We start from the raw sequence: 121,896 nt of genomic DNA, 5'->3' as shown, positions 1-121,896 counted from the left end.
TGGCAGCTGCTGCCATAGAATGTCGGCACATGAAGTGGAAGAATTGCATGAGTCATGGTACACATTACAGTGGCAGAAATAATGTGCAGAAATCATCACACAGAGCCCATTTAACATGCCCCGTGAAGTAAAAGTACTGCACAAACAGGACCTCTGTCACATACACACGTCACTGTTACAGTTAGGAATGTATCAAACTGTGAAAGTGACTACATATCTAAAGCTTATTTCTGGATAGTTTTTAAAATCTTCCTCTGCTGGCTCCCTAACAGAGCTGGCCAAAACAGGAGTATTTTGTGCCAACAAATAAATACACACCCCAACTGTATAAAATCATTCTAGTGTGTGTGTTTAATAAACATCTTATGTAAAATCTGTTTCAAGAATAAATTTCCATTATACATATAAAACCAGTTTCACTGATAGTTGCATATAAAAATGCCACACACACACAGTGTGAGATTCAAACTCACCTCTGCTTGTACACACGGAAAAATGACAAAAACTCCTTTTAACAGCAGCTCTTTATATCATATGTATTTGTCAATTTGCAGGAACCATTGGAAAGGGGTTTGCAGGGAGCATGGAGGCTGCTTCTTCAAGGGGGAGGTATTAAAAAGCTCCCATACGGAAGTAGAGCAGCCACTTGTTTCAAGTGGATCCCAGCTATAATATCATTTTTTAGGGCCTGTTTAGTTACATTTTTTTCCTGGCTGAAAAATTCCATTGCCACTATGAGCTGAAAGCAAACAGCTTGTAACAAGATACAATTCTACCCCTTCAGAAAACGACATTAGGATAAGCTTGCACATAACATAGCAACAGATATCTCCTTCAGAACATCTTATTTTGTAATTAACATTACCATTCAAAGGTAACTTTTTGAAACTACATACAAACTGTAGTTTTAATGAAGCATATTTGTTCTGGCAACTAAGTGGAGGCAGACAATTTCAATGGCTACTAACAAATAAAACTGTTCGTATTCCCCCTCATGTACAACACTTAGAAATGTGGAGTTGCAGATGGAAAACAAGCTCTCCTAAAGTCTGTTTTGCGTGCCATTCTCCATCACTTCCATCCTTGTTTTATGAAAACGCTTGTCTGAGTGTCAGAGAAGTTTAAGAAATATGACAAAGTTCTGAATTCTTCACACATTGCTTTCTTAAAACAGTAATAAAAGATACAAAATCTTTCTGTAAGACAATACAATACATATGCTCTTATTCTTGGAGTCTCGAACTTGGGATTTTTTTCCTTAAATTGCCTGCAAGGACCTGATCAGCTTCTTTCAGCACTTCAAGAAAATTCTCCACCTGTGTAAAATAAAAGTGTCAACAAGATGAGTCAGGTGAGATGACAGGAATTACCAGAATATTTGGTACAGCATCTTTGATTAAGGTTAACATCCCACCCAAATTGATTATTTAAATCAGGTGTGGCTAACCCTTTTTGGCCTGTGGGCTGCATTCACCCTCTGAGGGCCATATGCCAGCAATGGGTGGGTAGGACTACTCAACACTCTTGTATTCACAGTCTCCCACGCATCATCATCCTCTCACTGCTCATCAAATGATCCATTAGATGATCAGGGAGGGGTAATTTTTGCATCCCCATCAAGGGACGGGGCAGAGAGGTTTTAACCTCTCTGGCACCCCAGCGCTGTGCCAAATTTAAATTATTTTTCTTTTTGCTACCAAAATCAGTGGGGTCTTGGAGGAGTAAAAAAGATGATTGGGGGCTGCTTCAAGACCACCATCCCTGATTTAATCTTCTCCAGAATTCTAGCTGAACTGACTCTCTCATTACCTATTAAATGTCTAATTACTTTCAAAATCTTCTCTGTTTCCACCTTCACTGGTATCAGTGAACGCAATTTGTGTACAATTGTCATGTACACTGAAGACAACAACCCACGTTTCTTAAAATGTTCACTGTTATTGCTTTGGCTATAGTAGATGCCCTACCCCAGGGGTGGGGACCATTCTGAGAGGCAGGTGGGGCGTCTTACCTGTCAATCAACAGACATTACATGTGGGCCTTGATTTCACATGTAGATATTAATTTACATGTGAAACAATTCTTTGACTGAAGGGCTCTAGTATTTCAGTTGTTGCTGTATAGTACATTTATTATTGTTGTTACTATTATTAAATTTATATCCTGCTCCTTACTCCAAAAAGGAGCCCAGGGTGGCAAGCATATCAATATTAAAACAATCCAATTAAAAATTCTAAGAACAGTCTTCTAAAAACAGCCTACACTACAGCAATTGTTCTCAGCCTGTCTTACAGTCAAGTCAAACACACTTGCTGCTTATTTTAGAGATCATACATACCGAAGAGAGATACAATGGGAGAAGGTTTTGAAATGCACAAGAACATTTCTGTTCATTTAGATGGCCTTGCTTGAGCCCCTCCAGTATGTTTTCCTAGAAACACCAAACCATTATTTGTTCATATAACATATATATTTGTGTGCGTGTCTGTTGATATCCAATTGAAGTTACATGGTTATGTGGTACTTTACCACTAATAAAATGTCGGCAACAAAGTTCAAGTGCTAAATGACAACTTCATACCATCATGCTCCAGTACAAAGCTCCATGAAAGTCCAATCCACATATGGAAGCCAGGTGATCAAGGAGCTATCAATATATATCAATATTAGCAACAGCTTTGTATGTGGAGATCTATACCCAATATTCAAATGACTGGAGATGTATGTTTTTGCACGAGCTACATGTGTGCCTCAGCACCATGATGTACATGACAGAATCTCTGAATCAACCCAATTACAGTAGTAGTAGTATTTTGTGAGTGCTCGTCCAACTGTGAAACCAGCATTTAACATACAGGAGGACAGGTATATAACCTTTTACTCAAAACCTAAAGGAAAGCCACTCATCCCCCAAAGGTATTAACTTGTTAAAAGCACTTTATTCTTTATGTATAGTAATTTAATTTTCTAATCAGATTTTTATATGAATCAGTAACTTCTCAATCCATATAATTGCTTTTAAATGCAAACCAGCCACACGCAAGGAGTCATCTCCCAGCAGTTTTTAGGTGGCGAAGCTGTCTTGTGAATGTGTCTCCCCATGATGAAATCCATTTACCATACCATGGAAAATATTTAAAAACTAACTTCATAGCCCATATAAAAATAACCACAGGTGTTCCTACACTAGTGAGAAAATCAGGACTGAAACCAAAAGCATGCTTTTTTTACCTTCGAAAGTTCCTGAAGCATATTGGAGAGTAGCTCACAACATATGTCTTTCAAGATTTTAAAATGGAAATCTTCCTCAGCTATTCCCAACTTCTCAGCCTCCTCTGACTTGGGTTTGTTGGAGATGTCTACAGATTTCTTCTCACATTCATCCATGTTTTGCAAGACTCTAGTCAGGCTATCAATCAGAGGCATATCTGATATGTAGAAGAAATAAAAACAAAAACTTTGTGGACAAATACATCTGGTGCCCTGCCCCAAGCAACAAAGTAAAGGTTTTGACCTGTGAGGGTTTGGATGGAAAATTAAAATACGTCGTTGCATGCTTTATCATAAATGATAATAATGAATGCTGAAGGACTGAAAGAATTATCCCCGACAAAAAACATGAGGAGGAGGGAGTCTAGCCACCAAGGCAAGTTTAAACGTACAGGGAAGTCACTCAACTAAGGTCTCCACAGAAACTAAATGATCATAATCCCATAATTTTTCTCATTCCCCATGACCAGTACTTTAAACTCCAAATTGCCATGATTATCTCTAAAACCTTAGATTACATTCCCTAAAATGTTAGCTCTTGTGATAAGGAAGAAAGGGGGGAAGACACTTGCTTTTCCCCATCTTGATATATTCCTGTTCAGTCTGTGAAGCAAAGATGGCGGATAACACAGACAAAATAGATGCCAAGACTGTCTTCTGTTCTTGAACAATAATTGGTGGATCATCTGGCTGGCAGAGTTCATGGCAAAAAAGGTCATACAGCAAACTCCAAGTTTCTTTTCCATTATCAGGAGCCTGTACTTGAGAACGGAAAAAAGAAATCACTCATGCAACATATGGAAAAAGTCTTTACCAAAGAACTCTTTACAGATAAGTTGTCACAATAAAGTGCAGTTCAAACTTCTTACCAATAGCATGAATGCCTTCATCCACAGTGGTGAGCAGCTGGAGGATATGCATATAAACATCAAGTCCTTCAGAACTATTATCTGAGCTACAGTAAATAATTACAAATGATGTTTAGAACTATTACCACCAAGAAATCTTTATGCATTATGTAAAATGTATGTATTTCTTATATTCTTTCTAGCCCTCCCCTTCAGTATTATATAACTTGAACAAGCAACTATTTTTGTTCAGGCACGGTCACTTGTTTTCCCTTCACTTGAACAAGCTTTCCCTCCTCCATTAAAGCAAAAGCCTAAGGGCAAACAGACAGAGGGATGGTTCTATTTTAAATACAAATGCCTATGGTAAAAAGTCTTCCTATTGCCTTGGCAAGTAGGTCAAGCATCGACTTTATAACACAGGGGCATCTACATCATATTGTGTCATACATCAGATGACAGTTCAAGCAACCTCTATACCTGGGAAATGGAACACTGTAGCCTGACTGCTCTTGCGTGGCATATTAGTAGCCTTGCAGCGAGCGCAAAAAAAAAAAAAAGGAAGCAAGAAAGGATCAGCACATGTTTACTTTCAAACACAAGGCTCAACTGAGATGAGTACTGAAGTTGCCTAAAGCAGAAAAGAGCTGTAGAGTTAATAATGAGGTAATGAAGTTCACAGGAGCTTTCTTCTGCAGCAGCCTTATTGGTTCAGCTATTTCCAAAGCCCAACTCCCCTATAAAGCTTTTTCAAGAGCATTTTGGTCACTCGTAACTTTGTACAAATATACCCAAAAGCCACTATGCATAACACAGGTACATTTTTTATTTCCTGGGAATTCTTAGGAAATCCTTTATAGAGGTAGCTTCAGAGTCAGCTTCTCAAAAGGTGAAAGCCAATGTGGTGTTGTCAGCAGTGTGGAAGACTAAAACCAGGAAGATTCAGGTTCAACCCCCCACAGCATTGAGCCTCATTCGTTGAACTGGAGCCAGTCAGCCTAGCTGACTTCATAAAATGGGAAAAAAGGAAAATATGTATGATGCCATGAGCTTCTTGGAAGAAGGAGGGGATAAAAATGTAATCAATAGATGACACAAAAAATGGGATATGAATGTAGTCAGTCCAATTATTTTAAGATTTTTGCTTGATTTTATTCAAAATGAGTGCAGTATGATAGTTACAATATCACATGCTGTCATATAAAGACATATACATACCAGATTTGTTTTACAGCTTCAAGCAGACAAGGCACAATCTTGAAATCTGGAACCTCATCTCGAGAATCATCTGCAGGCTGCACCACTGACTGACAAGAACCTTTCTTAATCCAGTTTAACATTAATTCTTCATCCAAGTCAAACAACTTATCGACCACCTCACCTATTTTCACTAGCAACTCCACTGTAACAAACATCAAATATCATTTATACACTCATGAATTAGTAAAGCAAAATGTACTCTTGCTCAATTCTTAGAAAGCAACACACAGAAAACAGTTTCAATATATATTTTCAGTCTGGGTTCCTTCAGTTACATTTATTATTGGGACTTAATTTTAATGTAAGCCCTTTGAGAACTTATTAAAACATTTCTATACCATCTCCAACATCTGTCTCAAGACAGTTTTAAAATACATACCTATAACCATTTAAAAATACATATCAAACACTAAAATCATAAGAGATAAAAGCATCCGGTTACTCAGCGCAAAGTTACTGAAATAAGTTAAAGTTAAACAGCATTGTCACCTACTAGAGCCAAGCGCTAGCAAAGGTCTGGGAACACAAATGTGTTTTTAGAAGACACCAAAATGTCATTAACGCTGGTGCTCACTTAAGCTCAGATGGTTCCACAACAAGAGTGCCACCATTCTTGTTGCCAATGTTGTCGCAAAGTGGTTGTAGCTAAATGCACTTCCACAGGCTGCAGCGCAACCAAGACAACCTTGTCAACTGACTGCAATGATCATGTGGGTCAATAAGGAAGATGGGACCAGGAAACCTGAAGGAACAAGTTGTTTAGGGTTTTATAGGTCAAAACAAAGAGTTAAACCTGGCCCAGTAGCTTATTGGTTTATTGGGGGGGGGGAGAGAGAGAGAGAGAGAAAGAAATGTAAATAAGTATCTAACACAATGGCCAAAGTAGTAGCCATCTAAAAACAATATTCATTGCTTCCTTCCTTCTCCTTTACTTGTCACTCATGCACCTTATAATTCTTTATTTGGTTCCTTCCTGAGCTTCAGGAGTTTTTTAGTTTCCAGAGTTAACAACACAACACTTAGAAATGGACTCCGAAATCTTTCATCACAATCCCCAGTACCAGTTATGCAGCAGCAAACCCACTGCGTTCTATGGAGTTTCAACCCATGCCCTAACACCATGATCCTAAAAACAATACTGAAAAATCTAGGCACACAAAAGACAGATGGTTTTCACTGAAACTCATCAGAAGGCTGAGACCTACAGTGTAAGCCTTACCTAAAACTGTTAAGGTGTGGATCTGCAAATGTTTTCATTTTTTAGTATTTTAGGTGTTTTAATTATTGTAAAGATTGTTTTTTTATGATACTGTATATAACTGACCTGGGGTCCTATGGGAGGAAGAGTGGAATAGAAACACAATATCCATGACCATGATAATATCAATAATGATACTATGAAAAATTATTGATCTTGAAATTTCACGAGTTTTAAAAAAACTGGGGAGAGGGAACCTAAATCTTGTCAAACTTCAAAGAATGAACAGGTTTGCATTTTTTTCTTTTACAACTTTCTATAGCACACGTGTACCCTTGAAGAATAAATCCACAAATCCAGACACATGAAGTTTAGTTAGGATATGATTCTTCCCTCCTTGCACACAGCACAGAGGGATCTCCATAGGCTCAACAGAATCCTCCCTTTATCCTCCCCCAACTTCAGTGAACAAAAATGGGCGTCAAGTGAAGTGAATGAAGTAAGAGGGCTCTGTGGAGTTTCATGGAGACCCCTTTGCATGCAGGTTCTATATCAGTGTTGGGAAGGTCTGAACACAGAACAGAAGATTAATTACAATCACGGGAGGGAAAGACACAGGCAGCTACACCGGTTGGTATGATCTGAATGCATTCTGAATAATTTTTTATGAAGCGATAAATATTTTTTATATTCCTTAATTAAAACACTTGGAACAAGTTTCTTTAAGGGAATATAACAGCATTCCTTAAATAAAGAGTTCTCAAACACGCTAGACTTTTTATAAAAAAACAAAAACTGACAAGATAATATTCAGATTATAGCCTACCATTTGTTGAACTAGACATGATAAAACAGATACAGTCATACACTGAGGGACTTTCTCGAATTGTTTCCACCCAAATACTGGCCACGTCAGTTTGGCAGAGGCAAGTCAGCAACAACCTAGAGAGAAATATACAAGTTTAATTAGTATGAAATTTTTTAAAAGAAAACCAAGATTCAGGCTGCAATCCTATACCCGCTTACCTGGAAGGCAGCCCCATTGCAGTCAATGACTTACTTTTGAGAAGACATGAATAAGATTTGTGGTTAATTTTAATTCCAGAAGTGTTAATAAGTAATGTCTATTAGAGATACAATAAAAATAAGAATCTGACATATTAATATCAATTCTAATGTGATTTTAGGTAGAAGAGAAATAACAAGGAAGCCAGAAAGTAAGCCCTGCTGGATTCACTAGCACTTGCTTCCAAATAAGTATACACAGGACTGAAGCCCTCATTTAGGAAATAAAGAGCCACCTACTAATACGTTATTTACATGCATTACTACTCAATACATAGGGGTAGTTAATGCTGAAGTATTTTAGTTATTAACAAAATAGCTTACCTGCTTGTTTCAAGCAGAGTAGGAGAATCGGAATCACATAAACGTTGCAACACCATCTGTCTGGAAAAATGACAACAGACTGCAAATGTCAGTTAAACATCTTGAAAAAGAGGCAGTGAGAATTTCCCATCAGCTTTTCTGAACTTTACAGCCATCTCCTAAGCACATATCTCTAATGTTTATACCTACAAAAATAAAAAATAAAAAGGGGGGGGGGCCTAGCCGCTAACGGTAATGACAGCATAATCCTTTCTTTCTGATCACCATGAGACTCTTTAAGGCCTAGAAGGCAATTGAAATAGACTTTCTGTCTATTGATACAGCACTTAATAGGCAATGGACAGTAGCGCTTAAACCACTGGAATCTAAGCTAGAGGTGGTCACTGCCAACACAGCTAAGATAACAAAAACAACGAACGAGGCCAAATCACTAAGCTTAGTTACTCAATCAGATATAGAACTCTTAAAACTGGCAGTCTATGACATTGAGCTAAAACAGCAAGAGCACTCGGATCAAGACTGCCATAGGAAATTTTTGGATACGGGGGATTCCTGAAAAGGAAGGAGGAGATACGGTATCCTTCTTGATCAGGTGGTTTCAGGGTCTGTATTTGGGCACATGCTTTTTTACTTTTTCAAATAAAATCATTGGAACCTTTTTATCTGCATTTTCTTCCTACGGCATCCTGGTTTCCCCCCCCCCACCTCCTTTCTCCGTTCCCTATTTTATTTTGAAACACTGAAACTCAAAATCAATTATTGTAAGGTGACATTGGTTTTATATTGGGAAATGTTTGTAAGAAACAAAAAACTGAAACATGTTGCTTGCATAAGTATTCAACCCCCACACATTAATATTTGGTAGAGCCACCTTTCGCTACCATAACAGCTTTAAGTCTTTTGGGGTAGGTAGGTACTAGCTTTGCACACAGTGTCGGCGGGATTTTGGCCCATTCTTCTTGGCAGATTTGCTCCAGGTCGTTCAGGTTGGTTGGACGTCACTTGTGGACCTCAATTTTCAAAGAGCGCCACAGATTCTCAATGGGATGGAGATCAGGACTTTGACTGGTCCACTGTAGGACATTCACCTTTTTGTTCTTGAGCCACTCCAATGTTGCTTTGTGCTTGGGATCATTGCCCTGCTGAAAACTGGATTTCCTCCCAAGCTTCAGTTTTTTAGTGGACTGAAGCAGCTTCTCGTGCGGTATTTCCTTGTCTTTTGCTCCATCCATTCTTCCTTCAATTTTAACAAGATGTCCAGTCCCTGCTGATGAGAAGCATCCCCACAGCGTGATACTGTCACCATCATACTTTACTGTAGGGATGGTGTGTCTTGAGGAATGGGCAGTGTTAAGTTTGCGCCACACATAGCACTTTGGGGTTTGGCCAGAAAGCTCTATCTTGGTCTCATCTGACCACAAAACCTTTTCCCACATTGCAGCTGGCACATTCTCATGTTTTCTGGCAAACTCCAGTCGTGCTTTCAGATGGTACTTTTTGAGAAATGGCTTCTTTCTTGCTACCCTCCATGCAAGCCAGTGTTATGCAGAGCTCTTGATATGGTTGACTGGTGCACCATTACTCCACTCCCAGCCACTGAACTCTGTAGCTCCTTCAAAGGGATTGTTGGCCTCTCTGTGGCTTCTCTCACAAGTCTCCTTGTTCAAGGGCTGAGTTTTGAGGGACAGCCTTTTCTTGGCAGGGCCTGAGTAGTGTGATGCAGCTTCCACTTCCTGATTATTGATCCAACTATGCTCACTGGGATAGCCAAACACTTGGATATTAGTGTGTACCCTTTTCCTAATCTATGCATTGGTATTACATCATCTCTCACTTCTGTAGAATGCTCTTTGGTCTTCATTTTCCTTCAAATCCGCAGCCTTACCAGTGATCCTTCAACAGTGGGGTTTTTATGCTGACAATGTGACAGCAACTTTAATGGTTCACAGGTGGAGGCCAATGGTAAGGTAACTGTGTCCTCGATAGAGCAATTTTTTTCATCTGTGTAAACTGGGAGCTTCCACAGCACAGGGTTGAATAGTTATACAAGCAACATGTTTGCTTTTTTATGTTTCTTACAAACATTTCCCAACATAAAACCAATGTCACCTTACAATAATTGATTTTGAGTTTCAATGTTTCAAAATATCATACAGAACAAAATTACAATGTACCATTTGTAATTCAGTTATATGAGAGCATTGGTCAGGGGTCTGATTACTTTTGCAAGGCACTGTATATGTTTATAGGGCTTTTATATAGGCTTACCATCAGAAAATAAGTTCCATGTGACTAAAAACAAAGGTCTCTACACTTGGAAAGCTTGTACGTCTCAAAAACAGGATCAATTGCAGGTTTAAAAGTAATCAAAAACAGAAGAAAAACAGCTGGATGGATTTGTGTTCCCAATGCATATCTCTATTGTGGGAATGTTTATACTTCCTACAGGAGTTTGCTGCAAAAAACCTGTAAGCTACAGTTTATCTGCTGCTGGGGGGGACCAATGCCTAACAGCATTCAAGGGAAGGAAATATGTCTGCCAAGTACAGCAGGAAGAAACTGGTCTTGCCCCACCAGAGAGAAAAACACATGTTGGATCCTGTTTTTTGGTCCATCTAAAAATAATAACAAAAAGGAAGCATTTCAGTAACATATCACTGAAAAGCCTTGAGTTTGGACTAATCATATCTACCATGCATTTTACTCATACAGTGCCCCAAACAATCTTGCCATGTCTTTTCCACCAGAGACCTTACCCAGCCCATGATCCTTTTTTCTTTGTCCAAGTTCGTGCTCACCTTTTCAAAGGCTAAATGGACACCAGCAATCCGGACTCTTCCTCCTAATCCTACCTAACCTTGTCCAATACTACTTCTTGAACATCGCCTCCTTCCACCTTAATTAAAATATTCTTCTTCTTGTCCATCATCCTGGGGATTCAGGATGAAAGTACTTACTCATTTCCTCCCTGCTCTTTCCCACACTCTCACTTTCCTCCCCCCTTCACACTAGTATCTTTCAGACATTCTATTCTCCTCCAGAAATCCTTTCAATACCTCCAAGCTCTCGCTCTCTCCATCCTTCTGCCTTCCCAACACAAAAGGCATAGAAAAATAGGTCTCAATCTATCAGTTCCTTTTCTCAATTACTCCTGATCCTTACATTGTGACTTTGACCTCTGCCATGCCAATGATCCCTCTCACTATAGCTTCTTCTGCAGCAAAGCTGAAAACTGACTAAACCATCTTACTCCCAAACTCACCCTTGTTAACACTCACCCTCTTGTCTAGCTTTACAAATGTTAACACGGGGAATTTGTTTTTCTTTCACTTTGTAAAGGGCTGTCTGCATTCCTAGTGCTTTCACAGCAATTAAGAATTGAAATATTTACTATTTCATAAAGTTTGAAAAGCCAAGAACAAGCATACTACTTACCCAAGGTTCTCATCTTTACTAATGGACATGCATACGTCTTGGCAACAGGCCATATTACCCAGTATTCCCACACAGATTTCCTGAAATGCCAAATATAGTGGAGTAATCATGTAAAGCAGAGCTTATCTACAGTTAGCATAAAGCTACATAAGGAAAAAACATTGGTGAAAAAAATGGTAGAGGGAGAATAGAGTCAAGAAACAGAACAGATATCCTTTTTACTGTCAGTCTCTAGCCAAATACCCACACCCCTCACTTGGCTTTCAGTAGCCATACAAGTCAGAGCAGAGCAACATTTAGCCATGCCTTCTTCTTTGACAGTGGCCAGATGTTCTAAGTTTTAGAAGAACATGGACTAATAAAATATTGAGCTTTCCATTGTAAGAATAAAAATCTTTGCACGGTGACACCTCTCTCAGCATATATACATGTAACATATCACCAGTGGTCAGGGGCCAGAACACTGCAGATCAATGGAGATCTGGTTTGTGGGCCAGCATTTTTTCCATCAGCCAACCCCCAAGTACATCTGCAGCTCCTCCTGCTTCCCTTGCTCTGGAGGGAAGAACTTGAACTGTATCATCAACTACCAAGAGTCTGAAGAGACTATCCCCAACAAACCGGCATTTCCTCAATTATATTGTACCACTGTGTAGATTCTAACTCTAAGTCTATCATAGCTAAGAAGTCGTGCTTTTTTAAAAAAAAAGTGTGCCAGAAATTCTTTCACCCCTAGAGAATTGTATTTCATTTTGGCCAACACAATGGAAAAATTATATTGTCAAATCTGAAAGTGCTTAGAAAATGGTTACAGAAAAAAGGGAACAATAATAAAAAATATTTCCAATAAATGACAAAACATATGATACAAGTGTTTTAAAAAATGTGGAACAGAAGGTAATAAATAAAATTTCTTCCCAAGTATTAATGTATTAACTGACATTATGAACATTGTATACGGCTTTTCAACTTGCATTTCCAAACGAGTGTACAACAAACAAGTTCCTAAACAATATGCTAAACTCAGTATTTTGCCAGGTACTGGTAGAACACGAGACACAAATCCAGCAACACAGTAGAAAAAAAGATTAACAAAACAAGTGAACAAAATGCAATGGCACAGTATAATAAAATAAAATCTCTTTGCAGAATGACACCACAGAGGGGGAAAAAGCCAGAGATCCAGGGCTACAACTAATGATTCCTCACATCTTGTGAAAGCTGGACTAGCATCTCTGGCTAATGTTAAAACTTATGGGAAGTTTATATAGAATGAGATTGTCCCTAAAATAATCAGCCACCAGACTATTTATACTTTGAAGGTCAAAATATTTACCTTGACTCGGACATGGAAATAAATGGGAAGCCAATCTAGTTGTCTCATTGCATGCATTATACAGCTATGTCAATTAATGCCTGTCAATAGTTGGGCAGCAGTTTTCTGCATCACATGAGGCTTCTGAATCATCTTCCTTGGTAGCCCCACACAGTGTATTACAAGAGTCTAATCCAGAAGACACTAACAGTGCAATCCTATGTGTGTCTACTGAGAAGTAACTCCAGTTGAGTGAAATTGTTTTACTCTCAGGTAAGTGTGATGCCACCTGAGAGATGATTGTGCCCTGACACACGAATAACAGCCGGGCCTTCTATCTTCCAGCAAGAGGGTGCAGGTGAATTACTAGTGAAATAAGCTGCCAAGGTAGGCTGTTGAAACCTTTCTCGGAAGTTTTTAAGAACAGTTTGGGAGGCATGGATATGTGAATCAAAGAGCCTATAAAGGAGGAAAAGTGGACTACATGATCCATTGTGGCCCTTACAAGCCCACAATCCTATACCATCTAATTGTTCTGGTTTTTCAAGCACTGGGTTACCCTAATTTAAAAAGAAGCCAAGCACCAATGTAATCCTCCTCCCCAAGGATTTGGTAGCACTGACCTAAGACGTTGTACTTTTAATTTTATTAAGAGCCACATTAGAGTGATTGCCATGTTACCAAGTAAGGAGGAATCAAGTCTTACAATTATATTGTGAAGAACTCTGGCTAAGAACAGAAGCTGTTGGAAATTTAGAAATATTAGACCTTATTATACCCTTGGGGATGGCACCAGAGGGGGTGGCTAGCACAGTTTTTTAGTTGAAACTGCCCTTGGTTTCTGTCTGCTGGTAGAGCAAAATATCAAATCTATACCGTTTTGCTTTTTAACCTACACTTACCCACATATGGCATATGAACTACATCAAAAGGACAATGCATTATTAATAAAACAGGGTACAAAATCATGACAGGACTTACAGTAAGCCGTGGACACTTAGACTTGGCAAACACACCCATAAATATATCAGGGGCATTAAACTCTTGTAGAAATAAAGCAACATCCTAAAAACAAGAAAGAATATGTGTTAATGGAGGGTTACATGAGAAATGTAAAATCAATTCACTTTCAAAAGACCATCTCTCACTCAGATTTAAATGACCACCATTCATACTCAACTGAAAATGAAATGGACTGCCTTCAAGTCGATTCCGACTTATGGCAACCCTTTGAATAGGGTTTTCATGGTAAGAGGTATTCAGAGGTAGTTTTACCATTGCCTTCCTCTGAGGCTGAGAGGCAGTGACTGGCCCAAGGTCGCCCAGTGAGCTTCATGGCTGTGTGGGGATTCGAACCCTGGTCTCCCAGGTCGTAGTCCAACACTCTAACCACTATGCCACACTGGCTCTCAACTATAAGTAGCTATTTTCTCAGTTCTTATTTACCTACTACAGTTGAACTCTTGTCATTTTGAATTTGTTTGCGACATCCTTATTACTCAAGTTAATGATTAGGCCATGTCTCCACAAAAAGAAAAACATATATTCCTTCTTAGGGTAAATTGTTATAAGACATTAAGAAACTAGAAAGAAAGCTAATAAGATTCTATTTATTCTCACATAAACCCCACCCTGCTGTGAAACTGGCCCAGATTTGTTGTCCATCACAAAGCACTTATGAATTGTGGAAACAATGTTTCACATACAGTACACCCTCATGATATGCAACTTGAGTTGCTACAGTAATGCACATTTTAGAAGGTACCCATCATTCTTCATCTTATCTTTTAAAAAGTATCAGGTTAGAAAAAATTCCAAGCCAATATACAATGGGTGATAACCTACTTTGAGTGTGACTACAGTTGGGTGACTGATTTCAACGCACCTCTTCTGAGCACAACTAACAGAAATCTTCCAATAAGAGTGAGAACAGATAGCACAAAAAAGCACAATTCCACAACTGAAATATTTTGGCAGTTGGACTCTGTTCCCAGCCAACACTACCTATGCATGATTCTTTGACAAGCATATTAGATACTAAAATATTTAAGAAACAGAAGACAGACTTCTCTTAATTTCCCAAATATCTTTACAGAAGAGATTAATTTTATTTTAACAATTTATTTTATTATTATGTGCCTTATTTTATTATTATGTCCCTTCTAGTGAATCATGTCTTCTCATGATGTGTCCAACATATGATAACCTCAGTTTCATCATTTTAGCTTCTAGTGACAGTTCTGGTTTAATTTGGTCTAACACCCAATTATTGGCCTTTTTCGCAGCGCATGGTATCCACAACGCTCTCCTCCAACACATTTCAAATGAGTTGATTTTTCTCTTATCCACTTTTTTCACTGTCCAACTTTCACATCCATACATAGAGGTCGGGAATACCATGGTCTGAATGATCCTGACTTTAGTGTTCAGTGATACATCTTTGCATTTGAGGACCTTTTCTAGTTCTCTCACCGCTGTCCTCCCCAGTCCTAGCCTTCTTCTGATTTCTTGACTATTGTCTCCATTTTGTTTAATGACTTTGTCAAGGTATTGATAATCCTTGACAAGTTCAATGTCCCCATTATCAACTTTAAAATTACATAAATCTTCTATTGTCATTACTTTAGTCTTCTTGATGTTCAGCTGAAATCCTGCTTTTGTGCTTTCCTCTTTAACTTTCATCAGCATTTGTTTCAAATCATTACTGGTTTCTGCTAGTAGTATGGTATCATATGCATATCTTAAATTATTGATATTTCTCCCTCCAATTTTCACACCTCCTTCATCTTGGTCCAATCCTGCTTTCCGTATGATATGTTCTATGTACAGATTAAACAAATAGGGTGATAAAATACACCTGTCTCACACCCCTTCTGACTGGGAACCAATTGGTTTCTCCATATTCTGTCCTTACAGTAGCCTCTTGTCCCCAGACTATAGGTTGTGCATCAGGACAATCACATGCTGTGGCACCCCCATTTCCTTTAAAGCATTGAAGGGGTGTACAATAAGAGAAACACTACAACATAGCACAATATATTTGCAGATATCCACAGATAGCAACAACTAAAACTATCAAAAATATCAAAATATTAAAAAACAAGCAGATAAAAATAACCCATACCCTATCCATTGACATGTCCCATACTTTGCAAATATCATTCTCCATATCTTCATCCAGCTCCACCTGTTCTTCAACACTGTTCAACTCAGAATCTTCTTTTTTAGGGCTAATAACCTTCCAAAGGAACAAATAACATATTGATATAAGGGACCAAAGTAGCACAATAATAATGTTTTGAAAAGCGACACTAAAGTTGCCATCTTATGGACACTTATTAGGAAGTAAATCCTATTGAACTCAGTGAGACTTACTACCAAGTTTATATCGTAGCAGGCTTATAGCCCAATGCATTACCTCTGAATTTTGTGAATGAAATGCCAGACCCATGCACAATTTCAAAATCAAGTGTCTGTTCCACTTATTGTAGTTCTCTTGCATTGAGATTACAAATGAGGAAAATTCAGATACCATTTTATCACCACTAGGGGAAATGTACTATTGGTATCACCTGAAGGCTGATTTTCTCAGGTAGTCGAACATCATGTCGGAAACACTGCCATCTAGCGTTCGAAGGCAAGAATGGATCGAAGTCAAGACCTGGGGCATTGAGCCCCTCCCACTCCAGTTCATTCGTGATGAGACCGAAGTGAGATATCTGTGAAGACAAAAAAGGCCAATGGGCCTACCAGCAAGGAAAATCTTGTCTCAAATAAGAACCCAGACACTACATGCAGTTTAATAGTTCTAAAATGGGTCTTGACTATCTATCTCCGAAGAGTTAGAACCCAGATAGCCTCCAACAGGGAGGGCCATGATGTCGGACTACCTGAGAAAATCACCCTTCAGGTGATACCAATGGTACATTTTTCTCAGGTAGTCCAACATCATGTGGGATGTACCAAAGTAGCCCCTAATAGGGCGGGACAGCCCGTTGATTACTTGTCATAAAGAACCTGTTGTAACACACGCCTTCCAAAGGAGGCATCAGCAGAAACGTAACGGTCTATCTTATAATGTCTTATGAAGGAATTTGGGGTAGACCATACAGCTGATCTGCAAATCTATGCCAGAGGAGAGTTGGTTGTGAAAGCGGCCGTAGTGGCTGCTGACCTAGTTGAGTGCGCCGTTATATTACAAGGCACTGGCAGCTGAAGGGACTCATAGCCCAATGCAATGCAGGCACGCAACCAACAAGATAATGTAGAACTGGCCACCTTTTTCCCGAGAGTACGAGGGTGAAAGGATACAAACAGTGAATCCGGTGAACGTATGTCCTGGGTTTGAGACAGGTAGGTCTTGAGGGCCCTCTGGACATCCAGCGAGTGCCAGGCCTTCTCCAGTGGATGTATGGGGTTTGGAAAGAATGAGGGAAGAACAATGTCCTGGTTGCAGTGGAACGCTGAATCAACCTTTAGGCAGAAGGAGGGGTCTAGACGCAAAACCACAGAGTCCTTATGGAAAATACAGAGATGGTCGGCCGAGGACAGTGCCCCCAACTCTAACACTCTTCTCGCCGAGGTGACTGCCACTAGGAACAGGACTTTGAAGGACAAAAGCCATAGTGGCACAGATCGAAGAGGCTCAAAGGGAGGACGTTGCAGGGCTTGCAGGACCTTTGATAAACTCCACGAAGGAAAACGGTGACAAACTGCCGGCGATAGTAAGGCAGCTCCCTTCAGAAAACGTTTGATGAGAGGGTGTGAGCCCATAGGAACACTAGGAAATGTAATGGAGAGAATAGACAATATGGTGGCGGCGTGGCAACGCAAGGTGTTAGGTTTAAGTCTCATCTTCAGACCTCTATGCAGAAATTACAGCACCTGTTGAACATTAGCCTGGGATGGTTGGACGTTCTGAGAGTCACACCATTTAGAGTGCTGTGATAGATGCGAGAGGTTGACTGCTTCCGAGAAGCGAGGATTGTATCCACAACCCCGAGAAAGTCCTGAACGAATCAAGTGTCCCCGTTCAAACGCCATGCTGTCAGACTGAGCCATTTGGGATCCAGATGCCATATCGGACCCTGAGAGAGAAGATCTGGTCTGACTGGTAATCTCCAAGAATCCATCACTGACAGGGAGAGCAGGTCTGAGAACCACGGCCGGCGAGGCCAGTATGGGGCTATGAGAACCAGACGGGCCCTTTCACGTCGTAGCTTCCTCAAGGTTCTGCCCAGTAGCGATATCGGGGGAAAGGCATATAGGAGGCCTTCCGGCCACGGTGTCGACAGGGCATCTACAGATTCTGAGTTGGCGTCCAGATATCTGGAGAAGTAGCGAGGTAGCTGGCAATTGTGACTGGAGGCAAACAGGTCCACCAAGAGGATGCCGAACCGCCGTTGGAGAAGGCTGAACACCGTAGGGTGGAGCTTCCATTCTCCTGGAATCACCTGTTGTCTGCTGAGCCAATTGGCCGTAACATTCAAGACACCACTGAGATGCTCTGCCTTTAGCGAAATGAGATGTATTTCAGCCCAATCGAAGAGTTGAGACGCTTCCAACTGGAGGAACTGTGATCTGGTTCCCCCCTGCCTGTTCAGATGAGATTTCACACAGGTATTGTCTGTTCGAATCAGTACATGGCCCAGACAAAAGATAGGTTGAAAGTGTCGAAGGGCCAGATGGGCTGCTCTCAGTTCTGGCCAATTGATGTTCTGATTCGCTTCTGTGCTGGACCACACTCCCTGAACAAATTGAAAATGGCAGTGGGGCCCCCATCCGGATAGACTGGCATCTGTTGTTATTACAGTTCTGTCTGGTTACCGGAACAGGTTCCCTTGCTGAGGTTTTTGTCTATCGCCCACCAATGAAAGGAAGCACGCAGTGACGGATCCAGGTGGATTGTGCGATGGTTGGACATGTCAATGTCCTGTTGGAAGGGTAGTAAGACCCACTGAAGGGGTCGAGTGTGATGCCGAGCCCATGGTATGATGTGGATGGTCGAGACAAACATCCCCAGAGCCCTTGCCAGAATCATTACGTCTGCGCTTGAACGACATGCCAGGTCCAGGGCCATCTCTCTGATAGCCACAATTCGATCTGGTGATAAAAAGGTCATGGCCCGTGTGGTGTCTAAGATCGCTCCCAGATGCTGTTGGGTTGGATGAAGGTGGCTTTTGCCGAGGCTAACAAGCCAACCATGGGTGCACAGAACTGTGAGGGCAGAGTGAACGTGAGAGAGGGCCAGATCCTTGGAAGCAGCCCGAATCAGCAGATCGTCCAAATAAGGGTAAATGTGAATGCCCTGGAGGCGGAGGTAAGCCACACCAGGGTGAGCAGCACTTTGGTGAAGACTCTCGGGGCCGACGAGAGTCCAAAAGGCATTGCCCGATACTGAAAGTGATGGGGGCTGAAGGCAAACCGCAGGAAACGTCTGTGAGCAGGGCAGATAGGCACATGGAGGCATGCTTCTTTCAGGTCTATGGAAGCCAGAAAGTTCCCTTCATGTAGAGCCTCTATAATTGACACCAGGGACTCCATTTTGAATCATCGATACTTCACGAAGTGGTTGACAAATTTGAGGTCTAACACCACCCTCCATGACAGATCTTGCTTGCGAACTGCAAAAAGGAGAGAATAAACCCCTTTCACTCTCTCCGCCGATGGTACTAGTTCTATTGCAGCTATGTCGAGAAGATCAGCAATGGCTTCCCGCATGATCTGGTGCCTGTCTCGGACTCTGGGCAGGAGGGAGGAGATGAATCTGTCTGGACGGGCCAGCCAAAATTCCAGCTCGTAACCGTGGGTGAAGAGATCTCTGACCCAAGCAACCTGTGTCAGATGCAACCAGTGACTTGCAAACAGTAGCAATCTGCCCCCTACAGGGAAAGCGTCAGTATTGTCTGCGCTGACGAGCTCCCCTGCCATATGCTGAAGTTGAGGCCCCTTGACTTCCCCAGTTCTGGACTCTGCCCTGGAAGCGTTGTCTGTTCCAGGTTCCTCTGGAGGAACGGAAATCAGAAGACCGATAATCGTGGCCCCATCCCACAGGCCTCGCTCCTCGAAAGGGCTGAAAGGAGCTGTATGGGGTGAAACCTCTAAACGGCATACAATCCTCCCTCTTGGATGTGGCCAATACTGGTCTTCGGCTGTCCTTAGGGTCTACCAAAACAGCCTTGAGGGTTTCCTCTCTGAAAAGTAATGAGCCAGAGAAAGGCACCCTTGACAAGCTGCCCTTGGACGTAGAATCGGCGTCCCAGTGCCTGAGCCAAAGCGTACGCCGAGCTACCACCTGTGAAGCTAGAGCTCGCACTCCCAGCTGAGTGGCATCTGATGTGGCATCGGCCATGAATGCTGCAGTCTTGTGTAACTTTACCAGGCCCTTTCTGAGCTTTACAGGGTCTGGACTGGGATCATCCAAGAGTTCATCCAGCCACATCATAGACACTCAAAAGATGGAAGTTGCAGCAGATGCCTGAATAGTGAAGGCGGTAGCTTTGTGATTTTTACGCAGAGCACAGTCCATGTGGCGTTCAAAGTGGTCCTTTAGTTGTGAGTCCCCTTGTTTCTGTAGGAGGGACCTCAAAATCAAACTAGAGACCGGCTCGTTGATGGGACATTCAGGCAATTCATGAAGTCCGGGGCCAATGCATAGAGTCTTTTAGCCATAACAGAAAAACAGCGTGCCTGCAGTGGGTGGTCCAATTCTTCCTTGGCCAGTTTGCCGATGGGGTCTGGCACAGGAAGGTAGTGGTCCGTTGATCTGGGAGATTTGAGGACTTTGGCCCCTTTCATCGGATGAGTGGTAGATTCGGGTTGTGGAGTTTGAAGGCCTAATGTGCCCAGAACTCTATGAGCGAGGGGAAGATAGTCGGCCGTATCAAAAAGGAGATAGGACGTGTCCTCCTTGAGTTCTGCATCATCGCTCCACACATCTTCCTCGGCTTGAAGAGAATACGCTGGATCCTCCAAACCGGGAATCTCATCTCCAATCCTGCCTCTGATAATATCAAATGGGTTAGGTGAAGAAGGAGGGACCACATCAGTACAGCCACACGCAGCCGGAGCACAGGAAAGTCGTTGCTTACTGTGCTGAAGTAATGGAGCTGTTTGGACTCTCGACTGCTCTTGTGATAAGAAGCTCAACATATCCTTTAAATGCAAAAGGAATTCAGGCGACAACTGCAATCCCAGTAAAGAAGCAGGAGGTTGCCCTTGTTGAGGCACAGCTGCAGGGGGCTCACTGGACTGGTAAGACGTATGAGTCGCAGGTGATAAAATGGATTGAGAGGAACAGTCCACAGGCTGGTTAGAAAAACCCTCGAAGTCATCCTCAGATGATCCAGCTGGTGAGTGAAAGAGGGCTGTTAATCTTTCTTGACCAGCAGCATCTGAAGGCGGAACAGAAATATAACGTGGTCGCTTGGTGGCACTGTGGCTAGACAGGTGTTTGGCTTTAGCCACGGCCTTGGAGTGAAGTCTGGGTTGTTTTTGCTTAGCAGACTTGTGATGCGAGGTCTTGCAGGGCTGCTTTGTCCCAGACGAATGTGCCTCTTGTTGGTCCGCCATTGTACACGCACAGAGATGCGGTATATATATCACCGACACACACACAGAGGTGGGGGGTGCAGTGTGGCGAGGGACTTCAGTACACGCCCTCAGTAGGGGGAGAATGTAAAGTCCCAAATGCACAATGGAGCAGTTGTTGTGCAGCTGTTGTGCAGTTATGCCTTGTGATGCTCTTTATTATTGCACTTAAAAATAAAAAACGGTCCAAATATCACACAGCAGGGGAGCCAGCAGAGCCTGAACAGAAAAGGCAGGAAGAAAGGACAAAACAAAATGGCGCCCGCTGAAAAGAGTGGGAAAAATGAAAAACAAAATGGCGGCCAGGAAGGAGGCGATGCAATGGTGGTAGTAAAGGATCACCTGCAGACTTAGGGAGGTAATCCGAGAAGAACCGGAGTCAAAAAGGTAAAAAGCGGCCTCCGCGTGCTCCAAACGGCAGCAGTAGCAAGCTGTAGGGAATGAGACGCGGTCCCCTTCACAGCCTCAATAGCGAGCCGGGGGGGGGGGAAGTCTTCCAGCTGCCGCTGCTGGTGCCACAAGGCAGCCAACCAGCTAGCAGGAGTGAGCTCCAAACCGCTGCTTGCTAAAGATAGCCGCAGCCACCCGCCGCAGCCAAATACAAGCCACCGCCGTCAACTAAGCTGGCGGTAAAAGTTTGCTAAAGGAGCCGCAGCTGCGGCTCCCAGAGAGGTAAAAAACAATAAAAACGGCCACCGCCTGGGAGGTAGGGAGGCGGTGACAAGGAAAAGAAAGGGCTGAAGAGAGAGCCGCAGCTGCAGCTCTCAACCAAGGCTCATCTCGCAAGAGACTTGAGCCCAACAGGGGAATGGCAGCCGCCGGAGCCCCCAACAAAGGGACTGAATAGGGGGAAGAACAAAAATGAGTCAAAATAAGTCAAAAATAAGTAAAAAGATCCCCCCAACAAACGTCCCAGGGGTGAAGGAGGGAAGGGAACAGAAGGAAAGAATCAACAGTCCCACACACTCAATCACCAACTTAGCTAACTCTATAGAAGTAAATCCAAACGCCTCCAACGAAGGCAAGAATGAACTGGAGTGGGAGGGGCTCAATGCCCCAGGTCTTGCCTTCGATCCATTCTTGCCTTCGAACGCTAGATGGCAGTGTTTCCCACATGATGTCGGACTACCTGAGGAAAAATCCTAAACTACAGAAACTAAAGGAAAGATTTTTTTTAAAAAAAAGAACAGAAAAACTTGAAAAGATTTGTTTGTATTGAGAAATAACACAATATACTTTCTTCCTACATTATATCTAGTTCCATGCTTGTTTCCAACCCACTCCTCAGAGATTCCTTTTATAATGCAAAATAGATGATGTATATGGCTTCAGATTGAACAGAAAGAGCTTAAGAGGCCATTTAATCTTGTTGTTGCCAGGCACAAGTCTGCTCAAACACACGGACACATTTCTCCTGTATAATCAATGGGACATAATAAGCAACTTCCACCCAAATATCACTGACAACAATACATTACTGTTTCATTGTCTTCTCTGTGGGCAATGTGCATCACTAAACACAAACAATCTATTATACCAAAAATAAAGTATACATCCAAGAAAACTTTAATTTATTTTCACTCTGCATTTGCACCAGCAGAACAAAAATGAAATTATCACCTGTCCACTTGAGTTGCACTTATTATTATTATTAGAATTTATTACCTGCCCTTCACCCAGAGCTCCCAGGGCAGGTTACAACAATTGTAAAGCATGTAATTGAAACTGTTAAAAACAGCCTAACAACATCACAGAAAATAGGGTGGATCCTAAAAGTATATATCTCAGGTGTCGAAGGCCAAGATAAAGAGCTGCGTCTTCAGCATTTGCCTAAAGCTGTACAATAAAGTTGCCAGACACGCCTGGATGGGGAGGAAGTTCCACAGTTTAGGGACTGCCACAAAAAAAATGCCCTCTCCTGGACCATCACCATCCTGAGCTTCCAAGGGTGGTGGAACTATGAAAGGGCCCCCCTCTGCTGATCTCAACACCTGAGAGGGTCTGTAGGGCAGGAGATGGTCTTTCAGATATTTAGGACCCAACACTAACGTGAGCACCTTGACCTGAAATTTAAGGCAACTGATTCAGCTTTTTTAAAACAGGGGTTACATGAGTTCTAAAAGGAACTCGCGCCAGTAATCTGGCTGCTGCATTTTGGACCAGTTGAAGTTTCTGAGCCATCTTCAAGGGCAGCCTCATGTAGAAGGCATTGCAATAATCCAATCTGGAAGTTACCAGAGCATGGAATACCAGAGCATGGAAGAGCCAAGCCTTCTCTGTCCAAAGGGGCCAAAGAGGGTGAACTCCTAGCCATTTAGGCCACCTGAACCTCCAGTGACAGGGTTGGATCAAGGAGTACCTCTAGGCTGCGGACCTGCCCCTTCAAGGAAAGAGTAACCCCATCCATAACAGGCAGCCTGATGTCAACAGGATTTACTCCCAAGTAAATACACATAGGACTGCAGCCTCAGAATATACACTTCACAACTGCAGACCACACAGTTGGAGGGACACAATATATGTTTGAAAACTAGGCTTCAATATCATAATAAAACAGATCTAAGCTCCTTATAAGTTATAGGGAAAGTTTACCTTTTTCATAAAACCATAGATGAACCTCAAAGGTAATCCTATTGCTACAGCATCTCTGATAGGTAGAATCACAGAATAGTAAAGATTGAAAGGGCCCATAAGGCCATCGAGTCCAATCCCCTGCTCAATGCAGGAATCCAAGTTAAAGCATAAAGATAATGAATTGCAAAATTGTTCAAGAAGAGGCATCAATTGGGGGTGGAGACAAAGATTATATTAGAGGTGGGGGGATAAAATTCTCAGTAAGGTTTAAAGTCCTACTATTACAAACTAAACTAAAACTTTTTTTTTAAATAGATACGCTTCATTGTGGTTAGTTTTCCTGTACTTCTAACAAAAGCAATGTTGTCAACAGAGGTCAAATGGATCTCTTTTTTGTCTGTCTTTAGCAAGCACTTAGTACCCACACCCATTTGTTTGTTCCAATAGTTTTCCATAGCATTAAACAGAAATATAGGAATCTCTGTGGAATAATCTGCAGGAGCGGAGTGCCCCTCTGTTCTACAGAACTGAAAACACAATGCATTGGAACAGATAAGAGTATTGGAATTGGATTAAAATAATCTAGCATCTCAATAACTACTACATAATTTGAATCAATATTTTATGGAATATTCCTGCAGTGGAAGATGGTGCTTTAGATTCCTTCCTTCCCTGTTCCCTCCCCCGGCCTCACACTATCCACCAAAGGAATTCTCTTTTCTTTTCTTAACAAAACCAGAATGAGGTAGTATTTGCTTAAAAAAGGCTTCTTCCCGTCTGATTTCTTTTATATGCTATTTTATATATTGCATATGTTTCACATACACAACACAATTATTTTGAAAGCATCAAAAACTGCTAGAAGTTTTACAAAGATTCGAGCAACATATTGTTTGCTGCCCTCTCATCTAGTTTGGCCATCAGCGGTTTCATGCCATAGCCAACCAGTGTATGCAGCATACCTCAATTAGTTTTGTAAGGACGCTGAAAAACCAGTGTTTGCTATAGACTGTATTTCCAATAGAATCCTCAGGAACCACATCCTCCTCCTCTCCATCACTAGAAGGTGGTGATGGATTTCTGTCCATATTTGAGAACAATCCAACGGCCTGATCAAAAGATTTCTAAACGGGAGAAAACACAACAGTAAAAGATTTTAAAATAACAAAGGCTCATTCCAGCTGTGATTTTCCCCCCAACAGTGATCCACTGATAAGGCTGAGATCCTTTATTTCCAGAAGAGGCACATGCATGCACCTCTTTTCCCTCCAAAAGCAAAGTCCTGCAATATTTTCCTCTCAATGAAGGCCTAACCACACATTTTGTTAATGATATGATTAGCAATCACATTGTGGGTTTTTAAAAATTAAGTACCAGGCATGTGGTATGAGATGGTCTTTGGGAACCAATCAAGGCCGGTAATTAAAAGGGGAAAAGGCAAATTCAGATGTTGGCAAACCTGCTGAAAGCCTACATATTGTGGGATGTAGTGCTGGGTCTCAAAAGAATGCACTCTCACATAATGAATGGTAGTTAATGCTAGTCCTACTCAGAGTAGACCCACTGAAGTTAAAAGACACACAACTAACAGGTTCATTCATTTCAATGGGTCTACTCTGAGTAGGACTTAGTTTACTACCACCAAATATGAAAACCAAGCAAAACATGGATACACACATGCTTTTCACCTAACCTCCCCCTTCTTCAGTAACTATTTAGGGGAAAGAGGGTGTATCTAAGCTCAATGTTAAAAAAAAACCTAGAAGCACATAAAGTGGGGGGGGAATGTCCCATTGGATTTGGAGTGAACAACTATTCAGAAGGCTTATCCTGAAGTTCAATACAATTTCCAAACAATCCTCTACTTCCAGGGAAAGGAAAGGGCATCTCAAGAAGTTCAACTGCAGACAAATTTGTTTATTAAATTTATAACCTTGTGGAACGCCTCTCTCGATACGAACCTACCCGTTCACTTCGTTCAGAATCTAAGGCCCTCCTCCGGGTACCAACCCATCGGGAAGCCCGGAGGGTGGTTACTAGATCTAGGGCCTTTTCTGTGGTGGCCCCTGAGTTGTGGAACAGCCTCCCCGAAGAGGTACGCCTGGCGCCTACACTTTTATCTTTTCGGCGCCAGGTAAAGACCTTTTTATGCTCCTAGGCATTTTAATTTTCTTAACCATTTTAATCTTTTAATCCGTATTTTTAATTTTTGTCGTATTGTGTTTTTGTAGTTTTTTTGTTGTTTGTTTGTATATGTTTTTATGATTTTTATTATGATATATTGTATTTTATCTTGTTTGTTCACCGCCCTGAGAGCTATTCTGCTAAGGGCGGTATATAAATTGAAATAATAAATAAATAAATAAAATAACCTCTCAGAAAGAGCCCCAGGCTGCAAACAAAAACACTGAAAGCCCTTTAAAACATCTTAAAAACAAAAGACTTTTAAAAGTATTAAAACGAAATTTCTTTCAAAACATTCGAACAAAACATCTTTAAAAAAAACCTTAAAAATCTTAAGAAGCAATTGCAGCACAGACACAGAAGAACAAGGGACACAACTAAGCTTAAACAGGGGCTTCGAGTGCTTCATTTGTGAAATGAATGCTGCTGGCATTCAAAACTGAGTCAAGCTGCAATTCATGTTTATTCAGAAGAAAGCTCCATTGGGTATAATGGAACTTACTCCCAGGTAAGTGTATATTGCGTTGCATCCTTAGTCGTCATCTCTTTCCCTCTGCCCTTAGAACATCTAAGAGAGAAGGAAATTAACTCAGGCCGCCTGACGAAAATGAACGCTTTCCCCTTTTTTAATTACTTCACGTGCTTCCTTGCCTGAGCCCTGGTACTGCAAACAAGTTCTGGGGAAGAGCTCTGCATCAAGTTAACCCCCGAGAAGGTTCCCGGAAGCCCGAAAAGCAGGGCAGGATCCTCAATCCGTTTGAAATCTACCCCCTTTCTGTACCCACAAGACATCGACAGACACCCAAGGAGGAGCATTTGTATCCCAGCCCGAGTGATACAATCTTGGCTCGCCGTCCCGCACCAACGCCTACAAGTGAAGATGTCACGTGAAAGATATGGGGCAGGGTCTGTTGTTTTTCTAAACAAGCCTCCCATCCGTTCCCGCCTTCTTTCTCCGGAGCCACAAGCTGCCGATGAGCAGCTTCAGGCTAAGGCCTAAATATGAGGAGGGGGGGGTAGAGGAATGCAACAAACCTTCAGCGGGTCACAGGAACGGAAGAGGCTTCCGTAAAAGCCGTGAGGCGCCTCCAGCCTTTTCTCTCTCTCCGCCCAGAATCGAGATTTGGATCTGGCCGCTTCACGAAGCCACCGCGCAAGCTGACAATTCTTTCACAGGCCCAGCACGGCAGCAGCGCCCTCAATCGGCGGCCTCTCAGAATCTCACACACGCGCGATGCACCACCCAGCAGCGTCCCTTTAAAAATAATCAGCCTCCCACAAAGGCTTTTATAAACCGAATGACGATTTTTATCTGTACGCACACTTATGACTTGAAGGCAAAACTAACAATGGCTTTCATACACTATAGTCGGTTAAAAACGGGTGTCTCCGGATCCCGGCCTTTATTTTCTGCCTGCGGATAGACATGCTTTCAAAGCACACACATAAATCCCAATTTGATTAGAACGTTCCCAAAGCTCTACATGACGAGGACCTCTAAAATTAGGAATGTAAGAGCAAAGCATCTTTTGTTAGTGGTTGCAGTGCCAAAAATTGCTGGAAGTACTGTCTGGATGAGAATACACAGCTGGCTTAAGAAAAGCCTGGTGAGCAGCTTGAATTTAAGGAATAGTTGCCCAAGCCATGCCCTCTGCAACTGTAACAGGAAAAAAATCCCTTCTAAAAAGGACTAATTTGATGCTGAGAAAGGGACCTTCTCTACAAATTTTGCAAAGTACATTTTTCACTAACTAGGTTATGTTCACACCTATTAGAATGGTCCACCCCAGACGCCTGATGGATCCAGAAGGATTCATGACTGCGCTTGGGGAATTGGAACCTGCTGAAGGCCACCCGGTCGATGCCCTGGTGATAGAGTGGAACGAGGGAATCACCAGGGCATTGGACCGGGTGGCTCCGAAACGCCCTCTCCCCCTGAATAGAACTCAGTTAGCACCATGGTATACACCACGGTTGCGTAATCTGAGACGGGAGGTGAGACGACTAGAACGCCGGTGGCGGAAATCACGTTCCGAAGATGTCCAGACACAGGTTAGAGTAGCAGTAGCTACCCATCAAGTGCCAGTGAAGGCAGAAAAGAAAAAGTTCTTTGCTGCCTCCATTGCGTCTGCAGAGTGCTGTCCCAGGAGGTTGTTCCAAGTGGTCCGAAGCCTGGTCGGTCCAGTTGCTCAGGAACCCTTGGAACAGTCACAGGCCTCCTGTGACAAATTAGCAAAGCACTTTGCTGATAAAATCAAACACTTACGGAACTTGATCCCGTACACCGTGGATACAGTGGATGAACCAGAGTTGGCCAGTTGCAAGCCGGTTAAATGGGATCTGTTTCAGCCTCTCCCTTCTGAGGATGTGGACAAGGTGCTCTCAACTGTAAAGCCTACCACATGTCTAAATGATCCTTGCCCGTCGTGGCTCCTTGTGAGCTGCAAAGAGAAATTGGGCGAGGGGATTAAGGCGGTGGTTAATGCATCCCTAGAGGAGGGTGTAATGCCATTAGCCCTCAAGGAGGCAGTTGTGAAGCCCATCTTAAAGAAGCCCTCCTTGGATCCCCAAGTTTTGAATAACTTTCGCCCTATTTCAAATTTACAATTTCTAGGCAAGGTCATTGAGCGAGTGGTGGCTAATCAGCTGTCGGCACACTTGGATGAAACGGATTATTGGATCCATACCAATCGGGTTTCAGGACTGGACATGGAACTGAAACAGCCTTGGTCGCTCTGGTGGATGATATGAGGAGGGCATTAGATAGGGGAGAATTCACCTTTCTTGTCCTCCTCGATCTCTCAGCGGCTTTTGATACTGTCGACCACAGTATCCTTTTACATCGCCTGGAGGGACTGGAAATAGGAGGCACTGTACTGCAGTGGTTCCGCTCCTTTCTCTCCGATAGGCATCAACAAGTAGCATTGGGGGAGGAGGTTTCAGACCCTTGGCCTCTCAATTGTGGTGTGCCACAGGGCTCTATCCTCTCTCCCATGGTATTTAATATCTATATGAAGCTGCTGGGGACTATCATTAGGAGATTTGGGCTGCAGTGTCACCAGTATGCAGATGACACTCAGCTCTATCTCTCGTTTAAATCCTCACCAGAGTTGGCTGTGGAGACCATGTCCAAGTGCCTGGAATCCGTGAGTGGATGGATGGATGGGAAGGAACAGGTTGAAGCTGAATCCTGGTAAGACCGAGGTGCTACTCGTGGGGGACAAGGGAAGGTTGGGAGATATTGACTTGATGTTCGATGGGGTGAAACTGCCCCTAAAGGACCAAGTCTGCAGCCTAGGGGTTGTCCTTGATTCCAAGCTGTCCATGGAGGCTCAGATTTCGGCAGTGAGCCGGGCAGCTTGGTATCAATTACACCTCATACGTAGACTGCAACCCTACCTCCCTGTTCATCAGCTCCCATTGGTGGTACATGCCCTGGTCCCTCTCGTTTGGACTACTGTAATGCGCTCTACGTGGGGCTACCCTTGAAAACGGTCTGGAAACTACAACTTATACAAAATGCGGCGGCTCGACTACTTACAAACTGTCGTCGCCGAGAGCACATCACCCCAGTGCTGCTCGATCTGCACTGGCTCCCAGTTGTTTTCCGGGCCCAATTCAAGGTGTTGGTATTAACCTTTAAAGCCCTACACGGTCTCGGCCCAGTTTATCTGATGGAGCGCCTCCAACGCCACCAATTATGCCGCCCGACAAGATCAGCCACACAGGGCCTTCTCTCAGTCCCACCAACTAAAACAGCTAGGCTGGTGGGGACTAGAGAGAGGGCCTTCTCAGTGGCGGCCCCCACTCTCTGGAACTCCCTCCCATATGAATCTTCGGCATGCCCCTTCCCTGAATGTATTCCGCCAGGCCTTGAAGACCTGGCTTTTCAGACAGGCCTTCGGGACTTCCGGGGAGGGTTAATCTTTTTGACTAATTGCCTGCTACTCTGAACTGTCACTGTTTTACTGTTTTATTGTTGTACTGTATTTATTATGATGTATTTTAATTGAGTTGTACGTCGCCTAGAGTGGCCATTGGCCAGATAGGCGACTTATAAATTAAAATTATTATTATTAATTATTATTATTATTATTAAAAAGCACAAATTAATAATTTTGCATACTGTGAAGCTGATAATTGGTTTACAATTGTGGAGAAATATCTTCAATGTTTTAGAAAACATTTCTATTTTCTATTCAGTAATACTGACACCTGCTCCCATGCAAATATTAGTGAAAGGATTACATGTCAGAAAAGCCAAAGATGTATTATTCTACCCTCTTCTAACTCAAAAAAATCCTATTATGCTTAAACTTTTGAGTTCTACACTGGAGCTTCAATAGCTAGACTGGGGAATATTTTACAGAATGTGATATGCATGTTGGTCTTTGTGTAATTTTCTACATGTCACAGAACAAACTTTTCAAACTGGCTCAAGAGTTGATGCTATGTGATCTCCTTAGCTACAGGCACTTCTATAGCAAAACAGCAAGTCTGGCAGTAAACACAGCTCTTTTCTTTGTGTGCATGAATGTTTTTTTGGGATCCAACCCTAAAATGCAGTGATTTAAGTTTCAAAAAACTCCCAAGTTTTAAAAACCTAGCAGAGAGTGAGCTTACTTTTCTCACCACTATAGGATGATCTGTTGTAACAAAAAAGCAAAAACATTTCAATATAATAGTAATGACAATTGTAAAAAGGATGGCCCTATATTTTCCCAAGTGTTAACTAATATTTGGTGGACAATCAACTTTTTGCACCCCTAATGTTACTGAAAAATGAACAAAAAGGGAAGATATATTAACTTTATTAAACTCTTGGTTAGCAAAAAAAGAACAAGGCATAAGCAAGGCTGTTTATTTAGAAGTAACGTTTTAAAGTTGCTGTTAAACATCAACAGTGACTACAAAATAAAGTATGCTTACAATTAAATAATTTATTTGAAGAACAGAAATAGCAAGTCACGGCACAGTACAAAACATTGTTTCATAAACATTTTGTTCCACATCACATTGTTTTCAGAAAAATCTGCACTGCATCCTGTGTAAAAGTACCATTTCATTATTTTGTGCATCTTAAAACTATCCATTTATGCCCAAACCAGTAAGTGATATCCAACTAATTCATACTCAGAATAGACCCATTGAAATCAATGAACTTAGTCTATCCTGAGTATGATTAATTTTGGATATTACCCAATGTGAGGTAGTAAACAATGATTTACATAATAGGACTGCATGGTGAGCTCGACACAGCACAAGGTTTCTGATCCTATCTTTCTGGAAGCAACCTCTGTAGTGCTAATTAAACCTGCCCCCAAATCAAGGGAACAGCACAAGTCTAAGAAGCTGCTGTGGGGAAAGTGGAGACCACCCTGGCATCATGCTGTTGCACATGGCTAACAGGACTCTGAACTGTTGCCTAAAAAAGACAAGGCCCCACCCCAAAAAGAAACCATGTCTAACGGTTTGTTAAGCATGCAAGTTTAGAGAGAACTCACAAGTAGCAGATGAAATGTATATCCTTACAAGGCTGTACAGTAAACCTTAGGATACAAGATGAAGCAATTATACCATTTCACTTTTCAGCTGAAGGACTGCAAAAATATAACACAATTCTGTAACCTTTCCCTTGCCTCAATTACCAAGCTTCAATAAGTCACTAGTGATGAATAAACACTGCATGGCTTGAATCTATAGAATACAAGCACAATGGGTGATATCCAACTAAGTCATACTTAGCATTGGATATCACCCAATATCTAACAGGCACAATTTAGTGTCTTGGATTCAGATCACCCCAGTGTAGTAGCAAAAAAGCAGTATCATGTATGCATGGTGAGGGAGGTTCCCAATTCCACCACCCCCCAATACACAACAACTTACATTCCCCAAAAAGCCAATCTAGGGGGTCCCTCCCAACCTTCAGGGGAGCTTTTTCAGAAGATGCGGGGAATTACTGCCAGAAGGGGGAGCAGAAGAAGCAGAAATAAATGTAAATACTTTGGATCTAAACCTTCTCAAAATTGAAGCAGAAATTAAATAATCTTAACATACAAATAGATACCAAATTATGTGCATATCTTTTGATCAAATACCCAATGACATTAACAGAAGTGTTAAGTGCATTTCATGATATGCAATTTCTAAAAACAGTACAGCAATGCAAAAAGAAAAGAGGAACCCAGCACTGGTTTAAAAGGAACTAAACACCTTATTTGTTCCAGTTTGATGAATACAATCTTATGCATGCATAGTTGGGTACAGAGTAAATTAGGATACTGTCATTATATAAAGATGTAAACAAAAACACAGTGCAAAACATTTTCTTCATAAATGCTTTAGGCTGTGTGTAATTGGGAGAGCAATTCACCATAATATACAAGATTATATACACTTAATGTCAGATTACAACATTATACAGTTTTTAATATATGCAGGTTTTGCCAGTGTCTGTTTTCAGTTAGATTTGGATCTCGATTCTGTTGATTACCATTTCAAATTCAAAATAAAACTAATAAAATTTTACACTGGTATATTCATATATATTTGGAGGTTAGGTATTTTAACATCCTTTCATGCTTACTTGAACAATATACAGAATCAAGAGCTGTTTGACAGGACTCTTCAATTTAACTCATTTTCAATTATTATAAACCTACGCTGTGCAGTTACATACATTCACTGATGTGCAGCTTCTTGTAACCCACAGGACAATCTGCTAAAAATGTGATGGAAGTTAATCATTTGAAATTTACATGCTGAATATGCATCACGTCTTCCTACATAAAGAATCCCATCTTCAGGCCTAAACTTAACAATAGTAGTGGAAAGTGGTTACCACATAGGAGTATTCCTGCTGAGCTAGCAGCAACATTATCTGGCACTTTTAACAATTGGAAACATACTTTCAGATACTGAATGATGGATACCGAGTAGAAAATGGAGCTTCCGTTACCTCTATTTTTCCTGCAAATCTGACTAAATGCACCTTTTCCTAGTCAGGAAAACTTTTCTGGAAAAAGTTTCAGCATGTTTCTTATTACTGTCATTTTCTTCCAGAATTGTGTGCTATGCTTGTTGAGACCACAAAAATCGGTCACATCTTTCCAACATGGACTGAATAAGGGCTCTGTAACAGAAGCGAAGGAGAAGAGATAAAAAATTCTGAAGAAATAAAGGACACACTTTAAACAATAAGTTCTTTCATTACGTTCATTGATCCATAAATGTGACTTTACGGTTGGCTATGTGATGTTCCACACTTTTAGATTGAAATGTATGCGTTTGCATTATATTATTTATGGTGAGTCTTAATAGTAACACGCTCAATATTGTCTGATCTCAGAAGAAAAGCAGGATCAGGTCTGGTTAGTACTCGGATGGGAGACTGCCTGGGAATACCAGGTGCTGCAGGCTCAGAGAAAGGCAATGGTAAAACCACCTATGAATACCTATTATACCACGAAAACCCTATGAATATATCCAAACGATTCATAGGGTCACCATAAGTCATAATTGACTTGAAGGCATATAACAACAAATACTTGCAGCATTACTATTTTAGTTATTAATTGTAGTGGCTCCTGCTCTGTGCAGGGGGTCGGGGTGTGTGGTGTGTGTGGGGTGTAAGTGTGTGTGTGTGTGTGTGTGTGTGGTGCGTGTAAGTGTAGGCTTGTGTCATGTGCCTGGGAGAGAGGATACAGAGCCAAGTGGGAAGATTCGAGGGGGCCCCAATTAGTATAGTGACGGGTAGAAGGAGATATGATGTAGTGCGGAGGACTTGCCAGGTGAGGGGAACTCGGCCCAGGCAGTTAACGGCTGTACCTTGTTCCAGTCCTTCCCACACCCACAGGTTTGCTGGTTGCCCTATCAGCCAGCTCTCGGGTCTCCGGATGCTGCTCTTAAATGCCAGATTGGTATATAATAAGATCTCCCTCATCCATGATTTAATTCTGGAAGAAGCAGCTGATCTGGCATGTATAACTACTGAGACCTGGGTGGGTGAGCAGGGAGGAGTTAGTCTCTCCCAGCTGTGCCCACTGGGTTACTCAGTTCAGCATCAGGGTAGACCTGAGGGTCGGGGAGGGGGGGTTGCTGTAGTCTATAGGAGTTCCATTTTCCTCTCCAAGCACCCTGTCCATGTGACTACTGGTCTGGAGTGTTTACACCTTATGTTGGGTCAAGGAGACAGATTAGGGATTCTGTTGGTGTACTGTCCACCCCGCTGCCCAACAGACTCCCTAACTGAGCTGACGGAGGTGGTCTCGGATATATTGTTGAGATCCCCCAGACTGTTGGTACTGGGGGATGTCAACATCCATGCTGAGACTACCTTGTCTGGGGCGGCTCAGGACTTCATGGCCTCCATGACAACCATGGGGCTGTCCCAATATATCATTGGCCCAACACATATAGCAGGGCATACTCTAGATTTGGTTTTCGCAACTGGACATGGAGATGGTGATCTGAATGTGGGGAGCCTTACATCAGTTCCTTTGTCATGGACAGATCACCGCTTGTTGAAGTTTAGACTTACAGCGACTTCTCCCCTCTGCAAGGGTGGAGGACCTATTAAGATGGTCCGCCCCCAGAGACTAATGAATCCGGATGGTGTTCAAAGCGCTCTGGGGAGTTTTCTGGCTGATAAGGTTGGCGCTCCTGTCGAAACCCTGGCGGAACTGTGGAATACAGAAATGACCCGGGCAGTTGACATGATCGCTCCTATGCGCCCTCTCCTGTGTAGAGCTCATACAGCTCCATGGTATACTATGGAGTTGAGAGCAATGAAGCAACATAGGAGACGGCTTGAGTGCAGATGGAGGCGAACTCCTGATGGATGCAACTATGCACTGGTAAGTGCCTATACTAAGTTGTATTTAGGGGCAGTGAGAGCGGCAAAAAAGCAATACTTCGCTGCCACTATTAAATCATCTATCTGCTGCCCAGCGGAGCTTTTCAAAATTGTCCAAGGACTGTTACATTCTGGCCCTAGGGACATGGTAGAACCATCAGAGGCCCGCTGTAATGCATTTGCTAGACACTTCCAGGATAAAATCCTGTGCATCCGCCGGGACTTAGACTCCAATGTTATAACAGTTGAATCAAATGAGGTATCCGGAACACAGCCTTGTCCTGATTTATTGGATGAATTTCAGTTGGTACAGCTCGAGGACGTTGACAAGGTGCTTGGACAGGTGCATGCAACCACTTCTGTATTGGATCCTTGCCCCTCTTGGCTAATAAAAGCTAGCAAGGATGGAACAGCCGGCTGGGCCAGGGAAGTGATTAATGCCTCATTGCGAGAGGGAGTGGTCCCTGACTGCCTAAAAGAGGCGGTAGTGAGACCGCTCCTGAAGAAATCTTCCCTGGACCCAGAAAACTTTAATAATTATAGGCCGGTAGCAAATGTCCCATTCTTGGGCAAGGTCCTGGAATGAGTGGTTGCGGGCCAGCTCCAGACACTCTTGGATGAGACCAATTATCTGGATCCATTTCAATCAGGTTTCAGGCCTGGTTTTGGCACAGAGACAGCCTTGGTCGCCCTGTATGATGACCTTTGGCGGAAGAAAGACAGGGGGAGTGTAACTCTGTTGATTCTCCTTGATTTATCAGCTGCTTTTGATACCATCGACCATGGTATCTTTCTGGGGAGACTCGCGGATTTGGGAGTTGGAGGTACTGCTTGGCAGTGGTTCCGCTCCTACTTGGCGGGTCAGCTTCAGAAGGTAGTGCATGGGGAGTATTGCTCGGCACCCTGGGATCTCCAGTATGGGGTTCCGCAGGGGTCAGTTCTATCCCCCATGCTTTTTAACATCTACATGAAGCCACTGGGCGCAGTCATCAGGAGCTTTGGAGTGCGCTGTCATCAGTATGCTGATGACACACAGCTCTATTTCTCCTTTTCATCTTTCTCAGGTGAGGCTGTCAATGTGCTGAACCGGTGCCTGATCGCGACAATGGACTGGATGAGAGCTAATAAACTGAGGCTCAATCCAGACAAGACTGAAATGCTGTTAGTGGGTGGTTCTTCTGACCAGATGGTGGATGTTCAACCTGTCCTGGATGGGGATGCACTCCCCCTGAAGGAGCAGGTTCGTAGTTTGGGCGTTCTTTTAGAGCCATCCTTGTCACTTGAGGCTCAGGTAGCCTCGGTGGCACGGAACGCTTTCTACCAACTTCGGTTGGTAGCCCAGCTACGTCCCTATCTGGACAGAGACAATCTCGCTTCAGTTGTTCATGCTCTGGTAACCTCTAAATTAGATTACTGTAATGCGCTCTACGTGGAGCTGCCTTTGAAGACGGTTCAGAAACTGCAGCTCGTGCAAAATGCAGCGGCCAGATTGTTAACAGGGACCAGGCGGTCCGAACATATAACACCGATTCTGGCCCGCTTGCATTGGCTGCCTGTATGTTTCCAGGCCCGATTCAAGGTGCTGGTTCTAACCTATAAAGCCTTACACGGCCTAGGACCGCAATACCTGATGGAACACCTCTCCCGATACGAACCTACCCGTACACTTCGTTCAACATCGAAGGCCCTCCTCTGGGTACCTACACAGAGGGAAGCTCGGAGGACGGTAACAAAGGGCTTTCTCAGTGGTGGCCCCCGAATTATGGAACGATCTCCCTGTTGAGGTATGCCTGGCGCCAACATTATTATCTTTTCGGTGCCAGGTTAAAACATTCCTCTTCTCCCAGGCATTTTAAGCATTTTAATATTTTTAACATTTAACATCCTACATTTTAGTACTCAGTATGCTAGTATATTGGCATTTTAGTGTGTTTAAATTGTTTAATATTTGGTTTTAATTGTTTTTGATGTCTTGCTTGTTGTGAACCGCCCAGAGAGCTTCGGCTATGGGGCGGTATAGAAATTTAATAAATAAATAAATAAAATAAATGATAAGTGGTGAGTGTTTGGGGGGGGAGCAAGATAGAATATTGGTGCAGGCTGGTTTGTGACTGGTTGAGTGAATGGGGGCTGAGAGTTTTGTATCTGAGTGTTTGGCAGTTGAACAGCAGATAGGGCTTGACATGTGAAGAGACGGAAGAGTTTTTGAGAAGGCTAGGGTTGGATGGGTAGTAGTGGGCAATGAGAGAGGATTATTTATAGCAATAAAGGAACTTAAGTAATATGAGCTGAAGAACAACAATCTGTAACATTCTTGAAAAACTGAAGTAAAAATATTGTTTATCTTTTGTCAAATAAAATCTGTTTGGGGTTTAAAACACACCTGTTTTTTAGACAGCTATTACAAAGAGTATAAGTGCTGGCAAAACAATCCAAGGTATCAGTGGTGGCAGCAGAGCACCTGAGAGAATAACTGTAGCAGGTTATAGGAGACCAACCCAGGGCTGAGATCTTTGAGAGATACAGAGATACACAGGGGGACTCGCTGTAAACGTGGACGTTTATACCAGCTGAGGGGATGGGGCAAAGTCCCTAATAGCAGCTCTGCTACAAAGAGTGGTGAAAGAAAAGGAAAAGGCATCTCCCTCTGCTAAAGGCAGAGTGCTGGCAGGTGGGGTCGTGACAATCTACAGTACAAATTACTACAGTTCTGTGTTGTTTATAAAACTTGTACCTGTCTGCTCCTTTAGTGCTGCTAAATTACACACACACCCTGCATTTATACAGAAGCGGACCATCCCATGCCAGTAAAGGCTATTCCATGAATTTTATGAATGTCTTCCCATCCTTGATACTGGTTTTAGCAGACAATGGTTTGTGCCATATTCAGATGCAATGGCAAACTATTGTTTGGAACTAACTGCACTTAGAACCTTCCAATCATGGCACATGAGGGAACATACAAGCCTGAAGGCTTACAATTACTTATGTTTGCCACACTAAATTATGACTCACTATTATGTTTGGATGCAACCAATTTGAGACCATTCTCACAAGACTTACCTTTGCCTTTTTTCAGCAATTCTGAGTATCTCACAGACCTTGGCAAATCTTTCAGATAATTCAACCATCAGGCCACATTCCTGCAATAGCTGCAAAGCCCGATCGGGACCAATTACTCTGGCCAACAGGAGAGCCACATTTTCAATGGTTACGGTATTTGACCAATCTGAAGTACCATTACTAACAGCACTGCCATTTTGCGTAGCTGGATGAAGGACACTACTGTGACAACTCTTTACAAGGCAAAGAAGGAATTTCCATTCTTCCACTGTCTCTGGTATTGCTCCTAAATGCAAAAGGAAATGGTGAAGAGAACCAAACCAGATTGCTTTGTAGGACTGAATGATATGTGTTTTAAAGTGGCAACCTTAAGATCACTGGTTGAGATATTTTTTAGAATTTCTTTTTTTAAGTGTTGTCATTGATCTGTCTGCTGTATTGGCCTCCTTCAGGAGGAAGGGCAGGATATAAATCGAATCAGCTATAAAATGTAGTCAGCCTTCCCCAACCTTGGGTCCCCAGGTGTTCGTGTACAACTCCCATAATCCTGGCTTGGGAATGATCAAAGTTGCAGTCCAACACACCTGAGGACCCATAGTTGGGGAGCTTTTCATGGTCAGAATAGAGTAAACTAATCCTTGTTAATCTCTTATCCTTAGGTTCTGACCTACCTAGAAATTAAAAAAAATTGTGAAGTCCTGCTGCATCTTGGCCTGAGGCAAGCATGCACAACTTGTGAACACCACAGTGAACTCAGCCCAGCAGCCATGTATGGGAGCCAACGATAAACCTTCTGATTTTGCTGCCTGCCTAGACAGGAGGCTTTTCCAGCATCTGGTACATCACAATACATGGCTAGTTGGGCTGTCTCCAGTCTCATAGATCACAAGTTGTGCAGAGTAGGATATTCAACTGTAATGTATTAACTGCATTTTTAAAAATACTGTCCTTAACTGAGCTCAGGATTGTGCACAACAAATATTAAAACAATCTATACCTGCTCCATTAAACAAAAGTTAATGACAAAATGTAATCAATTTACAAAAAATAATTCAACTAAACTTGTGGCTTTGAACTGTAGATTTTTACCATACAAGTTCAGTTTTACACAAATGGGTTTTCATTATTCATTCTACAATAATACGTTACTCATAGTTGTGATACAAAATGTCTTAGCCCAATAAGGCCAACCGTTCACGGGAAATACAACAATTAAGTCACTAAAATAATGCATTATATAACAATATATTTTTTTAAAAAGCTAGTTAGTACGAGTAGACAATGTAGAATCCCAGTGAAGAATCAAATTAAGTATTACAAACCATGTTCTCTATCCAACAAGTTCATATCATCCAAATGAACAATATTAGTAAGGGCTTCAGCTCTTCTATCCAGCTCCAAACAGAGAGAAAGATACCCAGGCCAGAAGCTGTAACAATAGTATGAAGAGTTTTAAAAAATCAAATCAAATACTTTCTATGAATTATAACCCCAGCTGACATTCCAATCTACCACAAATGTCACTGGGAAGATGAAGAACCTCCTCCTGTCTCCACCCAGTTGAACATAGATTCAGAGTATACAGAGTAATATGCAGATCACAGATAGATATATTGCCAACAGTGGAGGACTACCAATATGCTTTTTTACTCTCAAAATTGCATATAGTCAACCACTATATTATGCTGGGGTCTCTATCAATATTTCATTTGTCTTCATAGTGGAACAAAGACTCAACACACATCTCTCTCAATACCTAGAAGTAGTAACAGCACCCCTTTCTCTCTCAACATAGAACACATGCACCCCCTATTTTCTTAATAAAGAACTATGCAATCAAACCAGCTAGGAGGCACTATTTATATTAATACTTCTAGTCGGTTGGCTTCTGGATCGATTGGCTGGTTCACCCCACAAACCTCAACTTGGCAAGACAGCATGAGAGAAGCTCACAGCCACTTTGCTCCTCCCCAATCCTTTTTGGGGCCTTATCATGCTAAACCAATGACTGGCACAGCATGTCATCCGAATGGGGAGTTGTGGTTAACCTCTCTCCTCACTAACCATGAGCTGCAACCAAGAACCTTGGACCTAAATGAAGTGAAAGTCATGTCTATTAACTTCAATGTGTCTACTTTGAGTAGGACAAGCATTGAAAACCGCCCTGAAAAACCAAAATCCAAGATTTATATGGAACTTACATAACATTTTTTGAATTTTACTCTTGAGTAAACATTATTCATTTCTCAAGAGTCAAGTCATTCAATCTCTAGCTAGGTTTTAAAGAATTTTTACAAAGGCAAAATTATATAGCATCTATATTTCACCCAGAGTCATTTATCACTTATTCAGCAGCAACCAGAACACATGACTTTCATGTTGCTGTACTACCCTCAACTGGCCCACAACTGCATCTCTAGCAATGGGTATTCTATGCTGTACTTGTGATGAGGATGCTGCCCATTGGAAGGGGGAAGGAGAGAACAGGCACATAAGCTTTAACTCAGGGGTGAGGAAATCTATGGCCCTCCAGGTGTTGTTAATACCCATCATTTCCAACCACTGGCCATGCTGGTTGAGGCTGATGGAATCTAGTAACACCTGGAGGGACCATAGATTCCTTAGCCTTGCTTTAACTGAAATACAATTGAAGCTTTAACATAATTCATTATCATTGCTCAATGCTGTGCTAGGCTTTGGGAGGCGAGGCAGGCAGGCAGCATACTTGAAAGCGCTAAAGCTCATTAAATAAGTATTCCAGCCAGAAACTCAGCAGAGGCTGGAACATACACAGAGAGCATGGTTGGGCAAATGCATGATATATATCCTGGATAACTGATGCTGAATTGTGTGAACAGACTAGACTACAATAACGAAGTGAAATGAGGCAAACAGCTACAGCACTGGGGACTGGAGAAGACCTGCCCTCGGAATGAGTACTTAAGCATCTGAGTGCTTGCTTGCTCACTCCTCTGGGTTGCTGTCTTGAGACAGCTAAGGTCCCTGGTAAATGCTGCAAGGACTGGGACCCTTGACCCTAAATCCAGAGAGAGGCTGCAGTCAATCTTGCAGCCTCTTATATCAGCTCCTGGCTGGGTCAGGGGGCATAAAAGCCTGGCTGCCCTTGGGTAGCAGGTATGCCATCCTTGGAATCGCCACCGAAGGGGCGACACCAAAGGTAGTAATCTCTTAGGGAGTCCTGAGGGTGAGGGCACTACCCCTTCTATTATTATTTTTAACCAAAAAGGTAGGGCACACCAACTTGGTTTTTGTTTCACATGGAGGAAGGGGTGTTTTGGTGATGGGGAGTGGATGTCATCCCATTGTCATGGTCAGACCACTTCCTAGTGAAGTTTAGACTTACAACTCCAATCCTCCTCTGCAGGGGTGGAGGACGGATGAAGATGGTCTGCCCCCAAAGAATAATTGAATCCACGGGATTCCTGAATGCCCTGGGGGAGTTCCCAGTAGATAGAGCAGGTGACCCTGTTGAAGCCCTTGCCATACTGTAGAACAACAAGGTGCATTGGGCTCTTAACACGATTGCCCCCGAGCACCCTCTCAGGCATTGTGGAGCCCGGTTTGCACCTTGGTACACCACTGAACTAAGGGCAATGAAACAGGCTGGACAACGGCTAGAATGCAGGTGGTGAAAGATGTGCTGTGAGGATTATCGCACGAGTAAAACATCATAACCGTGCCTGTGTGGCGGTGAGGGCAGCTAAGAAGGCCCACTTCTCTACCACCATCGCATCCACAAGTAGCCGGTCCAGTGGAGCTTTTCTGTATTGTCAAGGATCTGTTCACATCAACTCCAGGAAATTGAGTTTTGGAACCTTCAAAGGCCTACTGTGAATTATTTGCAAGGCACTTTGGTTTCAATTAATGCAGCCTGATGACGTGGGCAAGGTGCTTGTGATGAGGCCCTTGCCCTTCTTGGCTCATTACAGCTTGCCAAGGGGGGTTGACTGTGTAAATCGAAAGTGTGGTCAACACGTCATTGCGAGAAGGAGTGGTGACTCGACCACCCCTGAAAAAGCCCACCCTGGACCCATTGGTTTGTAACAATTACCACTCAGTAGCAAATGCCCCCTTTTTAAGGAAGGTGATTGAGAGGGTTGGGGCACAGCAATTGCAAGCACCCTTGGATGAAACAGATTATCTTGACCCATTCCAGGCCTGGTTATGGGACTGAATCAGCCTTAGTCGCCCTGATGGATGACCTTTATCAGGAAAAGGACAGGAAGTTCAACCCTGTTATTCTTACTTGATCTCTCAGTTGCTTTTGATACCATTGACCATTGTATCCTTCTGGGACAACTTGGTGAGATGGATATTGGAGGCACTGTTTTACAGTTGTTCTGATCCTATCTCCGGGGTCGTTCTCAGAGAATAGCATTGGGTGATTGTCTTTTGGTTCCCTGGCAGTTGTGTTGTGGGGTGCCACAGGGTATCTTCTGGTACCCAATGCTGTTTAACATCTATATGAAGCCCTTGGGAGCGGTCATCAGGAGATTTGAGGTGAGGTGTCAGCAGTATGCTGATGATACCCAGTTCTATTTGTCTGTAACATCTGAATTGGGAGAAGCTGTGCAAGTTCTGGACCGCTGCCTGGACTTGGTGGTGGGCTGGATGAGGGCCAATAAACTGACTCTGAATCCTAGCAAGAAGGAGGCGCTGGGGGTTAGTGGTTCCCTAGTTCAGATAATTGGTCAGCTACCTGCTTTGGATGGGGTTGTACTCCTTCTGAAAGAGCAGGTTCATAGTCTAGGGATGCTCTTGGATCAATCTTTGTTGCTAGAGGCCCAAGTGAATTCAGTGGCTAGGAGTGCCTTTTACCAGCTTCGGCTGGTAAGACAACTGTGGCCGTTTCTGGACTGGGATAGCCTAACCACTGTTGTCCATGCACTGGTAACCTCCAGTTTGGATTACTGTAATGTGCTCTATGTGGGGCTGCCCTTGAGGTTGGTCCAGAAACTGCAGCAGATGCAAAATGTGGCAGCACAACTGCTCACTGGGGCAGGGTATCGTCAACATGTTACCACACAGCTGAAAGAATTGCACTGGCTGCCCGTTAGATGCTGAGCCAAGTTCAAGGTTCTGGTTTTGGTGTACAAAGCCCTATGCATCTTGGGACCAGGATACCTGAAAGATTGTCTTACTCCTTATACACCCAGTCAATCACTACGCTCTGCAGGTGAGGGGCTCCTGCAGATACCAACTTATCAGATCCATTCCGCACAACATACGGAGCGGACCTTTAGTGTAGTGCCTTTGGAATTCCCTCCCCTTAAGTATTAGACAGGCGCCATCTCTGTAATCTTTTCGGTGCCTACTGAAGACTTTCCTCTTTCAACAAGCCTTTTAAGCAGAGACCTTATCCCAGTCTGCGTCTGTGTTGTAACTGCTTTTTAAGATGTTTTTTAAGTTTTTTTTAAAAAAGATGCTTTTAAAGATATTTTGTTTTAATATATTTTAAACTATGTTTTTATGATGTTTTAGAGTCTGTTTAGTGTTTTTGTTTGCCCAGGCTCCTAATGAGAGGAAGGGCGGGATATAAATTTTAATAAATAAATAAATGAAACAAAGTGGGAAACATGCACAAGATAACCAAGATTCAGAAACAAGATTAATTTTACTAAGGATTTCTACATTACCCATAGCTTTTGCATATGTCAGACATCTTCTTTTTTGTTACAGTATCCACTGGGAGTTTAAGCAATAGTAAAATTAGCTGGTTATATCCCCAAGTAAATAAATGTGAATGGGGCCTGAAAATATTAATGCAAAAAGTCAAAAGTTAGGGAAATTACACAATGCTTTAAAAAAGTTTAAAGAAGGCTTAGCAGACAATATAAGTTTCTTTCAATATTAATCAAAACAAATTGGCAACGTTAAAGCAAGTTTCATACATTATGACCTAAAGCAGGGATGTTGTTGGCCAACTTCCGTAATCCCTGACCATTTGTAATACTGGCGGCACTAATGTGAGTTATTAGAGTCAAAAAACATTTGGAGGGCCAAACGATCCCCATCCCTGCCCTAAATAAAGAGGAAAAAATATGATGGGGCAGGCAAGGTACAAAAGCAGTTTTGAAGTTGTTTGGAAGTTTTCAAAATAAAATCATTCTTACTTTTTTTACAAGTAAAGAACTATCCGTCCCCACAGAGCAAAGTCATCCAAATCAATTACATATCGGGACTTCCGGGAAGGGTGACTTAGCCTGTGCCTGCTTTTGAGACGGGCTCCTGCCTCAAAAGAAGCTTATTCAGATATATCAGTCAGATTTTTTTTTTTTTTGACTGATTAAACTTCTCCCGGGTAGGGAGAAACGAAGAGATTAACCTCAAAGCCTATTTTTGTTGGGACGACCAGATCTCATTAATTTATGGGACGAGGTCCAGCCGACGAAGGTGGGACGGATTTTCAACAACAAGCTCTATCTGATAAAGCGAACGTTCATCTTATCTTCTAAGAGAGAACGCACTAACAGGCAAGCACCCTTCTTTCTATATTTTTCTTTTATTTGACTTAAATTGTTGCTGTTTAAAAGAGATTTGCCAGATTGATCGGTTTTTGACATCTCACTGGGGAGCCATAACTTCTCTCTGCTACTCACTAATTAATAGCTTATCTCTGTTTTTGTTGCAAAAAGCTGTCCTGGATTTGCATTCTAAAGATATACACAGAAGAGGGATTTCTATTCCAGATTTTTATTTTGAAGAATATTATATTGTCTGAGACTACTCTCTTTTTGGTCTATTTTATTTTGACGAATCTGTTTCCTGACGACCGCCATTAATTGTTTCGATCCTGGGAACTGCATTTTGTTTACTTAAGCATGGAGAGATAAGGCTGTCTGCTCTGTTTATACTGTGATGTCACCAAGTTTGGAGTATTAACCCAATTGTTGCTGAAATAAGAAGTGGTTTTCCTATATTTTTCTTTTAAAATGGCAATTAAGAAAGTGGCTGAGAATCTGGAAATAACTATGTTTCAGAAAATAATGGATGAGATTGAGATAACGAAACAAAACCTGCGACAGGGTTGTAAGGAGCTGAAAATTGAATTGAGTAAAATGAAGCAGGAGATTAAAGATATAGGGGTCCCTGTGAGAGAGGTGACCCTGGAAGGGGTCCCTGTGAGAGAGGAGACCCCGGAGATTGGAACAAACGTGGAACAGGAAAAAGATTTGGAGTCTATGGACTTTAGAAACAAAATCTATTGTTTGGAGACACAGGAGATTAAAGACATAGGGGTCCTTGTGAGAGAGGAGACCCTGGAGACTGGAACAGGGGTCCCTGTGAGAGAGGAGACCCTGGAGACTGGAACAGGGGTCCCTGTGAGAGAGGAGATCCCGGAGATTGGAACAAACGTGGAACAGGAACAAGATTTGGAGTCTATGGACTTTAGAAATAAAATCTATTGTTTGGAACTCAATGTTATCTCTGAAGAAATTAATGAAGATTCTAGAGATAAAGTTATCAATGGCATGGATAATCTTCTGGACTGGAATGATGTGATGGAGCCCAATATAGAGAAAATCTATGGAATTAACTGCAGCCATGTGACAATGGAAAAACTTTCAAGAGATGACCCAGTGTATTTTGAAAAAAAGAACAGAGATATGATTTTACAGCAGTATTTCAGCAACCTATTCAGAATGGATGGCAAGAAAATATTTGGGATAGAGGTAATTCCCATCAGACTCTTATTATATGACTATGGCTTTGACAGCAAGATTATTATGGAATACTGATAATGGAAGATTGGATACTGAAATTACTGGACTTAACAAGACTACTGAAGATGGAAGATGGAAAATGGAACTAACAGGGATAATAGAACAATGGCTACTGAAATTACTGAACCTAACAGATTCTGATGTGATGGATTAATTGAAATGTTTATTTTGACTATGGTTATGACAATAAGATTATCATAATTAGTAATGAGATGGATTAATCGATATGCTTATCTGGAAAAAAAAATTGATAGATATATTTCTTAAAGAATTGAAACCTCTCTTTGACTTTTTGTGGAAAGAATAAAGTAATGTTTATGAGATTTGATGATTAAGTAAGATAACTACTGGAGGAAAGTGATTTTATAATATGACTTAAGAGACAGGATTGTTATATATTATAGACTTATAACTGATTTGATCTTTGACAAATGGGAAGTCAATATTTTACTCTTTATTTTTTATTTTTGTTTTTTTTTTCTTTTTTTCTTTTTGTTTAACTATTTTTGATTTTGTTTTTTGTCTTTGAATGTTTTATGAAAATCTGAATAAAAATTATTGGAAAAAAAAAAAAAAACAAATCAATTACATATCATGCCTTCTATATCAGTTCTGTATCACTTCACAGTTGCCTTGTTCCTGTCTAAATACAATCCCCCAGAAATATGAATACTATTAGAAAATGTGGACAAACAGCAAGCTTGGGTCACTAGAATTCATACCGTGGATTTCCTTGGGCATCCATTGTACTTGATGTATGTGGGGCATCTTGAGAAACTGCCAAACATAACCATTCTAACTGCAATGATTCAGGATGAAGAAGAGATCCAAGAAAAGATAACCTAGAAAGTAATTATCACTAATTATTCCAGTTATTATGTATTTGAGACGTATGTGTATTGGCAATAAAAAGATTATCAGCATTCAGCCAAATGCTAGGACTAGGACTAGTTTCACAATATAGCATACTCAAATATCACAAGTTGTGTTGCCTTTTAAAAGAAATGATAATCCAATTATTAGGAGGCAAGGCAAACCTTTAATGCTCTATTGTATGTGAACATACTATATTAAAAATTTCTCAAATAACCATGTCATAAGCTTGATGTATACAGCTTTTTTGCGAAGTTACTATCCAACTCAAAATATTGTTTTTCTCCTCAAAAGACCAAATGTCATTAAGAAGGGGAAAATATTTTAACGATTTCCATGCAGGGACTAGGACCTGGGAGACCAGGGTTCGAATCCCTACACAGCCAGGAAGCTCACTGGGTGACCTTGGACCAGTCACTGCCTCTCAGCCTCAGAGGATGGCAATGGTAAACCACCTCTGAATACCGCTTACCATGACAACCATATTCACAAGGTTGCCATAAGTCAGAATTGACTTGAAGGCAGTAATTTACATTTATATCACTTATATTTCCTTCCCCAAAGTAAGAGAGCACAATATGTACCGTTCATCTTCAGCCTTTGATTTGATTAGACTGTCTAAATATGCTAGAAAATGCTCAGGATTGCTTTTACAAATTTGCTTGATATCTGAAGGCAAAATAGAGGGATAGAACTTGATCAGGGGCCTTAGAGAAGTCTCTCCAAATTTTTCATAAAGCCTATATAGAACAAAAAAATAACAAAGACACAATTACTTAGAAACACAATTCTTCTCAGAACTATAATTCATTCACTAGTATGCTATCAATTCACACATTTAAACATAGTTAATACTGCAAATAATAATAAGGTTTATCACAATAGTAGTGAGGCTTCCCTGAATCTAGATTATGATACAATAATTAAAAAATAAAGGGAAGATTCCATTCTCTGGATGCAACACCACACATTTGCATATGATAGTGAAAGAAGGGTCAGCTCTACCATTAGGCAAAGAGTCAACCACCTAAGGCAGCACATGCTGAGGGCACCAGCAGCAGCTCACGGCTGTTCCTCTTAAGGCCCTTCTGTTAGACAACAGAGCTGTATAAACTATACACCATGTCCTTGCCACCATCCCATCTCAAGTATTGTGGAGGACACTATCACAACAGCAGCTTTGAATTATGATTCAACTGTCAGTCTAGTCAGCTTCTGTATGTGGGAAGGGGTGCTGTCTTGTCCTTCACCTCAGGTAACGAAGTATCATGGGCCAGCCCTGGGAAATGAAAGTATGGGATCTCCTCCTCTTAATGCATATGCAAGGTGACTGATTTGTTAAGAGACTAGATATGCAAGCACAGAATTGAATAAGATGCATTCAAATAAGTCAAATGGTATATACCTGAGTGTATGTGCTAGCAACACAGGAGCATCCCAGGGACCGAGATCAACTAGCAATTTCAGTGTTTGAAACATATTTCCACTTTCCAATGCCTTAGTGACTGGACTAGTCTGAGTCAGTTCTGAAACAAATAATTTTACATGTTACAAACCACCGTACTGAAAAGTAGCATTAAGCACAAAAAAACCCTTGGTCTAATATTCACATAGCAACAAAAGTTAAACTGAGAAATTAACTTAAAGCCAAATAGAGTGAAACAAGTGAAATTCAGTCAATGTGATTCAGTAAATATTTTAAATAGATTTAACTTTTATTTTTATGAACTGAAATTAGATAAAGCATTTCAACTGCACTAAACTTTGGCATGACCAGGGCCACATTATTCAATGCTGTATGTTCTTTGTTACACTTAAGATGTTTGTTTTTGTAACCCACAATCTTTGGATGCAAGCCACAGTAAGCTGCTATTGTCACGTTTGGAAATAGGTGTTGAGCAAACAATTTTCTGGCACTATTTTGTGAAAAGTGTGTAAGACTGAAGATAGAGATATGATTTCTGGATGTTTGTTCATGAACAATTAAGATCCACTACATTAGAATTCTGGGCAAAGGGGCATCAAATGCTCTGCATCCTCACCGTTTCTTGCTTAATGTGGACAGCATTCCTACATTTGTACTTATTAACTTATTCTGCTGAAATAGTAACAATTTTATATTTCTAAAATGGCCATGTTGCATTTCAAGTCATGTTTCAAATCATTACATACTTAATCCAACTTGAATTGGATGTTATCTACCTGTAACACTGATATCTATTTTACACCACTTGAACAGTAATTACTTTCTCCAAAGAATCCTGAACATTATAATTCAGTTAGGGGCCAAGAATTCTCTGTAAGAGATTGCTAGCCACTTCCCCAAACTTTGATTCCCTGGGAAAAGGGAATGACTAGTTTCCATATGGATATGCCCTATGAGTTTAGACATATTATAGGATAACACAGACTTATTTAATAATCATTTTGTATATTATTTTTTAAAATTAAACATGCTCATTTCAACATAATTCATAGGAGAAGCTTGGAAGTGTTTTCAACAAATTTCTCCTTGAATAAACTCTATAATGGTTCAACACATTTAAAGACACACGATCCAGTGACAGTTCAATCCTATGTGTGTCTATTTAGAAATAAGCCCCAATGAGTTCAATCTGACTTAATCCCAGATAAGTGTGTATAGAACTGCTCCGTGAATTACTTACCTTTTATTCTTTCCACATAGGTTTCCCAAACTTTGGGATGATTACTGTGACAGGTTATAATACACTTCTTCAGCCTTTCCACATCCAGAAGAAAAAAGTAGTCTTTTATGAATCTACAAGCCAAGGCATGTGAAACCTCTGGCTGTATACACTGTTCACCATTTATTTGTGAATACTCATACACATTTAATTCAAAACATAAAGTTGTCAGCTCTACCAGATCCTTTTGAATGTTTTGTGGTATGAAACATGGGGAATAAATCTGACGAGACTGGTTAGAGGTGGCCTCTGATTTAGTTTGTTTGCTCAGTATTTTATCAACCTGACTGTTAGTATTTGACCTAGTATTTTCTTTCCAGGTGTCTTTTTGTCCTTTATTTACACCATTATTTTCACAGTTTGTTCTCAAGACAGGTAACTGTTCCTTATCTACAAGTTCATTGTGTCGATCCATTTCCACATTTTCTCCAAACACTTGCTGTTCTTCAGATTGCAAAGGCATCTCTTTGCCTATCTTAGATGAGTTGTCTTCTAAACTGGCAGCTGCCTTAAATCCAAATACATCTTCTAGAAATGGAATCCAGTCCAACAGAACTGCCCTTAAGCACTGTGGCTGTAACAAAACTAGTGGATCCTGGAGTCTGGTCCTGTAAAAAGGAGATATTCAGACTCAAACTTTGATAAATACTGGGAACAAGCTATATACTGCTGATCCAACTTTGCAGCTCTATACAAGTGCTCATCCCAACTCAAGACAGTTGTCTTTCAGATGTGCTATTTTATTTCTTGCACATATATCCCGATATTTAAATGATTCCATGAAATTTAAGAATCTGACATCTGTGTTCGTATGGAACATCTTGCACATGTTTTTAGGACTGCAACCCACAAGTGCTATCATTAATGTTTTGGGCACAATCCCATCTATCATTGCTACAATACAGATACATGGAAGATTTCCAGACTCTGTAGATATAAAAACTTGTTTCACCCCCAGCCCTACACATGCAATTAATACAATGAATTATTTGGGAGAATGGAAGGCTTGCGTGGGCCCTTATATCCCCTTCTAGCCAACTATGATGTCCCATAGTTTATAACTATGGCTCCTGTGCTTCCAGATAAATCCTAAATGTAACAGCTAACTACTTTTTTTTGAGAACTAGTATTGCACTATATGTGGAAATATTAGCATAGTGCCACCTAGTGCACAGTTTTATAATAGTCAACTTTTATCTGTGCAGACCATGCCGAGGGAACCTCCAGCCCACAGGCCATTTCAGGCCTGGCAGGATGTTTTCCCCCAGCCATGCCCACCCAGCCTTCAAAGGAACAATCAGAAATATCAGAGTATGCTCCTAATTGTTCCTCTCCAAGTGAGGTGTGCGTTCGGGGCCTTTTAAATTTGGTGCCAAATGCAAGCCACCTGGGATTGACCCAGGAGATCTCAGTCAAAGCTCCCAAGTGGAACAGATCCATCTTCCCTTACAGGCACAGCATGAATCCAAACTGCTCCTGCAAAGGAAGAAAAGAATCAGGAGCACACTCTCAATTCTTTCCTTTGAAGTTAAGTAACCTGACAGCAAGGTGGCATCAAGTGACTGACAGATGGGCAAATGTCAGGGGTGGGAAAGTTCAGGATCTGACCCACCTGGTATTCTACAAATTAATTTATTACTTTTATCCTGCCCCTGCTCAAAAGGAGCTCAGATTGGCATATATGGTTGGCCTCTCCCTGCTCTGCACATTGTATCCTCAGGCTACTGACGATTTACTTACAGGGTCTCTATAGTTGCTGCCCTGAGGTCTTTAAGGTGGTCCTCTTCTTGAGGCTGGCTCTGTAGCTCAACCCTTGAAAGAGAAAATTAATTTTAATTATCAATAGGAGGAATGAAAAACAATCTTCCTTATCTCATCCGTTGTGTTTCAGTAGAACTCTACAGAATCTAGAAGATCAATCATCAATATAGAACAGCAAAGCCTTTCAGTTTTCTTTCCACTTTGCTCACAGATTTTTCAGAACTACAAATACAGAATTTTGTACTCTTCATCTTAAAATGATGACCATGCATTATCAGAAGAGTTCTGGGCAGGGATTTAACTATATTTCTCTTACCAAGCCCCTCTCTCTCTCTTAGTAAGCTTGGTGTTTCATACGACACAGTGAAATGCATGGCTGGATTCCATTGCCAATAGCTGAGGGCTGCTTTTTGATGGCATTTTAGCACATTGCTGGAACAGGGTGATTCAGGCACACATTCTCATGAGGAGCACAACACAAACATAAAACCCAAAAGGTATAGGTCCTCAAGAGTCAACTCTCAAAGCTGTAGTTCTTCCTACCTCATCATCCTACTGAAAAGAAAAGGATTTTGCACAGGCCAAATGAGCTTGTACTCACTCTTCTTCCCCTCCTCGAGGTTGTGCTACTATTGCCATAGTCACTTCTGGCAGTTGTTCTTCATCTTTAATGTCCTGTCTGATTCTATCAGGACTCGCATGAAGAGTACCAATCTTCTCTGTGGTCTTGCGTACAAAGCTAGAAACACTAGAAATTAAATGTAAACACTGAATGATTACCAACAAGGGCAGAAAATAGATTAAGGCAAGCAAAAGGAGCTGTGTGGCACTTCAGAGTTTATTATAGCACGAGTTCTCACAGGTCTTCTTCAGATACATAAAGCAGACAGAGAAGATGGTAGATGTGTTTCAGTGTTCTTTGTGTATGAACAAGAATTATTTTGGTCAGCATAAGCAGAGGTTTAGAACAACAAACAGTCTCAATCTATGATTGTTAAATCAAGAAAGGTTGAGGAAAATAGAGTTAAAAGGATTAGCTGACTGCTAGGTTTAAGCTACATGTCTAAGGACACATTTAACCTATAAAGTGGAAAATTCAAATAAAAGTCATTGTTTTTATGATGCTCTATCCACTATCCACAGTTGATACGACAACTCCCTAATCCTGAAATGCAATATTTGAAAGTATATCCCATTCATTCCAATTGAATTTCTTTCATGCTTTGTGGCTTTAGGCTGTGTTTGAATGAACAAAAGTAAATGGAATCAGGCAGCTTGCACAGCCATTCAGGATTGTGTTCTGAATCTGGTTCCAATCGTAAGACAATTTATTTGGCTTTTATGCAAACTGTTTGCTTTCAATGGTTTTGAAACTTACAATTTAGATGACTCTCAGCCAAATAGCTCAAGAATTAGATCCTTACTAAATAACCCTTTATACCCTATAATTTGGGATTGTATAGTGTTATGCTGGTAACACAGACAGTTAGGTTAAGAAGATTAATGAAAAACCTGTGCTGTTGCAGAAGCAAAATAAGCCACACTTTAAAATTAGTGGTAGACAGCTGAAGGTTCATGGTCCATCCTGGAGAATCTCTTTTCTCCACCAATCTCCTATGTCTTTGTAAGGATTAAGAGAAGTCTTTTAACCCCAGAAAATCTCCTGCTAGCTAGTTTCAAAGAGTCAAAGGCTAGAATGGAAAATATATGGGTGAAATAATGTCTAATGATTTGACAAAACAAAAAAGATATGTAATGGGTGAGGAATTCACAGATGATTTTACCTGTCCTTGACAGCTTGAAGAGACACGAGGGGGGATGGGGAACGGAATGACAATGGAATACTGAATGGAAGAAAAGCCTCATTCCGATCAGTGTCGACCACCACAGAAGCATGAGATACACTGTCTAACAAACAAAATTAAAATTTAAAAAGTCACAAAATGGAGTGATTTGACATGCTTAGGACTTATCAGATGCTGTGCTCCCCACCAGATTTCTTTCACCTCCTTCAAGTTGGATCAATGCCCAAAAGTATTCAGCCATAATTGCCACTTTTTCCCAGGGCACAGGGAAAGTAGCAACACATTCTGAACATCCAGTGTTTAGCTAATTTCGCAGTTTTACTTTTTGTTTTTACAAAAACTATTTGATCTGTTACATTACTTTTAGCTTAGCTTCAAAGCCACTATAAGAAAATGCAACTTGAAATAACAGTCCTAAAACATAGGTAATAGCAGCTGTTAGAATCTGCAAGACCTGAGAACTTTTAAAATATTTTTAAAAAGTCTCCTGGAATCCATAGAATTATAAAGCAGTACATTTAGAGATGTAGTTTTCACCTGTCCTCAATATCACTGATATTTCAGAGTGAGCAACAGACCATTTCAACAGTGCATTAAGTGACAAGAAGCAAATGAAGCTTGAGTGTATGTGTTATGTGCCTTCAAGTCGATTACGACTTATGGCGACCCTATGAATTAGTAACCTCCAGTAGCATCTATTGTAAACCGCCCTGTTCAGATCTTGTAAGTTCAGGTCTGTGCCTTCCTTTATGGAATCTATCCATCTCGTTTGGCCTTCCTCTTTTTCTACTCCCTTCTGTTTTTCCCAGCATTATTGTCTTTTCTAGTGAATCATGTCTTTTCATTAAGTGTCCAAAGTATGATAACCTCAGTCTCATCATTTTAGCTTCAAGTGATAGTTCTGGTTTAATTTGTTCTAACATCCATTTGCCTTTTTCACGGTTCATGGTATCCGCAGAGCTCTTATAGTACCTCAGTTAACAAATCCTCCAGAAACAAACGTTTTAACAAAGGCTTGTTCAAAGATGAAACTGATCAGCTTTGCTTTGCTATGGATAAACTTTCAAGCACATGCCTTTGCTTTAAGGTGAAACTGCCCAGCCTCTGTTTTTGCTGTGCTATGGATGAACTGACAAACCTGTGTCTTTGCTTTGCTAGGGTGAAACTGACAAGCCTATGTGTCTGCTTTGCACCAAAGAGATCTCTTGCTTTCTCCCAGGGCTGGGGAGGGAAGGATCCAATATGATTCAGAGGAGGGGAAGGCGAGGGAGTGGGTGGGTGCCAGGTAGGCTCCCTTTAAAGCCCCTGTTGAAGAAGCCTCCACCTTCTCTGAGTGGGTGTAGGAATCTATCCCTATTCTTTTCATGTTATTCCTACCTCTGGTAGGAAAGTTTCTGTTAAAGAAGTAATGTCCAAGAACACATCTACTTTGTTAACTGAGGTATTACCGTGTAAGAGTTCCAATAATAAGAAATAAGGAACATGGGAAATACCCACAGAAAGCATTTTCTGCTATTGCCTGTTTTGAGCCTTCTCTGTTGTGGCTCCTAGATTATGGAATGCCCTCCCTATGCGCTAAGAACAGTGCTGTTTTTAGACGCTGCTGAAGATCCATCTTTTTATGCAAGCATTTGGTTAAATTTCTACCCTTTATGCCATTGTACTGATGTTTAAGGATTTTATTGATTTGTTTATGGATTTTTGTGTGCTTTCGTATTTTTAAAATCTCTGCATGGTTTTATGTGTGCTTTGTATTTTTAAATCTATGTAATCTGCCCTGGGACCCGCATTCCAGGTGAGAGGCGGATAACAAAAATAAATTTATTATTTATTTATTTTGAGCAATATGCAAACCTGAATGTCTAACTTCATTCTTGAACTCAATGCATAGACTTAAACTCACTCCTCCAAGTAAACCTTGAGGTATGCAATTTATTGAAGTACAAAGATCAGATTTTTAAAAGAGACTCTTTATATTTCACTCAAGGGGAAATGACTATTAAAAAATCTTCATTATGTATATTAATGAGAACAAAGGGATCTATTCAAAGAACAGGACTATTCATTACAAGAATAGAAGGTACTATTCGCTATGAATGTTATCACGAAATAGTACCAAATGAAGTGTATTTCATGTTTCCAAACATGCAAGATTTACAACACACACACCCAATCCCTTCGTTCTGATAAAAAACTGAATTATCCTGTCAGCCAATTGTCAGCCTGATGTCTCATTGAAATACAGCAGTCAGGTGCTTATAGAGTTTTATAATAGCCTGACTGGAGGCTGAGGGGAATCAGCTAATAGGTTTCTGGAACAAGAAAGTAACACCCAGTGGGCAGCTCTGAGAGCAGCAGAGATGATGATTTGTATGACTATTTCGATCGTGATAGCGGCCTTCATTCACATAACAAGGCAGCAGTATCAACAATAGGTGGCATTAAGCAATGATGTCCTACATACAAATTATCAGACTTTCTCCTAAGAATTACACCAACCTTTCCTTAAATGACAAGGAGGTATAACCTTTTAATTTTAATATGCCATTTTGGAAGAAAAAAACATGAAACCAGCATTCAAAACTGTTCCAACAAACGAAGGAAATGACAATTCAGAGAAACCCCTAATCATGCCAAATGACTGACATTAGCAGCAACTTTGCTTTCAGAGACAACAGCAAATCCTTAGCTATTTACTGGCTACATGTATTAGCAAGTATTTACATTACCAGGTTCCTGATGCTCTTCTTCCTGGTGTGTGTGAAATTCTTTCATCCTTTCATCTTCTGAGAGGGTTTGGCTATGCAAGGAAGAAGAATCCTCATCAGACTGGCTGCCTCTTCGACTAATAACACGATAAATTCCAGAATCTAATATGCTGAAACTTTCCTATTGAGAAATCATAATGTAAGCTTTATTTCTTTATTTCTTTTATTTATTATTTTATTTGATTTATTAATCGCCCATCTGGCTGGATTTACCAGCCACTCTGAGCAATGTACATAACAAAACATATAAAACAGAATATCAGAAAGCAAACAATAAAAACTGTAACAATAAATGATAAATAAACAAGGTAGAGGCAACTCAGTTTCAATAATAGGCTTCTCGCCTGTATGGTCCGAGGTGTAACTAGAGATAGGAGTTCCTGATGTAAGTCTTCCCACCTTGGCATAAAACCAGTGTAGGAGATAGTCCATTTACAGGATCAAAACCGGCATCTCCTCCAGATCCTAACATCCAGCAGCTCCAACAAGGAGAGGGGCAGAACAACCAGCCTCTCAAAAACGAAACTAACAGAGCAGTTCTTCTTACAGAAGCCTCGGCGAAGGGGCCAGAGTGTAAATGTCTCCGATATCAGGCAAGTGGATGAAGGTTGCATGGAAGGGCGGCCGCTGCTGCAGGAGCGCTTCCCGGGCCTCCAATCCACCGCCGAAAATGCCAAAAGATCATCACAGGAACCAACAGGCCACAATAACGGGCCCGCCGAGAGGCCACAGTTCCTCCCCAGCTCCGGCTCCAACCAGCCCGGCGCTTTCCACCACAAGAGGCAGCGGCACCTGATGTACGTAGGTCCCTGGGTCTTATCGATAGCTAGCATCCAAGTGCATTCCCATGCTTTGTAACCATCAACCAAGGGAAGATTACCCTATAAAAGCCATCGGCGGTGGGGCTCCATCGCCCATCGGTGTTGTCTCTACTGCCATCTTCGGTAAGGCAAAAAATTGCCTTAATAAACCAACTTCTGGGGTTCAGTGCACACCAAAAAGACAAGTTTTTAAGTGTTGTGGAGAACATATTTAACTCTCTCACTGAAATAAATGGGAATTACCAATGGAGTCAGAGTTGGAATGTGCCCTTGTTATTTCTAGAGTTCAAAAATACTGTAATACTCCAATTTAAAATACTTGCATGCCTTCTTTGAGAGTAAATGCTTTCAAGGCAACATAAATAAAATACAGACTAAAAATAAAATGAGGCAAACACAAATGGTGTTGTTCAGCTCATGGTAAGGCTTCTAGCAGCATAACACGAAGGGAAGTAGTTTGCAGTGCTTTCCCCTTCCCCCTGAAATCTGCTCTACAGGGTCCATCAACCCCCTGGAGCAGATTTTGGGAGAGGGGACTGTAGGGAGGAGAAGAATAGCCAAACATTGCTTCTCTCCCTTGACAAAAGCCTTACGATGAGCTGAGTGACACCACAAGTATAACTCCCCCACCCAAAAAATGGAAAGATGTAATACAAATAAAATTCTGGGGAACTAGCAAGTAACAAAACAAAAAGGCAGCCCACCCAACATTACTAAAATACATGTGTGACTTGTAAAATATAATACATGTTTGATGTGAAAGCAGTGGCCATTTACATGCAAATAAGTGTAGCATTCATTTGGTTTTTAGCTGTATTTTTTTAAGGAAGGCAAAATCAGTTTTGCAGAAAGAAGAAACCTCTAGGCAAGATTACATTTATTCTTAGGCTATTTTTATTATAGGCAGAATATGTACTGTATTATAACTCTCTCCAAATCACAGCATTATAGCTTCAAAACCGCTGTCACACCAGAAGCATCTTGGAAGAGAAAATCCAGGCCATACCTTCCATTATAAGGAAGTCTAATGCACATAATTTATCCTCTTAAAAATTAAAATAATGAAACACAGATAATAATTTTCAGGTACTTATGGACAATGAATAGTTTATCACTGTTTTTACTGTATATATTTTTTAACTTGTTGTAAACAGCTTTGATGTTTTAAAATGAAATAGCAGTATACAAATATATTTATAAATAAATGAAAATCCAGTCAATTTAAAAGTGTATCACCTTTATAGGAATATGCTTACATGTGAAGAAATACTGCTCCTCCTGCTGCTGCATGCAGAATCTAAAGGCTCAAGCTTTGAAATCAGTTCTTCAAGTTGAGTAATGATATCACTTTGTGTTGAAAGATCCAACTGTGATTTCAAGTGCTCTAGCTTATCTACGGGAAGAGCTTTTCTTGCCTAACAATGCACAAAATGAGTATTTTATTAAACAGATAACTAGGTACTGTGATAAGCTGCCACTGTGTTAAAAGCATTAAAGGGAAATTAAGTTTACATGACAAAAGTTGGCAGTGATTATTCTGTAATGTGTCACAATTGCTTGGATCATAAGGTTAATTAGCTTAAGGAAGTTCAGGAAAGCTTTATGTCCTCTGCTCCCCCATACAATCACTCCCCCCACAAGGGTATCCAGAGCAGGAATGGCCAACTTTAACAGGTGGGCGGGGCAACCCACCTATCACAACATCATTATGTCACACGATTGACAAGCAGGTTGTCCTACTCACCTGTCAAAACTTCTTGTGTGGGGTTCCCAAACTTGAGAACCACAGCACAAGGGGTGCTGCCAGTCTCCCTGCTCTCCTCCTTTGCATATCAGGTTTCAGAGCTTGAAAGAAGCCACAGAGTGGCTTCTAAAAACAGCACTGGGAGAGAAAACAGTGCACCCTCCTTCAGTAAGATGTGCTCCTACCATCCATCAGCTGATGGATGGATGGGGGTGCACCTTGCTCCAGCAAAGGAACAAACATAAATCCAATTTAAGCTCCCAATTGTCCTTTGAAGCCCCAAACGTACCCACCCAAAACCGGAAGTCAAATGACATCAGCTGTGAAGTGGCAAGTGTGGCTTCCCCCATCAAATGGTCTCACAGGCCAAAAGGGGAGGCCTGGAGCATCATGTTTGGGCCACAGGCCAAAGATTCCCCACCACTGCTTCAGAGGATTGAGGGGACCACAACAGTTTAGGATACAATATAAGGAGCTACTGAGGGAGAGGGAGAATCACCCAGAATTCAGTACAAATGTTGACCAATTCTTTCTTCGCCCAGGTGCCCCCTGTGTTCTATCTCACATGGCTCCTCAATTCTCCAGAAAAGCTTGTTGGGGGGTGCAAATGACTGCAAGGAGGGAGCAGGAAAGTTTTCTTTCCTGAACTTCCTTACGATAATGTACCTTAAGATCCAGGCCAATATGGCAACAGATGACCTTTTATTTACACTGCAATATTTATTTGTTCTCAGAAATGCTTTTAAAAGACAATTATTAAATATAAAAAATATCATATAAGACACATAAGCTTTGATTACTCGACATGAGACAACACAATTCTGGAAGAGGCAGCACACTCTAGATGCAAGATTCCAGAAGCTTCTTCTAAGCAAACGGTCTATACATCTTTCCACCGGCAGAAGGGAGAGATGACAGACTTTTCCATTGGTGTGCAAACAGAAGAGCTCATTTTTATGTATTGCAATATCATGGATACCTAGGCAAAGGAGATAATTGGAAGTCAGTCTGAATACACATCTCCTCAATGTTGCACGTTATATTTCGTATTTAACAAACATATTCTACCAATCAAGATTTTCCGATTATGAATGTATGACGAACAAGACAAGAGAAAGCTTCCTTCTCCAGCGATAGTTGATCATTATTACCACAAGGGAGTGCACCATAGGCTATCCCAGTTATGTGGTGTTCAGTTTGGGCTTGTAACAAACGCAAGGTTTATTTCCACTTCAGACTTTATGCCATCACATATCTAAAACAGACCAAGCACTGCTTCACATGTTTACCCTACATGGCTATTAACAAAACACACACTTGTGTGGGAAAGTCTTATAGACATAATCTGTTTTGTCCAACATAAACATGTTTGACTGATGCACACTGCACACACCTGCTTCCAACATGGGCACAGGTGGCAAAACTGATACCAATCTCAATTTTCCCACAAGGCAGTGAAACTTTATCCTGACATCTGTCTAAGAAAAATATAGTATGTGAAGCAACTTTTATTTTTTGTGTCTGATTATGCAGTTATTGGAATACACTCCTATGTATGAGAAGAGGGGCTGATTTCTGTGCCATCCACCTAGGAGAACTTCAAAAACCTATCACAGTTGTAGTGCAACTGCACCAGTCATCAACTTTCATCTAGGCATACAAATCACCTTCAGAATCACAAGCAGGGTGGATAAAAGGGAGTAGGAGGCAGATGGAAGATTGCCAAGGGAATAACAGTTAGGTCATTCACTACCGCTATGTCCCCACAAAGCAAAAATAAATCATTAAGCTTAGTGCAAAATTTATCCACACACTGGGTGAAATCCAATAATGTCTGCCTGCCAGAGGAACGTACACCATTGGTAGTATGGATCCCCACTATCCTGTTGCTCCCCCCCCCCACGCCCTCAAAATCTGCAGGAGGGGAGGAAGAGGAATTTCACCCACACAGCATTGGGTTTTCCTGTTTTGTTGGGCTGTGCGCATACAGGGTATAATAAATATTTTCAATTAAAATTTATTCCAAATTTTAATCTGTCACATAGCTGATGATAGGCATTTTTTAAACACAAAAAATAAAATTCATTTGCACTATTTCAAGAGAACGTGAAAGTCAATTTTTGAGATCCAAGCTCAACGTACAATTTACCTTTCACTTCACTCCAGAGCAAAACTTGAACATTTTGGGGAATGAAAATATAAATGCCTCTTTCTGTCCATGTCATTATAGAGTGCTCACTGTAAAGAAAAAAATGTGAGTATGCACAATGGTTCTGCCTTTGTCATCACTCCAAAAATTGTGAATGCTTGAATGACAACACAGGGACACTCTCAACAATGCAGCAGCAGTCTGTGGGGCAAAGTGGGGGGGGGCAACATTGCTTACCTGGATTCCCAATGCGGAAGTCACTGCTGGTAACCAAGAGGGAGAGGGGCAAGGGCGCAGGGAGGTCAGCATGGTATGGGCACAGCAGCACGAGAATCGAATTGGCTCCACCGCTGCAACTGCATCAGCCTCCACACTGGGATGTCAGGTAAGCAATGCCACCTCATCTGGCTCCACCAGCTGCTAGTACCACAATGGATGAGCTCGGCCTTGGCTTATTTTAGGAATAGCTATGGGGAGGAGACTCCCTCCCTCGTACAGAATTCCACACAAACAGAACGGGGCTTGCTTGAACATAGTCACCCATTAAGGCTGCAGTCCTATGCATTTTTACTTGAATTCAGTGTTACTTACTTCCAAGTAAACAGAATGAACAAAATTATGGTAGAAGTACAAAAGCCAGCTCTTTATCGTTGCAGCATACAGGCAGTGAAGGACTTATCATATAACACCCAAGAGCACAATTTTCTGTGATTCTTATAAAATTCAAGTAAATTGATGATGTAATTGAAAATAACCATCACATAGTGTTTAGACTGCCCAATTTAGGGCCTAGAGACCTGGGCTCAAATCTCCACTCTCGTGAGGCTTATCAGGTGACCTTGAACCATCATCGTCACAAACCTACGGCACAGGGTTGTTGCAAGGACAAAACAGAGGGTAGAAACTTGTATGCCACTCTGAGGAACAAGTGCAATTTAAATGCAACAGTTAAATTGAAGGACATTTTTAACATGAATTTATCATTTGTTCATTATATTTTGCTTCTAATCTTAATTGTTTTAGCTTCAGGGGTGAAACAATAAACAGATTCTTATTTACCTCAAAAAAAGCAGCCTGGGAAAAGCCAAAGACTGAGGGGAGCAGGCAGAAACATTATACTCCAGATCATCCCTTAAAAAAAAAATATTGAATTAGGCCAATTCAGTTTTAATTATTGGATCAAAAACCATTTCAGTATTTTTTTTATATATCAAAGGATCATATTTGGCACTGCTCAAAGTTTTGTATGGCTTTAAACAGTTTTCTTTTCCTGAACCTTTTACCTTTGTTTGGTCTAGAGAAGGTATCTTGCCCCAAACTTCATTTCTTTTACTGTATTGATTTTTTTTTTAAAAAAAATCAGTATCTTGGGCTGGATCCAGAGAAGTGACCAAAAAGGAATTAGCCAGATGGAAGACGACTCCCTAGCAGCCTGTCTTGAGGTCTGGTGGATCCCAAAACATCAGATGCAAGCATCTGAAGAGTCTGGTGCTAGAGTGAGCAAGATATAAATCTACTACAAGCAGCATCTTTACAGTTTGCTTGCTGTCAGGAATCCAATACATGATTATGAAGTTAGACATTTGTGTAAAAGCGTGACTGCATGGTTAAAATTGTCCCAGACCACATGTACTACTTTCATAAACAAATAACTGTGTGGACAGCTGCCCACAAAGCAGCAGCTCTGCTACTTGCAAAACATACGAACTGAGCCTCAGACTCTAGGCTTTCATATATAGTAAGATTCTGGGCTCCCTAAAACCTGACTCAGGTTCTATGCTTTACCAGCATCTGCTTCATCACAAGTATGAACACCATACACAATGGAAAGCAGTGCAGAAACCTAAGAAGATTCTCAATTGACATCAGCTTAAGTTCACTTCACCCACCCCATGATCTCTTCTATGTGGATACCCTACATAAAATGTGACGGTGTTGTTCCCTCATAGGAAGAACCATAACCAAGATGAAAATTAACATCTAATGATTGCATTACCATGATCAATACCTTAGAGTAATAACAGGGAGAGGTGGTGACGACAAGAGCTGTTTGAATTGATGCGTACTTAGCACCTCCCCTTCAAAGTTCACCTCCCACATCCGTGAACCAGGACGGGCACAATATATCAATGACGGCTGGCTCCCACAGCTCTTTCCAACTGGAAAAAAACAAGCTCCATATTCACCATCTCTTTCCTTGTTTCCAATTTTCCAAAACTTTTCCCTATATAAACCAAAAACAGTTGGGGGGGGGGAATCCTGTTTTAACACTTATTGAATAAAAATGTAAGCAAAAACCTAACACAAAGCTTTTGAGGCTACGTAAAGACAGAACACACAAATTTAAAGAACACATAATAGATAGAATTATAGAGTAAGTCCTTATAAAATGCTTGCTGCTTTTAGTTTGAAAATTCAATGGGTTTGCTTTATGCACTTAAATATTACTATTATGCCACTTTCGTCTGTCTTCACAGTTATCATCACATTTTTACATTCAAATCAAAGTTAGCAACAGAAGAGTATGTGGCTTGAATTGATATTTGAATTCACTCAAAAACATCAGCAGAAAGGAGTATTAATTTCCAAAGGGTGATGCAGAAGGGAACCAACAATTGGGAATATGCAACTATGTTTGGAAATTGTGGTTTGGAGCAGAGAGGATAATTATGTGGGTTTTTAAGAAATTTAAACAATGGTGAGAGAGGAAAAGTTGTAAGATGGGGAGGCCAAAGGCAAAACCATATTTGCAGTGATGCATAAGAAACTGGGGAGGAGAGAAATGTAATAAGTAGTTAACATAGTGTTTCCAGCTGCTCTAAGGACCAGATCACAAAAAGGAAAAAAGCTAAACTGTAGCTTCAGAAAATGTGGCAAATTACTACTTATTTCTAGGTGAAGATTAATATAAAAGAGGTAGCCTTGCAAATGATCTACCAGAAATCACACATAGCACAGACATTACTTTATAGTTTATTAATTACCTCTCCGTGTCACATAAGTAAGAGCGAGTAAGAGAAGAGATAAGCAACCTTCCATCCAAATAATCAAGCTGAACCACACGAGAATCAACAGTGGTTATAATCTGAACTGGAAACATCACAAATGCAGTGGTAGCCTAAGCATAAAGAATAAATGTAAACTGGACAGACTCTTAAAGAAAACTAGAGTTGCAAAATTGATTTTATGCTACTAAGAAAAGCTGAATGCACTACAGAAAATTCATATTATGGCTACATTTCAGGTTATTTTTGAAATGCCTGGATGCCTTCTCTGGAGTTGCAGTTGCTCGTCAATATCTAAGGATCAATGAAAACACATGCCTAAACAAAAAAAAATCTATTAAAGAAATAAAACATGAACTGCAGAGTAGCTTCTAGAAGTTTGTCCCCTGCAACAGAATGTTTATATTGTAAGTCAGACAATTTTTACAGATCATGTAACGCAAGCAAGATTCTCAAGATATATATGCAATCTTTTTTTTAATCCAAACTGCTTAATTCTGTGAGCTTGGATGCAAAAGCCTTACAGAAACCACACAGAATTGAAACTGCCTCCCTATGCAGGGGCTCACAAATTCACAATCATATTCTCCATGGAAAGCATTCCTCCCCACTAAGCAAATATGAAGCCTAGACCTCTTCTGAAGCTCAGAGCTGGAGAGGGGAGAATAGATCATCCCTGCAGTCAGACTATATTCTGGATATCCTTTGAGCATCTCAGAATTGCCATGCCAACAAAGATGAAGATGACAAGCAGGACTCCTCCTTGTCGTTCTACCTTCTGGAGGTCCTCCAGTACCTCAGAAGTACTATGATGAACTACATGATGAACTAGCCTCAGCTGCCCTCCCCCGAGCTTTGGGGCAGAGACAGGGGGAGGATCCCAATAACCACAAAGTCTGGCTACCTAGACCGGCCAAAATCTGTATATTATTATGTTCAAAATCTCTCGCAGAAAAATTACCTTTCCTTGTTTAGATGTATTAATCTTGATGGCAGACACTTTCCCCACATGATCACCAACAAAAACACGGAGTGCACTGGTATCCCAACAAAGAGCTGTTACTTTTCTGCCTTTGTGCTCAGATGAAACATAAATCCTTTCTGGCTTCCCACGACGTTCCTGATTCAGTTCCCAGACAACAATAAGGCCTTGACTGTAAAAGACAAGGTTTATATTACTTTTTAAAAAAACATAAACAAATATATCAGCTTCCCACATTTATTAATGTATTTAACAGAGTTCACACCCATTTTCAAACATTTATTTTTTATTTTACTTATTAACATTTGGATACCAGTTGGGAGGCTTACAAGAGATATTATACTTGAAAAAGTGGAAGACTGAAATAAATCTCAGTGCTTCGGAATTGTCACGTTAACGACTTCCTGCATTTCTCTCACCCTTAACTTGGAGGACATTATTAGAGTCACTGATCTGGTTCAAATATGACAAATGATTGTTGTTGCCACAAATGACAGGCTCACACACACCTGCCTTGTCTTCCCCCCATTTGCAAATGAGAGGAGGAGATAAGAAACTTTTATTAACGTGTTATTACCATTTGTAGCCCACCCTTCATAAAAAAAACCCAGAGCTGCTTACACAAACAATAAACCAATAGTAAAATAAAAAAAAATCCAAATACTATAATAACCAAAAGAACAGCAGTGGATATAACAATTCTATTTCTAGCTTGTTGCAAACAAGTTTGCCATTATATCCACAGGCAGGTAACACTGGCTAGTGCAAACCACAGTTTGCTCATAGTTTTAGGTCCTGGCTTGCACAACCCACAGCAGGCTGCTTTTGGTAGCAAGAGCCAACTAGAAGCAAAAGAATTTAACATCCTCCCCTTGCACACAAGTGAAGGGAAGAGGATGGTGCACATGAGCCTTTTTAAGGATGTTGTATGTTAAAACTATTAGCAATGTTTACATTACTTGCATCATGTATGTGAACTCTCTTATTTGCATTATTGAAATGCCTCTTCCACTACTAAAAATAAGCCAGAACTATAGCTCAAGAACAGTAAGTTGATTTTTAAGGTTCTCACCTTGTAGCTACGGCAACATAGTCCTCGTCATATAAACAAAAAGCAATGCGGGAAATGGCACCTTCCTACCAAGAGATAAAGCAGTCAGATTTGTCCTATTAGTATTCAGTACCTCAACTATGCCTGACTTTTAGCTGCATTTTATATTTTTTTTAATTCCGAATGCTCACCCCCATACTTTTGTTTCAATAGACAAAAAAAGGAAATGAAGATATTGGAACGTGTTCTGTGTGGATTATCCCCGTTCCCCACAGCAACACTTACCACCAATTACTCTGTGGGAGGAATCCTGATGACTTATTTAATGTGATTAGTTTAATGCATTTTTATTGTTGTTACTTCTAAACTGCCTTGGAAAGCTCTATACCCTAAAAGGCAGGATACAGATAATTGTAGTAAAATATAGTTTAGATTATTTATTTGTTTTCTGGATCCAACATTCTAGTTCCCATTTCTGTACTAGCTGCTATTCACACTTTAAAGGATTTTCTTAGCTATGTAATACATGAAACAGCAGCTGAAAAAAAACTGACGGTGATATATGACTAAGAGTGCAAGCTAGCTGCCTGGGCTGAGGGGGGTGGAATGCAGCTGATTTCCAGCTGAGTCCCAGCACAGCCAGGCTACACCGGTGTATGTCCCTCAGCCGGGACCAGTATACGTGAAGCTGGCCTAAGCCCCCCAAAACAGGCATTCCAGGGCCATGTTAGGGGAGGGTCCAAGGTGAAGGGACTTAGGCCACATCCAACTCATGGTCAGAGCACTCTTGCAGGTCCCAATTCAGGCAAAGTTATGCTCAGAAAAAGGTCATACTAATAAATACAACAGAAGTAAACGGAGAGGGTTTACTCCCCGGTAAGGGTATTTGGGAGAGCAGGCTTTTACTTTCTGATCCCTGCACGCAGCTCCCAAATGAGCCGGGATTCAGCCAACCCAGAAGTCCTGAAGAGCAATTGGATGTGACAGAACTTTACACTGGCTTATCTTGCACTGGTACCACTTCTCCAGCCCCGAGCTAGATTGCTCTGCCCGTCATATTCAGACAAAGCCAATTTAACCAAGGTACTTGTCCACTAATTTCAGTGGCTCTATACTCCTGAGTATGACTTACCTAGATATCACTCCAAGCTTTATGACTGACATAAAAACAAATATTAAGTCTCTAAAATGAGAAGCTTACTCATTTATTGTTAGATGTTTTAATGAAGGCATGTTCTCAGCTTCTGCAAATCATATTTCATTCTTACCTGGGGATTCTTAAAAAAATTCCTTCAGTCTTACCTTATGAGTGAGAAAAAGCCTCTGTTTCCAGCTATCTTTCTGGATGAGGTTGAGTCCTCCACCTGAACTACCCAGAGCCAACCATTTTTGAGAAACTGCTATACATGTGCACTTCAGAAAAGAGAAAAGGGATATAGTTAAAAGCCAGTCATTGTTGAAAGAAAATACTGTACTGACATCATTGATAATAGTTTCACTTTCACTTCTAAGGTAGGAAGAAATAAAATCTGTCCAGGAACGCAGATTTATTTTACTCTTACTGCTGAACATGAGTAAAAAGAAAAGTGTTGCTGTGAGCTGCTTAGCACAATAGCAACAAGGTTCTCTCTCCACTTTAAAGAAATGACACTGGTCTTGTGTGTTTGGACTTCAAACTTAAGCTAATGAGGAGGAAAGGGAGCCAGGGCAGCAGGAGGGGAGAAAAAGAATATTATCACCTGCCACCTCCCTCTGGCTCCCAATAGTCGTCATCTGTCTGTGAAGCTCTACACCTATGGCAGAACCATCTGGAGGTATGACAGTAACCGAGAGAACTCTGGGCAGCTGGGTATCACTTCATGCTTATAGAAATAAAAAGCAAGATGCCACAGTGCAACACACCATTGCTGATCAGTTGACCTCAAAGTGGCAACACCTTTGATGTCTTCTGTTTGGAGTTGTCACAAGGACATCACCCCCTTCTTGGTTTGCTGTTCTTGGAGCACTATTGTTCTTTAAGAGACTTAATTTTTATTCTTATTTGACAGAAATGCACCCTGTGAGGTGGTGAACATCAGGTGTACTGGTGGTTGTGCCCGATTCCCCTGAGGGTGAATGTGTTGGTGGAAAAAGATTTAATCCCCCTAGGATAGGTGTTTGCACTGTCCCAGAGGAGAATTGGGGTGAAAATGAGTGAGTGTTTGGGTTCTTTCTATAGCAGCCTTTGCCAACCTTTGGGTCCCCAGATGTTGTTGGACTACAACTCCCATCAGCCCGTCAGCATGGCCAATCGTCAGGAATGATGGGAATTGTAGTCCAGCAACATCTGGGGACCCAAAGGTTGGGAAAGGCTGTTCCATAGGATTGTTCGTATTCAGTGGACTTTTTTTTTGTATATGATTGTTGGTTAGTTGAGTGCTTGAGTGTTTTATTGAAATGAGAATTGAGTGGATGGAGTGATGTGGTGGATAATTGGATTGTGTTTTTAAATTAGTATAGTGTGTATATTAATAATTTTGGAGATTGGAATGTGGATAGTTTTTGTGGTATTTGAGATTTTTCTAGATTATATATATTGCAATTGTTGCATTTTGATTTTTCACATATGATTTGCTTTTGAGGCTCTCATTTTACTTATGTACTTTGTTTTCAGATACTGCTGCTTAATTAGGATTAATTAATAATCCTGCTTCATCTGCAAAACTGCTTGTAAGATTTAAACCAATGGATTGCCACAGAGTCTATACTGGAATGTATGCCACGAATTACAAACATATGGGATTTCTAAATGCTGTTAGGAAAATGATCAGGACAGCCAAAAGGAAGTACTTCTTTACTCAGCGCATAGTTAAACTATGGAATTTGCTCCCACAAGATGCAGTAATGGCCACCAACTTGGATGGCTTTAAAGAAGATTAGACAAATTCATGGAGCACAGGGCTATCAATGGCTACTAGCCTGATGGCTGTGCTCTGCCACCCTAGTCAGAGGCAGCATGCTTCTGAAAATCAGTTGCCGGAAGCCTCAGGAGGGGAGAGTGTTCTTGCACTGGGGTCCTGCTTGCGGGCTTCCCCCAGGCACCTGGTTGGCCACTGTGAGAACAGGATGCTGGACTAGATGGGCCACTGGCCTGATCCAGCAGGCTCTTCTTACGTTCTTATGATAACATATTACCACAATTGTGACTCAAACACACCTTCAAACGACTAGAATCCAGCCTGAGAGCAGAAAGCAGTGGACTGAGGCACTCAAACTCTGCCAATACATGGCTGCAAGATTCAGGTATCATTGGCACTGGTATACAGGATACAATATCCTTTCTCAAGTTTGTTACTGCTAAGTTTTCCAGCTCCACCTATGAGAATGAAATGTGAGAATGTGAAATATGACTTCTTCACCACTTAGCTAAAATTGGGCTTCCTAAACATTTACTTCTCCTTTTAAGGTTTAGGATCTGATATTACTAATACTCGTATGATGGAGTAAATACACTCAGCTAACAATAGATATCAGTTATGCTACAACTAATTAGCTCACTGCACCAAAACTAGTGAGTATCCGGAACCTTCTACTTCTTTATGGCTTCAATCCCAGACATAATTGTTTGGGTGTAAATCTTACTTGTTTCAAAGTAAACATAATGAGACTAAACTTCACATGTTGGACACAACAAGATAATGTAGTTTCGTTCTCAAATCACCTTCTAGGAGTTTGGGGTGCAGTTTCGATAAAAAATGACTTCAAGACTTGGGTATAGCAAATTGATGCCATGCATCATCCCACTGCCCTAGTCCAAAGATGAGATCCAGAACATTCTCACATACTTGAAATCACAGCAGCTTAAGTACATTTAAAGACTTTATTCTTGTCCTTTAAACATGAAAGAACAAATAGTAAGGAACAAGTTTTTCTTCATAGCTGTTCTCTAGCTCATATAAATTCAACAATAGAAAGAATACAGACATGTGGTTGCCAGTTCCATAATAACAATTAACTTCCTTGATCAATGCAATACCTGAATAAGTAACTGGGATTTGAACACAACACCTCAAGTTGTACATCCATGTCATAGCCAGTTCTACTCCTATAAAGCGCTCTACTGGCCCAAGGCGGTTATTGATCCTATGAACCAGGAAGAGTACTCTGCACTGCAAAACACACTTTGTTGTTGTTATGTGCCTTCAAGTCGATTACGACTTATGGCGACCCTATGAATCAGTGACCTCCAAGAGCATCTATCGTGAACCACCCTGTTCAGACCTTGTAAGTTCAGGTCTGTGTCACTAGATCGTGTCACTAGTGAGGTTTTTTAGCAGCGTGTTTGCTAAAAAAAACATACGGTTGGACTAAAGTGTGTTTTCGGCTAACACACTTTACTCCAAAAAACCATATGGTTGGACTAAAGTGTGTTAGCTGAAAACACATTTTAGTCCAACCATGTGTTTTTTCAGCAAACACGCTGCTAAAAAACCTTACTAGTGACACGATCTGGGGATCATACCGCTAGCAACCAAAAGAGGAATTAAAAGATCGCAAGTCGTCTTTCTTAGATATTACTTACACACTATTCTTGAGTATTTTAGTGCACCGGTTAATAACGTTACAGTAAGATTTAAAATCATTATGAGGAAGTGGGACACAGCTTCAGCCTTGACAGACCGGAAGGCACAGAAAGAAAACCTTACACGGTCTCTGGACACGTAACACCAGTCCCCCACAAAAGGAGAAGTAGCATATTGAAAATCGCACTTCCAGCTCACTGGTGCACAGGTGACTCGCAGCTAAGAGCCCCGAGGATTACTGCTTTAGAGGCAGTTGCTGGGCTTTTCTCTCTTTCAACCCACCCGGGGAGCCAAACTTCCACCTCAGAGACAATGGTACAGCCTTGGAATAAATGTCTGGATTCGCTCAGGGTAACTGCTCGTCCGCTCACCTCCACTCTCAGCTAGAGATCTACTCCTTACACCAGGAGCACCAGCTTGTCAGCCGCTCTCTGCTCTTTAGCTTAGTCCGGCCCCGCCTCTAATTACAAAGCCAGGCGCGTGACTTCCAGCCCCCCCCCGTCTCTCTGTGGCGCCCTCAGTAGGCACCATCCAGACCTGCTCACGGCTGCCACTCAACAACGTCACGCCGCAGCCGCCCCCACTCTCGCTCCCTCCGCGTCACGTGACGGCCACGCTCTCTCCCCTCCCCTTCCTCCCCCCCTTCGGACCGTTGCTCAGGCAAGATCCCCCTCCCCCCTCAGCGCGGCGCCGGCGGCTTAGCACCGATCAGTGGGACATACGGAAAGGAAAGCAAGGGGAGAAAGGAATGGAGTCCTTAGATCTACAAAATCCGGTAGCAAGTTCGTAAGGAATGAGGCAGGAGTGACTGCGTTATTATTGTATCCTCCCCCTCCCCCCTCTTTTTTTCCCCTCTGGACACTGTCATGGCGGCGGCGACGCGGACAGGCCTTCACGTGATCAGAAAAGTGCCATGGCGGCTGACGGGCTCCATCACATGAGCGAGTAAGTGGCATGGCGGCGGTAGCACTTTCTTCTGTCACGTGGTGTGGTCTTGTTTCTGTCGTGTGTGAGCTAACTGTTTCCGGTCACGTGTTCCTTCTCTGCCGAACTCTTTGGCCGCCCCATGGCCCGGGCGGCGGTGGCGGCGCTGAGAGCTCTTCAAAGTGGGAGCGAGACGGCTTTCGAGCTTAGTGCTGGCCGTCTTTTGAAGTGAACGTGCCTGTGCCTGTTGGGAGGAGCTGGTGGTGAAAGCTCAGACCCTCAGTTTCCCCTACGGTAGGGGGCCTGCCTGGGTTCAGTGGTTCTAGGTTTGAAGGCCTCTCTCATTAGTTTTTGCTTCTTTGGAAATGGGGGGGTGAATCTTTAATCCTGTCTTGGGTTTTCCGCTTTTCATGACTATTGTTTCAAATCTCCATGGTGCATAAGATTGGATACTTTGCAGGACGGTACAGGGTGAATGTAGTTGGGCGCTGTTGAATGAGCGTTTTTTTCCGTTTCGTGCTACTTATTACTTCCGATGAATATTTTCCTTTCTCTATCTGAATGTCTTAGTTGTATCGCAAGTGAAAGAGAAAGATTTGGTAATGAAGATTTTTCCCCAGAAGTTAGGGTCTAGAAATGCAAAACACTTAGTCGTTGGGATAAAGTATTGTTTTAGATTTTTGATGGTGTGTATGAGTTCTACTCTGCTGGTAATACAGTACAAATAATTTTAAAATGAGCCATTGTTTCCGGTAATACTACATTTTCAATTTCTAGATGGTTCTATCAATCATAAGCAGAGGCTGTATTTTAAAATGCAAAGTAAATAAGAGTGCTTTCCTTGGGGGCTGTATTACAAGATTCTTTAGTACATTGCAGCTGAGTGACTGATAAAAAAAATACTTGCCATTTTAACAACATTTGAGGGAGGGGTACCCATGTGTCGGGAACCAGTAGTTTGATTTGGCAAGCTTTGGTGGGTAAGCTGCTCAGGGGATTGGTAAGAGAAAAGGCTCTAATATGATAGACCCTTCAATTGTGGGTTTTGTCAATTATATGAGAGAAAACACAATGGCAAATGCAATTCAGTGTAAAGAAATGGGGCAAAAAAAAATCTTAATTTTGTATATACATTAATCTGAACTGGCAGTGATTGACCAGGAATGAGACCTTGGTGTTGTAGTGGACAGCTTGATGAAGGTGTTGATCTAGTTGTGGCAGCTGTGAAACACTAGAACTCATGGGCATCCAATGAAGCTGAGCGTTGGAAAATTCAAGACAGTCACAAGAAAGTACTTTTTCACATATCTCATAGTAAGCTATGGAATTCTCTCCCACAAGATGCAGTAATGTACATAAACTTGGATGGCTTTAAAAGAGTCATGACAAAGGCATGGAGTATAAGACTGTCAATGGTTACTAGCCATGATGGGCTATATTTTGCCTCCATAGTTAGAGGCAGTATGCTCTTCTGCTCGGGTCCTGCTTGTGGGCTTCCTATAGGCATCTGATTGGTCACTGTGACAACAAGATGCTGCGTTAGATTGGCTTTGGTCCGATCCAGCAGGCTCTTCTTATGGTCAGGAGAGGACATTTTCTTGCACATGGAGTTGGGTGGACAGGATGGCACATTGTTTTGTTTCCTCTTGGAATCTGCATTTTTCTATGTTAATTAGACGGTGATCCATGCAAAGGTCATATGCGAGTTTGGTAGTCCTTGTTGACTTCCCTGTTGCTTACAACAGAAAAAAAATAACAGCTGTAATCTGCTGTTACCCTGTGATGCACTTGTGAATTAGAACTAATTATATTTAGCCCATCTATACAACATGTTAGTGACTGATACTGTAGGGCCCCACTTTACACCAATTCGCTTTACAGCGATTTGCTAATACAGCGGTTGCAATTAGACTAAACCCCCACTCATACGGCGCTTGTTCTGCTTTTATGGCGGTTTTCGGGCATTGCGTGCCATTCTATTTAATGGGTTCCGCTTTGCAGTGGTTTTTGCTTTACAGCGGGGGTCCAGAACGTAACCCGCGGTGGGAGTGGGACCTACTGTAAGTTATTAATACCACGACTTTCAGCACTCTATTACAAAAAAATGAGTCACTCTAACATTAGAGGAATACTGATCTGTAATGACTTTGCCCAGAGTGGATTTTTTGAAACCTGCTTCAGTTTATATCTTAAATTCATGGCTTCCTAGAGATGTAAAACAGCCTCAAAAAGCCAGAAAAATGGGAGGGAGTTTTCTGAAAAATATGGGGGGGGTTACCTAATTTTTCCAGGCCTTCACATCTCTAGCTTCATCCAAAATAATTTTTCGGTAGGCAAAACAACAACACAAATTTATATCACTGAGTATATTTCACTGGGTCTGTGATTGTTCTTTATGTCTATGACTTCACTGCAGTAATTTTGACATTTATACTCTTCAACGTGGGGTGTAGGTTCTTCTGGAGGGTTGCCACATTCACATCCTTTAAGTATGTGGTAGCAGTAGACTCATACCCAGATTCAGGGATGTAGGTTTCAGTAGTAAATTTGTCAGAAACCCAAGCCCCACCAAGCCAATCAATAGCAAAATCGTGAAAGGTCTGAAGGGCACTTGATATTGGGGAACCCCAGCCAGATAGCCTACTTGCCTGTGGTGTTTGTGTGATAGGTGAGGTAGAAAAAGGGGCAGGGTTTGGAGTGGAAGCGGAGATAGGGGAAGAGGAGGAAACGGGTACAAGGGAAGAGGTGGATGGTTGAGGCTGAAGGGTAGACGGTTGAGGTTGCTGCCCTCGGCTTCTGCTGGGAGGAAGGGCGGGATATAAATCAAATAATAAGTAAATAATAGAAGGGTTAAAAGGGGTAGGAGGAGGAGTAGAAGACTCAGGGCAGTAGAAGACTGAGTAGGGACATCTTGTGATTGAGGTAGAGCTTGTATAGCAGCAGGAGTAGCAGCAGGTGGAGGTAGAATAGGTGAGGGACGAGGTAAAGGTCTCCGGAGATCTGGGACAATGGAGTTTGGGAGGGGTATAGACTAGTCTTATAGGAAGGGGGAGAATCGAGATTGGAGTGTTGGGAAGAGATTCGTGTGAGGAAGAAGTTTGTTTTGGGGGAGAAGTTAGGGAAGGGGCGGAAGGAGAAATGCAAATGCTGTTCATCTCTTTGTTTTTCAATTGAGTCTTCGGTCAATTGTTTCTGCAGTTTCTCAAGGGAGTCTTAATGGCTAGCCATTATGCTCTTGTCTCTCAATTTAGAGGCCAGATCGTCCCAGAGGAAAAAATAGTCCATCTGAGCAGGGTGTGGATAGTCCAGAAACCCTCGTAAATATTTTAGTGTGTCCAAATCACTGACCATGGTATCCTTCTGGGCCGACTTGTTAAATGGGCATCGGAGGCCATGTTTTACAGTGATTCCGATCCTATCTCCAGAGTCGTTGTCAGAGAATAGCATTGGGTGATTGTCTTTTGGCCTCCTGGCAGTTGTGCTGTGGGGTGCCGCAGGTTACCATCTTGTCCCCAATGCTGTTTAACATCTATATGAAGCCCTTGGGAGCAGTCATCAGGAGATTCGCGGCAAGGTGTCAGCAGTACGTTGGTGATACCCAGCTCTATTTCTCTGTAACATCTGAATCGGGAAGAGGCCGTGCAAGCCCTGGACTGCTGCTTGGACTCGGTGGTGGGCTAGATTAAGGCCAATAAACTGACTCTGAATCCTAGCAAGACGGAGGCGCTGTGGGTAGGTGGTTCCCAAGTTCAGATAATTGGTCGGTTGCCTGCTTTGGATGAGGCCGTACTCCCTCTGAAAGAGCAGGTCTGTAGTCTGGGGATGCTCCTAGATCCATCTCTGTTGCTAGAGGCCCAGGTGACCTCAGTGGCTGGGAGTGCCTTTTACCAGCTTCAGCTGGTAAGACAGCTGCGGCTGTTTCTGGACCAGGATAGCCTGAGCACTGTTGTCCACTCACTGGTAACCTCCAGGCTGGATTACTGTAATGTGCTCTATGTGGGGTTGCCCTTGAGGTTGGTCTGGAAGCTGCAGCTGATGCAAAATGTGACGGCGAGACTGCTCACTGGGGCAGGGTATCGCTAATATGTCACCCTGCTGCTGAAAGAATTGCACTGGCTGTCCATTTGCTACCAGGCCAGGTTCAAGGTTCTAGTTTTGGTGTACAAAGTCGGACCAGGATACCTGAAAGACCATCTTATCCCTTATATACCCAGTCAATCGCCGTGCTCTCCAGGTGAGGGCCTCCTACAGATACCATCTTATCAGGAGGTCCATTCTGCACAACATAGGAAATGGACCTTTACTGTGGCAGCACCTACCCTGTGGAATTCCCTACCCTTAAATATTAGACAGGCGCCATCTCTGTTATCTTTTCGGCACCTATTGAAGACCTTCCTCTTTTAACAAGCCTTTTAAGTTGAGACCTTATCCCAGTCTGCTTCTGTGTTGGAATTGCTTTTTAATATGCTTTTAAACCTTTTTTAAAACATTATGTTTTTAACCTTTTTTTAAATAAATCTTCAAAGCTTTAAAAAAAAGTTTTTTAAGTTGTTTTGTATTAATGCATTTTAATGCCTGCTTTTATGATGTTTTTAAGTGTTTTAGTGCTTTTGTTTGCCACCCTGGGCTCCTGCTGGGAGGAAGGGTGGGGTATCAATCAATCAATTAATTAATCAGAGCTACCTTCCAAGGGGAATTGCAGTGCATTGTTCTCATATGTGTATCCATTCCAACACCGAACCAATGCAATCATCCTACTCAATTTTATACCAGCTGGCAGTTTATCAGGTTGACTATAATTTTTTATAGTCAGGGATGATCCTGGTGAAGGGTCCACCTTAGATCCTTTGCTTCCCATGTCTCCTGTGTTGTTTGTCTTGTTCAAGGTCAGTCTATGCAAGGCTGAACTGGGCTTTTAACAGCCGCCAATACCTATTCCTAGTTTCCCTATGCAGGTTCAGTCTAATGAAGGCTGATGAACCAGGGGCTTTTAACAGCCGCTGCTTCCAGTGTACAAGTTCAGTCTGTTGAAGGCTGAACTGGGGCGCCAATGCCTTTCCATAAGGCGGGACCGTCATTCGCCCTTTCAGTCACTCAGTAACACACACACACAACACCCAGGTCCACGTTATTCCAAAGCTCAAGCAATCCAACAACATCAGCACCACAGCAATGAAAAGCAACTGAGAAACACAACAGTACCTCCCCTTTTCCCCAAACAGTTTGTTATAAACCTGTATTAATATAACATAGGACTCTTAATTGCCAGTGAAACGGGAGTCTGGAGGAACGGAGAGAAATGGACAGCAAGGAATGAGATTTTGGAATGGATCTCTTACCAAATTCTGATAAGGCACCTCCAGCTGTCCCTTCTCACCACTCCAGTCCAGTCTTGGCTTTCACCTGGTGTCCCGGTCACATCCCACTTTTGACACCAGAAGTGATGGGGAATTTTGGGGTCTTATGGACCCCCGGGGGGTCCTTGAGGAAATTGAAGGCACAGGCTTGCAGCAAAAAGGTAGGCCTTATGCATGGCATTGAGAAAGTGGATAGACAAAAGTTCTTCTCCCTCTCTCATAATACTAGAACTCGTGGACATTCAAAGAAGCTGAATGTTGGAAGATTCAGGACAGACAAAAGGAAGTACTTCTTTACTCAGCGCATAGTTAAACTATGGAATTTGCTCCCACAAGATGCAGTAATGGCCACCAGCTTGGATGTCTTTAAAAGAAGATTAGACAAATTCATGGAGGACAGGGCTATTAATGGCTACTAGCCATGATGGCTGTGCTGTGCCACCCTAGTCAGAGGCAGCATGCTTCTGAAAACCAGTTGCCGGAAGCCTCAGGAGGGGAGAGTGTTCTTGCACTGGGGTCCTGCTTGCGGGCTTCCCCCAGGCACCTGGTTGGCCACTGTGAGAACAGGATGCTGGACTAGATGGGCCACTGGCCTGATCCAGCAGGCTCTTCTTATGTTCTTATGGAAAGGAGCGTTCTCACAGTCAGCCACACCAGAGCAAGTGGCGAGGACTGCAACTTGGCACTGTCTGTATGAATCTTTTTTTACAGTTCCAGGACAAAGAAATTAGCAGTTCCCGATGAAGGGGCTACACATAAGCATTACATGGAAGTTACACTGTATACATTATTTTGTAGCCAGTCAAGTAGTAATACTGAAATATGCACGTATCTCCTTGACTAATGTATGCCTGTCCCTTTGACTAATATTTCCAATATACTCCTGTCCCCTTGACTAATGTACTTGACCTATGAACTACCAAGCATAACATTCCACCTTTGTTATTGATCTCACAAGCCTAACCAGCACATCTATTGCTAGTAATACATTTGCTACATGCCACTTGCCCCTAAACAATATACTTTTTAATCAAAAGTTAATCACACACAGACCTGTTTGCTTCATTTCAGAAGTTCAGGCTGAACTTCACTTGCCCCTCTGAAGAATGTGAGCACTGAATCTTAAGGGTCCTGTGGGCCTGTTGCTTTATTCCTTGTGGTTTTCTTATAGTTCTTAAACATACCTTCTAATATCTATGTTTATATATGGATATATAAAAATTCTCCATTATATATACATGTGGCAAAATAGACATTTACATTACTACGTGATGAACGTAAGAGGCACATACCAGTTTATTAACTTGCATCCGTTCAGATAAAGTATTCAAATACATATTTTAGAGGATTGGGAATTGTCATTGACTCATGCACTTCCCCTCCCCTCACACACACAGATTTCCTCCCTTCCTTGTTTCAATAAATCATAGTTTGCTGTTGCATCTAAACCAAGCAAATGAGGGTTTTTCCAAACCAAGGGATTGAAGCCCACTTCAGTCGTGACAGAATCCCAGAATCAGATGCTGCCCTTGGCTCCTACTGGGAGGAAGGGCCGGATATAAATCAAATAATTAATAAATAAATAAAGAAGTCCAGATTCAGAAAATATAAGCACAAGTTATGTTGCTTATATTACAAGTAGTAATTTAGATTTTATGTTTTAAAACATTCAAATTTAATAAAACCAACATAAATACAGTCATGCCAATGGTAAAATTTGTGTTAAACCACAAGTGTTTTTCTGTCAGGATTTTAGAACCCTATAAAGTTGCTGTAGATAAAGGGTGGTATTCAGCAAAGTAATTAGAGCAAATACTTCTGTCTGCACAACAGAACATCCCTCTCTCCTTTCTAAACTTGCCCCCTAAATCTGTTCTGGGGGTTCCCGTAACCTTTTGAAGCAGATTTAAGGAGAGGAAGTTTGATAGCACAAATGGAAATCTGCGCTAATGCAACTACTTTGTTGTATATCGCCCACTGTTCTGAGAGAATAGATTGAGCTCGTCTAAAATGGGAAGTATTTACTATTAAATCAGTCACCCTTAAACTGCCTGGTTTTTTTCATAGGGCAGTCCAAAAAGCTTCGCTAATCCTGCATAAAATGATATCCATGTAAGATTCAACTTGGCCAAAGTAACTTTCAGAAACATTTTCTTGGAAGAAAAGCCAGTCTCAATATTTAGGAAGTATTCAACTTTTTTCTCTGGCCTTTCTGGATACTACATTTGTTCCTCTAACAGGGGTGTAATTGTCTGGAGTCTTTGGAGGCTTTTACCCCTTACTTTTTTGGGAACCAGGTCCTAGTAGGACCCCTATATCTCCAGCGTTCTATGAGCTAATCAGCATGAAAGAGGAGTGTGTTAGCCACTGAGAAGAGTTCCAATGAGTGTCAATTGCAAGCAAGCCTTTTATTAGTTCCTACTTCAAAAAGCCAAGACAAGTTGTGGAGAGTGAGAATTCTGTAATTGCAGAAGACGGTGAATCCTGATGATAGCATCCCATCTCCATCATCTAGTAGCAGCAGGAAATAAATGTGTAGACATTGAATTCAGTATTTCCAGCAATATCTCTTGACAATGAGAGAAGACAGTCAAGTGGTGACAGTGATAACCTGTTTCATGGTTTTAAGGTTGCATATAGTTTAATTGTATCTTAATTGTATATTTTTGTATGTTTTTAACTACATGTAGTTTTATTTGTAAGCCGCCCTGAGTTCCAATTTGGAAAAAGGGTGGGGTAAAAATAAAGTTTCATTCATTCAGTGATAGTGAAGCAGAAAGCAATATTCAAGCCTGGGCAGATGATTCTATATTTTTAAAAGGTTGTATAATCTTAGAAGGGGGCATGGCTTTCACTATCATGAAGGGATTCTGCACTTCTGAATTTGCCACTATGCTACTCTTAACATACTCTTGACTAAGTATGAATATATGCAATGCTCTTTAAGTGGATCATGAAGATTGGAGTATATTCCTCTAACATTATATCATTTGTGTTGGCTGTCTATTTGTTCCTGGGTTCAATTTAAAGGTCCCGGTTCTAGCCTTTAAAGCCCTAAATGGCTTGCTGGGACCTGGTTATGTCTACTCCTTTATGAGCATCTTGAAAGTCAGCAATCCTCTGTTAAATTTGCAATTTCTCCTTCTTTATGTATTGGCGTTTCTTCTCCATAATGTTTAGTAGAACATAGCAGAGTGTATTTCGATGTCATCACATTTTTTGTTTCCCTGCCCTCACATCACCAGAAGCAGCCAACAATAAGGAGGAGAGATAGGGAAATGCAAGTTGTGATGACATCAGAATATGGGTAAATTTTACTACACGTTGCAAAGTGAGAGTGAGGAAATTGACATTTAGCTGCCATATTTGGCATCACTCTTGCTTTATTGTAACTCTCTCAGTCGCATTAATTTTTAAGGGCAGATTTTAATCTGCAGTTCACCAGCTAATTAGTTAAAGTTTGATGCTTTGATTGAAAGAAGAAAACTACTGGTCCATTTTTTTCTTTTTAGAATGGTAGTGTTTAGGTTATCCAAAGTCAAGTGAAGTTGAGGGAACCCAATTTTGGGTAATTCCATCCTTCCTAGTATACTTGCAGTTCACATTGCAAAGTGGTTTAGGATACATACAGGGCTTGTTCAGCAAATAAGGAACTGCTGACAAGAACAGGAAACGTGCTGCTCAAGAACTTTACAAGTGCATTTTAAAAGGTGTTAGATAGCACTTTCCCAGCATACTTCCTTTGCTAGAGTTTGGCAAATACAAGTCTCTGGATAGTTTAGACCCAACTTCTTTTCCCATGGACCACTGGAAAACTGCTGAAGACCTTTCTGATCATTTAATCATTTTGCCCATAGTAGCAATTGTAATGCACTGTGGTGCTGTATGATTTTTAATTGTATTTTTTACAGACATGCCATGGACCACCTGTATGAAGCTCACAGACCGCTGGTGGTCTGCAGACCACAGTGTGGGATAACAGCCAAAATATACAGGCTTAGGAAGATTAATTGCCATTGAACTTTACTTGGCGTCATTCAATTTCCTTGTCTTTAAAATAGTTCAGATCAGGTAGAATTATTTATTTGTACTACAGGTCATAACAATATTTCCAAACATATTAAAATTTATGTTAAATCTTTCTAGGCAAGATGCCACTCAAAGCAACTTAAATATATTAATATAAAACAACAAAACAAAATAAAACACAAAATTAATATGAATAAAATTCATTAGTTTAAAAAGTCAACCTCTCACATAGCTGAAAATACTTACTCTGCTGTTGTAGCCACATATGCAAATCACCTTTTCCCAAAACTTCCCTCCCTTATTTTGGCTAATACATAGTCAATATTTATTATTTGACCAAGCAGATGCAGTATATTAGTTCATAAGAAATTCTCTTATAATAGCTGTCCAGAACTACATTAGGCATCCCTTGAAATCATAAGAGTCTGAGCTCTTATAACAGGGTATTACAAGTTTAGCAGGCAACTTTCATATTCAGAGGGAATAGTATTTAATAAATATTTACATAATGATTTCTAGTATTTACCAGGGCTGTGGAGTCGGTACACCAAACCTTCAACTCTGGCTCCAACTCCTCTATTTTTCTACTCTCTGTCTCCGACTCCACCCAAAATTACTTCCAACTCCACAGCCCTGGAAAGCGCTGTAAATGTCTTTTTAAATTGGAAGCTCTCATAGGAGCATTTTTATCGCTGCCTGAATATGCGCTGATCTTGGCATCACAGCATTTGCCCATCTGGGTCCTGTGTCATACACCGACACACAAAATGTTTTCCATCTTGAGTTATGGTGAAATGCTCAACTACAGCTGACTTCATGGGAAGCTTCTTTGACATTTTGAATTTATATTTTAAAAAATTTGTCAATCAAAATTTATTTTGAAGTCGGAGTCGGTACATTTCTACTGACTCCACCCAAAATTGCTTACGACTCCGACTCCACTGCCCTGGTATTTACATAAATGGTGCCTTAGTCACTGATATCTCAAAGCCATTAAAGCACTCCTAAGAAAATCATTAAGAATGGTTGTCGCGATAAGTCGTTTTATCTTGATGGGAATGAGCAACAGGGAGCCTTGGGCTTGTGCGCACCTCCCCTCTGTTGAAGCCGTGAGGAGATTGGAAACTTTTGCTTCTTTTTTTAATTAACTGCAGTTTAAGTAGGCTTATTTCAGTCAAACCATAGTGAAGATTTTAAGCTTGCTGCATTCAGTCAAAACAACATATTAGGGTTAGTGAAAATAGAAGTGGAAACTTCTGGTCTCCTCAGCATTGCTGCACCTAGAGTCCAAGTCTTGCTGCAGCTTGTTTCTGCTATGACAAAACATGGTTTATTGTGATTTCCAAATGTAGGTACTGACTGTGGATATCATGTAAGATTTGTTCTTAGAGACATAGGCTAAGACTAAGCCATCTAGATTTGTTGATATGACAGTATTTGGAGACAATTCTGAATCAGCATAGTTTTTATGCCACAGATTGTAGCTCTGTGTAGAAACTGAGAGCAGGTCTTCTATGTGATTTGATAACAGGAAAGACCTACATGCTTGGAGTTGTATCCAATGCCGTCATTGCATAAGCAGAACAGACTCCCTCTTGCCCAACAAGATTTTCCCTTCTTCTTCTTCTCCTTCTCCCTACATCCCCTGAGCACCCTCAAAATCTGTTCCATGGGGCTGGAGGACCCTATGGAGAAGATTGGGGGGGCTGCAGGGAGAGGAAAGGAAGTACAAGTCCCATTGAACGAGTACAATTCCACCCAGATACAATCTCCTTTTTGCATCCAGAATCTTACATTTGTCAGCTCCACCTTCAGTCTGGAGGATAGGTTGTTATCTTTTCATCTCTGTGGTTTAAAAAAAACCAAATCTCCAAATTACAATAAAGCATAAATACTTTGATCATCTCACAATCTATATAAGCAAATCAGTAATAGTCTTGTCCTTGCATTTTTCAAATATAGCTCATACTGGAGAAGAAATGCTCCAATAGTGATAGGCTTATGTTTGCTTACTTTGCCTTTACAGCCTGATACTGGTTTTTTTAAAACAAGGGCAAGTAAAATTTAAAAAAATATAGGGAGTTGAAAGATGCTGGTCACACAGGGTTATGTGCCTATAGTTCGTGTTAATTGGCAGAAACAACAAACAATTCACTGCTAGTTTGACAATAGGATATTGTTTGTTTGTTTTTTAAAAAATTGCTAGATAAATTGCATGCCAGTTAAATGCATTAACAGTGGGCAACAGCCAGCAATGAGTCTTACACTTCCAGTGCAATTTTTGAAGCAAATTTGAAACGATGAGAAACAAGTAATGCTAAAACAAATGGTTTTTGTTTTCAAAATGTAGTGCTCTACAGCCATCATGGCAACATCATCTGAAGAAGTGTTACTAATAGTAAAGAAGGTGCGTCAAAAGAAACAGGATGGTGCTCTTTACCTCATGGCTGAAAGAATAGCCTGGGCACCTGAGGGCAAAGACCGGTTCACAGTCAGCCATATGTATGCAGATATAAAATGTAAGTAAAATGCCTAACACTTGTCTCATCATGTAACTCTAAAACCCTGTTAAACACTGAGCTATTTTGTTTGAGGCATTAGGGATGAGGACTGACTGACTGAGGTCAGGTTCATTGTATATTTTGTTATTACTTGCATTTACTTTATTATATTACCTGCCCCTCACCAGCAGGTCCCAGTGATCTACAGCAGTTTAAAATTCAGTATTAAAAACAATTAAAGCAAATTATATACACAATAATAGGGGGGTCCCGAAAACATACATCCCAAAGGCCAGGGTAAAGTGGTGCATCTTTAGGGTTCACCAAAAACAGTGCAGTAAAGTTGCCAGGTGCATGTCTGTGGGAAGGAAATTTCACAACATATGGGCTGCCCCAGAGAATGCCCTCTCCCTAGCCACCATCCCCTGAACCTCTGAGGGTAGGGAAACTACCAAGAAGGCCTCCTCTGTTGATCTTAACACTCGAGAGGGTCTTTAGGGAGGGAGGTGTCTCTCAGATATTTCAAGCCTAAGTCATTTGGGCTTTAAACATTTAATGTGGGCCCAGAACTAGCAATTAATGCAACTGCTTTAGAACAGGGATAATTTAAAAAAATGAAGACCTGCAAAATTACTGTGTGTAGCTTTCTTTGTAGCTTTCTGCCGTGGGGACATCATTTCCTAGGTACTAGTGGTTTTCAGTATTGCTGCTAACTTTTGCATCACTAAATAGTGTTACTGTTCCATTAATGTGTTACAGAACTGAATGCTCCGTTGCTGCTCCTTACTGTTTGTGATTCTTCTGCTTTCAGAAATAAATTGTCTTTACTGGGAGAAAATCTGTAGGTCTTCCTGGTGATTAGTGGAATGCCATAAATATGGGGAGATGTTATGATTTAGTAACAAGAGTCCATTCCTTGTATGTATGAAGGATTAGAATATGAGCCACAGACTGTCCTCTGAACGGATTTGGATAGCAGTTCTGTGAAAGACATCTATCCATTGAGTGTCAATCAGTGCTCGTTGCTGTTGATGTAAATGGGCATTTAGTAGAATATATTCACCACCTTTCCTTTTTAATCACTGTGTCCTAGGTGGCATCCAAAAAATTAAAAGAGGAGACAGGAGAGGTCTTAAACACCTCCAGGCAGCTACATCTGCCCCTGCATCTTCCTGCTAGCCTTATACCTGCCTGTAGTTGTCATTCATCATCTGCCAAGTCTCTTACTATCAGGCCACGCAGCCCAGCAGCTGAGAACAACTGCCAGTTAACTTCTATCAGCAGCAGAGCTTATATAACAGAGCATCATTCCATGCAGCAGGCTGCCATCCGGCAGATCAACACCAAAGGAGATCACTCTTTTGGGGTCATCACTTCAGAATTGGAAAGAGGGCGAGGGCACTGCTACGTTTTGGTTTTTTGCTTTGCTTTCTTTCTCCATCTGTGGGTATTTTGTTCTTTCTGTTATATGCAACACGCATTTGGGGTGTGTGGAAGGGTGAATTGCATGACACACATTGGTCTTACAATTTTGGGGATGCCTAGTGTGATGCTTTGATATTTTCAAGGAAATAGCGGCATGTTTTTGTTATGTGCCTTCAAGTCGTTTATGACTTATGACGACCCTATTAATTGGTGACCTTCAATAGCATCTGTCATGAACCACCCTGTTCAGATCTTGTAAGTTTCAGGTCCGTGGCTTCCTTTATGAAACCAATCCATCTCTTGTTTGGTCTTCCTCTTTTTCTACTCCCTTGTGTTTTTCCCAGCATTATGGTCTTTTCTAGTGAATCCTGTCTTCTCATTATGTGCCCAAAGTATTATAACCTCAGTTTCATCATTTTAGCTTCTAGTGATAGTTCTGGTTTAATTTGTCCTAACACCCAGTTATTTGTCTTTTTCGCAGTCCATGGTATGTGCAAAGCTCTCCTCCAACACCACATAAATGAGTTGATTTTTCTGTTACCTGTTTTTTTCACTGTCCAACTTTCACATCCACACATAGAGATCGGGAATACCATGGTCTGAATGATCCTGACTTTAGTATTCAGTGATACATCTTTGCATTTGAGGACCTTTTCTAGTTCTCTCACAGCTGCCTTCCCCAATCCTATTACTGTAATGCGCTATATGTGGGGCTGCCATTGATGTTGGTCTGGAAGCTGCAGCTGGTTCAAAATGCAGTGGCACAACTGCTCACTGGGGATATCGCCAACATATCACCCTGCTGCTGAACGAATTGCACTGGCTGCCCATTAGCTGTTGGGCCAGGTTCAAGGTGCTGGTTTTGGTGTACAAAGCACTGTATAGCTTGGAACCAGGATACCTGAAAGATTGTCTTACCCCTTATATACCCAGTCGATCACTGAGCTCTGCAGGTGAAGGCTCCTGCGGATACCATCTTATCAGGGGGTCCATTCTACACAACATAGTAAGCAGATCTTTAGAGTGTTGTGGCATCTACCCTTTGGAATTTCTTCCTCCTAAATATTAGACAGGTACCATTTCTGTTATGTTTTCGGTGCCTACTTGAAGACCTTCCTCTTTCAATAAGTCTTTTAAGTAGAGTCGTTATCCCAGCCTGTGACTGTGTTGGAATTGCTTTTTAATTTGTTTTTAAAGCTTTTTTTAAAAAAGATGTTTTGGTTTAATATGTTTTGTTTTAATATCTTTTAATGTCTGTTTTTAAGACTTTTTAGAGTGTTTTTAGTGTTTTGTTTGCTGCCCTGGCCTCCTTCTGGGAGGACGTTTGGGATATATAAATAAATAAAAGCTGCTGCAAAAATAAGTCATACAGGTCAACACTGCTGTAAAAACAGACTGTTATTTATAGTGCAGTTCCTTTGTTGTTGCACCTATATAAATAAATTTTGGTACCATTTCTGTGATGTCTTTAAATAGGCCAGAAAATCAGTCCTGAAGGAAAAGCTAAGATTCAGCTTCAGTTGGTACTGCATGCAGGGGACACAACCAACTTCCATTTCTCTAATGAAAGTACAGCAGTGAAAGAGAGAGATGCAGTAAAGGATCTTCTTCAGCAGTTATTACCCAAGTTCAAGAGGAAAGCTAATAAAGAACTTGAGGAAAAAAACAGGTAAAGGTCACTATTTTAAAAGAATATTCCCATTGTCTTCTATTTATAGTATAAACCGTTCATTCTTGGTGATTTGTTAAGAGCTGTCTTGCAGTTGTGCCTCATGTATAATGGCTAAGGAATTGGGGGCTCCTGTGCCTAACAGTGACGGTAGCCTGGGCTTGCTTTCCAGGTGCGTAGCTGGTGTACTAGTGGAGCAGGGCATCCTTCTCTACCTTGTCAGAGCTTTTATTGGACCCAGTTTCACTGATTTAATAAAATATGTGATGTCAGGGTGCCATTAGTGCAAGAACATCCACCTGCACCTCTCTTGCCCACGAGCCTCCATATCTGTTCTGGGGACTTCCCAACCAGAGCATATGGGGAGGACACAAGGAGAGCAAGAGGAAGTCCCATTGTGCAGGTGTAAGATCTTGTGCTAAAGGGATGACTTCATTGAATACAACTCATAATTTCTGTATTGGGGTATCAAAACCACACCCACTATGAGGTGAAATTCTGTAGCAATACTAGTCGTGATACCTATGTTTACAGAGCTGTGTCATTCTAAGTAGCAGCTTATAAGATTAATATTACTGGTATTCAAAAGTTGCTTGGTGACTATGGAAAATGAGCTTGAGTGCAGTTCTTTACCTGCATACCTGGGAGTAAGCCACATAAAACTCAGTTGGACTTGTTTTTGAGTAGACATGCATGGGATTGTATGATGTATTTTCCTCTATGTGAAAATAAAAAATGCATTTATACACTACATATCCAGTCCTTCAAACCATGGTGTGCTCATCCATTCCTCCTCCCCTGTCATTCATGACTTAATAAATGAATTCCTGGTTAATCATATCTCAATTCCAGGGGGTGAGAGAGGAGTACATAATCACACTGCCTGTTCCTAATCCTCCAAACTATGGTTTGTAAAAACAGATTTGTCATGTCTGAATGTGGTCAAAGACCCATTATAATTTTTCATTCTAAATAAAAAGCTGTATGCTTCATAGCAAGTAAGTCTTGTATGAATGTTAAATAAGCTATTCTAACTTTTTAAAGGGAGCTGCTCTTGTCAAAGATTGCCCCCCCCAGGGGTCCCTTGACCTCAGCACCCCAAGGGGGTTCTTTGCTTCCGAGAACAGCCCCACTTCCCTGGGGTCACTGCTTCCTGGACAAACTCTTACTGTCCCAGGATTAGTTACACCCAAATACCAATCCTTGAAGGGGGTACACTGTCACCAACCTTTTTGTTTTTAGCTTCTACTCTGAATAAGGGGAATTCAGAGCACTAAGGGAGATCCTAGAGCAGACCTATTGTCACACCCTTTGCTCTAGGGCATTAACCCACACTAATCCATGGTAATCAGTAGCAACCAGTGATCAAGGACTGAATTTAGAGTCATAAGCCCCAAGCAATACACACCATTAATAAAAGGGTAGTTTATTTAAAAGAAAAGAAAGGTACATACAAAAAGAGAGCAGCATATATTTCCTTTAAAGCGGATTACCCTCAACCGGGCTAAATGAGATACATTTGCATAATACTGTGAGAGATTCAAAGCAGACAAAAGAAAATAACAAAAGTATTCTTAATCTGGTTTCATACTCATTTCAAGGTAAAAGCCTGGTTCCCAATGGCTTACAAGCGATTCAAGGTAGCTGGAATAGGGAATGGAAACAAGTAACTGAACGATCACCCTACATTTTTATGGGGTTTAGCTGGCAACAGGGAGGAGGCCAGTTAGCCATCCAAGGCGCCCCTTCAGTGATCACCTTCTTTGAAGATAAGGAGGGCTAGACAGTCGTACCCAGCGGTCCTGATCTGCAATACCCACTCTCTTTGACTTTAATCTCGGGAAGCAGACAACAGATAATAGATAAGGTTCAGTTGCATCTTCTTGACATTAGCAAATTGCCTGTCTGGCACTAAAGCCTTGGACTTCTCCAGCAGAGTATCGCAGGGATCAACAAAGCTCCCAGAATTCCCTCTGGTTAAACTATTTTAGCTTGACCAACTTTAGCTCAAAGTTAGCTATTCTTGACAGCTCCTGAATTCCAAATGGTAAAAAGCAGCTATTCTGTAAACATATGCAGAATTTTTCTCAGTGAAGTAATTCATCAGATTTACTATAAGAAATATCTGGTTAAGATGTGGAAAAGACCAATACTTTTGAAATGGATTATAAGTATCCCTTCAGAACTTTCAGTTCTACAGGGTTTAAGGCTAAAGTCCTAAACATGCTTACTAAGGAGGAAGCCCATTGAACCCATGCATGCTTCTGAGTAAATGTGAGGATAGCTCTGAATGATTGGGTTTCCTAGGTAGTATTAAAAATACTTTTTTTGTAAAGATCACTGTTAGTTGGAATTCTTGAATTTTTCATCATTATTGTATACCTCTAAAGCAAAGTAAAAACATGTTTAGTTTTTTTTCTTGAAAATGCAGTTACGGTTGAAAAACATGGTGGGTTGTAATCCATTGATAACTTCTGCTGCTGGAAGGAATCTGCCAATAGAATGGGGAAGATCTTTTCATTGTTCCATCTTCCCCCTGTAGTACCCTGCACCTCACCAATCTGTTCTGTAGATTCCTCCACAAATTTGGAAGAGGTGTGTGGGCCATTGCATGGGGCAGGGAAGTCACTAAAAACTGCCTACCTCCCTGTTCTTCTGACATTATTCCCTTAGCAGGCAGTCTTGAATTGGCATATCCTTGTTAAACATTTTAATTGTGTGTGGAAGAATGAGGGACAGTTAGTAATTTTCTTGTTTTTCAAAAGTTACCACTCGTACAACTCATTTGAGTCTCAAAATGCTGTAGTTGCTGTTTGCTTGTAATTTGCACAGTAATTCTACTTTCTAGAATTCAGTAAGTTATCTTTGGAATTTAACATTTGAAACAATTTTAAACCTTCTTTTACCAGAATGCTGCAAGAAGATCCTGTTTTGTTTCAACTTTATAAAGACCTTGTTGTGAGCCAGGTGATCAGTGCTGAGGAATTCTGGGCCAACCGCTTAAGCATGAATGCTATGGATAATTCTACAGCGTCTAATAAGCAGGATGTGGGCATCTCTGCAGCTTTTCTGGTATGTTCATTTTTTAAAAAAATTAAATGTTTGGGCTGCCTTTGAGGGCAAAAGCCCTCTTAACATGGCTTACAAAATAAAAGCATACAACAACATACAGTAAAAAAGCCCCCAAATTGAAAAAATCAAAAATCAATAACAAAGTACAACTAAAATTAACAGCAGCTCAACAAGAATACATCAAGCAGAGACCAAGGAAAACAGTTGAGTCGCCAGAGCTTTCCAAAAAGCCTGTAAAAACAAGGCCTGTTGGAATCCAGGTGGTAAGGCATTCCAAAGCCCTCTCCCTGGTGTCTGCCAGTCTAACTGCTCTCAGAGATGGGCAGGTGAAAACAGCCTGCATTGCTGATCTTAAACTACAAGCAGGCTGATACGGATACAGGTAATCCTTCAAGTAACTCAGGATTTCCTTTTAATGTCACAGTGCCATCTTTTCTAGGTCAGTTCAAGACACTGGTCTTGTTATTTAAAGCCCTGAAGGGCCTGGAACTGGGGTGTTTCAAGGTCTGTCATCTTTGGCATGAACTTACTCATATTCCCAGTGATGTGTCCAGTGCCACGTCTGCTGCAACTTCTTGGGATCAGTTTCAGTTGATGCAGCCCGATGACATGGACAAGGTGCTTGTGATGATGCAGCCAACAACATGTCCTCTCGACCCTTGCCCTTCTTGGCTTATTAAAGTTTGCCGAGGGGGATTGACTGAGTGGATCCAGGGTGTGGTCAATGCATCATTGCGGGAGGGAGTGGTTCCAGCTGCCCTGAAAGAGGCAGTGATCCGACCACTCCTGAAAAAGCCCACCCTTGACCCATTGGTTTGTGACAACTACCGACCGGTTACAAATACCCCCTTCTTAGGGAAGGTGATTGAGAGGATTGTGGCACAGCAATTGCAGGTACTCTTGGATGAAACAGATTATCTTGAACCATTCCAATCTGGGTTCAGGCCTGGCTATGGGACTGAATCGGCCTTGGTCGCACTGATGGATGACCTCTATCGGGAGAAGGACAGGGAGAGTGCAACCCTGTTATTCTTACTTGATCTTTTGGTGGCTTTTGATACCATTGACCATGGTATCCTTCTGGGCCAACTTGGTGAGCTGGGTATTGGAGGCACTGTTTTAGAGTGGTTCCGATCCTATCTCCAGGGTTGTTTTCAGAGAATAACATTGGGTGATTGTCTTTCAGCCCCTTGGTAGTCATGCTGTAGGGTGCTGCAGGGTACCATCTGGCCCCCTATGCTGTTTAATATCTATATGAAGCCCTTGGGAGCAGTAATCAGGAGATTTGGGGTGAGGTGTCAGCAGTACCCTGACAATACCCAGCTCTGTTTCTCTGTAATATCTGAACTGGGAGAATCTGTGCAAGCCCTGGACTGCTGCCTTTACTTGGTAGTGGGCTGGATGAGGGCCAGTAAACCGACTCTGAATCCTAGCAAGACAGAGGCGCTGTGGGTTGGTGGTTCCCTAGTTCAGATTGGTCAGTTGCCTGCTTTGGATGGGGTCGTACTCTCTCTGAAAGAGCAGGTCCATAGTCTGGGGGTGTTCCTGGATCCATCTTTGTTGCTAGAGGCCAGGTGACCTCAGTGGCTAGGAGTGCCTTTTACCAGCTTTGACTGGTAAGACGGCTGCGGCCGTTTCTGGACTGGGATCACCTGACCACTTTTGTCCATGCACTGGTAACCTCCAGGCTCGATTACTGTAATGCGCTGTATGTGGGGCTACCCTTGAGGTTGGTCTGAAAGCTGCAGCGGATGCAAAATGTGGCAGCACAACTGCTCACTGGGGCAGGGTATCGCCAACATGTCGCCGTGCTGCTGAAAGAATTGCACTGGCTGCCCGTTAGCTACTGGGCCACATTCAGGGTTCTAGTTTTGGTGTACAAAGCCCTGTGCAGCTTGGGACCAGGATACCTGAAAGATCATCTTACCCCTTACATACCCAGTCGATCACTGTGCTCTGCAGATGAGTGCCTCCTGTAGATACCATCTTATCAAGAGGTCCATTCTGCACAACATAGGAAGCGGCCCTTTATAGTGTTGTGGCATCTCCCCTTTGGGATTCCCTCCCCTTAAATATTAGACAGGCTCCATCTCTCATCTATTTTTAGCACTACTGACGACCTTCCTCTTTCAACAAGTCTTTTAAGTGGAGACCCTATCCCAGCCTGTGTCTGTGTTGGAATTGCTTTTTAATTTGTTGTTAAAGCTCTTTTTATTTTAAGATGTTTTTAAAGATATTTTGTTTTAATGTGTTTTTAAGGATATCTTGTTTTTATATATTTTAAAGTCTGTTTTTATGATGTGTTAGACTGTTTTTAGCGCTTTTGTTTGCCGCCCTGGATTCCTCCTGGAAGGAAGGGTGGGATATAAATCTAATAAATAAATAATATTCTCTGGAGATCCTTTTCTGGGTGTCCCTGCCTTTGTAGGTTAGGCAGGTGGTCACCAAGAAGAGGGACTTTTCTCTAGTGCCATCCACAATAAAGAACCTTCTCCTTGAGGCATGTTAGCCCGACACCTTCTTCACTATCTTTTAGAAACCAAGGCAAATCTGTCCTGTTGTCTTGGGCTTTTGACCCTCGATTCCCTCTCTTCTCCTTTCCCCCCCCCCTTAACTTTGAATGGCCATAGTTTAAAACAAACAATGGCACACACTGCTCAAAAGTTTCCGCAGCACTCCTGTTACACCATGGATGAAACAAGCCACAGAGTCTTGCTTGTCATGTTGTCAGAAACTAGGCTTATGTAAAGTTAACTATATACCTTGAGCACTCTTTTTTCGTATGTACAATCACTGGGTAGTGATCTAAAGTAATAAACACCATAATCTAGTCCAGGTGCATACATTATATGGTAGGAATGTAGAAATAAGCCTTGCACTTGCACACCCTCCCTTGTTGTTATGTGCAAGTTGATTTGAACTTATGGCAACCCTATGAATCGGCAACCTCCAAGAGCATCTGTTGTGAACCACCCTGTTCAGATCTTGTGGCTTCCTTTATTGAATCAATCCATCTCTTGTTTGGCCTTCCTCTTTTTCTACTGCCTTCTGTTTTCCCCAGCATTATTGTCTTTTCTAGTGAATCGTGTCTTCTCTTATGTGTCCAAAGTATGGTAACCTCAGTTTCAGGACTTGAGGCTTATGTATGTAGGCACTAACATGTACAAGCTCTCAATATACTTTAGCTATTGAACATAACAATATGTCCAAGCCATTTTGACATGTAGTATTGGCATGGGTTGTTGGCTCCATTTAACAATGATTCAGCAGCCATTTTGTAAACTTCTGCAATATTTTTATTCTTGTAGGCTGATGTACGACCTCAAACAGATGGATGTAATGGCCTAAGGTATAATTTGACTTCAGATATCATTGAATCTATATTTAGAACTTACCCTGCAGGTAAATAATCTATTCGGTAGTGAGCTTTATATAGACATAGGTAGCATCCCTAGTATTTATGCACATTGTTCTGACTTTAAATTCAGTATACTTTTTCTTTCAATTTAACCTTTTAAATCAGAAAATGCTGATGCTTTCAGTCACATATTTTTATCTTGCGTGCATTAAATAATATTGACGGGGTTTTTTTTACATTTAAACAATAATGATCGGTCTTCATGGAATCTCTGCTTCTCCAAGGTAACCTAGAATTACCCAATGTGAGAACTTGGCAACTTTGCTTGAACTGCATGATCTTAAGCTAAGGGTTGCATCTGAATCCCTGGACTGGTCTTGGTGTCTCTCCACACTACACCCTCTTCACCACCCCTTTAAGGCGCAGGAGATATAAGTTAGTGGGGCACCATTTTTTTCTTCCTTGTATTGCTGTCACTTCTTCCTCTTGTATTTCCCAGCTTGGAAGTGACTTGGAAAGACTAGAGGGGAAGGAGTAGGTGGCAGAGTAGCACATTGGGTGAATTCAAGTTGGGAAAATTTTGAGAGGAGCCAGAGGATTGAGTGAGGATAGAAGGAAGATTTCCTCTTTCTCTTGCTGACTCATCTTAAACCCTAGTTATCTCAAACAGCTAAGAGGGAGGAAGGATTGGCCTTAGGCCAGTTCCTTAAGAGCACAGGGAGAGAAGAGATTTAGGCTGCAATCCAGTACACACTTACCTGGGAGTAAGTCTCACTGAACCCAATGGTACTTACTTCTGAGTAGACATGTATTGTATTGCAGCTTTAGCCCTTCACCTCCCATTTAAAAGTGGCCCACATAAAATAGCATGTGCCAACCATTCTTGTATCAGTATTACTAGAGAGTATAATAGTCAACTCTGCTGTAATTTGAGAACACTGCCTGATGCCAAATTGGCAGTTAAATTCCCAATTCCTTGTTATTTGTGTGTTTTAAACACCTACAAATAAACAGGAACATGTGAAGCCATCAGAACTAAAAAAAACTGCAATAAAAAGGCCAGTATCAATTTAAATCACATACGTACAAGCACTTATATAAACAGCATAGTGATTCCCAAATAGTGGATTGGGTCAACACCTTGCAGTAGATTACCAGTTTGCCATCACTGAATCATGGACACTGGGGGATGGGAGAAGAGTCTGGATTGACCTTTGACATTCGCTCCCCTTAAATATTAAGACAGGTGCCTTCTCTGTTGCCTTTTCAGTGTCTACTGAAGACCTTCCTCTTCCAGGAAGCCTTTTAGCATACAGGTCTTTCCCAGTGCATCTGCATTGGGATTATTTTTAAAATGCTTTAAAGGTGTTTTGTTTTACTGCTTGTTTTTTGTTGCCCTGGGCTCCTTTGGGAGGAAGGGTGGGATACAAATTAAGTTAATAAATACTGAACAAAAATAAAATCCTGCTTCTGTGTCCTCTTAACAGAACGTTTGGAAAGGAATTAAACCACTTTCATTTCTATTCAGCATTGTTTTTTTTACTGTGTGCTGAGATGTTGTGTGATTTGCATTTGTTTTATGCTGTAAATCATCCTGACATCTGATATGATGAGCAATATAAATATGTTGTAAATGGCTGGATTTTAAATTAAAATACAGTTTCTATTTGTCATGCTTACAGTAAAACTGAAATATGCAGAAAATGTTCCTCACAATATGACAGAGAAAGAATTCTGGACACGATTCTTCCAGTCTCACTATTTCCACAGGGATAGATTGAATGCAGGATCAAAAGATCTTTTTGCAGAATGTGCCAAAATGGATGAAAAGGGTAGGTTCTTCTTTTTTTGCCTCTGGACAGTAACACCCAAGAGTTTCTAGCCAACTTTGCCAGCTTCAGTAATTTTAAAGAAAATAAAACATAGAGGTTGCACCTGATCATATTATAGCTAAGAGTGACCAATGCTGAAATTACTAAAGTATTTGTTGGAGAAGTATTTAACTATTAATTTGTGGTTTTCTTACAGTTTTTTACTTACCATGTTGAACTCTTAAAACAGCTCAATCTTTAAACCTGTTTACTCAGAAGTAAGTCCTATTGCCTTCAATGGTCAATGCTTCCTGACAAGTTAGGATTCCACCTGCATGTTTGAAAGGTGGACACTTTCCATCTTCTATTTTTCCCTTTGGTTATTTTGTATATCAAGGAAGAAGATGGAAGTGAGGAAAGAGACCGTACTTCTAAACCTGATTACAAACTACTACAGGAAACGCATCAGTAATTTACCCTAGTTCACATAGGGTTGTATTAGTGCTGTGCAAGCAGTGGCATTCTGCTCACACAAGGGAGCTTCCTCTCTGCGCGTCTCCAAAATCTGCTACATAGATTTTGGGGGTACAGAGGGGCTGCATGGGAGAGGAGGTAACAAGTTTCTTTCCCCAATCTGAAGTATGTTTCACAAGTAGAACAGCAGCAATGGGTATAACAATGAGAAGTGGCCACCACGCCTTAAAGAGAAGTGGGTACACGTTAAAAATATAGCATGTACATGTCTGTATCACATCAAGTCACTATATGTATATTCATCTTCCACAAGCCTGAGCAAAGCATCTGGCTTGCACATTTCCTCTTCCTTCTCCCAGCGTATGTAGTCAAAAGGACGTCTGCTGAGTTTAGCTTTGGTTTCAAAGAATCTTGATTTAGGATTGAGTATGAATCAGGGATCCTGGTTTATACAATCTTTCATTGCTAAACGAGCCTACTTCAAACCATGACCTATAGTGATGGCTTGTGCTAACAATTGCTGGTTGTAAACCAGGGTGCCGTGTTCATATGCAAAGCGCTAAACTTAGCAGAAGCCTTTCCACCTGTTCAGGAGGGGGAATGGCATAAGTCCATGAAGTGCTAAATTATAGATTTGTTTTAAATCTGAACCCACCCATTGTACAGTTGTCTGCATATTAGCTAGGATCCTGACTAGCTGTCCATGAATGGTAGGACTCCCCTGCAGCCCCCTGCACCACCTCTCTTGCTGTGGAAGGTCTCTCTACCCTCTGGAGCAGATTTCCAAGTGAAAAGGAGATGCTCCCCCCTTATGCTCATGGAGCAGCAGAACCTTTGGATCCAAACCTGTATTGCATGCAGTAGGAAAAGAGAAGCATAGTGCTTTTGCAAGTTACAAGATAGAAGACAGCTTGTAAAAACATAAGATGCTGGTTTGGCTATATGATAAATGAAGGCTTGTTGTGATGGAAATGAGCCTCACCAAGCTTCTGTCTCATGTTCTCCCCCCCCCCCCCCGGTCTCCCAACCCTCTGGAGTTGGGAGAGGATTAAAAGCTTTTGCTTCTATTTTTGAGTAACAGTTAGCATTACATCCAAACCCTAAGGTCAGTCTTAGCTGTGGATGTTGACATAAGCCAGCTTCATAAACCATAATTAAGATTATCTGCAGTTTGTTGGGTTCAAATGAAATAACTAGTTGTGATTAATAAAAATTGAAGTAATACCTTCATTTCTTCCTTGCGGCTGTACTAGAGGAGAAGAAGGAAGGTGTGGAGCGCACAAGCCTAAGGTTTGCTGATGCGTATTCCCATCATGATAAACCATGCTTTATTGTGACATCTGAATTGGCTCACTGACATCTGTAAAGTGTGAAGTGTCAAGTAGCAGTGCTGAAAGCATCAGATCTTCTCATTTCAGTTCTTTATTTGAGTGGTTGGTTGGTTGGGATGCAATCCTATACCTCTATAACTGGCAATAAGCCCCACTGAACTTGCTTCTGAGAAGATGTTATAGTATTGTTAAAATTGTAATGTGTACAGGAATTATACAGCCACAAGAGTGGCTGTATACCATAGCCAGCATGGATTTTTCATATTCCGCAATGTTAAATTGAAAATACCCCCATGCCCTTCGGATGCTTCCCATAAGCTCATTTCAAAACAAAACCTTACAAAACTTACAGTCCTGAACTCAGAAATGCTTGCTTACCAACCCTCTACGTTTTCATGGTGATAGACAAAACACTCAGAGAATCGAGAGTTCAAAGTGTAAAACAAGAAAAAGAATCCAGACCCCTGTTGGACTTTTTTCTGCCAGTGGTCTCATAATTTGTTGAAATTAATTAAAAATCAGCCATGTTCACAGAGTACCTGTAACCCTATTACTGACCTTGCCCCATACGCTGACCTTCATCTTCTGCAGTTTAATTAATTTAAGAAATTTAACATTAAAGTCAATGATAAGCATGGGCGTGCTCAGTAAGAACCAGCTGTCAGTGTTCTAAAAGCCAGACTCACAGCTGCTTGGCTAATCAGGTGGCCACCCCCACGCCAGACATTTATTCCACTTTAGACAGTCGTGGCTTCCCCCAAAGAATTGTGGGAAGTGTAGTTTGTGAAGGGTGCTGAGAGTTAGGAGATTCCTGTTCCCCTGACAGAGCTCCAGTGGCCAGAGTGGTTTAACAGTCAGCCCCTCTTCTGGGGATTTTATCTCTGTGAGGGGGGGAATAAGGTGTCTCCGATTCACAAACTGCACTTCCCAGGATTCTTTGGGGAAGCCATGACTGTCTAAAGTGAAATAAAGGTCTGATGTGGATGTGGCCAGTGACAGCTTTGGTTTAAATTTGGGTGGGAGACTGCACGTGCCTGCTGTAGAATAAAATTGTGGAGGAAACCCTGAAGAACCATGATATTGTTAGTGTTTTCCTTTTGGAAAGGAAAGGGGCTTTGCCTCTGCCCAGTGCTCGCCCATCCAGTCTCATCTCCCCTTCTTTCCCTTCCCCAGATCAGTTTCACCTATCCTAAGCATGATTATACAGGAGTAAATCCCATTGAACTCAAAAAGCATGCAAATGATCAAACCTGCCGTTTTCTGCTCCTCCCCCTTCCTTTGCCCCTTTCCTCTCCTCTCCACCTCCTCCTCCCCCCTCATGGTCAGTTTTACCTATCCTAAGCATGATTGCATGACAGTAAACCCGTTGAACTCAATAAGCATGCAAATGATCAAACCTACCCTTTCTTCCTCCTCCCTCCTATCCTCTCCTTCCTGCCCCTACCCTTCCCCCCCAAAAAAATTGTTCCAAGCTTACACAGGAAGTGGATTGGACTATGAAAGACCAATGCAAATTGTGTTTGTATTTTTACAGATGTGTAGGGCAGTACAGTATCTCAGAGAGGAGGTCAGGTCTCCTGCTCCCCTGGTGCATTCACTATTGCTGCCTAATTTCCCTGCTTTTTAAAGTTTGGTAGAAATACCTGTTGGCTATAAGTACGTTCTTAAATGGCAAGGGGTTATTTGCCTATTAGTGCAACGTTTTTAATGTTGTGGAAAACAAAATACAACTGGCTGTTGATGGGGATATCAGATATTGTCAGTCAAAATTGCACTGGAAGAATTAATAACATAAGATACATGACAGCAAATATATGCTATAGTAAAAAGTCCTTGGATGCATTCAAAACATTTCTGAGAGTTTCTAAAATAACTCTTGAATTAGTCTTGCAGTTTGAGGAAACTTACATTCTCCAAACATAGGGAATTTGCAAGGTTTTAAGCTTTAGGTTTGAGTTTGTCAATAGTTCATGCTGCTCAGCAACAAGATATTTGAAGCCATTCCATTATGATTTTATTAATGCGGAACAAAATTATGTAAATTCTACATCCAGACATTTCTTGGCATTTAGTGTTTGGACATAAGCACTGAATCAGAATTCTTTTTTTAAATGCTGTATTGGCATTTGTATCTTTATTTGAAAGTTTAAAATTTATTTTACGTGTATTTTAATATTGTAGATCGTTATGGAACAAGCAACATTTTTTGATTAACTGTAAATAGTTCTGTGATTTGGGATTTTTTTCCCTTCCAATTTATTGAACTGGCGATGGGATCATATGAGCATGAATAGATATTAGGAGTTGCTGCGCTGGTTGCTCATAAGATTAGGATGAAAGGTTTTAGCACAAGGCCACAACTAATACTTATGCTGTCACAAAGACCCAATCTTAGTCATGGTATTCAGGGCCAAGTGCCCTCTGGCCTGCCCCCTCCCCCCAAAAAAATAAGTTTACAAGAGTGCGAAGGAGTGGGCAGCAGTGCCTTTCCTCCTGGGCCCCACCATAGAGGCATTGGAGGTAATGTCGATGATGTCACCTGCCTGGCCCAGTGCTGTTCTTGACAGTCCAGGACCCTAAAGTTGTTTTTTTAATGGTGCCATCGTAGGCCCTGGCATTTGCCCTTTCAAGCTGGGTGCTGGTGCTGGTGCTGATGGTCTTAATGATCACCCCTTGCTCTAGCTGAGGCATTTGCATAGTGCTAGTGGGGAGGCAGCAAGGCCTATTGCAGCTTCAGTACAAGTAGAGGATCCTCATGGCTCCTTGGAACAGTGGTCACTCATAGAGCCTTAAGCATAAGTTGTTGGCTATTATCTACACTTTGTGGCTGCTCTGCCCCGCTTGCCAAGCTGACACTTGCACTGTTAGGCTGAAAGACCTATCTCAGTATTACATACAATCTTCCATATATATATGGGATTTTTTCTTCTCTAGGGTTAAAAACAATGGTGTCTCAAGGTGTGAAAAATCCTTTATTAGATTTAACAGCCTTGGAAGATAAATCGTTGGATGAAGTAAGTACAGGTGATTTAATACTATGAATTGTATAATATATAGAGGCTAAGCATAGGGCATATTGTGGAGGTGGGGAGCCACAGGGGCCAAATACAGCTTTTCAGGTCTGTATCTGGCCCTCGGAGCTCTCTCCAAGCAATACCTCTTCCTCAGCCACACATCCTCTCACCTGGCCATGCCTCTCACCTGTCTTTCACACCCTCCATGAGCGTTTTTGCATGACTGGAATGTGTTCTTGAAGTCGGATAATGCCTCCTGCTTGTCTGCATGGAGGCTGGGTGTGTGTGTGTAGAAACAATTCTACTGTGCAGAAATAAAATTTACTTTCATTGCATCATCTACTTTTATCTCTGACCCCGCCCACCACTGACATGTGACTTTTGGAAAGTTGTCCAAAAGATACTATAGACCTAAGATTGAAAAATGTTGCCCACCACTAGTATATTGTCAGGTTCCATAATTTGGTTTGCCATGGCAAGTATGATAAATCCCACCTTCCCTTCCCTTATTGACTTAGCTTTCTCATCGGAAAAACATTTCCTCACTTCAGAAAGAATACTTGCCATTGGACAATAATGATATGGACACTAGTAGTGTGATGATTCTCTTATGTCATGTTCAGATCAGGGTAAGAGATTTAAAGTTTGGGATAACATTTCCCAGTAGTCATCTTAAATGTCATATTGTTACATTGACCAAAGTCTTCATTTTAATGACTGTTTTCTCAATGGGATTGTTCTATTGTATATTTTAACTAAGGACATCCATATTTTAATGCTTTAATGGGATTACTTTATTGCGTATTTTTAATTACTGTGTATTTTAATAATATGTAATTGGTTATTATATTTTATAAACCATTTTGTGGCCTATTTTGGCATTTAGCAATATATAAATTAATATTAATAAAAGTTGAGTTGAAATATTATAGGACCACAGTCAGTCATGGCCCTATGTTAAAGAGAGCTAGGGGAATCTTTCTGTCATTACAATAATCTCTACTTAATGGCTTCAGTCTGTTGAAATGGGCACAGAGGAGTAAATAATCACAAGAGACAAGTTCACTTGTGTCACAATCTGCTCTAAGCCACATTGCAAAGCTAATAGTTCAGCAATTCTGAATTCAAATTTTCATCTACCATGATGCAGAATGTCTTGCTCAAACATTTCATAATTGCTTTCTTTGCAGGGGTATGGTGTTTCCTTGGCACCTTCCACATCCAATTCTGCAAAATCAATAAGGGAAAGTAGCAATGCTGCCATTATAAAGCGCTTTAACCATCACAGTGCCATGGTCCTTGCAGCTGGGCTCAGAAAACAGTAAGTTTCAACACAGAACAAAATTTAAACCAAGCAAGAGTACTGTAGGGCTGGAAGGAACCTGCTAGTCAGTCAAATTCAAGAATTGTTGAAATGAAGCAAGCTGGATCCATCATCTCAAAACACTTCAAATCATGTAATCATTTGCCCAAGTTCATAGTGTGCTGAAAGCAAAGCAGAGGAGAAATTAAATATTTCAGTGAAGAAAAAATACTTTTTAGGTACATCAAGTGTCTGAAGCATTAAGTGAACTATACCACATTGTCCTATGTGGTCATGGGATATGCTGGCCAGTGGAAACTAGAATTACAAACTTCAGTATTGCCATGCAGTATCTGAGGCAATGTCTTAATTAAGTTGTAGCACCAAAACACGTTTTGCCCATTGGGGAGTGCCCAAGTATGATCCTACATTGCTTCCTCCTCTCTTGTGCATGGGCTTGCTGTACCAGCACTTGTGGTTTTGCTCCTCAGTGTTTACTGTGACATACTGCTCGGCAAACTCTGTTGCCAAATCAGTTTCCAAGCCCACTAATATTTGTGGCTTCTAATAGCTTAGTCAGTATTTTGAATAGATAAATATAGCAAGTAATAATTTAACAGTACGAGCATCATGACAAACAATGGGTAGCAAGAAGTAAAGCAGGAAGGGGGGAAGGGAGGGCATGATCCCTCAAGTTCCCCTGAACAATAAACCATGGTTTGGCATTGGATTTAAGTTGAATTGCTATGAGAGGATACAAACAAATACTGACATCTAGCAAAGTCTAAATAAGCCAGCTCTATTTGTGCTGATGTTTAATAATTTAAATAAAAATGTTAAAGTAAGAATCAGAATAATATTGAACTAAGTTACATTCAGAGTAAACCCAATGAAATTGATGCACTTAATTAACAAGCCCATTGATTTCATTGGGTCTACTCAAATTTAATCTAACATTGGATCTCACCCAAACAATTAGCCCACCCTTCACCAAAAATTCCAGGGTAGGTTTCATCATAATAAAACAGTAACATACTAAAACAGTTCCAGTATTAAAATAACTAATAGAGGATGAACAGTAATGTTTCTAAAAGCTCAGGCTTCTGCAGTTACTGCATTTGTTAGTACATTTTTTAAAAGACATTTTTAAAGATGTTTTAATATATTTTAATGTATGTTTTTATGATGTTTTAGTGTTTTTGTTTGCCACCCTGGACTCCTACTGGGATGAAGGGCGGGATATAAATTTAATAAATAAAAATAATAATCATTTGTATCCCATCTGTCTTTCATCAAATAACTGAAGGCAGTTTACATGGCTCAAGGGGCTGCTTCAAAAAGGAAACATATCTTCTTATCCCGGGCCAGTGTGCTTGCAGAAGTGCTTTTTACTTGTGCATAGAGATGAGGAGTTGAATCCTGACCAGTGTGTAGATCTAATTAAACTTGAATGGTTTAAGAGGACATAATGTAGTGCCTAATCCATGCTTTTCAGAGAAGCACAGAATGATCACTACAGTGAGGCCAGCAGTATGGACGGAAACTCCAGGGATTCAGATTTCTTTCAACCACCAGTAAAAAGGGTAAGGCTGCCTGTGTGATTCTAAAATAACACAGATTACACAAATTTTGTTCCTTGGAGAATGCAAGGCCTGCTTCTCGTGTAATAATCTACAGAGCCCTGACTGTGTCTGTCTTAACAGGTAAAGCTGCAAGAATCCATTGAGTATGAAGATTTAGAAAATAGCAACAGCATTAAAACTATTGCACTAAACCTAAAGAAATCGGATAGGTATGTTCTGCAGGCAAAATAAAGTTTTTTGGTTCTTTTGACACAGTGGTGCCAAAATTATGATTGCAAAAGAATCATTGTTCCCATTGGCTTCTTTTCTGTACATCTTAGACATATATTATTTCTTTATCTTGTCAAAAGCAAAATGCTTATGTATATAGTGCTTTCAGTTACATATTTTATAACACAAAATAAACAGGGACCCTGACTTTACTTACAGTTTAACAGACACAAGCAGAAAAATGGGAAACAAGGACAGGAATATCTATGGCTGGATCCAAAGGTCCCCTTCTCCATGCTGAAAACACTTTCATGGAAGGCTTGCTTGCACTCAACACTTACAGCACCGTGTGAGGGAAAAATGAAACTAATTCCAGAGATGGTCTGTTTGTGCCAGACCTTTGTATAAGCAGCAGCAGAAGAACGGCTGTAGAATGTCACCATGGCAGTACTGCTGATTCCTGTACATGCTTTTCAATAAGCATTTGCTGAACCCTAGCAATTATTTTCCTTCTACTAAACAGTCATTGTTGCATCTAGCACTTAGGCCTAAATCCAGAATAGAGCTGGTATGCTTAAGCACTTTGATTTCAGTGGGCGTGGTTAGAGTGTTAGACTATGACCTGGGAGACCAGGATTCGAATCTCCACACAGCCATGAAGCTCACTGGGTGACCTTGGGCCAGTCGCTGCCTCTCAGCCTCAGAAGAAGGCCATGGTAAACCCCCTCTGAATACTGCTTACCATGAAAACGCTATTCGTAGGGTCGCCATAAGTCGGAATCAACTTGAAGGTAGTCCGTTTCCATTTTCAAGCAAGCCTAAGTCTCTGGATTTAGGGTATAATCTTTTTTCACTTGCTAAGATAATTAGATGGTTTGAAAGTAGTTGCAATATGTTATTGGCCAATGTATTCCTCTCCTTATCACTTTGCTGAGTATTTTAGTATTTTCTGAAAAATAAACTACACTGCAAATTACCCAAATAACCAAAACCACTTGGCTGCCTTGCAGTGGAGGATTTTATTTTTGTTTGCAGTATCTGAAAACCATTAAGCATCTCTTTTAACAAAACAAATTGTTGATTGAGAGTGAGCAAAACAAAAGATGTTAATGCCTGCAAAGCAGTCCCAAAATTTTAATTCTAAATTTAATTTCTCTGGTCAACAGGTATTATCATGGTCCAACACCAATTCAGTCACAGCAATATGCAACTAGCCAAGATATTATTAATTCTTTGTATAGTATTAGAGAAGAAATGGAAGTTTATGAATCCAAACTAACTCAGGTAGGATACAAGTGTTTGCTTTATTAAATAAAATAAAACACTAAAATTGTATTGTGAATATTTATGTAATTAGAAGATTTGGTATCGATTGATGCTGTTCTCTCAACTTCAGGGATGGAGTGAAAATGTTATGTATGTTTACATATTGTGAAATGGTATCAGAATTGTGCTTAACAAGCACAGGATATTTAGGTTGCACATGTGTGTTTAACTATTGGTTGTCATGATTTGCCTAATTGTAGCAACTATTATCGAGTCCACTGCAGTCTTGCAAACTGTGATAGCCACATGTGTAACCCTGTTCTCCTGTGAATATTTATTCATTCAGATTGCACGATCAGTATTCATGGTGATTTACAGAAGACAATTGAATAGGCTGTGGCTGTAAGGACATTACAATCTCAAAAAACTGAGGCAGTAAAACAACTGAGGAAGGGAATAGAAGGCAGAAGTTAAATGAGGAAAGGATATGCAATTATTTCAGTATACTTAGGCTTAGTTATGGTCAGCCATGGAACTGTGTCATCGTTTTTGCAAGTGGCACTTCCCTGTGAATGCTGACTGCAGCCCTCACTGAGTCTACACAGCTGAAACATTTAAGGTATTAAATCACTTCAAAGATAAATTCAGGACTCCAAAGTTCTAGGACATCCACAGAAAATATATCTGTGTAACCTTGTCAGATGGCTATTAGAATGCACATAATATGGCTAGGTTCACTCAGATCATAGATATTGTGTTGGAATATATGAAGAAGGCGGTCTCGGGTACAAAGGAACTAGACCATTTTGATATGATTGCATAACGTGATGATGAGTATCCCTAGGATGTAACTACTGAATTAGAAAAATTATAGTACTTAGCTGTTCATTCATTTGCTCTTTTTTGTGGTGTCTCCTTATATTTGGAACTCCCACTCCACCCACCATGCAGTCAGCAGGCAAAATATGAAAACTTGCCTTTTTAAAAACTGCACTTTCAGACTTTAGATGTGAGCATAACACACACACCCCTTATTAACACATGACTTGATTGTCCTGTTTCTGCTGTTTGGCTAGACTGTGTAAAGTGCCATGGGAATTGTTATGGCTGAAGGGGTCTATAAATATAATATCCACTTGGGGTGGTGTAACAAGAGGTGTAATTCTTGTAATATGGCATATAATGACAACTCAGATGGTATCCATGGATTGGGGGGGTGCTATTGTGACTGAACTATTTTTTGTCTGTTTTTCAAGGTTATCTCAAGCGGTGCTGCAAGTAGTACTATCACAGCCCTTTCACCTGGAGGAGCACTTATGCAGGGTGGAACACAGCAAGTCATAAATGATGTTCAGTCTGAGTTGAAACACCTGTATGTGGCAGTAGGCGAGCTGTTACGACACTTCTGGTCCTGCTTTCCTGTTAACACACCATTCCTAGAAGAGAAGGTAGGAAAAATCTGTAAGAGGACTTTGCTTATCACTGTCTTTATTGATATTGCAGCAGTCTGTTCTGTAATGAAGTGTGTCTGCTGGGAACTGTTGATTAAAGATACAAATGCTCCCACTAATGAATGGCGGGCCACATGCAAAAATTCTGTTATGGGTGGATAGCATATATTGATATATATGGCTGCCTGTGGAATAGCATCCTGCAGGAAATTTGCTATTGGAGTAAATTTCGTACTGACTGACTGAGCCTTCTAATCCAGTCGTTTTTTCAGATAACTCCAAATCTGTTACTGTCTACTAGGATTATCAAATCTTGAAAAATAGGATATAAAAATGATTTCACTACCTTGAAGGTGAAGGTGTCCCCACACTTACAGTGCGAGTCGTTTCCGACTCTTAGGATGCCGCCTTGCGACGTTTTACTAGACAGACCATATATATGGGTTGGGATTGCCAGTTCCTTCCCCGGCCTTTCTTTACCCCCCAGCATATGCCGGGTACTCATTTTACCGACCACGGATGGCTGGAAAGCTGAGTGGACCTTGACCCCTGTTACCGGAGATTTGACTTCCTCCTTCTGTTGGAATCGAACTCCGGCTGTGAGCAGAGCTTTCGGCTGCGTTACCGCTGCTTACCACTCTGTGCCACGGAGGGTCTTTCACTACCTAAGTGTTGCATATTAATTAGCCATTTCATATAAAGACTGCGTTCAGACTTTATTGTGTTTGTTTAACCAATTAAAATGGTCGTGCTTCTGTTCCGATTTCTAAAATGCCTTTCACACTGCAATGCCTGTTCTGTTAAGGAACTGTGGCTTTTTTTGAGCAACTTCCCAGCATTTTGTGCAATAGTCTTTCACACAACTGCAACGGACAGCACCTTGTTTTCATCACTTACCCATTATACCCGTGCTCACTGTAGTTCCGCCATAATTTACTCCTTGAGTTAGTGTCTGGGCACAGGAGTATGTCAGGGAAAAGGAGGAAGGGAATGCTGCTACTCACGCCTGTGCCAGAATACCAGTGCAATTTTTGTCAGGCATAAAAAATTGGCGCACGCCTAGAGGGTGGGAGTACACTGCGTGCCAGGATGCCGATGGATGAGAGAAACGTCTGGTAACAATGAGGCACAATTGGATGCAAAATTAGCATGAAATCCTACAGTGGAATGGACACTGTTGGTGGAAAAGATTCCCACTCTTTCCCATGGGCTTCTACAATATGTTCTGGAGGGTTGGGGGGACCCTCCAAAGCAGATTTTGGGGGCTGTGCAGCAGGAGAGAAGAAGGGAAAATCAAGTAAGCAGATGTTTGCTGGTGCAGTGTTGGATATTGCCCTTAGTTGCAATAATAAATGCCTTAACACTCTTGCATGTTAGATGTTTGAAGGAACAATGTGCTTAAATAAGAGCTTCCTTTAAACATTTGTCCTCTAATATTTTCTCTTTCAGGTTGTGAAAATGAGGAGTAATTTAGAAAGATTTCAAGTTACTAAACTGTGCCCATTCCAAGACAAAATTCGAAGACAGTATTGGAGTACAAATGTAAGAGGGGAAACCAACCTAACAGTGTAAAGTATAAGGGCAGCACAATGTATTGTTCATATAACTTGCTGGTTGCTGGAAGGAACAATGGCAAAATTATGAGTCTTACGGCTGTACAAAACAAATACCATTAACTTTGCAGTTCCAGAGGCTTTTAGATTTTTCTGGAGTGGATCATTAGAACCATAGAAGCATATCCTGTGACCTAGTCATATCACTTCTAAAATGTCCTTTTCAAAGCTTGACAACTATATCCATCTGTTCCTCGTATGTTAACAGCAGATCTCCTGGCATATTGAAAAATAGGCAACATGTCATTGAACTCTGAAGAGCAGGGATTAAACATAATGGTGTTAGGTCCAAACCCAGCATGCGAGCTGTCTCTGTCTACCTCAGCTCACATTCACCCGGGAGGGGGTGCGGAGGTGAGTGCAAATTTAACCCACTATCAGAGATCAAGTAAGCACACCACAATTCCTTTGCAAAGGGGAACCCAATACTTACTAGCCAAAAGGCAGGTCAGAATGGGAACCCGATTTATTGACAGGTCAGAGAATATATAGCCTTTCCCCGAGGTTACAATATTGGGGAGCAGCGTCATAAATTATAAAGAAACACTTTGCTTGTATACAGCCTAAAGATATGTAAAGGAGGTAAAGGGTGCAGAGGAAGAACATAAGTAGAAACATTAAAATATCTTTCAGACTCTGGGTCTGCATATTTCACATGTCCTTGAGATAAGCACTCTGCAACTAGGAACAAAGGGAGATACATAGGAGGGGCTCCAGCTGCAACCGGGCGCCCCTCAAGTGGCGACAGATTTAATATTGCTGGTCTTGCATTTCAAAGATTCACAAGTTTTCCTTTGTGGGGCAAAGGAAAACTTTAACACTTTTATGCATGTTATGCTTTGTAACTATGAGCGAGGTAATAAGCATGAATGTGATACAAGATTAAATGAGGGGAAGTTTCCAGCTTAAACCGGCCTTTATTCACTGAGCCACTGGAATGCAAAAGGGTCAGGTCATTAGGAAATAAACCGACATTATTTTATATCATGATCAATTTAATTTTTATCCCAACAGTCCCTCCTCTTAGCGCTGAGTGAAACCATATTCACTCAACAAGCTGCACACCCTGGTTTGGTTCCCACAAGGGTCTTAACGCTATTTTCATCAGTGTTGGTTTTGGTCCCTTAAAAACTAAACTCAGAGACCTCTTCACGCATATAGACATTAACTGAATAACATTAGGAATACATTGCAAGTAACAACATCCAGCAATAAACAAGAAAACTATCATTATAATCACATAAAACAATATCTCATGCCAGCTAGACCAAGGTTCACACAGCCACCAAGAGCCAGTAGGCATTTGGCGACCCGTTGAGCCCAGTAGGAAAGAACAAGTCAGTGATCAAAAGAAAATCAAATGCAACAAATGCTACCCTCTCAAAAGTCATGTTACCTTACCCACTGTTTATGTCCCATTCTTCAAAGTTCAATTGCCATTACCAAGTGGGAATATCACATTTATTAGTCACACAGACCTCACCCCTTACTAAACCGCTTATCACCAAGCCCCCCCTCTACCTCCTTCAAGCTGTTGCAGGAAGCAAAGGAGACGTACTCCTTAAGTAACAAAGGGGACTCCCGCTTATCCATGTGGTGAAGTGTGTGTTCCTTGCTTTGGTTGCCCGTGTCCTGTAAAATCCAGGCCAGTGGGGGGTATTTCTAACGAACAATGGGATTCCCTGTGGGTGGGGGCATATCCGCCAAGGAATAAGATGACATTTATGCTGTAGCTTTAGTTTTGTATCTTAATTTTTTGCCCTTGTTACTCTTCGCACAAAACCTCATGGGAAAGCATGACCAGCCATACCATTAGGTGGGGGTGTGGGGTGGGAATTGTAGTTTAGCAGGCTCCATGGCCCTGCCTCGTAACAATCTCCCCCCGTTGGAAAGCATCTGTATATACTTATTCAGATGTCTTTTCACACCTTAGACTTCTTAGTCTTGCCCTTGGCTCTAATGCTTACTTCCCTCTGGTATCTGTGCCATTTGGGATCGGATCCATATTACAAGGGCCATTAAGACGAAGACCAGAATTTTCTGAAATACCAAAATCACCACAATGGGGTGCATTATAAGGGTTTTGACTCCTTTGGCGTCCTTACCCCAGCCAAACAGGGAATTCAAAATCATCCATGTGCCTATATCTGTGAGTTCTTATCTATAATGTAAGTGACTGTATGGTAATCATATGCTATCTGGAGTGTAGCTTGCACTCCCATTTATTTAACTGCTTCTAATTGCTTCTGTAACATAGGATGAGAAAGTAACTCCTGGAGATCAGCTAGGTCATAACCTATGCAATGGGTTTGAGGTGGTGAAACAAATCTGGATTTACTAATATTCTCTGGATGGTCCATACAGGGACTTTAAATGAAAATTCACATCCTACTATTTTCTTAATACCACAAGGCATCCATTGATATATCTTAGCATAAGTTGTATATAACACTTATCAATAACAACATAATCACAAAATTCGAAGGCACATGCACCTATGTTCAGAATATACAATAGTTGAACTTGATTCATTTCTTAGCATGAAAGAGCAATAAGATACATTAATCATTTTGAGAGAAAAGCAATCTTGATGGGATTCCAAACAAACAAATCCTGGATTATTATGGCAGAGTGAGAAAGTAAACAAATGGGCCAAAATTCTATACTTGATGAACCTCACATCGGAAATGGCCAAAGTCAGTAAACCCCTTTTACAAAATAACTCAGAGGGATTTGGAAAGCAAAAACATCTAAAGAACAAAATAGCCATAACATGTAGATTATGATAGAGAAAGAAACAACAACAACAACAATAGACAAACATCCTCAAAGAATAATGCATAAATAATTACATTCAATATTATAATGTACGTGAAACAAGTATCATTGTTGAAACATGCTGTGGGATGGCTTGGGCACAGTTCATCCTCTGGTAACCAACTGGGCATGTTCAGTGGAAGCTGTAACTGAACCTGTGTGTCTGTCGCCGATGCTAGGCAAAGAAACTGGAATAATGAAAAGTATCTTCATTCCCCCCCTCTCCCCGAGTGACTGTATGAAAAGATTTCAAACTTGCACAAGGTGTCCATTTCAGGTTGATGGTCAAAATAGGCCCGAAAATAGTTCTGTGATCGGGTAGAATGAAGCAGGCCCCTATGCTGTTATTGTGGCAATGCAGGAAAATGGCAAGGATCTAGTCAAAATGCCTTGAATAAAAATCTTCTGTGATACACATGTAAAAAGAAAACGTTCCTTGGGGAGAAAAATGCTTCAGCGCAGGAAAGAAAATATAAAAATAAAACACCTTCCTGGCCACAGATAATGAATGACTTCTGAACAAAAACCAAGATATTGTGTTGCAGCTATCAATTTAGCAACCTTGTACCTGGAACTGAGCATTCCCATTATTGGTGGGGAAAAAGAAATAGATAATCAAAGGGATTTAGACAGAAAAATACATCACAACATATATTTAAAATTTTGAGTTTCCTAAGCCTCTGGCCAGGTACAGTTCACTGGAAAGACACGGGAATACTGGGCAAAACAAACAAAAAAGAAAGGAGAGCTCCAGAGAGGAAAATCAAGTTAATAGGAAAGGAGAGGAAGCCGGCATTTGTAATAAGAAGAACATTTTGTGGCTACTACATAAACGTTAATAAGGCCTTTGTATAATTCCCCAAATTCCGTTGGTCATGACGTGGCTGAAAAGAATTGGCATAATTAAAACAAAACATGTATATCACACCTTTTAAGCTGGCCCATTAAAGAATACTATATTATTGTACCTCCTGGGTACTGAAGTCCTAGATTTGGGATGCATGCACACAACTAGGACTGGAGGGAGAAAGCACATCAGGTGGTTTGTTCTTGCACTGGTTAACTACAAGAACTTGTACCTTCAATGAGGCCCAAAGAAAATACTTAATCTTGCATGCATCTTTATCAATATCTCTGTAAGTCTTATCCTTATGTCTGAATACGTTTTCCTTGTTTCTTACCATATTTCATCCAATGTCTGTAACCATTGGACTTTATTGGCTTCAGGGATTTTCCACCAGTGAACACCCTGTTTGCAAGTCAATTCCTCTGGGTTCCCTGTTACTCATCTTATCAAGGACTGCATGCAATAACACATTTGCATCAGTGCCTGAATTTGCACACACAAAGTGTGACAATGAAGAAAGCAACTCCCTGTTGGAATCAGGGCTTTGCAACTTGTCCATTTGCATGCAGATGGCATCAGAAACCAGCTGCTGTTTTGGAAGCCGAATTGTATTAATTTTCAAAGTAAATTCAATGTCTGGATAGACTCTTCCTGAAGCTAGAAGCTCTATACTTTGAGTCTTGTTTTGATCCAAAGGCTGTTTGCCAATTTTCCAGCAAGAGTTTGTTCTTAGAAAGCAACTCCCTGTTGGAAAACCCCTGTGATCCATCGCCTCCCCCCGTAGCTACAAAATTTGTACCAAAGACCTCTGGTTTTTGCAGGCTGGATTCATTTGAAAAACCCAAGCCTGGCTTTCTTGCCAATTTTTCCAAATTGTGCTGCATTACAAAGGAAATGCAGCCAGCCTTTAAAAAAAAGTTCTCAAAAGTCATACAAAAACACACGTCGTTGTTTGCAATTCTTTTCAAGAAAGACAAACAAAAACACACCAGATTAAAAACACTACATTCATTTAACACACAGCAATTGTGTGTTTGTTTGTTTTCTTAATTTCTCAACCGCTGCAAAATAAAAAGTCAATGGTTCAGATGGCAAGGGCTGAAATAAGAAATTATATTTAATATATAAAATTATATTTAATAAGCTACAATCACATAACAGACAACACAATAAGTAGGAAAACACAGTCAATCCATCTTTATATAAAAAATAGTAAACCATAAGGATCACGTTAGACTTAAAGCATAAACATCAATTAAAACGTTATTATATAAAAACGGAGAGGAATCTGGCGTGCGCAATTTTCCTTTTAAACAGTGGAAGAGAATGCTGTCTCCCTTTTAGTTTGTACTTTATGCATAGCTGATGCAAAGAACAAATTAAACCAGAACTAACTCAACACAAGGCAATCGTTTTTGTTTAATTCCAAACTGCTGCAGAATAAAACAATCATCCCACTGTTTAAACGGACTGGAGAAAACAGCTTTATGAAACTTTCTTAAATTACCAAAATATACTTATACTTTAAACCAGACAATAAAAACTTCTTGATCATATACAAATACATACAAAAAGTCTGGCAAAATCTCTTGTTCCTTTTCCTCTCTTCAAGCCTTACTTTTAAACAAACAGAACAAATCTCTTCACATTAACTTCAAAGATTGCTAAAGGAACAGATTAGGTTACAAAAACACAAGTTCTCTTTAAGTCTTAAAAAAAAACCAAAGGCAGCAAGCAGAGATGTTTTAAACAGCAATAGCCAAGGGGGAACAATTCTGTTATAACATTTCCACAGAAAACCTTTGTTCTCTGCAAAATAAGATAAGCAGGAAAATAGTCAAATAAGGAGGAAGGGAAGAAGGGGTTAATCCAGTACAGGAACAAAAGAAAAGAAACCCTGACATTCTAAAAAAAAATCGCTTAGTTCAGATCCTATACTCTCTTTTAAAAAAAAAATGCTAAGAACTACTAAGAGAACAGGTGGGCAGCGCAGCTGATCCAAATAGTTAAAAGAGGAAAATGTAAGATTAACATGATTTAAAAACGACAGTAATGGAAGGAAAGTTCCCTTGAAAACAAACCCACAGAAAAAACTTTCATACATACAACCTCACACTTGGGTACCCAACTTATACACACTTCATTTACACACCTAGGAGCCTGGCGGCCGACTCCGTTCTTTTTCTTTCTCCTTATCCCCAGTAAATCCGCTACCTCGAGAATCACAGTCACAGCTTCCCCTCACCAACCCGGTCTGTAATTTTAAAAATGATGTCGTACAGGCGGTTGTGCCTGATGGACAAAAGACCAAGTCCTTTGCTCTACTACCTTCATGTGCAAGACCTGTCCCTGGGCGTCCAGGCACGGCTGGTCTCGCACAATCAATGGCGTTTCCTTAGTCAATAACCGTTTCTCTTTTTCTCTTTTCGCAGGCGCGTGACCGTTCCCCCCTGAGGGCCCCTCTCCTGGATCCTTCTCTTCCGGCTCAACACTTGAATCGGAAGAGACTTGTTTCCGTGCCGGCCGAGGAGTCCCGCCTTCAGGGCTGGAAGGCGGCGCCGGCGCGGAAGGCATAATAGAACGACTTAAAATCATTCTTCTGTCTGAGTCATCCTCAGAAAAATAACTTGGAGGGGGGACCTCACCGGTCGAAGATCTGACTTTCAGCATTGTAAAACCCCTTACTCTCTGTACTCCCATCTTCCATAGGAGCCAGGAATTCAATTAATCCGGATGGTTTACCTCAATCTGTTCCCCTACTCTTCTTAAAGGAACAGGTTTAAAGGAGACACCCTTTGGCCACCGTTCACCCGGTGCCAACACTGCAGTTACCCGCGGCCTCACCACCGCACAGAGCTCAATCATTTTTTTTCTTTTTCAGGCCTCTTTTGCGCACTGGCAACTCTTCCTCTTCCCAACATACACATTACTCCCAAAGGGCTGTCCTTTACCGGCACGCTCCCTTTGTTCCCCATGACGTCTGATAGAGGTTTCCTCAACTGTGCTTTATCCCCGCACTGCCAATCAGCCCGCTTTTCTTGACAACCGAGAAAATTCTCTCGCGGCGCCTGTTGTCAAAATAAAGGGGTGCAATGGCAATATGGGGGTCCGCACAAGGGATCCCGGACGAGCCCCCAATTTGTTAGGTCCAAACCCAACACGCGAGCTGTCTCTGTCTACCTCAGCTCACATTCACCCGGGAGGGGGTGCGGAGGTGAGTGCAAATTTAACCCACTATCAGAGATCAAGTAAGCACACCACAATTCCTTTGCAAAGGGGAACCCAATACTTACTAGCCAAAAGGCAGGTCAGAATGGGAACCCGATTTATTGACAGGTCAGAGAATATATAGTCTTTCCCCGAGGTTAGAATATTGGGGAGCAGCGTCATAAATTATAAAGAAACACTTTGCTTGTATACAGCCTAAAGATATGTAAAGGAGGTAAAGGGTGCAGAGGAAGAACATAAGTAGAAACATTAAAATATCTTTCAGACTCTGGGTCTGCATATTTCACATGTCCTTGAGATAAGCACTCTGCAACTAGGAACAAAGGGAGATACATAGGAGGGGCCCCAGCTGCAACCGGGCGCCCCTCAAGTGGCGACAGATTTAATATTGCTGGTCTTGCATTTCAAAGATTCACAAGTTTTCCTTTGTGGGGCAAAGGAAAACTTTAACACTTTTATGCATGTTATGCTTTGTAACTATGAGCGAGGTAATAAGCATGAATGTGATACAAGATTAAATGAGGGGAGGTTTCCAGCTTAAACCGGCCTTTATTCACTGAGCCACTGGAATGCAAAAGGGTCAGGTCATTAGGAAATAAACCGACATTATTTTATATCATGATCAATTTAATTTTTATCCCAACAAAGGTAACTGAAGGCCTTTTGGAGTCACTCTTCTGCTTCTAAGCTTTATCATGATCATAACTCAACCTGAACTCTTATTCTCCAGTGGGTGGTTTTACTTTTCCCATTGCCCTTGAGACCAGGGGGAAGGGGGCTGCTTGTTTAAGACAAGGATAAAGTTCCTTCCCTTTTTAAGTTCTAAACTTACCTTCTGCTAGCTTCATATTGCCTGTATATTCTATTGTTGTGCAATAGATGACCAGTACCAATAATTCTGAAATTTGAAATTAGCAGTTGCTGGAAACCGCAAGAGGAGAGTGCTGTTGCGGTCAGATCCTGCTTGCGAGCTTGCAACAGACATATGGCTGGCCACTGTGAGAACAGGATACTGGACTTGATGGAGTATTGGCCTGATCCAGCAGGCTGTTTTTATGCAATGGGGCCCATGATCCTAGGTTTCCACACTTTTGACATCATTGATTTCTGCATTGCTGCTTTTTTTACTAGTAGAAAAGATATAATACTTGAGGTTGTATCCAACTAATTTTGACTCAGAGTAGATTCATTTGAAATTAAGGGAACCTAAATTAGTCATGCCATTAATTTCATTGGGTCTACTCTGAGTAGGATTAACACTGGATTACAACTCATTGTTTAGATACGGAAAAACAGTAATATTTTTGTCCTAATTGTAACAGGCCTTATTCTTTTCTCAGCTGATAAATCATATAGAAGAAATGCTACAAACAGCCTACAATAAATTCCACACCTGGCAGTCCCGACGTATGTTGAAGAAAACGTGAAGGCTAAGCGATGTCAGTTTGAGTGGGAAGAGTTTGCAATAGCTGTAGGAACTCAGCTATCCAACTGGTAGAGCTTACAGACATTGCTGGAAATTCAGCATTGTACAGACTCTTGAAAATGATGCTAACTGAACTTGCACACTTTTGGGGAAGAAACGAGATCAAACTTGAAAACTAGGGAGTTTAAAGGAACCAAACCGGAAGAGCTAAGTGGCAAAATATCTATCTATAAATGTAAAGACACTGTTTACCGCAGTGGCTCAGGAACTGCTTTTGATTTTCATAAAGAGCTGCTTTCAGAAATAAAAACTTTAAAAGGGGTGTATTAATAAAATCCAATATTTGTCTAGTTTTTTTAAAAGTGTATGATACAGGGTAGAACTTAAATATTTCTTTCTTCACTGTATCCTGGCATTATATTGAGTTCTGTTTGTATTTCTAAAAACAGGTTTAAATTTTTAAATATAGCTGAAAGGCTGTTTTGCTTCAAATTCCTAATGAGCTTGGATTCTAGAAGATTTTTTTTGCCGTGTTTCACTACAGATCAACAGCCAATGCACTGCAGAAAGTTTGGTGTTCAAAGGAGATGCACTTGTCAGGAAAAGTGCAGAATTATATGCAGGATTTTTACCAACCATCGTTTACATGTTTTCTTTTTAGTATAAGAGTGTGCTACTGCAGTGGTGGGGGTTTTTTGTTTGGGGTTTTTTGGAAGCCTGACCTTTGTTTGGAGGTGAGAATTCATTTTTAAAGTGAGTTTAAAGAAGCTTACAGAAGTAATAACTTTTATACTTTTGAGAAAAAAACGTCTTTAATGTGCTTTTCTCAGTTCTCTCCTGATGACTGTTAGCGCTATATTTGGCGACTAGATAATCACTTGAAGAGTGAATATATTTGGAATCTGTACAACATTATGGTCCAAATCGAAGGCATTTCACTCTTACCTAAGATGTACCTGCCATGTATTAAATACTTGACTTATTAAAACAAAGTAAACTTGTTTTATATAGTTCATGGAGTCAGACTCCTTATATTTTGTTGTCTTAATGTCTTCCTCATTAGCACTCTATTCTAGGACCAAGCAAATGATTTGATAATGTGTGTGATGAGACCTATTGAGACATCTTATGACTTCATAAACCATGGGTTTTAGTGGCATGTGTTGAAATTCATTAGAAAGGTAGAAACTGTATCCTATTTTCAGAACAGTTGATGCCCAGAAAAGATTATTCATTTTACTGATTTACCGTGTATCGGTTAAGGGATTACTTCCCATCTTGAGTGTCTTCATACATTAGCACTGGACAGTTGAAAAGCCACAAAAAATTCTCCTCGTGTAAGAGTATGTACCTATTTACATGCTCGGAGAATGTTCTCCAGTGAACTGCACCAACCAGAACTGTAAGCAGATCATTATATCTATACTGAAATACCATGCAGTAGATTTAAGAAATTATTCTTGAACTTGCCACTGCTTGCCTTTTCAGAGAGGCTGCATGTTTTGTAACACATAATTCTGCTACAAATGGGAAAAAATTCTCTTTCTTTGGACTCGGTAAACTTAAAAGTGATATTTCAAAAGCTGGAATTAATCATGAATAATAAAAGCTGGTGCTGCTGTGGTAATATCAACTTATTAAAATATGGCTCTGATAATATGTAATTACTTGTCTCTTTGGGTGAGCTACTCAAGTAAGCGTAGTTCTGATGGCCTTGTCGGTATAAGAGTGTACTTGAGACTGCAAACTAAAACACCTTTTTGGATTGAGACATGTTTTGATCAGGCTTGAGTATTGGGTTCATGTGCACACATTCTACTTAATCCTGTAGCTGTGAAGGCATAAAGTGTGTATTTGCACTGACATTTCTGAGCAATAATTAGCTGATAAGAACTATAAAGGTGGGTTTAATCAAAACTGTTGTTCAGGCAGATAACTAGATGGACAGTCATTTGACCAAAAAAAAAAAAATCTGTTTCCTTCCTGGTATTTTAAAACGTTCATAGATATGCCAGGCTTTAGAACAAAAAGCCCCCTCTGGTTGCAGAAATATCTCTAAACAGAGCTTAATCGCTTTGGATATTTTTCAGTTTTTTGACTAAGTACCATGAGTCGCCTACCAGAAGATGGCAATAGTAACTATCATGCATACTTCACTTGGATAGCTCTTCCCTGCTCTTTGCTGTTTGACCTTTGCTGATTCCAGTACTTTTTAAGCATGGTCCAAAACTGATGAGTGACTTAAAACATTAACTGTGAATTGTTTTTTTGCTAACCATACATTCATTGGAATCTGAAGATAAAACTTGTATTTAATGGAAACTCATGCAACTTGTATCACTGGCATTGATCAAAAACTGTAGAATAAATCTGAATTCTGTAGTTAAGTCTTTTCTGATGCTTAAGGTTGTCTTGTTTTGTGACTTCTTTCAAGTCAAGAGCAAAAATCAAAGCTCAACTATCACATATCGATTGTGCTTGTGCAACTAAATATTTTGGAAGTCCCTTTATTTTGGACACACTGAACCATAATTCTTTCACATTTTAATTTGCAAATATTCTATGCTTCTGTTGCTGCCCTGTTACATAATATTTCTTGTACATTTCAGTTTTCTTGTTACTGCTTCAGACTAGAAACATAGTCAGCTCTAAATAACCATATGTTAATAGTCACAGGAACTTACTCAGTATTTGTGATGGGGTAAACTGTTAGCTGTCTTTATAGCATGGCAGCATTTATGATATTAAAATGAGAAGAAAATGTTTGGGGCACTGAAATTTATACTATTGACGTTTTTCAGTGTGGCTAAAGCTTGAACAGTATCACTGAAATAACCATGGTCTGCAGACCTTGTTACCCAGTTTTGCCTTTCTTTGAGGCGGTCTTCGGGTTCTCCTTGATTGACTGCTCCCTCTGGAAGTCTAGGGTCCAACAGTATCCAGGAGCACCTTTTACTGCCTCCATTTGTTGCAAAGTTTATATCCCCCCCATTTTTATCTAATGACTGATTGAAGCCTCTGTAACCCCAAGGATTGGTTTGCTATTCAGTAGCAGTACTGTAATGTATCTCCAGATTACTGTTCTGAAGCTTGCTGCAGAATTTGATAGCCTATCTTGTGACAGGAACAAGTAGCTGAAACCATTAAGGTTCTGCTCCAAAATCTGTACTGGTTCATCCTGCCTTCTGGGGTGGTGGTTTTGCTCTATGAAATCACATGTCTTAGACACAACCTACCTGAGACCCTATATGGCCCTATATTTGTGGAGAAGCCAACCCTGGTAGTAATTATCACCTGGTTTTGCTTTCATTGTTAAGTATTGAGCAGTTGGTCATGTTTCAGCATCAGGCATTTCACGGGTGATATATATCTTTTCTGTATGGCTGCCACTCTGGTTTTGGGCCTTAGTTGTCACAATGGAAGGATGCTTAGAAAGAGGAGAGGCTGGAAAAATATAGCCCATTCTGGACATCTTGGCAGCTTTTCACATAGTAAACCACCAATCTACTGGTATCTTTAAAAAGATGCAACATTACTAAAGTTCATTCTGGCATGGGTTTATTTATTTATTTATTTATTTATACCCCACCCTTCCAGTAGGAGCCCAGGGCGGCAAAGAGAAACACTAAACACACTTTAAAACATCATAAAAAGACCTTAAAATACATTAAAACAAAACAACTTCAAAAGCATTAAAAAAAACTTTAAAAACATATTTTTTTTAAAAGGGTTAAAGATATTAAAAGACATATTAAAAGCAATTCCAACACAGACACAGACTGGGATAGGTCTCAACTTAAAAGGCTTGTTGAAAGAGGAGTCTTCAAAAGGCACCAAAAAGATAACAGAGATTGCGCCTGCCTAATATTTAAGGGGAGGGAATTCCACAGGGTAGGGTTGACAAAACTGGTGGTGATACCTCCTAATCTTGAGAACTCTGTTTTGTGATCTTAAAGGGATCAGTTTGGACTCCCATCTAAAATCCTACAGTTACCTTACTGAATTAGGCCATGGTCCATCTACCTAGTATTGTTTCAACAGTAACCATCAGCCTCTCTCTAACTTCACATGTAGAATATGATTGTATGCACTCTGCAGTTTCATCCCAGCATATGGTACTTTGCAGTGGATTGCCTCTGAACATTAAGAAAGTTCTATCTAGATTACACCACTAATAACCATTAGTCTATGTTCCTTAATTTATATGCTGACATAAAACTGCTGGAATAACACGGCCAAAGCCTTGGAGTTCACAGTATCATCAATAAACTAAAGTATTTTACATTTGATAAGTGGCTGGCAGCTGTGGTTGAAAAGCCAAGGATAATTTGTGCCTCCAATGTTTGGCAGGTTTGATAGTCAATGATAGGTTTGATTCCTAGGAGTGCTTTTGAACCCAATGTGGCACTGACAAGAAGTGTGCATCTTACCAGCTTCATCTGGCCTGCAGAGTGCCAGGATTTGGGAGGGAGGGGCTCAGATGACCCTTTGTAACATTGTGGATGAACTCCTGCAATGGGTTCTATATTGGCATCCCTTTAATACTATTTGGAAACAGTTGCTACAGAATTATGCTGTCTGTCACTGATTAATTCTGGCTTCATACTGACTTCTGAGCTCAGTTCAAGGTGGCTTTAACAACTTATACCATGTCCAGCTGCAGTTTTATATTTCAGGGAGTGCCCATCTTTTAAGGTCAAGGGGAGAGGTAGCATTTAATCTTGATAGCGGCCACAATATCAGTTTAATAGCTCCTAAAGACTTTTAGAAAGCAATGCCTATGTCGGGAAGACCTTGAGAGAATTGTGAATTTGATTTCTGGCCTTTTATGTTTGTGTATTTAATATGTTGGGGCATCTTTCAAAAGGTGCTGCTCATGTTAAACAAAACATTGGATCTTTGCACAGACTGATGTATCCAAATGCTCTCTCCACATAGCTATGAAATAATGTAACAGCCTGTACCTTTTGCTGCTGATGTTGCAAGATTATCTGTCTCCTCTGGCACAGACAAAACCCTCAGTGGGAAAGCACTGTTGCCTCCTATCATGGAATTGAGTTCACTTACTCCAAGGTCATGCTTCTGAAAAAGATTCATGCAAAAAATGAAGTTCAACAATCAGCCAACAAAAGTCATGACAACATACGCTGTTAAAGAGGTATTTCTGGTGTTGTGTTTTGTTATGAGCTGAGACTTTAATAATCTTATATTTCTGAGCAGCATATGAGAAGACAGGATAATTTTTAAAAAAAATATTTTGTTAACTGGTGTAGACCAGGAAGAAGCTAACCATGTTACCATTTCTGTAATTACACTGGTGTCTGCCTACAAATTGAACACTTTTTTTTGGTTTTGCTGAAAATGACTAAAAGTGGGGAGGGAGCACAGCTGTGTCTGATGCATATGTAGACATTTCAATATAGTTCCCTCTCTCCTTTGGCAAAAACTCTGGTGAGAAATATTGGAAGCAGTCCAAAACCTCGCTGTTTGTTTTATGTCAGTGGCTAGTGTGCTATTGTTCAAGACATAGCTGGAATAATAGGTGTAATTCCTGTTTAGAGATTGCTCATACCTACCCATCAGTGTCTGTATTAAATAGATGCGCTGCATCTCAGGAGCTGCAAGTGTGGACCTACACATATGGCAAAATAGACAGACACATTGGCTTACAGAAGGGGGATACCACTTTTGCATACTGTCCTTCACATAAAAGTAACCACCACCCTATCAAAAAAATTTAAAATTATCCATTTTCTGATAATTACCAGTGGGTGAAATCAAGTTTTGCTGTTCCACAAGCAGGGTGGCTTTTTGATCCAGATGAACTATTCAATAGCAAGTGAAGGATGCATGGGGAACTGGGGGGGGGCTGATCCCCCAAGGATCCATCACCCTCAGATTCCCAGCTTTAATTTTTAAAAAACTAAGCTCCTAGCCCTTGTTGAACCTGAGAGATGAGGCAAAATGTGCAGAAGCTGAGATAACTATATATGGAGTGTTTACCCCCCCCCAAAAAAAACAATTCCTGTGGAAGAACAGATTTTTCAGAGATTCCCCCTTCCTGCAGCATGTGAAGGGTCCTCAAACCTTCTGGATCAGATGGGGAAAATTGGGTTGCAGTGGGAAGACATCCTTGCTAAAATGTCTCTCCCTTCTCTTATGTTAGTGGACACTTTGGCTGGATCAAAAGTTGTTCCCCAGGGGAAACAGCAGCACTGGATTTCACCCAGTGAGTTTGTTTTTGTTTGAGCAAGTTAGTAAACATATGGCATAAATGGAAGGGTGAGTGTGAAGTGGTCCAGTCCATCCCATCTGCTATTTGTCAGAGAGCTGTGCCTAGCAGATCAGGAAGACAGATTCTAGCTCAGCCCTTTGCTTCTGGTGCTGCTTTTCTATCTTTCTGTAGCTTTTTAACACAAGGTAGTGAAATGCTGTCTTCACTTGCACACTGAAGTGGTGCTGTCCATTCTACCACCTCATTTTGCTATAGGTGTATGCTAGGCATTACTGTCTCTCTTCATTTATACTCTTTGTTTGTTACTTGGCCAAAACAAAATCAACCACATCAGTGGCGATGACAGATGCCTCTTTCCATGTTGTGCAATGCCTGTGGAAATATGCTCCAGTATGTATATGCATAGTATATATGCGGAAATGGGGATCTAAGGTGTTTCCACGTTCCACGACAAAGTGCCTAGGTCCATACCTGACTGCCCAATATGGATTCCTCTTTTGGGCAGAAACACCCATTCTGCACCAACAAGGTTGTTCCTACCAAACACAAGCATTATTGGACTCCTGCAGTTTTCTTTGCCTCCAGTGATGTCATTGGAAAATGAAAGAAATCCTGTGGGCCTTCAGTAATGGTGGAGAATGTCATAATACTTGTATACTACTATTCCACTACCAAAGCCCCAAAGAGCCAACTGCTCCAGAAGGCCAGGCTAGTGCTGGAGTGAGAAACAGCCACTTTTCTGGGATGCGATTGTTGTTAGGTGCCTTCAAGTCGATTATGACTTATGGTGACCCTATGAATCAGTGACCTCCAAGAGCATCTGTTGTGAACCACCCTGTTCAGATCTTGTAAGATCAGGTCTGTGGCTTCCTTTCTGGAATCAATCCATCTCTTATTTGGCCTTCCTCTTTTTCTACTCCCTTCTGTTTTTCCCAGCATTATTTTGTTTTCTAGTGAATCATGTCTTCTCATTATGTGTCCAAAGTAGGATAGCCTGAG

At 41.1% G+C, this 121,896-nt stretch overlaps 3 protein-coding genes across 10 annotated transcripts; 1 reads left to right on the top strand and 2 right to left on the bottom strand.

The window, feature by feature from the left end:
• Positions 1-328: 328 nt before the first annotated feature.
• SAAL1 (serum amyloid A like 1) lies at positions 329-27,319 on the bottom strand. Of its 2 annotated transcripts, none has more exons than XM_061610221.1 (13): positions 27,098-27,319; positions 24,841-25,002; positions 15,840-15,953; positions 13,697-13,780; positions 11,401-11,480; positions 7,966-8,025; positions 7,403-7,518; positions 5,337-5,520; positions 4,140-4,225; positions 3,843-4,031; positions 3,232-3,428; positions 2,339-2,431; positions 329-1,316 (listed from the first exon to the last, which is right to left on the bottom strand). In XM_061610221.1, the coding sequence occupies exons 2-13, from the start codon at positions 24,964-24,966 to the stop codon at positions 1,224-1,226; spliced, it is 1,422 nt and encodes a 473-aa protein (XP_061466205.1). In that variant the 5' UTR covers positions 24,967-25,002; positions 27,098-27,319; the 3' UTR covers positions 329-1,223. The 2 variants fall into 2 exon arrangements, with proteins under 2 accessions (XP_061466205.1, XP_061466204.1); XM_061610220.1 differs by lacking the exon at positions 27,098-27,319 and adding an exon at positions 26,714-26,836.
• A 3,663-nt stretch (positions 27,320-30,982) lies between these two features.
• On the bottom strand, positions 30,983-70,497 carry HPS5 (HPS5 biogenesis of lysosomal organelles complex 2 subunit 2). 4 transcript variants are annotated; one of them, XM_061610216.1, is made up of 23 exons: positions 70,325-70,497; positions 68,588-68,746; positions 66,694-66,804; positions 65,413-65,477; positions 64,320-64,512; positions 63,338-63,471; positions 62,362-62,577; positions 61,413-61,484; positions 60,354-60,442; positions 59,005-59,183; positions 57,717-57,875; positions 55,601-55,760; positions 52,851-52,974; positions 51,668-51,814; positions 51,046-51,117; positions 49,267-49,913; positions 48,006-48,126; positions 47,185-47,340; positions 46,450-46,569; positions 43,640-43,753; positions 39,305-39,411; positions 37,983-38,268; positions 30,983-33,197 (listed from the first exon to the last, which is right to left on the bottom strand). In XM_061610216.1, the coding sequence occupies exons 2-23, from the start codon at positions 68,678-68,680 to the stop codon at positions 33,137-33,139; spliced, it is 3,426 nt and encodes a 1,141-aa protein (XP_061466200.1). In that variant the 5' UTR covers positions 68,681-68,746; positions 70,325-70,497; the 3' UTR covers positions 30,983-33,136. The 4 variants fall into 4 exon arrangements, with proteins under 4 accessions (XP_061466200.1, XP_061466201.1, XP_061466202.1 ...); XM_061610217.1 differs by lacking the exon at positions 70,325-70,497 and adding an exon at positions 70,236-70,318; XM_061610218.1 differs by lacking the exon at positions 70,325-70,497 and adding an exon at positions 69,092-69,216.
• An 82-nt stretch (positions 70,498-70,579) lies between these two features.
• On the top strand, positions 70,580-117,041 carry GTF2H1 (general transcription factor IIH subunit 1). 4 transcript variants are annotated; one of them, XM_061610213.1, is made up of 14 exons: positions 70,580-70,898; positions 82,614-82,782; positions 85,666-85,858; positions 88,768-88,930; positions 92,239-92,332; positions 93,971-94,120; positions 98,839-98,918; positions 100,109-100,239; positions 101,717-101,804; positions 101,925-102,013; positions 103,181-103,298; positions 104,537-104,728; positions 106,181-106,273; positions 112,441-114,561. In XM_061610213.1, exons 2-14 carry the CDS (start codon positions 82,629-82,631, stop codon positions 112,582-112,584), a joined length of 1,689 nt encoding a protein of 562 aa, XP_061466197.1. In that variant the 5' UTR covers positions 70,580-70,898; positions 82,614-82,628; the 3' UTR covers positions 112,585-114,561. The 4 variants fall into 4 exon arrangements, with proteins under 4 accessions (XP_061466197.1, XP_061466198.1, XP_061466196.1 ...); XM_061610214.1 differs by lacking the exon at positions 70,580-70,898 and adding an exon at positions 70,958-71,203; XM_061610212.1 differs by lacking the exon at positions 70,580-70,898 and adding an exon at positions 70,959-71,171.
• The last annotated feature ends 4,855 nt before the right edge of the window (positions 117,042-121,896 follow it).

Source organism: Rhineura floridana, chromosome 2 (genome assembly GCF_030035675.1).
Source record: "Rhineura floridana isolate rRhiFlo1 chromosome 2, rRhiFlo1.hap2, whole genome shotgun sequence".
Classification (NCBI taxonomy): domain Eukaryota; kingdom Metazoa; phylum Chordata; class Lepidosauria; order Squamata; family Rhineuridae; genus Rhineura; species Rhineura floridana.
Note: the sequence above shows the minus strand (reverse complement) of the source record. Positions and strands in the feature narration are given on the sequence as shown.

Excerpts from the sequence above, each read along its gene's own strand:
- SAAL1 (XM_061610220.1), bottom strand. The coding sequence starts at position 26,758 with ATGCAGAGCTCTTCCCCAGAACTTGTTTGCAGTACCAGGGCTCAG. Across the intron at positions 13,781-15,839 it reads GGGACATGTCAATGGATAGG|GATGTTGCTTTATTTCTACA; the intron begins GTATGGGTTATT and ends TCTTGTTTTTAG. Across the intron at positions 3,429-3,842 it reads ATATATCAAGATGGGGAAAA|ATATGCCTCTGATTGATAGC; the intron begins GCAAGTGTCTTC and ends TCTACATATCAG.
- HPS5 (XM_061610216.1), bottom strand. The coding sequence starts at position 68,680 with ATGATACCTGAATCTTGCAGCCATGTATTGGCAGAGTTTGAGTGCCTC. Across the intron at positions 64,513-65,412 it reads TATGTTGCCGTAGCTACAAG|TCAAGGCCTTATTGTTGTCT; the intron begins GTGAGAACCTTA and ends TGTCTTTTACAG. Across the intron at positions 33,198-37,982 it reads ATTGCTGAAAAAAGGCAAAG|AGCCCTTATTCAGTCCATGT; the intron begins GTAAGTCTTGTG and ends CTTCTGTTACAG.
- GTF2H1 (XM_061610213.1), top strand. The coding sequence starts at position 82,629 with ATGGCAACATCATCTGAAGAAGTGTTACTAATAGTAAAGAAGGTGCGT. Across the intron at positions 94,121-98,838 it reads TGCCAAAATGGATGAAAAGG|GGTTAAAAACAATGGTGTCT; the intron begins GTAGGTTCTTCT and ends TTTCTTCTCTAG. Across the intron at positions 103,299-104,536 it reads ATGAATCCAAACTAACTCAG|GTTATCTCAAGCGGTGCTGC; the intron begins GTAGGATACAAG and ends CTGTTTTTCAAG.